This window comes from Suillus bovinus (genome assembly GCF_016758785.1).
Source record: "Suillus bovinus strain UH-Sbo-P2 chromosome Unknown EDB93scaffold_50, whole genome shotgun sequence".
NCBI classification, from domain to species: domain Eukaryota; kingdom Fungi; phylum Basidiomycota; class Agaricomycetes; order Boletales; family Suillaceae; genus Suillus; species Suillus bovinus.
This window is the reverse complement of record NW_024542106.1, coordinates 1-134338: the sequence shown is the minus strand read 5'-3', so window position 1 is coordinate 134338 and position 134338 is coordinate 1. Positions and strand designations below refer to the sequence as shown.

At 45.8% G+C, this 134338-nt stretch overlaps 35 protein-coding genes across 35 annotated transcripts; 12 read left to right on the top strand and 23 right to left on the bottom strand.

Moving 5' to 3' along the window:
* The first annotated feature begins 2718 nt into the window (after positions 1-2718).
* EDB93DRAFT_1161569 (aldehyde dehydrogenase domain-containing protein) lies at positions 2719-4818 on the top strand. The gene is made up of 10 exons (XM_041450050.1): positions 2719-2858; positions 2915-2928; positions 2980-3180; positions 3238-3341; positions 3393-3443; positions 3497-3524; positions 3574-3943; positions 3990-4158; positions 4207-4604; positions 4653-4818. Exons 1-10 carry the CDS (start codon positions 2740-2742, stop codon positions 4699-4701), a joined length of 1503 nt encoding a protein of 500 aa, XP_041305245.1. The 5' UTR covers positions 2719-2739; the 3' UTR covers positions 4702-4818.
* Positions 4756-6278, bottom strand: EDB93DRAFT_1161566 (Delta2-dienoyl-CoA-isomerase). The gene is made up of 8 exons (XM_041450049.1): positions 6256-6278; positions 5989-6194; positions 5902-5928; positions 5735-5847; positions 5452-5678; positions 5113-5384; positions 5006-5063; positions 4756-4951 (listed from the first exon to the last, which is right to left on the bottom strand). The coding sequence occupies exons 2-8, from the start codon at positions 6060-6062 to the stop codon at positions 4871-4873; spliced, it is 852 nt and encodes a 283-aa protein (XP_041305244.1). The 5' UTR covers positions 6063-6194; positions 6256-6278; the 3' UTR covers positions 4756-4870.
* On the bottom strand, positions 6273-8158 carry EDB93DRAFT_1161559 (protein kinase). Its single transcript, XM_041450048.1, has 6 exons — positions 8106-8158; positions 7773-8048; positions 7488-7720; positions 7131-7437; positions 6472-7105; positions 6273-6415 (listed from the first exon to the last, which is right to left on the bottom strand). The coding sequence occupies exons 2-5, from the start codon at positions 7939-7941 to the stop codon at positions 6744-6746; spliced, it is 1071 nt and encodes a 356-aa protein (XP_041305243.1). The 5' UTR covers positions 7942-8048; positions 8106-8158; the 3' UTR covers positions 6273-6415; positions 6472-6743.
* Positions 8159-9855: 1697 nt separating this feature from the next.
* Positions 9856-11658, top strand: EDB93DRAFT_677762 (uncharacterized protein). The gene is made up of 9 exons (XM_041457081.1): positions 9856-10152; positions 10208-10240; positions 10303-10475; positions 10522-10604; positions 10662-10871; positions 10930-11065; positions 11117-11213; positions 11339-11417; positions 11496-11658. The coding sequence occupies exons 1-8, from the start codon at positions 10000-10002 to the stop codon at positions 11384-11386; spliced, it is 933 nt and encodes a 310-aa protein (XP_041305242.1). The 5' UTR covers positions 9856-9999; the 3' UTR covers positions 11387-11417; positions 11496-11658.
* Positions 11659-14144: 2486 nt separating this feature from the next.
* Positions 14145-14781, top strand: EDB93DRAFT_1252789 (uncharacterized protein; the record flags this gene model as incomplete). Its single annotated transcript, XM_041453339.1, has 5 exons — positions 14145-14165; positions 14232-14297; positions 14370-14445; positions 14495-14698; positions 14756-14781. The coding sequence occupies 5 exons, from the start codon at positions 14145-14147 to the stop codon at positions 14779-14781; spliced, it is 393 nt and encodes a 130-aa protein (XP_041305241.1).
* Positions 14782-17364: 2583 nt separating this feature from the next.
* Positions 17365-19549, top strand: EDB93DRAFT_1252788 (uncharacterized protein; the record flags this gene model as incomplete). The annotated part of the gene is made up of 10 exons (XM_041453338.1): positions 17365-17477; positions 17539-17869; positions 17923-17996; positions 18047-18135; positions 18184-18264; positions 18313-18360; positions 18409-18701; positions 18756-19022; positions 19074-19164; positions 19209-19549. 10 exons carry the CDS (start codon positions 17365-17367, stop codon positions 19547-19549), a joined length of 1728 nt encoding a protein of 575 aa, XP_041305240.1.
* A 1530-nt stretch (positions 19550-21079) lies between these two features.
* Positions 21080-21549, bottom strand: EDB93DRAFT_1252787 (uncharacterized protein; the record flags this gene model as incomplete). The annotated part of the gene is made up of 4 exons (XM_041453337.1): positions 21080-21105; positions 21163-21366; positions 21416-21435; positions 21491-21549. 4 exons carry the CDS (start codon positions 21547-21549, stop codon positions 21080-21082), a joined length of 309 nt encoding a protein of 102 aa, XP_041305239.1.
* A 3074-nt stretch (positions 21550-24623) lies between these two features.
* EDB93DRAFT_676312 (uncharacterized protein) lies at positions 24624-25736 on the bottom strand. The gene is made up of 7 exons (XM_041457080.1): positions 25474-25736; positions 25386-25418; positions 25164-25336; positions 25035-25117; positions 24944-24974; positions 24765-24881; positions 24624-24707 (listed from the first exon to the last, which is right to left on the bottom strand). Exons 1-6 carry the CDS (start codon positions 25624-25626, stop codon positions 24821-24823), a joined length of 534 nt encoding a protein of 177 aa, XP_041305238.1. The 5' UTR covers positions 25627-25736; the 3' UTR covers positions 24624-24707; positions 24765-24820.
* Positions 25737-27593: 1857 nt separating this feature from the next.
* On the top strand, positions 27594-29243 carry EDB93DRAFT_1161480 (uncharacterized protein). Its single transcript, XM_041450047.1, has 2 exons — positions 27594-28383; positions 28443-29243. The coding sequence occupies exons 1-2, from the start codon at positions 27599-27601 to the stop codon at positions 28855-28857; spliced, it is 1200 nt and encodes a 399-aa protein (XP_041305237.1). The 5' UTR covers positions 27594-27598; the 3' UTR covers positions 28858-29243.
* Positions 29244-29479: 236 nt separating this feature from the next.
* EDB93DRAFT_1241857 (uncharacterized protein) lies at positions 29480-34155 on the top strand (the record flags this gene model as incomplete). Its single annotated transcript, XM_041451938.1, has 23 exons — positions 29480-29513; positions 29829-29935; positions 29990-30011; positions 30063-30150; positions 30204-30306; positions 30356-30477; positions 30523-30568; positions 30615-31573; positions 31612-31641; positions 31694-31841; positions 31921-32026; positions 32161-32263; positions 32377-32436; positions 32491-32598; positions 32648-32792; positions 32847-32921; positions 32971-33011; positions 33063-33279; positions 33330-33388; positions 33437-33567; positions 33623-33800; positions 33854-33967; positions 34110-34155. 23 exons carry the CDS (start codon positions 29480-29482, stop codon positions 34153-34155), a joined length of 3042 nt encoding a protein of 1013 aa, XP_041305236.1.
* A 57-nt stretch (positions 34156-34212) lies between these two features.
* EDB93DRAFT_676100 (uncharacterized protein) lies at positions 34213-34922 on the bottom strand. Its single transcript, XM_041457079.1, has 3 exons — positions 34753-34922; positions 34626-34701; positions 34213-34570 (listed from the first exon to the last, which is right to left on the bottom strand). The coding sequence occupies exons 1-3, from the start codon at positions 34887-34889 to the stop codon at positions 34415-34417; spliced, it is 369 nt and encodes a 122-aa protein (XP_041305235.1). The 5' UTR covers positions 34890-34922; the 3' UTR covers positions 34213-34414.
* A 4702-nt stretch (positions 34923-39624) lies between these two features.
* EDB93DRAFT_1252783 (uncharacterized protein) lies at positions 39625-41614 on the bottom strand (the record flags this gene model as incomplete). Its single annotated transcript, XM_041453336.1, has 4 exons — positions 39625-40832; positions 40882-40972; positions 41036-41168; positions 41223-41614. 4 exons carry the CDS (start codon positions 41612-41614, stop codon positions 39625-39627), a joined length of 1824 nt encoding a protein of 607 aa, XP_041305234.1.
* A 5203-nt stretch (positions 41615-46817) lies between these two features.
* EDB93DRAFT_1105900 (uncharacterized protein) lies at positions 46818-48829 on the bottom strand (the record flags this gene model as incomplete). The annotated part of the gene is made up of 10 exons (XM_041447557.1): positions 46818-46890; positions 46940-47038; positions 47105-47208; positions 47264-47562; positions 47739-47844; positions 47906-48085; positions 48151-48247; positions 48312-48385; positions 48526-48606; positions 48779-48829. 10 exons carry the CDS (start codon positions 48827-48829, stop codon positions 46818-46820), a joined length of 1164 nt encoding a protein of 387 aa, XP_041305233.1.
* Positions 48830-49376: 547 nt separating this feature from the next.
* On the top strand, positions 49377-50276 carry EDB93DRAFT_1105899 (uncharacterized protein; the record flags this gene model as incomplete). The annotated part of the gene is made up of 1 exon (XM_041447556.1): positions 49377-50276. The coding sequence occupies one exon, from the start codon at positions 49377-49379 to the stop codon at positions 50274-50276; it is 900 nt and encodes a 299-aa protein (XP_041305232.1).
* A 7670-nt stretch (positions 50277-57946) lies between these two features.
* Positions 57947-58423, bottom strand: EDB93DRAFT_1089821 (uncharacterized protein; the record flags this gene model as incomplete). The annotated part of the gene is made up of 2 exons (XM_041446234.1): positions 57947-58198; positions 58253-58423. Coding segments are annotated over 2 exons (423 nt in total), but the record flags the coding sequence as incomplete, so codon positions are not given.
* A 12001-nt stretch (positions 58424-70424) lies between these two features.
* Positions 70425-71438, bottom strand: EDB93DRAFT_1105898 (uncharacterized protein; the record flags this gene model as incomplete). The annotated part of the gene is made up of 5 exons (XM_041447555.1): positions 70425-70475; positions 70562-70679; positions 70740-70794; positions 70848-71193; positions 71247-71438. The coding sequence occupies 5 exons, from the start codon at positions 71436-71438 to the stop codon at positions 70425-70427; spliced, it is 762 nt and encodes a 253-aa protein (XP_041305230.1).
* Positions 71439-74287: 2849 nt separating this feature from the next.
* Positions 74288-77029, top strand: EDB93DRAFT_1241855 (uncharacterized protein; the record flags this gene model as incomplete). The annotated part of the gene is made up of 11 exons (XM_041451937.1): positions 74288-74440; positions 74496-74639; positions 74661-74789; positions 74841-75191; positions 75371-75748; positions 75773-75853; positions 75888-76078; positions 76103-76212; positions 76258-76355; positions 76406-76595; positions 76647-77029. The coding sequence occupies 11 exons, from the start codon at positions 74288-74290 to the stop codon at positions 77027-77029; spliced, it is 2208 nt and encodes a 735-aa protein (XP_041305229.1).
* Positions 77030-82866: 5837 nt separating this feature from the next.
* EDB93DRAFT_1241854 (uncharacterized protein) lies at positions 82867-86262 on the bottom strand (the record flags this gene model as incomplete). The annotated part of the gene is made up of 11 exons (XM_041451936.1): positions 82867-83592; positions 83615-83751; positions 83819-84257; positions 84313-84409; positions 84458-84634; positions 84701-84823; positions 84872-85073; positions 85161-85362; positions 85412-85926; positions 85986-86137; positions 86168-86262. The coding sequence occupies 11 exons, from the start codon at positions 86260-86262 to the stop codon at positions 82867-82869; spliced, it is 2865 nt and encodes a 954-aa protein (XP_041305228.1).
* An 827-nt stretch (positions 86263-87089) lies between these two features.
* On the top strand, positions 87090-88940 carry EDB93DRAFT_1252766 (uncharacterized protein; the record flags this gene model as incomplete). Its single annotated transcript, XM_041453335.1, has 7 exons — positions 87090-87479; positions 87531-87728; positions 87870-88124; positions 88171-88350; positions 88401-88448; positions 88506-88547; positions 88656-88940. 7 exons carry the CDS (start codon positions 87090-87092, stop codon positions 88938-88940), a joined length of 1398 nt encoding a protein of 465 aa, XP_041305227.1.
* A 3226-nt stretch (positions 88941-92166) lies between these two features.
* EDB93DRAFT_1338745 (uncharacterized protein) lies at positions 92167-92943 on the bottom strand (the record flags this gene model as incomplete). The annotated part of the gene is given in 4 exon segments (XM_041455404.1): positions 92167-92264; positions 92337-92434; positions 92818-92877; positions 92897-92943. 4 exon segments carry the CDS (start codon positions 92941-92943, stop codon positions 92167-92169), a joined length of 303 nt encoding a protein of 100 aa, XP_041305226.1.
* Positions 92944-94937: 1994 nt separating this feature from the next.
* Positions 94938-95640, bottom strand: EDB93DRAFT_1161424 (HIT-like domain-containing protein). Its single transcript, XM_041450046.1, has 4 exons — positions 95422-95640; positions 95302-95367; positions 95190-95248; positions 94938-95139 (listed from the first exon to the last, which is right to left on the bottom strand). The coding sequence occupies exons 1-4, from the start codon at positions 95511-95513 to the stop codon at positions 94970-94972; spliced, it is 387 nt and encodes a 128-aa protein (XP_041305225.1). The 5' UTR covers positions 95514-95640; the 3' UTR covers positions 94938-94969.
* Positions 95641-100858: 5218 nt separating this feature from the next.
* On the bottom strand, positions 100859-102034 carry EDB93DRAFT_675773 (uncharacterized protein). The gene is made up of 2 exons (XM_041457078.1): positions 101638-102034; positions 100859-101582 (listed from the first exon to the last, which is right to left on the bottom strand). The coding sequence occupies exons 1-2, from the start codon at positions 101919-101921 to the stop codon at positions 101129-101131; spliced, it is 738 nt and encodes a 245-aa protein (XP_041305224.1). The 5' UTR covers positions 101922-102034; the 3' UTR covers positions 100859-101128.
* A 49-nt stretch (positions 102035-102083) lies between these two features.
* On the bottom strand, positions 102084-102335 carry EDB93DRAFT_1066168 (uncharacterized protein; the record flags this gene model as incomplete). The annotated part of the gene is made up of 1 exon (XM_041444902.1): positions 102084-102335. A coding segment is annotated over one exon (252 nt), but the record flags the coding sequence as incomplete, so codon positions are not given.
* A 987-nt stretch (positions 102336-103322) lies between these two features.
* EDB93DRAFT_1161392 (uncharacterized protein) lies at positions 103323-104011 on the bottom strand. Its single transcript, XM_041450045.1, has 5 exons — positions 103906-104011; positions 103845-103853; positions 103734-103775; positions 103645-103676; positions 103323-103569 (listed from the first exon to the last, which is right to left on the bottom strand). The coding sequence occupies exons 1-5, from the start codon at positions 103946-103948 to the stop codon at positions 103435-103437; spliced, it is 261 nt and encodes an 86-aa protein (XP_041305222.1). The 5' UTR covers positions 103949-104011; the 3' UTR covers positions 103323-103434.
* Positions 104012-104831: 820 nt separating this feature from the next.
* EDB93DRAFT_1105891 (uncharacterized protein) lies at positions 104832-105329 on the top strand (the record flags this gene model as incomplete). The annotated part of the gene is made up of 1 exon (XM_041447554.1): positions 104832-105329. One exon carries the CDS (start codon positions 104832-104834, stop codon positions 105327-105329), a length of 498 nt encoding a protein of 165 aa, XP_041305221.1.
* A 1077-nt stretch (positions 105330-106406) lies between these two features.
* EDB93DRAFT_1043400 (uncharacterized protein) lies at positions 106407-106868 on the bottom strand (the record flags this gene model as incomplete). Its single annotated transcript, XM_041444591.1, has 1 exon — positions 106407-106868. A coding segment is annotated over one exon (462 nt), but the record flags the coding sequence as incomplete, so codon positions are not given.
* A 1009-nt stretch (positions 106869-107877) lies between these two features.
* On the bottom strand, positions 107878-108742 carry EDB93DRAFT_1089816 (uncharacterized protein; the record flags this gene model as incomplete). The annotated part of the gene is made up of 2 exons (XM_041446233.1): positions 107878-108096; positions 108410-108742. Coding segments are annotated over 2 exons (552 nt in total), but the record flags the coding sequence as incomplete, so codon positions are not given.
* Positions 108743-109439: 697 nt separating this feature from the next.
* On the bottom strand, positions 109440-110824 carry EDB93DRAFT_1241853 (uncharacterized protein; the record flags this gene model as incomplete). The annotated part of the gene is made up of 10 exons (XM_041451935.1): positions 109440-109596; positions 109631-109711; positions 109762-109868; positions 109925-110013; positions 110077-110109; positions 110132-110354; positions 110405-110472; positions 110496-110587; positions 110639-110695; positions 110760-110824. The coding sequence occupies 10 exons, from the start codon at positions 110822-110824 to the stop codon at positions 109440-109442; spliced, it is 972 nt and encodes a 323-aa protein (XP_041305218.1).
* Positions 110825-111013: 189 nt separating this feature from the next.
* On the bottom strand, positions 111014-112395 carry EDB93DRAFT_675623 (uncharacterized protein). The gene is made up of 4 exons (XM_041457077.1): positions 112274-112395; positions 111609-112221; positions 111453-111558; positions 111014-111245 (listed from the first exon to the last, which is right to left on the bottom strand). The coding sequence occupies exons 2-4, from the start codon at positions 112212-112214 to the stop codon at positions 111130-111132; spliced, it is 828 nt and encodes a 275-aa protein (XP_041305217.1). The 5' UTR covers positions 112215-112221; positions 112274-112395; the 3' UTR covers positions 111014-111129.
* Positions 112396-113261: 866 nt separating this feature from the next.
* On the bottom strand, positions 113262-114342 carry EDB93DRAFT_1161384 (uncharacterized protein). Its single transcript, XM_041450044.1, has 5 exons — positions 114296-114342; positions 114194-114259; positions 113941-114094; positions 113454-113537; positions 113262-113406 (listed from the first exon to the last, which is right to left on the bottom strand). The coding sequence occupies exons 2-5, from the start codon at positions 114241-114243 to the stop codon at positions 113281-113283; spliced, it is 414 nt and encodes a 137-aa protein (XP_041305216.1). The 5' UTR covers positions 114244-114259; positions 114296-114342; the 3' UTR covers positions 113262-113280.
* Positions 114343-116586: 2244 nt separating this feature from the next.
* On the bottom strand, positions 116587-117208 carry EDB93DRAFT_1161365 (uncharacterized protein). Its single transcript, XM_041450043.1, has 2 exons — positions 117013-117208; positions 116587-116956 (listed from the first exon to the last, which is right to left on the bottom strand). Exons 1-2 carry the CDS (start codon positions 117154-117156, stop codon positions 116741-116743), a joined length of 360 nt encoding a protein of 119 aa, XP_041305215.1. The 5' UTR covers positions 117157-117208; the 3' UTR covers positions 116587-116740.
* Positions 117209-118326: 1118 nt separating this feature from the next.
* Positions 118327-120691, bottom strand: EDB93DRAFT_1105887 (uncharacterized protein; the record flags this gene model as incomplete). The annotated part of the gene is made up of 10 exons (XM_041447553.1): positions 118327-118396; positions 118484-118632; positions 118940-119092; positions 119153-119206; positions 119300-119545; positions 119902-120125; positions 120165-120270; positions 120394-120506; positions 120569-120607; positions 120673-120691. The coding sequence occupies 10 exons, from the start codon at positions 120689-120691 to the stop codon at positions 118327-118329; spliced, it is 1173 nt and encodes a 390-aa protein (XP_041305214.1).
* Positions 120692-121038: 347 nt separating this feature from the next.
* On the bottom strand, positions 121039-125214 carry EDB93DRAFT_1241851 (uncharacterized protein; the record flags this gene model as incomplete). Its single annotated transcript, XM_041451934.1, has 8 exons — positions 121039-121402; positions 122958-123021; positions 123082-123178; positions 123218-123607; positions 123727-124492; positions 124674-124691; positions 124716-124957; positions 124984-125214. 8 exons carry the CDS (start codon positions 125212-125214, stop codon positions 121039-121041), a joined length of 2172 nt encoding a protein of 723 aa, XP_041305213.1.
* Positions 125215-126183: 969 nt separating this feature from the next.
* Positions 126184-126954, top strand: EDB93DRAFT_1105885 (uncharacterized protein; the record flags this gene model as incomplete). The annotated part of the gene is made up of 3 exons (XM_041447552.1): positions 126184-126197; positions 126298-126352; positions 126400-126954. 3 exons carry the CDS (start codon positions 126184-126186, stop codon positions 126952-126954), a joined length of 624 nt encoding a protein of 207 aa, XP_041305212.1.
* Positions 126955-127540: 586 nt separating this feature from the next.
* EDB93DRAFT_1105884 (uncharacterized protein) lies at positions 127541-134319 on the top strand (the record flags this gene model as incomplete). Its single annotated transcript, XM_041447551.1, has 27 exons — positions 127541-127557; positions 127788-127866; positions 127943-127988; positions 128044-128132; positions 128454-128634; positions 128692-128852; positions 128971-129135; positions 130393-130458; positions 130593-130620; positions 130658-130687; positions 131075-131164; positions 131227-131298; positions 131358-131396; positions 131448-131635; positions 131773-131895; positions 131955-132173; positions 132246-132286; positions 132381-132426; positions 132480-132514; positions 132660-132677; positions 132735-132939; positions 132994-133154; positions 133206-133302; positions 133370-133528; positions 133575-133772; positions 133835-134164; positions 134216-134319. Coding segments are annotated over 27 exons (2987 nt in total), but the record flags the coding sequence as incomplete, so codon positions are not given.
* Positions 134320-134338: the final 19 nt, after the last annotated feature.

The window sequence follows — 134338 nt, the reverse complement described above, 5'->3', positions numbered from 1 at the left end:
TACTACATGGAAGCCAACGGGGATCCGTCGGAGACCAAGAGTGAGATCAGTTGCGCGAATGACTTGAAAATCGTCAATATGTACTGAACGGAGATTGAGATGACATACCAGTAATGACAACTTGTAGCACCCCCTTGAGGTGCGTCTCTCCCAGGTCCAGGTGGCTAGACTCCTCCCCAAATGCCGAGAGGGTATCATCAAGTGGATCCAACACGGAATCTGACATGGGTACTACGTGCTGAGTGAAGGTAGATAAGTCCATACTGTTGGTGGTGGCTTGTAGCATTTCCGAGTCACTGATCACGAGGTTTGTCTCTTCCGGATCCTGAGGTTGTTCTGGTTGACTTGGCTCCTCACCCAAGGCTTGGAAGGTATTATCGAGCGGGTCTGGCATGGAGTCTGTCACAATACAAAACACCAGAATAACGACAAAATAAAGTGTCGCCAGAATTGCTTTGTGAAATCGTCGGTACGTGCTAAATGAAGATAGATGTGACACATACTATTGACGGCAACTTGTAGCATTTCACTAATCAGGAGGTTTATCCGTCTTATGTCCTGGGGGCGTTCTAGGTGACTCGGGTTATCTCTCAAGGGCAGAGGGGAGTCATTGAAATGGCCAGGTACGAATCTTGTCATAACACTTGAGAGTAAGATGTATGCTGGAGGTCATGGAACACTGAGTACCGCTGCTATATTATAACATGTAGCACTGATGTAGAAGTCGAGAGGTGTGGGATTTTAGGCACTGTTCCCCTCAGGGTGTAAGCTGGATGCTTACTACTACACGCTTACTAAATTAACGTCACATGATGTTTCCCCATATATTCCGACGCTTTTGCGTCACTTAGAGGTAGACTCGAGTCACCTACCGACCACCATCTGCTCCACTGTACAATCTCTTAGAAATTCACAATTTTGTTCTGTTATCTCGCCCGATTCGTTTAATGTTCCACAGCGAGGCTCCAGCGGGTTCCTCTTGCTCCAAGTCGAAATCAAACATCATCACGGATCCAAGGTGAGAGCATACAGTTGTCAGAACCGTCTGTATCTGAATCCTCGTCCTTGTTCATATACCGTCCAATCTCAGGACGTGGTGGTACTATGAATATTTTATTTCTGTTATTCGTATGTATTCATATATTGGTCTGAGGAAGAGTTGGTTGGTCAGTGTCTATCACGTATCTGTTGTATCGAGAAAATTGACAAATTGTTGCGAACTGACGAATTCGACGAGGCAGGCTGTTCACTAAGTCTCGCCACAAGTGTCCGTTACTGGCGCCTACTGGAAAGTCAGGGATATCCGCTGCCGCCGTTTTTAGTCGCCTCAACGCCGACAACTCTGAGGGGCCAAAGATATCTAGAGTCTGCGCTTCAGCACGTATTTTGTCCACGGTGACCCATTCCATTAAACTCTGCCACAGGTATGGAAGCGCTCGAACTTCCACTTGCGCCATCAATTCATCCATAGTAAGCCAGGTTCAAGCGCTGGCTTCATACACACGTGCATGCCTCGAAATCACTGACAGCACAGGAAATTGAAATATATGTTTCGATCGGAGAGAAATGGCATTAGTGGACTTCGGTTGTACTTGACGTCTCGCAGTTTCCTCGAGTAATGTGTTTCAAGCGCACTACACGATTCGTTACGAGTAAGGCTCTCTCTCTCACAGTCGTAAATAACTCTATAACTCCACAACTAGCAGAACTGTGAGTGAACGACAGGAACAACGGTAGATTGAGACGTACACCAGTAAATTGTGTATGGTTTCAAAGTGTAATCTTGGACTAGCCGCCATTGCAACACCATTAGAGGACGCAATTGTTTCAAGACCATTGACGTTGAAGTCTTCAGAACAAGCGAACTTTCAACATCATTTCGCTTTGAACTTGGGATGAAGGGGACCGCGAAGGGACAAGACTGAACCAAAACACGCTGGTGAGATCAAGGGAGGTGGGTGGATGACTAAACTTTGGCTGACGAACAGGCAAAAAGGGGACACCATAGAGGGGCCGTGCGTATATACCAGCTTACAAAGCCCCAGATCAATAGTTATCGACTCGCAAGCTCATTGGTCGTGTTAATCGTGTCATGTCTGAAATCTCATCCTTCGATGGCAATAAGTGGACGCAGAAGACGTACAGCAAAAGGAAAGAGCGGTCATCATCAGGCTAGATGTGGAAAGAACGACACGTAACAATAACGTACGGGACGTGGTGGAATCAAAACGACACGTTTCACCCTTAATCGATATCAGGAATCTACCCTCGAGAAGTTGCGAGGCTTGGTCACCTGTCGTAGCTTCTAGTATAAACCGAGCGAGGAAGAAAGGCGAATTGAAGTGAACGGGAGACCCTGCGAAAAAAATTCAAATGCCGGACTGGCATGACAGATGAAACGGATGCGGATGCGGTGCCATGTGAGCGGGATCATATGCTCAATCATCAGGTGACGCTGGCAGCTAAGAAAGGACTAGTGTCTGAATATGAATATATGAGTTGGCCCTCACTCACAGTACCTCGATAGCAAACCAGGTGCAAGCAATCAAAGCCAAGCTCGCAGACTACTTATATCATCAGGCAAAATTGAACAACCTTACACTGCCAGGGCGTTGTATGACGATGAAGTTCAAGTGAGACTCGGATTTGTAAGTTTGGGCCCCACAGTATTTAATTTAGTAATGGTACTCCGCTCCTATATATATACACATATCAAGCGAGTGCGAAATTCAATCCATCATGCCCACTACATTCACTCACCAGTTCAACGAACCCACTTACAAAGGGAAAGTATCCTTCAACACCGGTCTCTTCATTAACGGCCAGTTCCAGGATGGATCAGACAATACCACTATTGAGTATGATCAGCCCCTGTCGCTTATAATCAATCACTTACTGATATAAACACTTTTAGTGTCATCAACCCGAGTACGTCTCTTGATCTTTATGTTCACCATCTTACATGAACTCGATCCACAGCAAATGGAAAGGTAATCACCTCAGTAGCCGAGGCTACCGCCAAGGATGTCGACCTTGCCGTCGAAGCTGCCCATGCAGCCTTTGACACCACCTGGGGTCTTCATGCCCCTGGTGCTCAGCGTAGCATTTTGATTTCAAAGCTTGTTGCTATCATGGAAAAGAATGCCGACGAACTTGCCGCTTTGGAAGCATTGGACAATGGTTAGCATCCGCACCGATCAGTATAAGCTATCTAAATCGTTGACCAATACTCGCCAGGCAAGACTTTCAATTGGGCAAGAAATGTCGATGTTGCTGGTTCCATCGATTGTCTTCGCTACTATGCTGGTTGGGCTGATAAGGTTACTGGTCAAGTACAAGAGGTCTGAAGCTTTTCAACAATCAATTTCGCTCATTCGCTGACAATTGACCAGACCACTGAGGACAAGCTTACCTACACTCGTCACGAGCCCATCGGTGTCGTTGTAAGCCCACTTAATCTCAGCTTCTAGATTTTTCTCTTATCCTCGTGTCATAGGGTCAAATCATCCCATGGAATTTCCCATGTGCGTAGACATCACTCCCTTTTGTGTCATGGACTCACCCGCTTCGCAGTGCTCATGATGGCCTGGAAACTTGGCCCTGCTCTCGCTTGCGGTAACACCATCGTTCTAAAACCCTCAGAATTCACACCCCTGACTGCCATTCGAATGTGCCACCTTATCAACGAGGCTGGCTTCCCACCCGGTGTGGTCAACGTCCTCGCTGGTTACGGAAACACTACCGGTAATGCCATCTCTTCGCATATGAAGATAGAGAAAGTCGCCTTCACTGGCTCAACCCTCGTCGGTCGCAAGATCATGGAGGCTGCTGCGAAGAGCAATCTCAAGAACGTCACCCTCGAGCTCGGTGGAAAGAGTCCAAACATCATCTTTGACGATGCAGACATCGAACAAGCTGTCAACTGGGCTGCTTTCGGTATCTTGTGAGTATAGCGTGCTGTCATGCGAACCACACTCATGTTTCACCAGCTGGAACCACGGTCAGACGTGCTGCGCAGGCTCGCGTATCTACGTACAAGAAGGCATCTATGATGAATTCCTCAAGCGTTTCACGGAGAAAACTCGGTCACTCAAGGTCGGCGACCCCTTTGCCCCTGAAACGTTCCAGGGTCCTCAGGTTTCAGAGATTCAATTCAACGTATGTCGTGAAACACTTTCGTAACCATTGATCTGATACACGTTTCAGCGTATCATGTCTTACATCGAGTCCGGAAAGGCAGCCGGTGCCAAGGTTGAGATTGGCGGTGAGCGTCATGGAAGCGAGGGTTACTTCATCAAGCCTACCATCTTCACCAATGTCGACCCATCGATGAAGATCGTCCAAGAGGAGATTTTCGGTCCTGTCGGTGTTGTCATCAAGTTCAAGGATGAGGAAGATGTGATCAAGCAGGCAAACGACACAGTTTACGGTCTTGCTGCTGCTGTGTTCACCCAGAACCTGAACCGTGCTATAAACACTGCGCACAGACTCAAGGCTGGAACTGCATGGATCAACTGTGTTAACTCGTTGCACTCGAACGTACCATTCGGCGGTTTCAAGCAGAGCGGTATTGGTCGTGAGCTTGGAGAGTATGCTCTCGCTAAGTGAGTGTTGCGTCTATGGTATATCAGCACAAACTCATATGTTATCAGCTACACTGCCGTGAAGTCTGTACACGTCAACCTCGGCCACAGGATGTGAGCTGGAGAAAACAACGGATAACAGGGTGCAGGTTTTAGGCTGGTGCACATGTAGTATCTCGAAAAACTCATTTGTATTTTTCATATCATGTCAAATGTAAATTCCAAATTATCATTAGCGGAAGAGATCGGGAAAGGCGTAGAGACTGAAACATAGCGCACTCGGATAACTAGAGCTTGGGCCTTAACGGCAAGAACTTCGGGGACTCCTTTGATTTGGCCATTCCCGCTTTGACCGACTGCTTCAAGTCCTAGCATGGTATTTCATGTTAAAAACGTGAAAAACAAACAGTCGATGAACTAACCATAGCCTGAAGCGCAGCTGAATTCCAAGTTGCCGTGTACTCCAAATTCTCAGCGACGCTATCACAAAACGATGAATCAATCCAAAAGCGTTGACAGATACTCATACCTATGATCCCTGGCGTGCAGGAGGAGGCGCTTTGTCCCAGACACTGCAACAGGACTCTTCGAAGCGATATCCTTGGCCAATTGCAATGCTGCAGCCACGACTGCATCCCTCCCCCCTTGAACGACCCTAGAAACAAGGCCAAGTTTCTCCGCTTCGTCACTCGAGAACGTCCGTGAAGTATACGCCAGCTCGCGAGCCAATGAAACATTCCCCGTAATCTTCTGTAAATAGGCTAGCGTCCCAGCATCAGCCGCCAGCCCCATATCGACTTCCTGGAAGAAGAAAAACACAGCAGCCTTCATCAAACAACCGACCGAGGAGCCATGTGAACTAACGAGCCTTGATAGAGAATTTCGCATCTGATGCTGCATATCGGACGTCGCACGCGGAGATGATGTCTATCCCCAGACCAACCACGATCCCATGCACTGCTGCTATGACGGGAATTGGGCACCGCTCTGGTGCTGTTACGGCGTGTTGGATGTCGAGGACGTCGTCGCGGATGAGAAGGGCGCGACGTGCGGGGTCTATGGTGTCGTTGGCACCTAGGTTCACGAGTCCCTGGACTATTTTAAAGGTCAGATATTGGTAAGATATTGGTCTGATTAGATGGAGCTCTTACAGTCGATCCCTGCAGAGAATATATTGGAAAGTGCGGACGAAAGGACGACAGCGCGGATGTCATCTGGATGCCTTGAGAGTGCGTCGAATGTACATCCGTACTCCTTCAAAAATCTGCACGATCATGTGAAGTGGGCACTAACAGTTGCAGAAATTGGAGATACTTACTCTGTACTGAATGCGTTGACTGGAGGTCTGGAATGGAAAGTTTTGTCAAAACGTGAGACTCGAGAGATGCATATACACAGTGTCTACCTGTTTAACTCTAACAATAACACATGCGGAGCAGGACTGGAGATTTTGATGTACTTGCTCTCGAGGCTGGTCATGTTGTAATTCGAAAGGTCATGATGATGACGAAGCTGACATAGAGCAATGAAATGACCATGTGATTGTGATTTGTCTTCCAACTCCGCGAGCGCCTACTCTGCTAGCGGCAAAGTATTCATTCATTCGAAAGTCTACTTTCAATGATCTTTTAGTGGATAGATACGTCATATACAAGTCCTGGCAGTTGTTCACCTTGGCCTTGGTCCCTGTTTGACGGTCTACTGGTGGTAAGGATAAGATTGTGAACAATACAAAGGGATGATTTGAACGTGTTCTACACAGTAACAACACACAAATTTATAACAATCTATCGGATATACTGTTCCAGTGTGCTACAAAGCCTATTTCATGCCTGGAGGTTGAAGGGATGAGGATTAGCATGAATCGCATGTAAGACGAGAGCCTCACCAACTGTCAGCTCCGACATTGCGTTGATCATGTGCGAATCATCTTCTATTGACAACTTGTCGAGAGTTAATTTTGGCTTAGGGACCACGCAAGAAAGATTTTCCTGCGGACATTCCCTGAGACACTCATGCGCAAGACACTGTTGGCTCGTAAGGCGCAAGCTGGGGTCAAACTTGAGGAGATCAGAGATGCAGTTGACAAGTTCGCGAGGTATTTTCTTGTTGAATATCGCATGCATATCCCTCGGTTCAGTCTGGGGCATCACAAGTCAGTCAATACTCTGCACACTCGGATGCATAACCAACACGAGTAAATGCGAAGCCAAGACGCTTTGCCAATTCCACGCCAAGGGGCCATGGGCCACCTCCGTAAGACCTTCCATGTTCGTCCACCCCATGATCTGTAGGGTCGCCGAGTATTATGATGATTCGGCTTATCTGATCGAGTTCTTCAGAACCAGGGAATATGGGCTTCAAGTTTACCAGCTCTGCCATGATCGTCCCGAGTGCCCACATGTCCACAGGTGTAGAATAGTCTCTCTGCCTGAGCAGCACCTCAGGGGCGCGATACCACCGAGCTGAGACATACTTTGTGTAAGGTGGAGCGCTCGATATCTCTCTTGCAGAGCCGAAATCTGCAATCTTGCAGATAACTGCGACAGTCCTTCTGTTCGCCATCATCTGGTTGCGATTGTAAGAGCCCTGAGGTAGTGAAGAGAATATTCTCAGGTTTCAGGTCACGATGGAAATAACCCGAAGAGTGGATGTGGTGTAGTCCAGATGCTATCTGTTTCAAGATGCAACACAAAAGGCCAATGGCCAATGGACGCCCCTTCCGGGCTCTCATGAAACGGTATAAGTCTCCTTCCATAGCTTCAAAGACTAAGTATAGCTCCGAAGTTTCACTTGAGAGAAAGGAATCATAGAGAGGGACGACACATGGATGTGGGGTCAATGCACGTAGTGCCTGTGATGGATTTAAGAGGACGGCTGGGGGTGCCAGAAGATTCACTGAACCTTGAGCTCCTTGAGATTCTGGCACTCGTCCCAACCATGTTCAACCCTTCGCTTGAGTTTCTTTACGGCCACCAAACGCATACCTATCCATTCCGGCTTCGCGACACCATTAACTTTATGGGTGGTAGAGGGTGGCACTTCATATGGTAGTTTTCCATGCCAGTCACAAAGGAAGACTGATCCAAAGGAGCCTTCGCCTATATTCTTAATGACAACGAACGAACGCTGGGAGCCTGCAAAGTACATTATCAGCATATCAAAGCTATCTCCATAAATAAGTCCCACTTGTTGTAGAACCGCCGAAAATGAGGTTCCCTGCGTGGATGGACACACCTTGAGGAATTCCAGCGGAAGGAATCAGTCGTCCAGTAACTTGCAAATTCGCAGAGGTGGTATGATGCAAGCCAATTCGTGACTGTTCCTGTCCTTGTCCATCGGTTTCGTCGGGCGACATCGACGTTTCTTCAAAGGGTTGTAAACACGCGGCGGTAGCATGTTCTGCGCGGAGATGTAATACAACCAATGTATCGCGGATGGTTCACGCTTGCCATAGAGCTGTCGCTGTGTCAATTACAATTGTCAAGTTCTGAAGTTGTACATCGAATTTTTGAGGAGCACCTTGAAGGCTTGATCAATGGGCAGAAACAGGCCGGACCGGCATTATCCGGATGAGGTTTGCTGACTTCAAGTCACGACAAGAACGTTGTTTTTCATTATGCGGTGGCTAGGTAGCTGTACAAATAAAATGGATTTTTCAATGTTAGCGTTATCCTGGAGTCGACTCTCGTCGCCTGAGTCCCCAAGCTCACTACTCCCCAAGTCCAGATGTATAGTTATCTCAGATACATACTTGGCACTGAAAGGTAGTGGGTAATTTCGGCAGTAGAGCGGGAGTGCATGCAGCTTGACCAGCTAGCTCAAGCAGCGATTTACAACTAAGAATACAATCGACTGTGCCGACCGGCGCCAAGCCCAACTGTCGATCTTCCCTTGATATTCCCAAGGTGGGGGTCAAACACATATTGAAACAAATCTCACCATCATGGCGATTAAGCGGCAGTAGTATGAGGTCCACTGATGAGCCTAGTACTAGGGTTGGCAGAGTTTCGCATGTTGGATTAGAGTGGGCCCTTGACAAAACAGCTATTTTCGAGACTTATATCTCCGACGTTTGTGATCTCGCACATAATGAGGAAATCAAGGAAAGGAATGACGGACATTTATTCGGAGGGAAAGTTGCGCCTTTCCGTCTGCTTTCCGGAGAGGAAATCGCTGGGTTCCAAAAGGTTCCAAGTGACTCAAATGATGACCTGGACGTTATCATGATGCGCAGTCGCCAACGGCCCGAGAGTTGTGACTTCGGCACCGATAGAATCGTGGTTGACATATGCACTAGTGTACTGGGAGACATGGTTCTCCGAGTCCGGAGTCGAGAGCACGATGCTGTCTTGTTCATGCGTCGAGCGTTGCTGATCACTGATCTGTTGGACGGATAGGGAAGAGCGATATTCTGTCATTCGAATGGTTCATTATAGTTCATGTCTCTATCGAAGTTCAAATTTGGTGGGTAATCCTTGTGTTTTATCATACGAATGATTGAGCAGTTGCTTCGTGTCTGTGTGAGGGCATAATTAGTGTAAGGATTCGGCAGGGAATTGTGAACGAGATGAATCATGACGAAAATATGAGACGTAACACGAAGTGAGATAGGACTAGGTCTAGAGACGACGAGGACTCTGAGGCATTCTGTTGTGGGGAAATCAGAGTATCAGATTCTGCTACGTCTGGACTTCTGAAAATGAGGTAATTTGTCAACCGGAAGCAATTGAACTAAGTCTTCGAGCGAACGGTAAGCGGAGCTTTTACATACGCACCTTGCTTCTTCACCACGACGAATAGTCCACCCCCTACACTTTGTCGACTTAGAATTTTATTTTCCCCACCCTCTCATCGCACTCTCGCGCGATTCTAGCGCCTCGCTAGCAACACCAAACACCCTTGGCCCCGAAAGGACAACCAACCACAGACAGCGCGGCGGCCCGCCCGCCCTCGCAGCTTACCTTTTGTTCCCATCGGAGCCGGGAGGCGCTGCGCGCCTTTGCCCGTAACATCTCCTTAAATCCTTAAACTTGTACATACTGTGTCATAATTCCTGGTATTCAGTTTAAATGTCAGTTTCTTCATCACCGCGCAAAAGAGACGCTAGAGTGGACCTCAAAGAATACGTTTTAGGTTTTTCGGGCGGCCGGTCTGGAGATCGTGAGGTTCAAACACAAGGTAAGGTGACGATAAGGAAGAGAATATGTCCGCATCAGTCTCTTGATGCAGATAGATAAAAATACTAGACATGTCACGTCGCGTGTAGCTGTCATGTCAAAGCCATATAAAAGCCTTTGCTTCATGTTCAATCGCTATCATAGCTCGCCACGACTCATCTCGTTTTGTACCACGGTACAGCTTTCACGACAAACGGAATCACCTCGACTTCAGGACGCACATCAAAATCTCCACAATGGCAACCTTGGATGCCCAGGAAATCAGAGAAATAATTGAGCGCTTTCGAGTTCTGATCGTAGGGAGAGCAAATGCAGGCAAAACGACCATTCTCCAGAAGGTCTGTAACACTACGGATGAACCAGAAATTTACGATACCAAAGGAAGAAAGGTGCGGGTAATAATCTATGCTATGCATGCGTCTATTGCTGATCAATCTTGGGTAGATCGATACTAACGTCGTACAATCCTCGATCAAGGTGTGTGCACCAATTGTCCTGCGCAAATATATGCTATGCGCTGACAGGACTCGGATGCTCAGCGCGGAAATCACAACATTGCAAACGAGATGGTATTCAAAAGCAATCCCGGTTTTGTCTTTCACGACTCTTGCGGTTTCGAAGCGGGCTCTAAAGACGAGTTTGAGGACATGAAGAAATTCGTCTCAGAACGCGTACACGCGAAGAAACTGGAGGAGCGAATCCATGCCATCTGGCAAGTAAATACCTTCTGAAATTTCATGCTTGTTGATTGCCATCAGGTATTGTATTCCGATGGACGAACCAAGTCGAACATTCCAGCTGTCGGAGGAGAAGTTCTTTTTGGAGTGCGACACTGGGAAGGGTAAACTTCTAACTTCATTGTCACTAGCCGTGCTCGGACTAAATGATGATTCTTCAGTCCCTGTGATCGCGGTGTTCACCAAGTTCGAGGCTCTGCGTCCATTTGCGTATGGTGAAATCAAGAAGCAACTAAAAGACATATCGGCAGAAGAACGCTCAAAGAGGATTGCTCAGCGTGTCGAAGAAATATTCGTCAACACACGTGTCTATGATCGGTTGTGCGACTCTAAAAACCGTACCCGTCCTAAGTTTTATGTACGGTTGGAGAGTAAGTGGTTCAAATTTCACTCGTCTCATGTCAAAGTTGACGTTAGTAACCGTCGTAGATATGAACAAGCCAAATGCAAACTGTAAAGTTCTACTGGAACGCACCACTTTCGCATTGGACAACGAACAATTGCGGTTGTGCTTGGTGTCGACGCAACAATCAAACCTGGAACTTGGTATCAAGTGTGCCGTCGCGTGAGTCGCATATTTGCAAGTCTCATTTTTTTTCCTTCTAACATCATCTAGAACACTCGTTGATCGTGCACATTCGCTATTCGGGCCACTTCGAATCGATTATGGAGTCTATCAGTATGACATTGCTAAGTGGTTTTCGCACCTCAAAGTAAGACGAAGATTCATTCAATTTGATGCTCGGATAATGGCGCTCACGGATGGTAAATATTGAAGCGCTAACATTGTAGACATCCTGATATATTTTCCTTCATTATAGTTGCCCATTAATGACAGTTGGTAAGATTGTGGTCTACAACGCTTGAACGACACAAACGACGCTGATGCCTTATTACTACTCGCCTGTTGACAGCATGTAAGTGCCTTGATGGGTATCTAGTTCTCGACATATGCTTATGATCCTCATCCCTCGCTACTTCTCGCCTGTTGACAGTGGGTAAGTGTCATGGTTGTTTCTAGTTCTCGACACATGCTCACGATCCTCATTCATCGCTGCTGCTCGCTTGCTGACAGCGGGTAAGTGCCTTGATTTTTCCTAGTCCTCGACCCGTGCTCATTATTCCCGTTCCTTGCTACTGCTTGCCTGTTGACAGCGGGTAAGTGCCTTAATTGTTTGTAGTCCTCGATCCGTGCTCATGATCCCCATCCCTCACTGCCGCTCACCTATTGACAGAAAGTATGTGCTTTGATTGTTTGTAGTCCTCGACCCATGCTCATGATCTCTATCCCTCGCTGCTACTCGCCTGTTCCTAGTCTGTAAGTGCCTTGATTGTTTCTAGTCCTCCAGCCATGCTCACGATGCTGCTCGCCTGTTGACAGTGGGTAAGCGCTTTCATTGTTTCTAGTCCTGGACCTGTGCTCATGATCCTCATCCCTCGCTGCTGCTTGCCTGTTGACAGTGGGTAAGTGCCTTGATCGTTTCCAGTCCTCAACCGGTGTTGATGATCCCCATCCATCGCTGCTGTTCGCCTGTTGACAGTATGTAAGTACCTTGATTGTTTCTAACCCTCAACCTGTGCTAATGGTCCCCATCCCTCGTTTCTGCTCGCCTTTTGACAGTATGTATGTGCCTTTATTGTGTATAGTCCTCGACCTATATTCATGGCTCCCATCCCTCGCTGCTGCTCGCCCGTTGATAGGAAGTAAGTGCCTCAATGATTTTTAGTCCTCAACCCATACTCATGATCTCCATCCCTCGCTGCTGCTCGCCTGTTGACAGACTGTAAGGGCCTCTATTTTTTCTACTCCTCGAGCCGTGCTCACGATGCTACTCGCCTGTTAACAGTATGTAAGTGTCTTGATTGTCTCTAGTCCTCGACCCGTGCTCATGATCCAAATCCCTTGCCACTGCTCGCATGTTAACAGAATGTAAGTGCCTTAATTGCTTCTAGTCCTCGAACTGTGTTCATGATCCCCATCTCTCGCTGTCTCTCGCATTTTGACAGCCGGTAGGTGGCTTGATTGTTTCTAGTCCTCGACCTGTGCTCATAATCCCCATCCCTCGCTGCTGCTCGCCTGTTGACAGGAAGTAAGTGCCTTGATTGTTTTTAGTTGTCGACTCATGCTCATGATCCCAATTCCTCGCCTGTTGTCAGGCTGTAAGTGTCTGAATTGTTTCTAGTCCTCGACTTGTGCTCATGGTCCTCATCCCTCGCTGCTGTTCGGTGTTCACAGTCTGTAAGCGTCTTGCTTGTTTCTAGTCCTGGACCTGTGCTCACGATCCCCATCCCTCATTGCTGTTCTCCTGTTGACAGTATGTAGGTGCCTTGATTTGTTCTAATCCTACCTGTGCTCATGATCCTCATTCCTCACTGCTGCTCGCTTATTGACAGTATGTAGGTGCCTTGATTGTTGTCAGTCCTCAACCTGTACTCACGATCCTTATCCCTCCCTCCTGCTCGCCTGTTCACAGTATGTAAGTGCCCTGATTGTGTCTAGTGCTCGACCTGTGCTCATCATTCCCATCCCTCACTGCTACTCGTCTGTTGACAGCGAGTAAGTGCCTTGGTCGTTCCCAGTCCTCGACCTGTGCTCATGATCCCCATCCTTCGTTGCTGCTCGCCTTTTGACAGTGGGTAAGTGCCTTGATTGTCTCTAGTCCTCGACCTGTGCTCAAGATCCTCATTCATTGCTGCTGCTCGCCTATTGACAGGACGTAAGTGCCTTGATTGTGTCAACTCGACCTGTGTTCATGATCCCCATCCCTCACCGCTGCTGACCTGTTGATAGGAAGTAAGTTCCTTCATTGTGCCTAGTCCTAGACCTGTATTCATGATTCCCATCCCTCGCTGCTGCTCGTTTGTTGACAGTCTGTAAGTGCTTTAGTTGTTTCCAGTCTTCGACCCGTCCTCACGATCCCCATCCCTCGCTGCTGCTCGTCTGTTGAACAGAAAGTAAGTACCTTCATTGTCTCTCATCCTCAAATCATGCTGACAATCGTTGCTGTTCATCTGTTAATAGGTCGTAAGTGCCTTGACGATTCTATGTCAATAACTCTTATGAACAGGTTTCACATCTGGTTCTTTTCTTTTGCAGGTGGTGGGTGTCTTGATTATATCATGTATTGAAATGATGCTGAATAGCATGATGATAACTCGTTTTCATAGCCTGATGTCAGTGTTTTCTATTCTATCGCACGAGTCAGGTCATCATTACTCATATAATGTGTAGTTCGTTGAGTATCCCTCCTTGATAACATATCTTCGACGTTCACTCATCTTGCATTCCTTCCTTGCTATGTGCAGAATGTGAGACATTCACCATCAGATTGTGAAGCATTTAATGTATCAATCATTTTGACTGACTCTTTCACTATATAGGATGTGAGTGTGTTTCAATCGCTAAGGATTGTAGCCACATGATGCCTTGTGTTCATCATGCGTTCACAGAATGTGCGTTAATCATATCGTGTCAGATATGATAGTACTCTGCTAACAAACAATCTTATTTAGCTCGTACGTCTATGGATGGCAAATATTCACCATTACATACTGATACTCGTCTGGCTCCAACCCTGACAGTTTGTAAGTTACCTGGGAGCAGCAGTCATTGTCTACAATCTGGTGGCTAATTCTTCGCAACTATGATATCAACCACACAGGAGGTATGTGTATGTGGTTAATCGAATATCAATTCGCCACCTCATGATTCTGTCATCCCTTTCCTGTAGGAGGCAAGTGCTATGCTCTATGGATTTGATTCTGATACCCACACTTTCAATCTGTGGCTAGACCAAGTTAGATCGGAGTGACGTTATCCGGATCCTTCGGCCTTTGGTAGGTCGATTTTCCTTCGCATTGATTCTCAGCACTGCAAGGGTGTGCAACAGGTAAAGGGATCGCCGTCCGCTTTTGCTGCGAGCAGAATTGTTCAGGTTGGCATCGGTAAGTTTCCCACTGCATGACTAGTTGCAGTCTTAATGACAGAATGCAGCTACTATTATCGTCCTCGAGTACTCCGCCTTCCTTGCGAACAGCATAGGGAGAACAAAGCATATCGAGTCTGCCGTAGACTACTACCTGAAATCTCCGACAGCTGTCGCAGTGGAGAAAGGAGCGGAAGAGATTTCTCGTCAAGGCTACGACAAAGAGGAACTGGAGAAGAAGGTTTTCGAGTTCATCCTTGAAAATCGCTTGTGTACGTCCCCTCGCCTTGTTGTGGATCTGAAAGTCGAAGCTTACTGACAGCCTGCAGCAAAGGACTTGACAGAAAAGAAGTAGATGACGCCGGAGCCAAGTTTCCTGTTTTCGATGCGTTTTTTCATGCTATACACTCGTGTTGTACGATACCGAGCATGCCTCAACTCCTGAGCGATGCATACTGATGTTTCCTTATTTCATTTTCGATGCTCTTACCTATGCTATACACCATACTCGGCACGACAGCTACAACTGCTGAGCACTGCAGATTGTGTCGGGTTTCAACACCCACTTTTCGGACCTTATTATATCGTGTGCTATTTTGTGTTATGTAGTTGCGCCCGTCAAACGATCGCTGTTCATTCTTGTTTTCAGTCATGAGAATTTGGGAACTGGCTCGGCATGCTTACTACTGAAGCGGACGGGCATGACGACTACAACATTGTCGATGCTAGTCGGCAGCCTGGGGGAGTAAGTCATGTACATGGGAGACTGCAGTAAATTTAGAACAGACAAATCAGGAGGTAATCAAAGCATTGTATTATTGTCTGGTAGTTGAACATAACTTTACTGTCACCACAAAGGGTAAGATTTCGGACAGAAAACCAAGGCGAGAGGAAAAGACGCGGCCGTATCGAGGCACTGACAGCATCGTGAAGCGTAAGTATACTGTGGAAACAACAAGGTAGCGCCTCGATAATTTGAAGTCGGATGGGAAAAGAGGCTAGATGCGAGCCATTGTGAATATGAGAAACATTCTCGTGACAGGGGACGCACCATCAAATGTCCTACGACTGATCTGCGCGGTTCTTATCGAGTCCATCATTCTTCCGTACGTCATACTAGAGGCTGAGTGAAAGTCTTCCATATTTGTCTGCAACCCAAAAAAAAACGTGTTCAGGTGTGGGCCATCGGGTCAGGACAGACGGCGGTGTCGCTGAAGATCGTATACGGATAGATTTTCCATTTTTAATAGGCGATGTTGATAGTAGTGGTAGGTGTCTCAGCGCTTGAAGTTGCATGGTCGGTGTGGTCACTGGTCCGCCTTTGGTATGTGGATTAGCGACACCCGCTAGAACGAAAACGGGTACTGGCGCAGTCACTGCTTGTAGGTGACCAAGGACCAGATAGCTTTATGAACATGTCACTGAGCAAAATTTGTGGATTTACATACCCAATTAGCACGACAGGGATGCAAGAGCGATGTCAAGAATGACGCGGGCTGGACTCGCTGGATGTTCCAATATGAGCATGTTTCACTGGAGTCGGCCTCAGTGAATCAGTCAACAGATGGGAAAGTTATGTAAAGCATCGCAGCAATCTTCGTGTTATTTGTTGCAATGCTCTAAAATACATTTGAGGATACCCATGGAATGGTTCGAAAATCTACACGGAGCCAGATTTTCCTTGAGGCAGGCTGGATCGGCGTGAATGAGGCTGTCGATTCGACGATGCGTTTACTGTAGACATCACGTGCCGTGACCTAGGTGTGACGCCACATTAATGATTTCGGCCAAATCTCCCATTGTGTATGTAGTGTACATGCGGTGAACTCGAAGTACTGTTAGTAGAGGTCTAATTAATATTTCCGTGTGTAGTAAGAGCATGTGCAAGTATCAATAGAAAATATATTTGAGGGTCACGACAAGAACGTGGTTAGATAGTTGTACAAATAAAATTAATGTTAGCATTATCCAGAACTCGACTCTAGTTCAGTTATTTCAAATACATACACGGGTAATGTCGGCAGTAGAGCGGGAGTGCACGCAGCCTCAAGCAACGATTTGCAACTAAGAATATAATCGACTGTGCCGGCCGGCGCCAAGCCCAACTGTCCATCTTCCCTTGATATTCCCAAGGTGGGGGGTCAAGCGCGTATTGAAACAAATCTCACCATCATGGCGTTTAAGCGGCTATAGTGCGAGGTCCACTGACGTTGAACCTTGGCAGAGCTTTGCAGGTTGCATTAGAGTCACTGGGCCCTTGACAAAACAGCTATTTTCGAGACTTATATCTCCAACGTTTGTGATCTCGCGCATAATGAGGAAATCAAGGAAAGGAATGACGAACATCGACTCGGAACCATCAGAAAGTTGCGCCATCAATTCGGGTCTGCTCACTGGGGAAAAAATTGTTGGGTTCCAAGAAGTTCCAAGTCATTCCAATGATGATCTGGACGCTATCACGATGATACGCCCGTATCATAATGCGCAGTCTTCATTGCGGTCCGAGAGTTGTGATAGAATCGTGATTGACATGTACACTAGTCTTTTGGGAGATATCATGATGATTCTCCGGAGCTGGGAGCACTGTCATGTGCTGATTCAACTCTCCTACTGGACGGAAAGATGATAAGTGATTGTCTTCTTTATCAGCAGCACTAGTACATACTCACATCGCCGCGTAACAGCTGATAGGTGTCGGTGAAGTGAACACAAGCTTAATAATCAAGAAAAGAACTTCTCCTTACTATTCAATGAAGATGCCAAGATGGTCGTGACGTACTGTGAGTCTACTTCGCGACTCGCAAGCGAACACACGAAGCCTTCTTAACTTGATCTCAGCTGATCAACGGCATCAGCATCTTTGCAAAAACTATTATATAGTAAGTACCCGCTCACATCCGAATGGACTGAAACTCTTCTTTTCCTCACCTTTACACCAATGACTAGCCGCCGACAGTCTCCTTGCGGTCGTTTCCCACTGAGCACCCTTCATTGGGGCAACGTTGGTCATGGAACGCACAACAGTAAGCCTCCCACAATACCTGCACCAATGTAAGCATGATGCACTCCGTATCCGCAAGCCTAGATTTCAGAGTTGATGGTGTCTTTTCAGATATCGATATGCTGCCCCGTCTGGACCTTGGCCATGGATGGACCTCGAGTCTGACATTGTTCTAGAAACGGAGCTTGTTCCAACAAAACATCCAGCAGAACAATGGAAGTGGAGAGGATATCCTGAAAACTTGTTCGGGAACTGGGTCGCCAATCGAGTTGCACGGTCTAAGATGGTCGAAAATTGTTCCAGGGAGCCTCGAGAAAAATGCAAGATCTATCATGTCGATATACTTGAATCCGGAGCCTTCAAGTCAGTCAAGGACACCGATCCACCTATTGAGGTTGATGAGAGCGCGTTAAGTCAGCTTTGGGATCAGTTGCAGATAGAGGTGAGGAATAATCGTAGTTTGTTGAAGGCCAAGTTGAACTGTCTTTCCTACAGCCAACAGGTCTTCGTCTCCGAGTTTTGCTCATCGACAATATGAAACACCCCGTGCTTCAGATGCTAGGAACAAGGTACTGAAAGTTTATTTCTTTATATGTGTTCCCAGTTGAACGTGAATTAGGTACAACATCGGACCGTGCTTTTTCACATCCTCATTAAACTGGATCCCTTCTCGATACCAAGAAGAATTTGTCAAGAAAAAAGGAGATCGTAAGCGTTCTCCATGATCTAATCGATGGCGTTTTTGAAATGCCGCAGACATTACGGTAACGCTGCTCTTTGTACGCACAGCTGCATCGGACAAGCCTGTCGTGCCATCGCAGAATAAACACACCTCCTGTGCGTCCGCTAAGATCTCGTGCAAAACATAACTTACTGATTGTCCAGGTGGTGAAAAAGCTATAGAATCACAGGAGTCGCTTCGTCTACACTCCGGTAGAGTCTCCCCCTATTTTTGCTGTTGTATCTTCATGTTTGTTTCAGTTCGCTCGCCAGCGGAGAAATATCTTCTTGAAGACCTGCTCGCTCTACACATGATAAGGTCATCCGACCCTAGTGGTAGTACTATCATATCTTACCACCCAAGTTCTCAATGGAATAGGACAACCGCGGAACGATTGAGCAACTTGGTCCACAAAGTGGGAGAGAGCGTGTATTGGCAGAAGATATTCAAACAGTCAAAGGATCCATCATTAGTCTTCTTGGCTATCCTTTGGTATGCGCTTTACGCCTGGGACGAATCCTTGGACCATCTGTATACTCACATGAACTGGCTGGTATGTTTCTTTGTCGCTTGTGTCGTTCGGTCATTCAGTTATGTCATTATGCAGGAAATAAACGGACTATCAACAAATGATAACAACCTCACAACTGAGTTGCACACTATCCAGGCTCGACTGCTCCATTATGCTTCGCTTCTCGAGGATTTCCGTAAATCTGTGACCTTCCTCAGGAACACGCCGAATCCCGTTCTAGAGTCCTCCGAATTTACTGATCATGCAAGAAGGGACACGAATAAGTTAATACGCAAGGAATGCGATAACCTTCTGTCGGAGATTGACAGGCTGGGTTTCCAATTGACAAATATTACAGACCTCGTTCGTATATTTGCTCCGCTAGATTCGAGCACTGCTGACTTCGATATCCAGGCTAAAGCGACCGTGAACTTTGTCGACAGTCGACGGATGCAAGATTTGACAATAGCAACAGTCCGTGATTCGTCCGCTATGAAACAGGCAGGTCAGGATATCAATTAGCTTGACAAATGCTAAATACCTCGATAGATTTCCTACCTGACAATGATTTTTCTCCCTGCGAGCTTCGTTGCGGTACGCCTAATTTCATTCTCTCGATGATCGATTCAACGACCTTCTTTCAGGCAGTATTTGGTATGAATGTCAAGGAGATTACCGACGATGCCACGGAAACCTTGTTCCATTACGCGGTTGTTTCTATTGCGTTTACTGTGATTACTGCATGGCTCGTGGTTACATTCCAGTCTCACTCTCCGTTCCACCAGCCAGGATCTGGGTTTTGGTGGCGTCTTGCATGGCCATTTTCATATTTCATAAGATGCACGGGCCTGCGGCGGTTGTTTAGAAGCCAGCCCAGTGGACTTCCGTAGGATAGAATCTTTTTGGGTTCGCCATTTTAGCTTACATTGCAGTACGATAATTTGATCGTTATGAGATGTATGTTTAGTAATTTGATAGAATTGTTCTTGGGTTCTTTGACGTCACTTGCATGTGTAAGTTACTAACTTGGTTTTCTTCGCTGAGCGCTGCAGCGCTGAATTTACGTTTTTATCATTGTTGTAAGCACGTGACGTGCAGCCCTTGTCCGCTCTTTGCACGACATCCTCATCCCCGTCGATTCAGTCTGCTTCAAGGAAAACCTGGCTGACCGTGAATTTTCGAACTATTTCATGGGTATCCCCAAATGTCTTGTAGAGCATTGAAACAAAGGACACAAAGATTGTTGCGTTGCTTTACATAACTTTCTCATCTGTTCACCGGTTCACTGAGGTCGACTTCAGCGAGTCCAGCCTGCGTAAGCCTTGTCATCGCTCTCGCATCCCCACCATGCTGATCAGATATGTAAGTCCACAAAATTTGCTCAGTGACATGTTCATAAAGTCATCTGGTCCTTGGTCACCTACAAGCAGTGACTGCACCAGTACCCGTTTGCGCTCTAGCAGGTGTCGCTAATCCACATACCAAAGGCGAACCAGTGACCACACCTGTCATGCAATCCCAAGCGCTGAGACACCTACCACTCCTGTCAATATCGCCTATTAGGAATGGAAAATCTATGCGTATATGATCTTGATTCTTCAGCGACACCGCCGTCTGTCCTGACCCGATGGCCCACACCTGAACACGTCTTTTTAGGGTCGCAGACAAAAATATGGAACGCTCTCACTTACCCTCCAGTATGACGTACGGAAGAATGATGGACTCGATAAGAACCGCGCAGATCAGTCGTAGGACACTCGATGGTGCGTCCCTGTTCATGAAAATGTTTCTCGTGTTCATGACTGCTCGTATTTAGCCTCTTTTTTCATTCGATTTCAACGTATTGAAGAGCTACCTTGTCGTTTTCACAGTATACCTACGCTTCACGATACTGCCAATGCCTCGATGCGCCCGCGTCATTTCCTGTTATCATGGTTTTCTGTTCGAAATCTTCCCCTTCGTCGACAATAAAGTTATATTCAATTACCAGACAATAATACAATGCTTTGATTGCCCTCTGATTCGTCTGTCCTAAATCTACTGCGGTCTCCCATGTACATGACTTACTCCCCCAGGCTGGCATCGACAATGTTATAGTCGTCATGCTCGCCCGCTTTAATTTTGAAGCATATCGAGCCAGTTCTCGAATTCTCATGATTGAAAATTAGAATGAACAGCGATCATTGACGGGTGCAACTACATAACACAAAACAAAACACGATATAGTAAGGTCCGAAAAGTGGGTGTTGAAACCTGATACCATCCGCAGCGCTCAGCAGTTGAAGCTGTAGTACCGAGCATAGTACATAGCATAGGGAAGAGCATCAAAAACAAGGAAATATCAGTCTGCACTGCTCAGGAGTCAGGAGTTGAGGCGTGCTCGGTATCGTACAACACGAGGGCATAGCATGGAGCATCATCTACTTCTTTGCTATCAAGTCCTTTGCTGCAGGCTGTTAGTAAGCTTCGACTTTCAGATTCACAACAAGGCGAAGGGACGTACACAAGCGATTTTCAAGGATGAACTCGAGAACCTTCTTCTCCAGTCCCTCTTTGTCGAGGCCTTGACGAGAAATCTCTTCCGCTCCTTTCTCCACTGCGACAGCTGTCGGAGATTTCAGGTAGTAGTCTACGGCAGACTCGATGTGGTCCAATTCCTCCGAGCTGTTCGCAAGGAAGGCGGAGTACTCGAGGACGATAATAGTAGCTGCATTCTGTCATTAAGACTACGACTGGTCATGCAGTGAGAAACTAACCGATGCCAGTTTGAACAATCCTGTTCGTAGCAGAAGTGAACAGTGAACCTTTCGCAGCCTGTTGCTCACTCTTACAGTGCTGAGGATTGATGTCGGAAGGAAAACCAACCTACCAAAGGCTGAAGGACGCGCATAATGGTACTTCGTTGGATCGAGGCCTAGCCATAGGTTGAAAGTGTGGGTATCAGAATCAGCTCCACAGAGTAAAGTACTTGCCTCCTACAGGAGAGGAATGTCAAGAGGTGGCAAATTGACATTTGATTAATAACGGAGATGCACCTTCTATTTGGTTGATGTGACAGTTGCGAATAATTAACCACCAGATTGTAGACAATGACTGTGGTGCTCAGGTAACTTACAAACTGTCGGGGATTGGAACCAGATGAGTATCACTAAATATTTGCCATCCATGGACGTACGAGCTAAATAAGATTGTATGTCAGCGGAGCATCACATATCAAACAGGATATGATTAACACACATTCTGCGAAAACATGGTGAATGCAAGGGATTAAGTGGCTAGAATATTTAGCGATCGAAACATACGCACATCCTGCAGAGTGAAAGAGCCAGTTTAATTGATTGATACATTCAATCCTTCACATTATGAGGGTCGAATGACTCACATCCTACACAGTGTAAAAAAATATGCAAGATGAATGAACGTGGAAAATAAGTTATCAAGGAGGAAGACTCAACGAACTACACATTATATGATTAATGGTGGTCTGACTCATGCGAGAGAATAGAAAATACTTACATCAGGCTATGAAAATGAGTTGCCATCATTATACCATCCAGTATCATTTCAATACAAGATATAACCAAGACACCTACCACCTGCCAAAAAAAAACAGCAAGATGTGAGACCTGTCTACGTGGGTTGCGGACAAAAGACCATGAAGGTACTTACGTTCTATCAACGGATTAGCAGCAACAATTGTCAGTATGGGTTGAGTATGAGAAACAGTGAAAGGTATATACGTTCTGTCAACAGGCAAGCAGCAGCGAGGAATGGACATCATGAGCATGGGTCGAGGACTACAAACAATCAAGGCACTTACCGACTGTCGACAGGCGAGCAGCAGCGAGGGATGAACATCATGAACACAGGTCGAGGACTACAATTAATCGCGGCACTTACGATCTGTCAACAGGCGAGCAGCAGCGAGGGATGGGCATCATGAGCACGGGTCGAGGAGTACAAACAATCAAGGCACTTACATACTGTCAACAGGCGAGCAGCAGCGAGAAATGGACATCATGAGCAGGGGTCGAGGACTACAAACAATCAAGGCACTTACATACTGTCAACAGGCGAGCAGCGAGTGATGGGCATCATGAGCACGGGTCGAGGACTACAAACAATCAAGGCACTTACCGGCTGTTAACAGGCGAGCAGCAGCAAGGGACGGACATCATGAGCACGGGTCGAGGACTACAAACAATCGAGGCACTTACTCTCTGTCAACAGGCGAGCAGCAGCGAGGGATGGACATCATGAGCACAGGTCGAGGACTACAAACAATCAAGGCACTTACCATCTGTCAACAGGCGAGCAGCAGCGAGGGATGGGCATCATGAACGCGGGTCGAGGACTACAAACAATCAAGGCACTTACTCTCTGTCAACAGGCGAGCAGCAGCGAGGGATGGGCATCATGAGCACGGGTCGAGGAGTACAAACAATCAAGGCACTTACATACTGTCAACAGGCGAGCAGCAGCGAGAAATGGACATCATGAGCAGGGGTCGAGGACTACAAACAATCAAGGCACTTACATACTGTCAACAGGCGAGCAGCGAGTGATGGGCATCATGAGCACGGGTCGAGGACTACAAACAATCAAGGCACTTACCGGCTGTTAACAGGCGAGCAGCAGCAAGGGACGGACATCATGAGCACGGGTCGAGGACTACAAACAATCAAGGCACTTACATACTGTCAACAGGCGAGCAGCGAGGGATGGGCATCATGAGCACGGGTCGAGGACTACAAACAACCAAGGCACTTACATACTGTCAACAGGCGAGCAGCGAGGGATGGGCATCATGAGCACGGATCGAGGACTACAAACAATCAAGGCACTTACATTCTGTTAACATGCGAGCAGTGGCAAGGGATTTGGATCATGAGCACGGGTCGAGGACTAGAGACAATCAAGACACTTACATACTGTTAACAGGCGAGTAGCATCGTGAGCACGGCTCGAGGAGTAGAAAAAATAGAGGCCCTTACAGTCTGTCAACAGGCGAGCAGCAGCGAGGGATGGAGATCATGAGTATGGGTTGAGGACTAAAAATCATTGAGGCACTTACTTCCTATCAACAGGCGAGCAGCAGCGAGGGATGGGCATCATGAACACGGGTCAAGGACTACAAAAAATCAAGGCACTTACTTCCTGTCAACAGGCGAGCAGCAGCGAGGGATGGGCATCATGAGCACGGGTCGAGGACTACAATTAATCGCGGCACTTACTTCCTGTCAACAGGCGAGCAGCAGCGAGGGATGGACATCATGAGCAGGGGTCGAGGACTACAAACAATCAAGGCACTTACATACTGTCAACAGGCGAGCAGCGAGGGATGGGCATCATGAGCACGGGTCGACGACTACAAACAATCAAGGCACTTACCGGCTGTTAACAGGCGAGCAGCAGCAAGGGACGGACATCATGAGCACGGGTCGAGGACTACAAACAATCAAGGCACTTACATACTGTCAACAGGCGAGCAGCGAGGGATGGGCATCATGAGCACGGGTCGAGGACTACAAACAACCAAGGCACCCACCCACTGTCAGCAGGCGAGCAGGGACAAACCATCAGCGTTGTTCATGCTGTTCAAGCTTTGTAAGCTTTGTAAACCACAATCTCACCAGCTGTTTATCAAGGTGCAACTACAGTGAGGGAAAATATATCAGAAAGTTTACAGTTTCGGTACTTCAATGTTTACCATTCGTGAGCACCATTACCAGGGCATCGTCAGATTGAATGACATATTCGTCTTACTTTGAGATGAGAAAACCACTTAGCAATGTCACACTGATAGACACCATCACTGATTCGATGTAGCCCAAATGGTTTATTTGCACAATTAACAAGTGTTCTAGATGATGTTGGAACAAAAATATGTGACTTTAAAATTTGCGACTCACGCAACGGCACACTTCATACAAAGTTCCAGGTTCGATTGTTGTGTCGATACCAAGCAAAACCGTAATTCTTCATTATCCAGTGCGAAAGCGGTGCGTTCTAGTAGAGTGTTACAGTTTGCGTTGGGCTTGTTCATATCTAGGACGGTTGCTAAGATCAATTTTGACATGGGACAAGTCAATTTGAACCACTTACTCTCCAAGCGCACATAGAACTTGGGACGGGTACGGTTTTGAGAGTCGCATAATCTATCACAGACACCTGTCTGAGTGAACAGCACTTCGACGCGTTGTGTAATCCTCTTCGAGCGTTCTTCTGCCGATAAACCGTTTAGTTGCTTCTTGATTTCACCAAACGCGACTGGACGCAGAGACTCAAACTTGGTGAACACCGCAATCACGGGAACTGAAGGTTGAAGGTTTAGTCCGAGCATACTAGCCAGTGACGATGAAGTTGCAAGCTCACCATGCCCAGTGTCGCATTCCATAAAGAACTTCTCCTCTGACAGCTGGAATGTTCGACACGGCTCATCCATTGGTATACAATACCTGATGGCAATCAACAATTGCGGAACGTCAGAAGATAGTTACTTGCCAGATGGTATGGATTCGCTCCTTCAATTTCGTCGTGTGTACTCGTTCTGAGATAAATGTCTTCATGTTCTCGAACTCTTCTTTAGAACCCGCTTCAAAACCACACGAGTCGTGAAAGACAAAACCGGGATTGCTTTTGAATACCATCTCGTTTGCGATGTCATGATCTCCGCGCTGAGCATCTGTCAGCGCGTATATGCACATAGACAATTAGTGCACACACCTTGATCGAGGATTTCACAACGTCGGCATCGATCTACCCACGATTGATCAGCGATAGACGCCTGCATGGCATAGATCATCACCCGCACCTTATTTCCTTCGACATCGTAAATTTCTGGTTCATCCGTAGTGTTACAGACATTCTGAAGGATGGTCGTTTTGCCTGCATTTGCTCTCCCTACGATCAGAACTCGAAAGCGCTCGATCATTTCTTTGATTTCCTGGGCATCGAAGGTTGCCATTGTGGAGATCTTGGTGTGCGTCCTGAAGTAGAGGTGATTTAGTTTATCGTGAAAGCTGTACCGTGGTACAGAACGAGATCGTGGCGAGTTATGATAGCGATTGAACACTAAGCAAGGGCATTTATATATGGCTTCGACACAACAGCTACACACGGCGTCTATCTCTTATCTATCTGCATCAAACGACTGATTATGCCCTCGCACAGACACGAAGCAACTGTTCAATCGTTCGTACGATAAAACACAAGGCTTACGCAACAAATGTGGACGTTGATGGAGATATGAACTATAAGGAACAATCAGAATACGACGGAAATGACATAAATTCGCTCTTCCCTACCCGGTCTAGCTGAAAAACAACGATGTCGGAAATCTCTGTAGATAGAGGTGAGCTCGATCTTCCGAGGTCTTCCAGACGATTGAGCCTTGACTCGGATATATCTGAGAGCAAACAAGGGCATGTCGTGGGCGGCATCCCGTGATGCTCGACAGGGTCGGTACATTTGGAGTTCCCCGGAAGATGGTGGTTCTGGGAATGAACGACGACGGAGCAGTAGGTACCGTGTGTGTTGGCTGAACTCGAGCGTCGACCACGCTGGTTAGCACTGAAGGAAAGGCCGGCTGCGAGCTTGTATAGCTTAAGGCAAGTTTAGTACAAATCCGCGGATGAGTAATTGGCGCATATATTCTGAAGTATCAAAGAAGACGTACCGGCCAACATACACGTATATTCGGGGGACTGACGTGCGTTTTACTAGATTACAACAGAATCTGCCCCAAGAACATTTGGATATTGACTCGTGAGCAGAACAGACAAGCTCCTTGTAACCTCAAGAGTCGCAGTGGCATCCTGTTCTGTGCGCCACCGTTTAACTGGGCCCTCGTTTGACACCATTTCGAAAAACGTTGACAGAATTGGGGGGCATAGCGTTGAATGCTGGGTTCATGATATGGGTGAGATCAAAGTCCTTGTCACGGTGGTGGCCTGCGTCATATAATAAACCGGGCGAAGCAACTGTTGTATCCGTAGTAAGACAGTGAGGGTCGGAAAAGGAAGAATTGTGGGTGCTGAATTGAAATGGGGTTAAGGGCCGCATGCCTGGTTGGTATTTGTGAGTAGACTCGTAACCAGTCTGACTATGCGTCAATTTGAGATGGTGGTCACGAGCCTAATTTGTGAGCTTGGACGTCGATCTTGGAGAGGAATATTACATAATATAAAAAGACATCGAATGTGTGACGTCCCTCAGGCTGCATTTACTATAACCACAGACACCTGTGTTCGAGACTCGCTGAGATTTTGCAAATAAAAATCGTCGACATTGCCCGTCTGCAGAAGATTCTTCAATTGGTCCTCACTGTTCGAAGGTAATTTTCTAGTATTAGGTTTGTCACGAACTCATACGGCACAAAACTTGGTTGCGGCGTTACAGTATGTACTGAAGGAACTTGTGTATCGTTCATAGATTGTGATCAGTAAAGTCTTCGTCCAAAGCGTACTCCGAATTTGGCTTCGGCGCAGTAGCCTCTCCGGTGAATCTGTGACTCGGAGTGTTAATGTAAGATAATTAGTACTTGCTTGGCCGCAGAGCGAGCGACTGAGGAATCTGGTTCAACAAAATTCATAGTCATGCGGCACCATATATTATATAAATAAAAATTCGAATACAATGTATGTCTTGTAGCAGCTCTGGTAAGGAAAGCTTCCCTAATGTCTTGAGACCGTACCACGTACGAGGGCGCACTCCAGCTGAACAGCTCGATATATTCTGGGACTAGCGGTAGACTCCTGCAAGCAAAACGGTTGAATCGCAGGGGGACAATAGTGCGAGTCCATTAATGAGTTACAGCAAAATGAAGTGCGCCACCATGAAGATATACGGTTTGGTTTAGGGCCGGCTGGGATATGGAATTCAGGATCCTCCCATGCTGAGTCCCATTGTGCACTTCATTCTTTTGGTCTCCAACAAACATGAAAGAACTGAAATTTACAAAAGCTACTTCAACCAGCCCTCTCGGTTCGACCTACAGACCAAAATTCCTGTCTCATCGCGCCATTAAGCTCGAAATTCAAGAGGTCACGATCCCGAGTCAGAACTCTTCTGCCGACCCAGCCATCAACGAACGCTCTATTTCCAACCCCAAAAGCAAGGCATATTATGCCATCAAATCCAAATTCCAGGAAGACCGTGACGAATCTCCACCTCCGAAAGTCCCTATTCCACACATACCTCGAGCCGCCCGAGAAGAGCTTTGGGTCATCTGGAAATCTGATCCTCGTGTTCCAACAGTTGCTTCGCGACATGCATGGGCCGTCTCGCGGAATATAAGTCCCTTGCGCGTCGACCAATGGTTCTCCAATCGCAAATCGCAGGCGAAGAAACAGGGACGGCCGATATCAAGCGACTCGTACGAGCTTTCGTTGAAGCCACGAGCTGTTCCGGTGACACTTGAAGTGAAGAGAGAGCTTTTGTCTCCTTCACCTGCCTGCTCTGACAGAACCGATGTTGACTCGCCATCTGACACACTGGTTACGTTTGGGGCCTATGGTTCCGACTCATCTTGTGTGTCTCTGAGATCGTCCGTGTCTGCTCTGTCTATGAGATCTTCCGTATCTACTCTATCTATGGCTCCGGAACCTACGCAAGGAAATTTATATCTACTCCACGATGTTCAAAATTCCTCGCCGGTATCACGCACCCTCACTCCGGGGACAGATGTCGAAAAGGATGCAGGTTACGACAAAGATCTCTACAGGTATGCTCTCCTGAAGCGTGTGTGGTGTATGAACGACGCATATACCCTCATTGCAACAGCCTAGCGCCGAGCTTTAGCCTCTACGACGATAGAAGCACCGATAACATACCCTGCAGTGAAGATTTGTTACAGAGAGTCTGTAACCAAGGAGAATCAGACATATCCGACTTTATTTGCACTCTTTGCAAACCCATGGAAGGTGATACCTCTTTGGTTATACATTTTAGAGCTGTACATATACTCATCCGATATCTCTGTACTGACTTACGCGGGCTAGATTATCCGAAAATAGCTCTAGATGAACTTGTCAAGCAGTCGATCTTCTCGTTCGATACCTCTGTGACCATGCTCCCCGCTTACGCCCGTCTTGATCCCACCCCCGATACCCGGATGGAACTCTCTGCTATCCCGTACCTGTTCTGCACACCTGATCTGGCCTTCATACCCACGCCTTCCGGTTCCTCGGCTTCATAGACGATGGGGGAACTCGCACATAAACCTACTGACAAATGCCTTTGAGGTCTCTGGCGATAGCGCTTTGGATCTTCTGTTGATGGACTCGGAGCTGTTGTGTTGATGGAGATCAAAAGGAACATTCACAAAATTGGACAATACTGCTCTGGCTCTATGATGCCACCCTCTTGTACCGGACCGTAACAAGTCTGCTTGTAATGTATTTGCTGCGCTTAATATCGTGATACCACACAGTAAGCTGTCGAGTATGCTCAGCCTGACTTATATAACCACGAACGAGTGACTCGAGTGGCGTAGACATGTAGGAAATGGCCAGTCTATGCATATGATGCACAGATTCCGCAACAGAAGTCTGTGTATGATCGGAAAGTTCCGGGCATGTATCATCGCAACCATGTCAGCCGTTGACACCATATGCTCTATCTGTCAACGTTTCAACTGTCATAGTAATCTCGTTAACTTTGTCAGCTTGCCGTCACAGTTCTAGTCCCTTGGAGGAAGGACATGGCAGCTATGTTACAGACGACGACGTGGTGTTGGCACTGTGGCAAGCGGGTAGGAAATAGTAGACTGGCGAGCGCGCAGGTAAAGGTGAGTTGGTAGTGACATCTTCCGGTACTATATGAAATTTGAAATTGGGCCTAACGTTAAACAAGGTAAGTCTTGGCTCGAGTCAAAATCTTTCACATGGACAAGTTAAATCTTGCTCAGGACAAGCATGGCACCATCTCGCCCTCAAGTTCGCATACAGACAGATCCACCTAAAATCATCAATAAATCGAATTCTATCGTTGAAGTAGAAAGAAACCAGCGCCGGTCCTCACAGGGGCCGTCAAACGAGGATCAGAATGAACGAGCAGCGAGCGACATAGAGAAAAATACTGATGTAACATCCGAGTCTTCTGGTCCCACAGAGAAACAGCCAGTAAAGCAGAAGATCAAGTTGCCACAAAGCTTGCGATGGATACCAGCTAACTCTACTTGGTCCAAATGGAAACCCGTCATTCGAAGCGCCCTTGCCGCCTGGATCGCTGTGGTGGTCTTTGTTATTCCCCGAACAGAAAATATACTCGGGCAGGTATGTTGTGTTGTCACTTTTATATTGTTCGTTCAATGATCGCGTCGTTTAAAGGCAGCCTTCCTTATCATAATAGGTGAGTAACCCACATATGAGTTCATTATGCCATAGCATTGACTCTTTCTAGCTTCGTTTTTATCACCTCCCAGCGATCCTTTCATAGCAGTTCTGGAACGCGAAATCATCGTACTCGCATTTGTAGCATTGGGTTGGGCGTATGTACAACTCCTTTCTCTTCGTTCTTAGCTGATACAATGATCCCTTTCAGCTGGGTCTGCTTGGGCCTTTTGTTTGCTAGCTTAGCTCGCACACAAACCGTACCCGACGCTAGTCTACGCACTATTATCACAGGAGAGTACATTGAAGCAGGGGTAAGCTTTGTTTTGAAATCGAGTACATATGTTGACGCGTGTGACAAAGCCCTCCGTTATCTTGGGCGTTTTCCTTTTCATCGGAAGTGTTTTCTTCCTATACATTAAGGCTAGACTAGGTCCCGGACCTTTCCTCCCCGCTTCGGTGTTTGGATGCATATGTGTTGGTGCGTATCGCTCATATACACTTTGCTTCTTTGAGCTTATCTATTACAGACATTCCTTGACTACCGCTGTTCTTTTTCCTTATCCGTACTACAAGGTGACAGGTTTTCTGTTTCGGAAAATGTACACTCACCAGTCTTTAGATCGGTCAAATAATCATTCTTCCAATGGCATTTCATTCTGCGATCGCCCTTATCTTGTCGATTCTCGTGTTTCCGCAATCTGTGTCCGCTCACTTCACGACGTGCATGCAGGGGGCCGTCGCGCCTCTTGCAACAGCCATCTCATTACACAGGTCTCATCTCCTCGAAGACGTCACCTCATCTGCGTTCTCCCACAAACAGATTACAGATGCAACAAGCAAAGCTGAGAATACATTGCCTATGGTCGCAGCTGCTGCCCGATTACTGAAAGCCGATATCGTCTACGCACGCTTCGCGCCTACCGATTACGACGAATTGCAAGTGATCGTGCGCAAGCTTATGGTGCGAGTGCATGGTATGGGTGTATACTATACACTCATCGATCCGACGCGAGAGCGCTTCCCTGTCACTCCCGCTGTCTCCCGCCCTGCAACACCTGTGCGTTCCGGACCGCCCTCTCCTCTGCCCGACAGGCGGTCTAAAGAAGAAAAGCGCGCACCCTCGGCTGACCAGGAACTCAGAAACCGCAAACAATTCCATCACCACCGGCCGCTATCTTCCCGCGTACGGTCATATCCCGTGGACTCTACCTCGCCCCTCCATGGTCCGCACCGTCAGTATAAGCACTCGCACTCACACCACGCCCATAACACACTCTTGCACAGTTCCTTGCTGCACTTGGCGCTTTCTCGGGTGCCCAAGCACTCAGGGGAAACAGCGGTGGGTGTATTTGAATCGCAGAAATATTTGAACTTGGAGGCGATACATTTGTCGCATCCAGATTCAACTTTCTTTACCGCTCGAGCAAACGAGCTACTCAGCAACAGCTGCCAGGATCTCCTGAGCGTGTGCGAGGAAGTACTTGGAATATCTGGGGCCTGGATAGGCAATGCTAGGAAGTTTAGATTTGATTTTTCAAGGGGCCACCATGAAGATAAGGCGCAATATATAAGAAAGAAGTCCAGATGTATGAGGATTTGCTTCAAAAACTAACAAGGGAACTGGACGAATTCAAAACCAAAAAGAGGTGCACAGTTTACGTGCTCTTGTGCCGTTTTGTTACTGAGCAGTCGCGACAGGTTGACTGTTTTGGACCCATATCGTCCAATGTTCGACAGTAACGACGATGCGTCTAGTGACTATGAAGTTCCTCCCCACCGGTTTCTATTCCACTGTTATGTGTACCAGTACCATCTCTTGCAGTTTTCTGCACTATTACAAGACATGGTGCGTCAATTCTTCGACCCCAAGTTGGTGATGAATATTAAACCACACGCAGCTCAAAGAAATCATTCGACTCGAAAAGGAAAGAAAGAAGCCCAAATTATGGCTTCCTTCCTTGCCGAAGTTGTTCATCTGGAAAACATGGGAACCGTATGATATTAACGAACAAGAGGATGATGAGGATCCTGGTATATTTCTATAGGCATTCTTGTGGTCAATGTTGCTAACATTACGGTACAGAAATTATCCCAGGCATGGACCCTGCTTGGATGACGGACCTCGGAAAGGCAGTCAAACGCGATCCCGATGCCCTTCCCCCAAGAAATGCACTTGAAACGGCGATTGAACTGGATTTACCGCGCCGCCATCAGCATCGGAGGTGGAAACACGCTCTTCGCCCTGAAAGCGGCAGCGTTAACAGGTCGGTCGTCCTTCCTTTTTAAGTTTAATTTTCTGACCGTCGGTATGTTCAGTGATCCTTTCTATCCCGTCTTTCCTCAAGACGTCGGCAGAGTTTGCATACGGTGAGTGTGCAGAGTGTATATGCTTTTGGTCCCCAACTGACGATGCGTGAAGCAAACAAATTTGTTTGGGCGGTGTAAGTTAGATCTTTGCGGACTCCGTAATGCTAGAATGATTGACACTCTCGAAGTTTCATGGCTCAGCTTACTCTCGCGCGCTTTCGCGGAGATACGACGTTCGGTTTAATAGCTAGGATAATAAGTACTTTCGTTGGCGGCTTGATTGGTACAGCCATATGGTGCGTCACAGACTTGAACGATCTTTGCAGATTTTTCATTGGCCCACAGGTATATTTCCGCAGGGAACGGCCGAGGCAACCCTTATGGACTGGCAGCTGTGTGTGCGGTCTGCTACCCGTCATTTTTCTTTGCTCGATTGTATTGGCCTATCCCGCCCATGACGAATTTGATTATATGGGTCACAGCGGCATTGGTATGATTTAAAAGTTGGAATTTTTGAATGAATGAAACTGATGGTTTGGCACAGGTCATGGGGTATTCATATGAAGATACTCATTTGACTGTCTCTTCGTCACCAGGGTGGGGTATTGATGTGACTTGGGTAAGTCTTTGTGTGCCTTTCTCGACATATTGGCTAACACGCAATAAAGCGCCGTTTCGTACTAGTCACCGTCGGTGTCTTGGCTGCGGGGTAAAGGATTTCCCTGATTGCACATTTAACAGTCATTGATCTCGTTGACAGTATTTTCTCCCACTTCCCTCCGTCAACGACTATTCGTTCGTATCAGCGGCGAACGCTGGCTACAACATCGGCTGAACTTGGAGCGATCTACTGTTCGGTCGTGTCCTATGCGAACTCACACGTAAATAGAGACAACGCCATCATAGTTCGAAGCTTGTTAGCCATCCGCAGCAAACTCAAGCGATCACTCATGCTGAAGGAGAATGTCATATACGAGGTGAATACTAACGTTCTGGATAAAGACCCTCACACGTGTTCATTTACTAGTTTTCGTTGCGCGGAAAATGGCCCGCTGAGAGGTATCTCAAGATATTGGAGATTCAAATGTGAGTATCTATATCTTCTGACCATCTTGTGTTTTTAATCAAAAACAGGCAAATCGCGTACCAGTTATGCCATCTCATGTCGATAGTGCATGATCTGGAACCTGCTTGGGCTCATGCCTTCCTTCGCCGGACGCGGATGCTTGATTCGGATTTCCAAGGCGATGTCCTCGCTGTTATCAGTATGCTCTCTGATCATACTCTTTTACCCGCGGTAAACTTATGCTCCCTTCCCAGGTCTGATCTCCAATGCACTGCACACAGGCTCTCCTTTGCCTCAAATTACGCCATGTCCATTACTTGACAGGTTCATGCTCAGGCATCACGGTTTGAACGTAGTGCATGAAGAGTCGGAAGACGATTATGGGTTGCCACGGACGCTTACCGTGGAAACGTTGGAGAATCTGCAGTACATGTGAGTCCTCTCGTTTTCTTTCCATTCGAGAGGTTGATCATGCTTTGTTTCAGGACATTTTGTGTTGGCGTTTCTACCACCTTTGGGATTATCACTCGACTTGATCGTTTGATGGTTGCTCTTAAAGAGCTGGTCGGCGAGCAGTATCATATTGATGGTATGGGGATGTATGTGAGAGCGACGGAAGTTTGAGTCCTTGACTGTTCGCATTTCACTTGGGTCCTAGGTTTTTTCGTGTACCTACTGTATTACTGTAAAGTGTACTCAGATCAATTTGGCCTATTTGATTTGTTATCTATACCTATATAGTGATCATAGAAGAAGGCAAACCGCACTTCACAAATTGACAATGTAGTTCATGTCATCTCCACATCGAAGTATCGCATATTATGAGAAAGAAATTGACTGATTCAGGATGAAAAATAAGAATATATGGGTGCTAGCTGCCTGAGCTTATTGTCCACTACGACGGATATCAGCAGACAGCTCAGGAAAGATCACACCAGATCATTGTTATACACCAACAACCTCTATCTTTGCAAATCTTCATCCCAAAATCCAGCGATACAATTGGCGAAATTGCACAGCCCACCATGCTCCGAACCTCACAAACTCTAGGTCAAAACGCCCGGGAATCCATGATCCTTACCGATTTGTGGCCTGAGCATATTTTTCATGGGTCGTAGGGTACGAAGGCTAAGAACGAGTCCTTGGTTAGCTTTGCCCAGTGGCTTCTTTACAACGTCGAAAAGAACATGGTCGACGCCGTCCTGTCATTGTTCTGATTGCTGTGTTAAGAGCTCTTGCATGTGGAAAGGGACGTACCTGGATGATCATGATGTTGTACGAGACCTTGCCGTTCATCACTGGCGTGCTATCTTCTTCCAACTTCCGCGAGGAACTCAGGATCTGTTAATGCCTGGGAATGATTTAACCCAACTGGTAAACGCACATTTGGGTACATGACTCATGAGGAGCGCCCATGAAAAACAGGAGGCTCTGCGAGAAAGGCGAGACTTTACATAAAGTATACGCCGATTGGAATGGAATGAAAATGATACTGAAGTTCAACTTCAGAGGCATATGCATAGCGAACTTTATGGAAAGCCAGGCAACCTGTAAGGCTGGACGCTTTTTTTTTTTTTTTTTTTTTGATCCAATTTTTTGTCCATTGAGAGATATACTCTATGTAGGACAGTACTGTCTAGTCAGGGAGCCCCATGCTCCGTCCCTTCGTTACATCCCCAAATGCCCTGGTGTAAGGCGTACCCCACCAGTCCGCCGTTCCCGCCGGCCGTTTTAGATGGGCGATGTGGTACACTATGGGATGACTATAAGTAAGATTGCTTGTGTAGAGGCTATCGGTAAACGTATAACGCATGCTCGGTCGCTTTCGCGAGCCAAACAGAGATCAGTTGGAGTGTGCAGTAAGAGTAAGGTGGATATAAGAATCGAGGAGACATAGAAGCTGGGGTGCGCTTCCTAGATGGACTGAGAGACAGGTGGTCCAAGGTGTCGGGGAGTCCTATATCCGCGTCTTGCTGGCTGAATCCCCAAGGTGAGACCGAAGATCTCGTGTAGGCGAGCTGTTAGGGTTGAGATTAGGGGAGGATATGATATTATGGAGGGAGTCAAGTGACAGTAGAGTAGTAGCTGGATATTAGGGTGCGTCAGAAAGGTCAGGTTTTAGGTAGCGAGATTTCACCTAGCGTGGATTTTAATCAACGAGTTTGGTTAACATATCGGACAAGGATGACAATGGCTTCTGGGTCAGTTAGGATGTGCGATAACGAGGTGGATTTCCGTCCCAGGGCCTGGGACATGACTTGACGAGCTGCGAGATAATGCGGGAATTCAAATAGATAGTGAGGGACAGTTTCATCAATATATGGGCAATGAGGACAATCGGGAGAGTCGGTTTTCGTGAGTCGGAACAGGTGTTGGTTGAGTGGTAGGTGACGGGTGCGTAGGCCAATGATGAGACCGGTGAGACGTTTAGAGAATGACGAGGTGAGCTTGAGAAATGAGTGTTTGATGGCAGAGGGGTCTATATGTTGGATATGTGGCTGGACGCTTACATGGCATGCCGCTTACAACATCACAAATCACGTGTTACACTCCTTCATAACTTATCACTGAGGCCAGACTCGGGTCTCTTACTTACCATTACGTGCCCCCCTTGTATCACGCTCAAAGAATCATGGTAGTGGACCACAAGCAACACTGGGCACGGTTGACATTTCCAGATAAATTCCAACAATCTCGTGCGAAAATTAATCTCAAAAGCAACAGTGGTGATTGGCTTCGAACTAGGTATTCAATATCATCAACCATGATACTAAAGCGAAAGCAGAAACATGACTCACTGCCGCGACGTGCCCCTCGGGCTTCTGGCTTAATTCTCAACCGACGACTAGCTGCATTCCAAATATTGACTCTAAGGCGCGCAAGTGAGTCATATGGTTCAATCCTGGCTGCATAGCATACTCACGAGACAAAAGTTACTGCAGCATTCCGAATGTGAATCGCAAGGAGCACCGTTGGGATAACATGATGCAACAAACTCAGATGCTGTCAAAGCAATGATAATGGCGAGAAGGGAGAAACACATTTTCTGTGCGAGGAGATATGGAATCTTCTGAGGGGAATATCGAATGATATCTCTGAGGATGTAGGAACACTGTGGCCCGTGCCAGGGACAACGACCAGCTTTTATATCTTGTATATACTTATGGGCACTTTGCTGTCAGATCACACGAAATTTGGCAGAACCTGCAGGAGAGTATTTATCTGATTTACTACGGTCGTACCATGACTTGCTGGCAGGCATCGTCAATTCTCTTATTCGTCACAACAGAACGCTCGCTGGAACTCCCGATCTTACTGCATACCAATTGAACTCACCAGCGTAGCAACAAATTTGAGAAGTTAATACTCATTCTCGTAGGTACTTACGTGTCACAGTTCCTCTGAAGTCTTTGAATCGGACACCTGGCGAGCGGACGGTAATTTCGGCAAGTGTGACTATCCGTGGCATTTGTGTGATTCACGAAAATCCAAATGGCAGGCTGTCACGAATACACCGTAGGGGATAGTATATGTTGCTTCAAATACTAATCTCATCTGTTCAAGTTCACAGGTTCACTGACAGGCCGTCACCCAACCTTGCATTTCATCCAACACTCGCTCGATTAAGAGTCTCGACGTTGCTCCAGCCTTCTGGCTTAATTCTCAACTGACGAATAGAGGCATATCAAACCTTGACTCTAGTGAGTTATGTGGTTCAATCCTGGTTGTACAGCAACCTGCTCATAGTACTCACGAGACAAAATCTACTGCAGCAAGGGTGTTCATATTCACAGGTGCTTGATCGCTTGGGTGCTGCTAAGGACATCGATAGTGTGTTCGAGCGGCACCCGGAGCTTGATCCTGGTCACCATCATCTCAAGATAGGTACACGACATGAAAACGTCGACCACATCAACCGTGAGATGTGGAGGGGAGACATTGTATCTGGGTGATGTGATCTTCCTTCAGCATGACAGACAGGTCGGGATATGGCTTTGTCTATTCTTACTCGGTCACAGATTGATCTGATCAGTTATTCATTTACGATGCTCTTTTCTGATCCTGTCATCAACATGCTTCGTCCATTTGGAATGAACAAGTACCTTGGAATCTCATTGGATGACACAGAGGATGTTAGGCTCTAGTGTTGCTGTAGCTTGGGCTTCGAGCCCGGCTACAGCTGAAATTAAAATGTGGCTGGCCTATAGTCGTTCTCAAAGTTGACTTCGTAGAAATTCTGCAAGGTAAGAATTTTGCAACTTGCCGATAATTAGAGCTCCGATGACAAATCAGGAGGGTATACTGTCATAATTATCAATACAAACTCAGGGATAGTAACAGGATAGTTTTTGATACTCAGTGAGGATCCCCAGCCTCCACAATAGTATGGATACAGGCTTCTCTGTATCAATACTCATGCCAGTGCTGTTCTCGGGCATTTCCAGCCATCCCATTCAGGATGTACCTTAATTCCTGTGCTTCCATGCTTCTCTCTGTATCAATTCTCTGGGAAACAGCATGCCGAGTGTACCTTAATGGGACAGCAGTCCAAATATATCGCATTTCCGTTCCTATTTGGGACATACCTTCTTCTCCTGTCTAAATATATCACATACTTTGTTTTCCGTTCCTATTACTATTCGACACATTTACTTGTATCAATACAGTAGCATGTGCCATGTTCCATCATCTCCTGTCTAAATATATCACATACTTTGTTTTCCGTTCCTATTACTATTAGTGCAACAAATTTACTTGTATCGATACAGTAGCACGTGCCACATTCTAGAATCTATTGTCAACCAAAATTTCACGAAGTCCCGCCAGTACAGTGTCACGTGCTCTTTCAACCAAAATTTTGACAAGTCCTGCACAGGGATCACCTGTATCAATACAGTAGCACGTGCCACATTCTAGAATCTGTTGTCAACCAAAATTTCATGAAGTCCCGCCAGTACAGTGTCATGTGCTCTTTCAACCAAAATTTTGCCAAGTCCTGCACCTGCATTCACACTGATTTTTTTTCGAGTCTCTCATTTCAAGTTGCTACAAAGATATTTCAACATTTGTATCATCAAGGATGAATATATTTGTGTCAATTAATACATAGTGTTACAAGAACATCTAGACACTTGGGCCCCTACCATTTTTCTCCTTATCCTCCTTGTCTCAGCCCTTGCATCACACCCTTACCCCGACCTTGCTCTCGTTATCCTTGTCATCCTCGCATTCCCCTTCGCACTCTATCTATCACTTCAGCAGAACCAGTACATTTGGCTGGACCCTTTCTCTGATGAAGCATACCCATGCTCCATTCCACCTGATGACTGATCCTGTGGACGGTCCTCTCTACCCTTACCGTCCAGATCGTCACCAATGACATGATGCACGCTGCATCCATTTGCCCCGTTTCCCTTTCTTATTCTATGACTCAGTGCGCAGTTGCACATTGTACTTATACTTAGATCCACAGTGACACAATTGTGCCCCTGCCTGTTTCACTTCCTATTTCTGTTCTTTGACTCATTTCTTATCTGCACATTCCAGTTCGCCTATGACTCACCTTGAATGTGCCTTCCTCTTTTAGTATCACCCTTTGACCATATCTTCTTCTGGTAGTATGAGTTCTAATACACTCCCCATCCTCTATATAAACTCGCTACCATGTAACTAGTTCTCTAACTTGAATCTACTTGGTTCTTGACCTCCTACTCTCACCAGAGTGATTCCTTCAGCCTAGCCAGCTGTCTATATTCTACTTTCTTATCTGCTCACCACAGATAAGTCTCTATTCTCGATCTTTACTCATTGACATCGTCGTTGAGCAAAGTCCCTGTTATTAGTTGGACTTCTGTTCTTCTATTAATGCAGATCTTACAATTAACCTTTGGGTGTCATAAGCCTTGGCAGATATGCTTATCGTTGAGCCCCGCTTGACATAAGCTACCCAATTTGGACATAGGCATTAAACCTTGCTTGCTGAAGCTTTGCCAAGAAAGACTCCTAACCTTGGGCTAGCCCAAGGACGTCCTTGACCGTTGATGACACACACACTGTTTGAGTGTTGCCAACAGACACTATCCAAGTCCGTAACACATAGTGCAAGATGTAGACAGTGTACATATACAAGCAACAAGGTAACAAGAACTTAAAGTGAATGCCCCCAATGAGCTTACATGGCTTTCTTCGTGCGTTAGACTTGCGAGATCTGAAAAAGATGTCATGGCCCTTCTAATACACACTAAGAACATTTAACTTATCTCTTTGAAGTGTTGCCAATCTTGTTAGCGTCCATCAGACGGGTTGATGGAAGACAATTTTGGCTGCTGCAATAGAATGACTGATTGACTATCTCATCAAATGGTTGCATCTCCTCCATTGGTTGGTCCACAGTGCTAGATTGAGGCTGACTACCTTCCATAGGAGTCATGAGAGGCACAGAAACAGCAGGAACAGCGGTGACTGCTGAGACAAGGGCTGTAGGAGGGGCAGGAGGTGGAACTGCTGAGACAAGAGCTGCAGGAGGTGTATGTATAGATGTTGATGTTAATGCAGGCAAGGCAGGAGGTAAAACTGCCAAGACAAGGGCTGCAGGAGGTGCATGACAAGACAACAATGTAGATATAGGTGTGGAGGAAGGTGGAACTGCCAACATGAGGGCTGGTGCATTGGGAGACATTGGTGTTAATGCAGGTGGGGTAGAAGGTAGAACTGGTGCATTGGGAGACATCAATGTTGGTGCAGGTGGGGTAGAAGGTAGGGCTGGTGCATTGGAAGATGTTGATGTGTCACTTGTGAGAGGCCCAGGCACAGCAGCAACATCAGGAACTGTCAACAAGGGGCCTGCAGGGGGTGCATTAGGAGACGGTGGTGCTGAGTCACAGAGCTGATCATAGATAGAAGGGGCCGTAGCTTGACCCCAAATAACAGGACATGCATGGGGTATTTTCTTGCCTTGGACAGAAGGACTCAGTGAAGCCACACATGCAAAGGCATCATGAAGATGGGGCAGATAAAAGACGGAAATCCTACCAGCATTGAAGTCCTTGTTCCATGCAGTTATGGGTGTGTCTGGGCCATCCTGAGAAGGGAAGGGAGGGAGTATTGGAAGGTTGTAGTCCATGTCAGGTTCAGGCTCAGGTAAACTGATTTCTATCATGTAATGGTTGAGAGGCCTGTAGAACCCGGAGTCAAAGGAACCATTGGGCAAGGAATAGCTGTTTGGGTCATGTGAATATGGGTGAATCACGTCACAAAGTTCTTTGTCAGCGGGGTGTATGAATACACCTCTGCCTTCCATAGGCAGAGACTCCAAAGCCGACAGTTCTTGAACCGGAATTGAAGGGGTGTTAGCACAGGCTTCAGTAAAAGAAGGGGTGGGATTGAGCATGTCGACTCCACTGAAAAAGTCAATCTGCTCCTCACCATGTAATCCTTCGGGTGGTTGAGATGTAGCGCTAGAAGCTGTGAAAACCTAGATAATTACCCATAATGAAAAAGGACGTGCACTTACCAAATGCACCCTTCAGAAACATTGTGAATGGTTTGACAATCCATCTGGTGTGGTCAGGAAGTGAGTTGCGGAAGGTGAACCCAGTGCTCCCCTTCCCATGGTGAAAACTGTCTGCGTATTAGAATCATTTTGCAAATGAAGTAGCAACATATACTTTCCTGAAAACATGAATGTCCCCATTTGCACATGGATACAGGCCACCTAGGTATATGCTCCCATGCCAACCAGTTGTCTCAAATATTATCTCTAGTAGTTGCCCGGCTACTCTGCCTAAACCTTCAATATATCTATTTGTATGTTAGACAAACTGAGAAACTTGAGTGAATGAAAAAGAAACTTACTGCAGTTTGAGAGTGTCTGAGGGGTTGCGTAACTCCTCTAGTTCATGTTTTACCTTGTCTGCGCAATATTGACATTTGGCTTTGGCTTCCTCTTCCATCCGCATCATGTAGGCTTTGCCATGGGCTGTCATTGCTTTGCTGGCTTCTGCACAAAGGCCGGACATGCAGTTTTTTTGCATGTACTCACAATTATTTGATTGAGCAGCCACTTCTTCCTTGACTGAGGAGTCCTCCTTGTAGTGCGTCTGTAAGAAATGTTCCATGGCAGTGGGTCCATGTGGCCAAGCAGTCGAAGTTGCCATCAACTTTGTGATGGTCTTGGTGAACTGAGTGTGGCGTGCCCTGCCGGCGGAAGAGGCTGCTCGATAACAGTAAGAGCGCAGTTGCTGCATTAAGGTAGTTTAGCCATGAACTGAAATGAAAATGATGTAACATACTCCCTTATGCTGCTTAACTAGTTTACCCAACACTTCTTGGACCTACACCAAGTGGCACCCCGGCAAGGACCCCAGAAAAGTCCACGTCAACACTGCGCTCATCAGCGCCAATGCTGCCCCACAGCGGCCTCCCGCAAAACAACAACCCCAAACCTCAAACAAACATATCAATGCCTGGAGGAGGAAGAAGTGTCAGTGTAGGAGTGGGAACCCCGCCTACATCCACCCAATGCACTTCCTCACTGACCTATCGACTCAACACCCACAGGACAAACAGATCTAACGTCACACAGGAATCCATCAAAGCCATGGAGAACACTGTCAAGAATGCGGATACCGGAAAAGTATATTTAACCTCTAAACTGCTCTGCCAATCTGATCAACCCGTTACTATTAACCACCTAATCTCCATTCTATTTCATATTATGCAGATCTACAGCTCCACACCAGCCTCAGCAGTCTCAGCCATCTGCGCGGTTGCATACATCCTCAAGGAACATGTCGCATGTGATATTGCAGAACAGGTTGTGAAAGCGCTCTCTGAGGACACCAATCTGAAACTCGTCAATGAGCTATCAGCTGCAATTGCCCCTCAGGTCACCTTAGCCCAATCTGAACTCATCAAGGAACACACTGCATTGAAATTAGTAGACCACATTGTAAAGAGTAAATCTCCGCTGGGCTCAGCAGAAATTGTACTACCTAGTCAACAATATTTAGGTAGATCTTAGCATGACCTATGCTGCTATACTTGCAAGCAAGTGCATTCAATCCTAAAGGGATTGCTAATTGGTATTAGTAGTAAAATGTGTCAGTAATGCAAATAACAAAATGTCCGATGCTGCAAAACAATGTCCGAAGGTACTTATCCGATGTCCAAAGCCAAAGTGCGATGTCCAAGATTTTGGACTTTTGGACTTCACGATAATAGGTTGGAAACTTTATAACGAGTGTCGGATTGCGAGCGGTATGCGCGACTATAATGAGGGACAGAGTATGATGGTGAACGAATGGTAATATTTTGCAATGCAACTAAGAACTACAAGAATATTCTGGGTGATCTGCAGAGTCGGTAAATGGCTCCTAACTACTGGATCCTAATTGCTACAGGTCACTACAGAGTATTTAAGTAAGTACATAGAAATCCGGAATAATACAGGCAAAGATAGTAGCAATATATTTCGGGTCTGATGTCCTATGTAATAAGACACGAGGTGCTGCAGACATGTAATAACACGGTCTGAATGTCAGAAAACATGCATGGGAATAGCTACACACCTAGTGAGACTAGTTCAGATGGACAGGACACGGGATGGACAAGTGTGCACGAAGTGCGATCAGCTGATGCAATGTCCGAAAGTCCGATGTGCCGGATCCAATGTGGAGTGGCTTGGACATGTGTGAAGGTGCATCAGACATGTGCGAAGATGCATTGGACATGTGCGCGTATGTTTTGGGTGTTGATGTGAGTATGAAAAACTGTGGTTCCGAGCCCAGCGCCACTACCATCGTTACACTGTGCAATCTCCAAGCTAAGCGGTTACAAAGCACCAGGACCAGATGGCATCCAAAATATTGTATTTAAGGAATGCGCCAACATACTGACCTTGTACCTGGTCCACATATTCAATGCGGTCTTCACCTATTGTACTTACTATGAACCATGGAAGAGATTCATGACGGTTGTGTTGTGGAAACCAGGCAAACCTAACTACAGTATTCCGAAAGCCTATTGTCCCATAGCCCTACTCAATACCACATGCAAACTCCTCACTGCCGTTATAGCTGATCAATTAACCTTTCTCCTAGAGCATCATCATCTCCTCCCCAACACCCATTTTGGGGGCCATCCTGGACGATCCACGACCAACTCACTGCACCTCCTGGAGGATACCACCAAGAATGCCTGGTGTGCACATAAGGTAGCCTCTGTCCTGTTCCTGGACATAGAGGGTGCTTTCCCCCCAGGTGGAGGTTTTGACTAGTCACAGGCCCACAACTCCCGCTTTGAAACTAACAAATTTGTGCTAATTGATTTCTCCATGAACAGACAATGCCCTCGCCCCGCAATGAACATCCAAGGCTCTATTATTCACCCTGTCTTTACTCACCATTTCTTAGGGGTCATCCTGGACCAAGAGCTCCACTAGAAAGCCCAAGTGGACCATGCCCTCACCAAGGGGCTTGCGTATGTCATGCAACTCCGCTGCCTATCCACCATGTCCAAAGGTATCCCACTCCAGCTCATGCAACAGCTGTATCAGGCCACAGCAGTCCCCAAGATCCCTAGCCTTTCATGAAGGTACAGATAAGCTCCAATGGGGCTCCCTAGGAGTCACCAAGAAACTCACCTCCATTCAATGCCTTGCTGCCATTGCCATGACTGGTGCCATAAAGAGCACTGTTACTGACATCCTTGAGGCACATGCTAATCTCCTCCCCATAGCCCTGCTACTACAGAACACTTGTCACCATGCCATAGTCCATCTGGCAGCTCACCCAGATACCCACACCCTCTACATACCAATCTGTTGTGCCACAAAATGCTATGTTGCATCCCATTGCTCATCCCTATACTGTCTCACCAAATTCTTCAGCATCAAGCCAGATGAGATTGAAGCACTCACCCCAGCCAACCGAGCCTCCACCTCCCAACACCCATACAAGCTCAACATTGCGACATTGAAGGAAGACACTGTTAAGGAACATCAAGAATTGCAGGATCACATCCAGGTATACAGTGATGGCTCAGGTCACAATGGCCAAATTGGGGCAGTGGCGATTCTCTTCCATGCAGCAAGGGCACCACAAACCATTCACTATGACCTAGGAACCGACAAGGAGCATACCATATTTGAAGCAGAAATGGTAGGACTCACTCTAGCAGCGAGGCTCATTCTCACCGAGCGCGACATCACCTTTCCGCTCTCCATATCAATCAACAACCAAGCTGCAATGTTATCTGGTGAGAGCTCCCACTTGAACCTGGGCTCATACCTAGCAACCAAATTTTAGGGAATGATCAGAAAGATCAAATACACCCATCCAGACTTCGACATCACGGTCAGATGGGTCCCAGGACATCAGGGAGTTCATGGAAATGAGGAGGTGGGCAAAGCAGCAAAACTGGCAGCTGAAGGCCCACATCATACCAGCCCCGCGCACACCTACCCCAGTACCTTCATAATGGTACCCTGCCTCTCAGCATCTCTGCACTGAATCAAGCTCATTGTGCACAAACACATGCCAGGTGGGGTAGAATGTGGCCCTCTTCCCCATGTTATCAACGACTCCAGCCCATCAACCCCGCTATCCTCAACTGCTCATTTCTCAAACTGACCTCCACCTTCTCCAAGCGCCTCACTGGCCTCCTCATTGGCTTATACACCCATCATATCCCTCTGAACAAGCACCTGCACCATCTTACCAAAGTTGAATCCCCCCACTGCCTACACTGTCCAAGAATTGAGGAGTCCATTCACTACTTCCTATTTGAATGCCTGCAATACCAGAGAGAATGACATATCTTAGCATGCACGCTTGGCCACAAATCCACCTCTCTGTCTTACCTCCTGGCAGATCCAGAAGCCACTCCTCATCTAGCACACTATGTCAATGCCACCTGCTGGATGAAGTCTATGCTAGGTGAAATCTCGATGCCCTCCCCACGATTAGATTGACAGCCCTGTTCCAGACAACCTCATCACCCGCATCCACGCCAGTCTCTACTACCATATTAATCTCCCTACTACCACCCTACTACCACCATATTCTTAATACCATAAACACCCGTTCATTCACACAGGATCTCCGGCATAACCCTGAGGTTTCAATCAATAGAAGATCGGGATGACCTCCCAAGGACTCGCCATGTACTCGTCAACCCTGCTACAAGGTTCAGAAGCTCGTTCCCGCTTCCCAGTCCTACCTATCACCCCACTTATTGCACACTTTATCTGATCCCTGTTTGGTCTGTGCAAGCGGCCGAGCATGCATTATCTACTTATCCACTCAGGCTCTCACAAACACTACGTATACATACAGTCACCTTCTCTTCGACAAATTGCCCATCTAAAACAGCCAGTGGGAATGGTGGATTAGTGGGGGTATACCCTACACCAATGCATTTTGGAATTTGGAGACAAGGTATGGAGCACGGGGCTTTGTGACTAGATAGTATTGTCCTACATAGAGTACAACTCTCAATGGACATAAATTGGATCAAAAAGAAAAAAAAAAGCTGACATCTACTGATGGGTGAGGCACACGTGGTTTCAAAATACCTGAGTTGTTGGCTTTGATGGTGGTCATATGTGGTGACCCTTCAAGAGGAACTCTGCCTCCCGTGGCTGGAGGTATTTGTATAAGTTTGGAATCAACTGGTCTTCCTCATGGGTCATATCAGCGCAGAAGTGCGTAACTGTTCAAATGAATAGTAATGATGTGAGCAAGAGAATGGTGGTGTGTGACATCATTGATAGTTTGCTAAATTTGGATTCAGACCTCCTCCCCCTAAGCCTGTGTCTGAATCAATACCACCATCATCAAAGTATAATATGTTCATGTTCACACAACTCATTAGGTGCATCCTGGTCATTGTTCCATTTTTTTTCTGTCACCACTTATACATTCATTCTCACCCAGTCTCAATGAACAATGATCTCTGTCCGCTGGTCCATCACCATCCTCTGCCACACTCACAAGCTCACTTTCCAGGTAATGAACACCTCACCCCTTGCAACTATTACTGACAACATCACCCACAATACCTCCAGGTATGGAAGATTGTACTGCTGGTATTGTACCACCACCACCATCACAAGGTATCCCAAAACACGAACCTGCGCCGGTATCACCACCATCAATCATCACCATATCTCTGACCACCCATGAGATCACTTTCCAAATAATGGATACCTCCCCCCTCACAATTACTGACGACATCTCCCCCAATGCCCCCAGGTATGAAGGATTGTGCTGCCCATATTGTACTGGCACCATCTTCACCAGGTATCCCAAAACATGTGTGCTGCTACCATCTGCGTCTAGCAAGAGAACAAGATCAAGAAGGCTAATGATCAGTATTGCGCAAATCTTGGCATAAAGTATGTCTATAATCATAATTGAAGAGACTTGACTCGAAGGAACATGTCTGTATCTATAGTATGTATAACCAAATGATCTCCATCCATTTCTGGATTTCTGGCAAGTGCAGCCCCTCGAATAATCGACTGGACAGAAATGATTTCAGACGATAAGCAAGGTTTGGCGCATACACACCACAATCCCAAATCAACATCCCTCCTTTGATGAACACCAATACCGACATTGTAAGGATGGATAAGGGCCAGAGAAAAATCAGTATCACCAATTGAGCAGCTGAACAAGTACATGAGGTGAGCGAAAAATGGTTTGTCTGTAGTTTTCACAATGACACAATCGAACCTCAGTGATCCATAGAATTTTGGGCTGCACCAAAGTAAATCTTGGTGCAGGTGCCAATCAACCATAGATTCATAATTCATCTGCAGGAATTGGAACTCTATAATCTGCCAGAAATATCATTGAGGATAATCAATTGCAACACTGAGGAAGATAGTATACCTCATCCTCAGCTCGTAGATGAAGAGCCCTTCCTGGACCATCTGGCAAGGGAATGCCATTCTGTGGTAGGAACACGTTCAGGAAGCCATTTAACTTGGTCTGAAAGTCGGTAAAGGCTCTGTTGGTTCCGTGTGTGCACATGATGTTTGGAAAAGAATGTTTGCCTTGTTTCAAACCTAAGTGCATGTGGACGACAGGATGCACTACTGGTTCAATATCTAGAGGTTCATTTGTCTCTGGGTCATTGGAAGCCTTTCGACTGTAGTTGTCAAGCTCATCAAGCTCAGTGTGCATAGATGCTGACATCAGAAGCCAATAGTCATAGCGCAGGATCTGTAACTTGTCAGTGAGATGTTAGACTTGTGCACTGCATTATGACGAATTTGAGGAGCAACGTCCTTGAAGTTTGTCTGTTAGAGGTAAATTTTCCGTAAACTGCCGTGCATCTTCTCATTTGGCTTGGTGTTGTAGTTACATGCTGCACCTTTAGCTAAGATATCATTGAAAATGTGCGTGATCATATGTTTCTTGGGAAAGCTCCAATTTTTGTTCGTTTCAGGCTGTGACTTGGTGATATATTCCTAAAGAAAGCCCACCAGATGAGTCAGATGCTCAAAGACTAATGGCATCTGAACAACTTACCTCCATCAATTCTGAGAACTTATTCAGGGTTGCCCTTCCAGCTGTAATAGTCTCCTCAGTGTGAACTTCAAACAAAGTGTGCATATCAAGCTCAATATAGTAGTGTATGCAATGTAGAAGCAAGTATCCAAGCTTAGACTGCGATTCAAGGAGGATATTTTGCGCTGTAAAGAGAACCAGCTTTAATTTAAAGTTTGTCAGTACTGGAAAATAATGTTTGAATTTGAAGTTGGTGCACAGCATACCTTTGATATGTCCTCATGATGTGAGCCATCATTGAAATCAACTGACATGACAACCTTAAAGTGAGCCAAGTTCGGCCATTGTGGAAGAGCATCAAAGCTAAGGTAGCAAGTCAGCACCACAATGAACTCACATAATGTTTAATTTATGCAATATTACATACTTTGTGTTGAGTTTGGTAGCAGCTTCCCATCCAAGATCAGAAATCCAGAATAGAAAGTCCTTCCACAGGTGATCCTCCCATAATCCTTCGTGATTCATATGCAGGTGGTTGACAGAAAGTGCACAATGAACATCTGCAAGAAAAATATTCCAAAATACATTTTGTTAATTCAATGAAGTTAGTGAGTCTGTCAGCAGGGCACAGCAACACATACCTCAACATTTTGGAGTAAATAGGCCTTTAGATCTTCCTCCTTTTCCTTTTCTGTATGTTTTCCTCTCACGGTGCAAAGAACCTGTTGGGAATTGCGACTTGTGCACAATACAAAGACATGATTGACCGACTGCTCATCTTGAGGGACTAGACAGATTGGATATGGAAATTTGACTTTCACACCATGAATCAATGCCATGACATATCTCCAGTAGGTAAGCCTGGTAGTAGAGTAAATCAATGATAGCACTCACTGTTCTTCGTAATCTCCACTTAAGATCAATATTAAGGGCCAGAGATGGCATTGAATCTGATCTCCACATTCAAACCTAACCAGTTTTTGAATGCAGTTCGATTGACTGGAGAAGTTAATAGAACAAATTGTGCCACACTGCATTTTTGAAGTCTATGAAGCTCTTCTTTTTTGCATGTTTTTGATCCTCAGCAACCTGACAACATAGTCAGTAATATTGCTAGTAGCAACACACATTATAAGATTCTAACAATCGGCAACCAACTGACAATGTGACCTCCTCCTAGGGCTGTATTACCATTGTGAATGTGAACAGGCAGGTTTGCAATGCGGGTGATGATCGGATAGCCTTTTGCGGTCCAAAAAGTATTGTTTCTCTATTACGTAGTGAGGTACAAGCGGAGGAAATAGAGCTAAGTCTATGAGCAAATGGTAAACATGACGTTCACACCTCTTCCTTCTCTGCTGCGATGACGTCCAACGCCCTTGGCAATTCGTCGATACAGCATTTTCTTTTCTTCTCTTTCTTTAAAGAGTCAATATCTACACAAAGTCATACCCTACAAAATACACTCAGTTCCTTTCAACTTACTCACTCCATGGCCGACCCATCATCGGAAGTATGCCCTGATTTCGCCGGCGAATTCTACAATGCAATCCACACAGATCTCACTGCGGCAACCAATGCCGAACCCCAACAAATCATTGACAGACTGGTTGAGACCTGGATGGCAGGCCACGACGCGAGAGTCGCAGAATGGAATAGATGCCGGGATGAAGAAGCACAAGAAGAAGAAGAGATGCAATTAGTGCGTGCAGCTAGAGAAGAGGAAGAACACCTAGCAAGGCAAGTCGAGGAAGAGAACGAGCACCTCAAATCAGAGAAGAAGAAGCCCAAGATGAATGGTTTCAATGTAGCGTCCACCATTGGCGATGCCATAGCGCTGCGTCCCTCCCAATATGCCATCCAAAAACTAAACAATTTTGAATATATAGAACTATGGTACTTCTCCCCCGATGGCTGCAAAGAAGCCATGAAGACGTCGTGTTCCATTGCAGATGATACCTTCAGCCTAACCAAACTCGACGATCATCTAACCATCCGCCCGACCTCTGCCTCCAAGGCCTCCAAAGCAGTGCTCCCAGACCACGAGCTATCCTTCTCCACTTTCCTTCGAGTGAAGAACTTGTTTCTTACGCAAGCAAGCACTGCTAAATGGCCTCAAGCAAACCTTGACGCCCTCGCCATATTTTTCTGGCACCTTGAGAACCATGCCATCCGAAACAACAGCAAAATAGGCGACATAGTAATCCTGCACTATGCATCATGTGTTCGCCAGGAGTGGCATGACCGACTCAAACGTGATGAAGCTTTCAACATCGGAATCATCAATGAAACCCTCCTCCGCACCATTAATGAAGAGATTTGGGACCGAGTGCGCTCCAGATCTTTGAACACTGTGCGTAATTTTTCCCTTGCTACTACACTGCAACAATAACTAACCAGCCTTGCACATATATTCCCCTCTCCCTCTCGCCACCACCACCAAAATCCGAACCTTTCTATCCCCGCACCTTGATGTGCGGATGCCCACTTACATTTCTTGTGGATGCCCGCATCCCTTCTCACGCGGATGCCTGCACTTACTCTCACGCGGATGCATGCATGTACTCTCATGTGGATGCCCGCCTTCATTCTCACACGGACATTTTCACCTACTCTGGCATCACACCCACCAGTTACCCAGCTCTGAACCTCCGTCATCCCAACGCCTCGGTCATCACCAAAGGGCCAGTTATAGAGATTCATTTGAACCTCGTTGCTGTCAATCTCGTTTCCCGCTCCCCAATGTGTGGAAGAAACCCAAAGAGAGCCGACAGATCCCCATTGCCTGACAAAGGCAAACAACGCAACAAGGGTTTTTCCCGTGGCGCAGGTTCCCGTGGCTGTTCCGCCTGTGCCATTTGCCTTGGCTGTTTCTCGCACGACATCCAACACTGCGACTCGCGCAACTTGTGGGACAAAACCACCCCTGCCCATTCACGCTGAGCCCAAGACGGACGGATCATCAGTGGAAATGGTCTCCCACTCTGTTACAGATGGCAGAGACCCAGAAGTTGCCTCGCAGACAACCACGACTCCACACACATTTGCTCTGGATGCGGTGACAAAGACCATGGAGCCCAGTCTTGCCCTCGAGGAGAGAAAACTTAGAGCCCTTACCCCATACCACCCTAAAGCCTGGCACCTGGCGCTGGAAGAATTCAACCTCACATGTAAATACCCGCATATCCCACTGTGCCTAGTTTTTCTGGGGGCATCCCCGCTATCACACGTACATACACACCCGCCAATAATCAATCCGTCATGGTACATGCCGAAGCTTTTAAAAGCATCATTAATAACGAATTCTCCAAGGGCCGCTTCATTGGACCATTCTCAGCAGAAACTCTTGAAGGGATCATTGGGCCGTTCCAAACCACTCCCTTATCCATCATCCCCAAGCTGGGTAAGCCGGGAAAGTTCCGGATCATTCAGAATCTATCACACCCAGCATCCCCCACCCCCACAGTCAGATCAATCAACTCAAGAGTCGACTCTGATTTATTCCCCTGCACATATGGCACCTTTGCAACCATTTGCTGTTACATCCGAGCTCTACCTCCAGGCTCCCAGGCAGCCATTTGTGATGTCGCTGAAGCTTATAGGACTGTCCCCACACACCACTCACAGTGGTCAGGCCTCACGATCTGCCTTCCAGGCGAAGACTCCTTCGCAGTGGACCTGCCTTTTGCTTTGGATTCAGACCATCAGCTGGCACTTACGGAAATGTCGCTGATGCAGGTGCCGACATCCTGCGAGCTACAGGCCTTGGTCCTCTGTCCAAATGGGTGGATGACCACATCTTTTTCCGAATCAGATGAGAATTCCTGGAAGAATACAACCAGAAACGAGCCCTCTGGGCCAGCCAAATTGCGTCCAATGGCGGAGCTATCATCGAAGGCAGACGAAAATGGTACAAGGGCCAATCACTACCCGATGACTCAACAGAAGAATTCGACAAAGATTGCACCTTCCCGATCAGAGATTTCTCGGCCTCCTCGCCTCGCTCAGCTGAAGACATGCAATTCACATGCTGCATGGCAGACATTGACCACGAGTCCACTCCTCTGGGCATCATATGGGAGACCTCAAAGGACAAACCATTTAGTCCAACACCCACCTTCACGGGTCTCTTATGGGACATCCCGGAGCTGCGTGTCACCCTTTCCCCGGAAAAGATCGCAAAGTACCTGGCAACCATCGAAACATGGCAAACATGACGTACACACACGCTTCCTGAAGTCCAGAAATTGTATGGCAAACTTTTGCATGCAGCCCTTATTGTTCCGTCAGGCCGGGCCTACCTCACCAACCTCAAGAGCATGCTGGGAATATTTAAAGACCACCCTTTTCTTCCTCGCACCCCTCCCTGTGACACCCAAGCAGACCTCAGCTGGTGGAAGAAGACCCTCAATTCTCCACAGCTGTCTCGTCCTGTACCCGGCTTCTGCCTTGTCCATGAATTTCGCGCCTACTCGGATGCTAGCTCTGGCTACGGGATCGGCATTTTCATCAACGGGAGATGGCGCGCTTGGGAGCTCATCCCAGGTTGGAAAAAGGACGGACGAGACATTGGCTGGGCAGAGAGTGTTGGTTTCGAACTCCTCATCCTCACAATCATCCAGTTCTGTAACCCCGGCATTTATTTCAAGGTTTACGGAGACAATCGGGGAGTCGTGGAAGGTTGGTGGACAGGCCGCAGTAGGAACAAGGCATGCAATGAAGGCTTCAAACACGTGCATCGTGCCACCAGTGACGCTGGCTGCACGGTACTCATGAGATATGTCCCAAGCAAAGACAATCCTGCAGATGACCCCTCACACGGTGTATATCCCCCTGCACATCAAATGCTCCCTCCAATCGCTATCCCCCATGAGCTCCACCCCTTCATCACAAATGTCTCCGAAAACCTCGTTCACTCAAAAACACGCCATCCAAGGGCATTGCACAAACAGGTTCTCCCAATGGGCAAAGAATGACTCCCAGCAGAAACCCAGCATCGCGCCCACCTCAATCGAGAGCTCGAAAGGTGTGGAGAAGAATGTTTCAAAGTGGTGAAAGACTAGTATGTACACGAATCCTCCTCACCAGAGTTCAACATTCAATCCAATACAGCCTATAATCCTGACCTCGCACCTCTACCTTCGGCACTCAGACCCCAGTGCCCAGCTAAAGACAGACTCTACTTGTGGATTCCCACATCCCCGCGCACACCAAAAGACTCGCATGGAAGGCATCTCCCAGTAACTCAAGTCGAAATCGAACGGATTCACAAAGTCATATTGCATGCCTTTGCTGAAAGCACTCGCGAATCCTATGGTTCAGGACTCCTTGTCTTCCACGTCTTCTGTGACAGCAAGTCGTGTCCTCATTTCATTGTTCATCACCGAGATGGCAGGCCATTATTCTGGGAAAACGGTGTCAAACTATGTTCAGGGTGTACGCGCATGGCATATTGTACACAGCATCCCATGGACACTTGGTGGTGATGTAGAGATTGATTCCTTATTCAAAGCTGCCATCTCCCTCACTCCGCCCACCTTGAAGAAGGCCAAACGCGACCCGTACACCATCACCCTAATAACCACCATCAAAGAACAACTCAGCCTCAATGATCCCCTCGACGCTGCTGTTTTTGCCTGTCTAACCACCATTTTCTTCACTTGCGCCCGCGTCGGAGAATTCACCATTTGTCGTCTCGACACTTTCGATCCCGCAATCCATGTCAAACCTTCTGACATCCAAGAGGCCCGAGATCGCCAGGGTCCGAAAATGACTAATTTCCACCTTCCCCGCACCAAGACATCAATCAACGGCAAAGATGTCTCATGGGCCAGACAAGACAGCCCTTCAGATCCAGAAGAAGCACTGCAGAACCACTTGATCCCCCACCTGACAGCACACTATTTGCGGACCGTCACAAGAACTCACACCGGCCTTTGACAAAATCAAACTTCCTCAAAAGACTCGCTACTGCAACCAAAGCAGCAGGTCACAAGTCATTGCAAGGCCACGGGATCCGCATTGGTGGAACACTCGAGTATCTACTCCGTAACGTCCCTTTTGACATCGTCAAGGTCAAAGGAAGGTGGGCAAGCGACGCCTTCCTCGCTTACCTCTGTCAACACGCACAGATCCTAGAGCCATACATGCAAGCCACTCCTGCACTGCACGAGGAATTCCTACAATATACCCTGCCTCCCATCCGTTGAATCATCCGTTCACCCATCATCAGTGAGTATCACTCTCTCCTCCTAAAAAACGGGATCTTCACGATGTTCGCTGCATGCGTCGCCGAACTCCTAGAATTTGGGATAGCAGCTCACTTTCTTTCCTTAGGCAGAATCTCTTTGCGGCCGGGAGGCGCTACGCGCCTTCGCCCGAAACCTTCCCTACATCCTACCATAATCTCACCCTTGTACAAACTTAACATAGTGATTGAAATTCCACTCAAGTTTGTCTTGTACTCCCTCCCGCTCGAACAACACGAAACATGAACCTCAAAGAGATAATTTATTCTTGTCAGCATACAGGATGAACACCAGTGGCTTCGCATCAGGTGGAAGTTGAGACTAGGGATCCGCAGGGGTAAACCCATGGGTGTCCAATGTGCGACCCATACCCATACCCCTCGACTACCCGTACCCGTGCACCCAAGGGTACCAAAGGGTCTCAATGAGGGTCTCACATGGGTGGAGGGTATCAAGGGTACACCTGTACCCGTGATCCAAATTGTGCAAGTATTGAACAAAAAATGTACTAGTGTGACTACCTAATTTAATACAACGCTGTCCCATCAGCAAGCTCTTTGTCCTCACCATCGACATCAGGAAGGCTTGTGATAGACTAAATGTCCTTGTCCTTGACAAGACCTAAGTGGCTCCACAGGCTAATGCAAAGAAGCGCGCGTGTCGTCTGCGCAGTGAGTCTGTTTCGAACATGGGACAGTAGTAAGTGTCCACAGCTAAATATGTGTTCCACGTCAACTGACGTTGCTGCAGTAAAACATTTAAATCAGTCATATAAAACATGCAAGGGGGCTTACCTGGGATGGTAAGATAATCTAACACTATTCGCGATAGCCGCAGATACGTTTTGTGGTGCCCATGCCACCATGTGATCGCATCAGTAACATTTTTGATGTCGGCAGTAAGGTAAGCGTCAAGTTCATTGATTGAAGTTGCAGGATTTGGTGCGAGAGCAGGAAGATGGTCAAAGATGTTGGTAGAGTCGTCATCCTGCATGTTTGAAAAGCCGTTGTCAATAATTAAAACCAGCGAGACAATATAATCATGCACCTTATCATCCTCCTGGGCTCCTGCAGTACCTACATCATCTGCGAGTGTGACTGAGTGGGAGGCATATGAGCGTTTGAATTCTGAGTGAACGAGTCGTTCAGCAGTTTCTATCCACTGTGGCTCCCAGCCCGCAGACCTGAAGTAGGAGAGTTTGTGCCATGGATGAAGAACTAAGCAAGGGTCAGAACAATGGACAAAGTAAGGGAAAAAATGACACACCCATTGCAATCTGGTATACCTCAGATTTGTCTGTGAGTGAATAATACCAATTGAGGGTGCGTTTGGCGAGACCAAGCACGACACATATAGCAGGCTCCAGTAGCTCCTTCTTGAGGATGCAGTTGGTGAAGACTTGGTCAATATGGTCCATAGCGGGTATAACCATAGCTAAGTTTGGTGTTGAGCGTGAAAAGTACAAAGTCGCATCTTTGAGAATCTGTGTGACACATTGTTAGCATTGTGACTGTGATGTGTCACATTTGTATTCCAACTTTCAACATGTTGCACAGCTGTTTTACCAGTGGCCACTCATCTTCGCTCAGCTCATACTCTCCCAATCCCAATTTTTGCATATCTGTTATCACATTAATTCCCTCTTGATAGGTCAGTGCAAAATCAAGCATATTGTAAGTTGAATTCCACTGTGTGGATACGTCATGTGGGATTATTCTGACAGGAAGATCTAGGTCCTCAAGGACTGTCTTCCAGGCTGGCAGAATTATTGTCATTGAATGGATGACTTTGTATGCGAGTTTCTGGAGCTGTGAGGTAAGTCTGTTAGTGCAAGTGAGTTGCAATTTACATTTAACACTATCACCTTTGCTAAAACACGTTTTAGTGGACAGATACTGTCCATCAGTTGCTCGCGCTCCTCCTCTTCCAACAGATTCAATTAATCCACCCATCCCTCTTCGTCATCCTCACTCTCTGCGTCTTTGTTGGGGTCCTTGTCAGCAGTTCAAGTGTTCTCAATTTCTATATCTGCAGTAAGTTTAGCTAGTTCAGGGTCATCTGCCATGCTGGCTTTTGATTTAGGTGCATCAAACTCGCGAATTAATGACTTGGCCACGAGGTTCACAATGTGCAGAAAGCATTGTGTTCGGCTCATGTCCCCAGCGAAGTGCACATTTTGGTCTGCAAGCTCTGTGACAAGTGTATCATTTGACGAAGCATTATCCACTGTGACGCTCGATATCTGTGCAGTCTGGTGAGTTTTTTTTTCATGCTAGTATGACTATTGTTAGATACCTTGTCTGATATTCCAAACTCATTTAGGATATTTGCAAATGCATCCGCGAGATTTGCTCCGCTATGGGACTGCAATATGTCAGTGTGTGCATGGCTTCATTCGGGTGAGTACCACTACCTTTGGCAACTTGACAATATCCAGTATCATGGAAAATGGCTGACCCTCGTGTTCCAAATGAACAGATACAGCCATGTAAGCCCTGTGATTTGGTGAGGTCCAGGCGTCCGTCGCAAAATTGAGCTCTCCGTCGTAATTCTGCTCTCGTTTTAGTTTATGGGATCATGTGAACTAATTTATCTTACATGTAGCATCTGTGCTATCCGTTTGCGAGTCTTTATGAAGACTTGCTTTACATTACAAGGAACTGTTAAGGGTGAAGGTATGTGGTATTTGGGCCGTCCGGTTTTCATTAATGCCTGAAATCCTCGATCATTTACAGTTTCAAATGGTCTTAAGCTCTCTGCCACCCAGCGGACAATCTCTGCCCTAAGTCATATCAGTGACTGCAACATCGAGGGAAGACAAACAAACCTTGTCTCTGTCCAAGTGTGCTGACAATGTGAGTACACAACCTTCCCTTTCCATTTACGATTGAAAGATGTTTGGATTGATCCAGTGTCAAGCAGGCTCTTGACAACTCCATCTCGTGCAGCAGTAGTATTTCAGCACTCCATTGCTGCCTGCAAGGCTGCTTTACCCCAGCACAATTTTACATGCTTGTGCATGTTGCCTGTTGATTTCGCATCCTTCTTATCCAGATATTGCCGAACACAATGTTTGCAGCCTCGCGCTGTACACTTGAACATGTGGCAACGATGGCCATTGTGATATTTGATGCCTGGGGTAGGTTCGAAGAATGCATATATAGGTGATGTCCAATCCTTCATTAACCTTTCTGCAGTCTTGTTAAGTAAGTTTCTCATTGATTTTCAACTCAGACATACTTAGCTCATCATCCAAAGCTTCACCAGGGTCTTTGATGTTGCTCTTCTCAGATGCATCAGAGTCAATGACTATGGTGTCTGTGTGAAGGGCTTCCTCTTCTTCCTCGCTCCAAACTGTAGCACAATAGTTGGGTGGTGATGTAGTACTACTACTCGTAGTCTGTTCAAGATCGACTGATGCTGTGAATTTCATACACTTTGATGTCACTGCAGGGATAGAAGGCTTATCAGTGGCTTTCCGTTTGGCTTGGCTGCCTTCTGCTGCCATGGCGAGTACCTTCTCTGTGGGCTTTGTTGTTCTTTTTGATAACATGCTTCTGTGAATGTGTGAATATAATCAAAAAATAAACTTGTGAATCTAGAACTTGTTTAATTGATGTGGTACTGTATAGTTGTAGACCAGCCAGGGACCTAACAGTGACCCTAGGGTACTGTGATTGGTCCACAGGTCCACAGGTTCTGAGACTCCGACCCATAACCTTACCCCTGGGTACCCATACCCATGACCCCCGAGGGTTACCCATACCCCTGCTGATCCCTAGTTGAGACTATATCAGCAATATTGGTGTTACATTCAGATAGATAAATCAGAGGCTGCAAGACATACTTGTGCATCCCAGAAGGCATCAGCAGTCCATGGTTCGTCTATGAAGCAAACACACTGTTCTCCATTGAATTTAGTAAGATGTTGCGTGTCAAATACAAAGTGTGGTGCAAGGCGACTATCTTGCAACAAATCAAGTGCCCAGTCCCACAAAGGGCGGTAATGCATGTCAAATTTGTGTGTTTCATCCTGGTGCTTAACAGATACTACATCCTTTCGAAACTAGTGTACACTACATAATGAGCTTCGATAAAAGTAGAACAGGAACACAATTACTGGTGTATACTGCTGCGAAGCCATTTCCCACAGTGAGCGAACCTCATTGTGACTTTTCAATGTAAATGTATCCTTGCCACTGGTGGATTGATGTACAAGATCAAGCAGCCAGTTTGTCTGATCCTTGGTCATTGCAGCTTCGAGTGCGATCTCTGCAACTTTGAAGTCCAGTCATGTCCAGAAGGGTTCCCAAGGCGAGTTGTTACGAGGTGCCTCATCCTCCAAAAAGCAGCTGCAGGAAAAGTCAGTAAAGTGATGTACAGTGGAAGCTCACTTGCTATGTGGATGGTACTTGGTTTTAATATTGTTAAGCTTGTAAGGGAGCTCATCGTGATAGTTGAGACCATGCCCAGGAGTATCAAAGTCAGGTAACACAGCAGCATCAGAGTCAACCGATGGATGCCTATGAGGTGACGACACTTGCATGTCTGATGTAGATAAAAGTTAGTCAGTTGTACAAGTTCAAATGGAGATGTAGTGATACCAATATCATTCTCTATGTCATTGTTTCTTGCTGCACCTCCCTTGTCTTGTGTGGCCTAGATTGTGATAGGATTCACTATATAGTCATACCAGAATGGTCAGAACATGAAAAAGATCAGTATTATAGGTGTGCACTCACAAGCAGATCCAAACTGTGCATGCTTGAGACCTTTCTGATGCTTGTGAAGCCTTCAATGTTCTTTTCTATGCTCTGTACAATTCAAATCAATAACTGTTAGCACATCAGAACATTTGATGTCTCACCCTTTAGCTCAGTGGTCTGAACTATCTCAGCAAGCTCTTCATCCTCACATTGTTCCTGTTCCCATTTTTTACATTTCTTTGAGTGTGATGCCAGCCCACGAGACAGAATTGTTGTACCACAAAGCTCACACTCAGTGGTCTTTGATGATCACTGCCGTTTTGTGGGCAGAGTCTTGGGCATTGGTGTGTATTGCACTAGGTGGTGGATTTAGAGCGCTCAGCACTGCACATATGTCTATCATAACAACATTGAAACTCAGTTTAGATATAACAACCACAATGTAATCCAGTCGTAATGGTGATTAAATTTATTTCAAGCCACATTAAAATGCAGGAGCATTACAATGCCAGTATAGAATCTCCAACACATATCATTTGCATTTTTATAGACTAACAGTATACCAGCCTATCCTCGCACACCCAGGGGATATAATCATGAATTTGCAAAAATGTGCTAACGCGCTAGCCTTGCATGCACCCTATTATGCTATAGGGTACTCTTATATGCCTCGCATTGCCTTGCCTTTGCATGCACTCACCCTGCATCACAAAGTGCAGGAATACATTCTTCCAGTTATGAGTCTGCCCATGTTCGCATTTTGAACAAAAACAAAGTGCCCCAAGCATGCAAGCTTCACGCACATCTACCATATTATTTGCACCATCACCCTTATCACCTCATGCACTAATCGCTTCACCAACATCACCCGCAATTTTCGCATCTTTGCTGTCATATACCATCAACATAGAGTATACTCTGTTTTACCCTGGGTTTTGTCCAGTGCTCTTTATTTTCATTCTCTCTCATTATAAAGTCATCCAAAGGACTAATAACACACTGATATATATGCTATAGAGATTCACTTAGAAAGAAAAACAACAAAAACATCAAAACAATCTTAGACTCATGCCCGCCTAGCTCAATAGGATATCATTTTCTCTTTGCACGCATGACACAGCACCATACACCTTTTTTACCTTAGCATGTGCACAATATTCCTGCATCCACACGCCTCACACATGTGCATAGGAGTGCATAGAGGATGACAGCCGCACAAGGAAGACAAGTCAGATAGGACATCCACACAAAGTTATCATTTCTTTTTCACACTTTCGCATATAGTTTGACTCATACCATTTAAACCCTTAGCATCTAATACTTAGCACACCTAACAGGATTTAGTTTGGACATGGATTGGATTGCTCTTGGACCACGTCACTTCACTGATACCCCCACTTGCACATGGGACTCTGATATTAATGCACACCTGCTTCAATGTTGTCACGAGTACCTTTAACAAATCATTATTCTTTCCTGAATCTTCCTAAGCGCCAATACACAGCGCCTAAGTCAAACCCTAACCCTACCTTGAAAGCGTCTATCATCCCCGAAATACCTTTAGCGCCTACAACACGTGTCTTCGATGTGACTGATGAAGAAGACGAGTTCTTTGATTGTGAATAGATTAGATAAGATAAGATATGGTCACGTAATGCTTCTTTAATATTCTACAATGTTCTATGGTACGATTCCTTTTCTCTTTTTATGATTGGCTAGTAGTTGTAACTCAGTTTCAATCTCCGTCTCAATAGTTGTATATAGGTAGCATGTCTTGGTCGATAGTTCCTTAGTTCAAACCTCTTGTATCTACATTGTAGCAATCCAAGACGTACTTGCTCCTCTTACTCTTTGTCCGATATCCTTGTTTGAGTCCTAGTCTTCGACCCAGCGTTAATTCGTTATTGGGTTGTGACATTAGGTTTGAACTATAGGAGACTCCGACTCTTTGCACACCGCTCGCACACATCTCATCATCATTACACGTTTTCCATTGCCCGACCTAAACAGTCGCGATCACTTTTTCTGAAACCCATCCTTTTGCTCGCTTGAGCTTTTCACGAATAGCCTTTAGTAGTTAGTAGTCCTATACCAGGCCCTGCCTTACATTGCAGCCGCCAGTATACGGAGGTGTTGACGACATTAGGCGTCTCGCTACAACTTTGAGTGCTGGCCCAAGACCCTGCCTGCTCAACGTTACTATAATTGCTTTCATACCTACACCTTTCTTCATACATACGTAGAACCTTTCGTTAAGTCTAGTGGAACTGTCGCATCTGCGGATAGTCCTACCATCGTTACCACGAGGATTTAGATACGGGATTCTAGTGAGACTCGCACTTGTAAGCTTCGGCTGGAAGAGTGATAACTTGTCCTAGACCTGTACCCTTTCGGTGACTGAGAAGTAGCACACACGAAGCACACAGTGTTTTTCCCACTTAACAAAGCATAGCTTTACGTACTTCTTTCTAGTTAGTAATTAGGGAAGTGTCAGTTGGGTTGACTAAAGAACCCTTTGACCCTAAAGGACGAGGTTGATCCAGTTAGTACTGGGGACCCCTTTAGCTTTCCATTTTACGTATCCTTTTTCCTCTCTCCCCTTTCATCATCTTTCCTATCCGGAAGAGCCGTTACGACCCGCTCTTCAACAGTCATTAGTGAATCGGATTCCAGAACGCACCTGGCACTATGGCTGAAGTCAACGAAACAGAAATGGGACCTGAGAACCCACAAGAACCCCAAGAACAAGGACCTCAGGGACCACAACCACAAGGCATAGCTATGCCAGTGGAATTTACCAACTATGTACAGAATGCCATCACCATGGCAACACACGACCTGTACGTGAGGACACAAGAACTCCTCAACCACAACAATACCCTCAGCGCACAGAACGCAACTCAACAGCTTCAACTCAGAGCTCAAAACGCACAAATAGAAGAGCTGAAGAAGAAGCTTGGAGAGATTCGCACAATCCCCAAATACTTCGCAAGTCAAATTGTCGAAGCCCACAGAATTCACAGGAGACAAAGATTCGATCTCCATAGAAGTCTACACCACTCAGTTGGCATTATATATGTCACAGTGGCCGTTGATCACAGACAGGCAGAAAATCACAACTGCCCTGTCTTTCCTTAAAGGATCTGCTGCTAAATGGGCGCAGAAATATGTCATTGAGCTTGATTCCAAGCCAATATCCTTTGAGGATTGGACGAAAGAATTCGAGACCATGTGGGGCCAAGACGACAGAGAAGGAAAAGCTATCAGGGAGTTGGAAACCCTGAAGCAAGGATCTTCATCAGTGCCTGAATACGCAGCAGCTTTCAAGCAGAAGGCTGCACTTACCAAATACTCCGACTACGACCTCCGCCTCAAATTCCGATCTGGCCTACAAACCCGGATCAAAGAGCAACTCGCTCATATTCCAGCGTCTGAGAAAGACACCTCTAAGAAGCTCATCGATTACTCCATACAGATTGGACGTAACTACGAGGAGCTAGACGCTGAGAAGAAGAAGAGTAATTGGTGGACCCCTAACAAGGAAACCCCAAGAACCTTCAATAACCCAAGGCAGGCTGGTCCTAGCAAAGACAGTGACAGCTATGGATGTGGACTCTGGCAAGCAGAGGGGATCTCCCAAACCCCAAGGAAAGCCTGGCGCTTTCACCTGCTACCGCTGTGGAGAACAAGGCCACATAGCAAGAAACTGTAAAGGTGCGCCAAAAGCGCAAGTCAAAGCGGCTGCAGTTGTCGAAGAAAACTCCGCGCCGAAGTGGTTCACAGATTGGATCGCTTCTAACAAAGGCAAGGATTTTTAAAGGGGTTGAAGTCAAAGTCTGCAGACCTAGACCCGAACAATCGTTTCTCTATCCTATCTACGTTCAAGATGTATCAGAAGTACATATTAGATCCAAATCTGAGCATTTTTATATTCCGATAACGTTGAAAGGAAAGAACCGACAAGCAGACGTAAAAGCACTTGTGGATTGCGGTGCATCAACATTATTTATCAGTGAGAAGTTTGTCGAGAAGAACAGTGTGAAATGCCGTAAATTATTAAGGCCTATTTCAGTCAGGAACATTGATGGATCGCTAAATGCCGCTGGATCAATGACTCATTTTGCAGAACTAGGTCTAAAGATTGGTGATCATGAAGAAGAAAAAGCAGCCTTCATGGTTACAGACTTAGGAAGCGATGATGTTATTATCGGCATAGATTGGCTGAGATATCACAATCCAGAGATTGACTGGAATGCAGGACGATTTGCACTGTCTCGATGCCCTGTAAAATGTGAAACTAAAAAAGAAAAAAGACAAAAAAAGAAAGAAAAAGAAAAGAACAAAAAAAGATAGATGATGTACCTGATCTGATTCCTACGGATGATGAAGACGAGGATGAAGAAGATATGTCGATGAAGAGGGCGACGGTTGAGGAAATAGAAGACGAAGAGAGTCCAGAGAGACTATGGATTCGTTATAAAGCCTCGGTTGCCACGGAGCAGAAAGTAGCAGAAGAAGCTACTAAGAAGAAGCAGTCGGTAGAAGAAATGGTACCAGACTGGCTTCATGATTACCTGGGAGTATTCTCAGAAGAAGAATCTAAGCGCTTCCCTGAAAGAAAGAAGTGGGATCATGCGATAGATCTTAAAGACGAGGGCGATCTTCCGCCAAATGCGAAACCTTATCCGTTGTCACCCAAAGAGATGGATACACTGAAGGAATGGTTGAAAACCGAGACTGCACTAGGGACGTAATCAGAAATTCACAATCTCCAGTAGCAGCACCTTTCTTCTTTGTGGCCAAAAAAGATGGCAAGTTAAGACCAGGTGAATGGACTATAGAAAGCTCAATGAGAAAACGGTGAAAAATGCATATCCGCTACCGAGATCTCAAGATTTAATTGATGCTTTAACCTGGTGCCACGATGTACTCCAAGATGGATGTACGATGGGGATACAATAATATTCGCATGAAAGAAGGAGATGAGTGGAAGGCGGCCTTCAAAACGCCGTTTGGTCACCACGAACCGACCGTGATGTATTTTGGACTCACGAACTCGCCTGCAACCTTCCAAACTATGATGAATGAAATTCTGAGAGACCTAATAGATGGCAAAACAGTAGTCGTCTACATTGATGATATAATGGTCTTTACGAATGGAAATAGGGAGCAGCACCGAAAGGTGGTACGAGAAGTCCTGAAACGGTTGAAGGAGAATGACCTGTTCTTGAAGCCTGAGAAATGTAGCTTCGAACAGTCTAAAGTCGAGTTCCTCGGATTAATCGTGGAAGAAGGCAATGTGTCGATGGATCCCTGTGAAAGTAGAAGGAGTATTGAAATGGCCTGTTCCCAAATGCGTAAAAGGATATCCAAGCATTCATGGGCTTTGCCAACTTCTATCGAAGATTCATACTTGGGATTCTCAGATATAGCCAGACCAATGAATGATCTGCTAAGAAAAGATGTCAAATGGGACTGGACGGAGAAACAACAGAAAGCTTTTGATGAACTTAAGAAACGTTTCACAGAAGCTCCCGTTCTAGTCATGCCAGATGTTGAGAAGAAAAAGAAAATAGAGACCGATGCTTCTGATTACGCAACAGGAGCGGTTCTCTCTCAACTGATGGAAGATGGATTATGGCATCCAGTAGCATATTACTCTAAGTCAATGAATGATGCGGAAAGAAATTACGACATTCATGATAAAGAGTTATTAGCGATCATTAGAGCGTTGGAGGAGTGGAGGCACTATGTGCAGGGAGCACCTCACCCGGTTGAAATATGGACAGATCATAAGAACCTAGAATATTTCATGACGAGTCAAAAGTTGACCAGAAGGCAAGCTAGATGGAGTCTTTTCCTAGCGGAGTATGAATTTACACTCCAACACAAGCCTGGTGTGGTTAATGACAAAGCAGACCGTCTTTCTCGGAGATCAGACCATAGAGGGGGGGTAGAAAACGATAACTCAGATCGCATTCCTTTTGAAACCGGAATTCTTTACCGTAAAAGCTGCTAAGAGAGGTCAAGTTTTGGTGCATGGAGAGAAACATTTACTCCAAAAGATACGAAAATGCACAGAACGAGAACCTGAAGTCGCTAAAGCAGTTAGAAACGCTAAAAGCAGCACCGGTTCAATTGCGTAGAGGAATCGAAGAGTGGAATGTGGAAGATGGATTGGTGTTATTCCGAGGATTAGTTTACGTTCCAAATGATAAAGAGATCCGCCGAGAGATATTGGAGTTGTTTCACGACTCTCCACCGGCTGGACATCCTGGACGAGCTAAAACCTTAGAATTGATTTCCAGAAACTATTGGTGGCCTTCAATGACGAAGTATGTCCACGATTACGTAGATGGTTGCGATAGGTGCAAACAAACGAAAGTGCTTCCGAGTAGACCAACGGGGCCTTTACAGCCAAATGAAGTTCCAGAAGGACCTTGGCAGACAATCACCTGTGACCTGATAGTGGATTTGCCGAAGAGTGAAGGGTGTGATAGCATATTTGTAGTCGTTGATCGATTTTCGAAAACAAGCACACTTCATTCCCACCACCTAAAGACGTAGACTCGAAGGGTATTTCCGAGCTATTTCTGAAAAATGTATGGAAACATCATGGAACACCGAAGAAAGTGATCTCAGATAGAGGAACTCAGTTCATATCAAAGTTCATGGGACAAATGTCAAAAAGATTAGGAACGAAATGGTCTGCGTCGACCTCCTATCACCCTAGAACCGATGGACAGACTGAACGCGTAAACCAAGAAGTCGAACAATATTTGCGCATGTTCACGTCATACAGACAGAATGATTGGGTATCTTGGCTGCCGATAGCAGAGTTTTCACATAACAATGCAGTCACAGTAACCGGTCACAGTCCGTTTAAAGTTCTCTATGGGTATAACCCAGATTTCACGATTCATCCAAACTCTATGTCCGTAATTCCCGCCGCCGATGAGAGAGTTGATCAAATGAAAGAAGCGAGAGATGATGCCGAAAATACTCTGAAAATGGTCAATGAGCGCATGAAGCGTTTCTACGACAAAGGAGTAAAAGAAGCACCTCAGTATAAGATAGGAGACAAGGTCTGGCTTGACGCAAAAAATCTTAAACAACGTCGTCCGAGTCAAAAACTGTCAGACCGTCGTCTAGGTCCCTTCGAAATACTAGAGAAGATCGGTGAAGTGAACTACAAGTTGAAATTGCCGGAAAAATATCAGATCCACCCGGTTTTCCATGTAGAATTGCTTACGCCATATCACGCATCTCGATTGATTCCTCATCCTCCTCCCAACCGACCACCTCCAGAATTGATTGACGATCGGGAAGAATTTGCTGTAGAAGAAGTACTAGATAGCCGATTGTTCCGAGGAAAGCTGCAATACCTAGTGAAATGGGAAGGATACCCGAAGGAAGAGTCATCTTGGGAGCCAGAAGAGAAATTTGAAGAATGCCTCCAATTCCTTTAGCGGAGTTCCATAAGAAGAATCCCACAGCCGCAGCCGGAAAATACCGAAGAATCAAAGGCTCAGTACTTTTTACGGAAGATTTCAAACGATGGAGAGAAAAGAATATCCGACCTTCATTCGTTCGTGATGACACTCACCTTAGAGAGGGGGTAATGTCACGAGTACCTTTAACAAATCATTATTCTTTCCTGAATCTTCCTAAGCGCCAATACACAGCGCCTAAGTCAAACCCTAACCCTACCTTGAAAGCGTCTATCATCCCCGAAATACCTTTAGCGCCTACAACACGTGTCTTCGATGTGACTGATGAAGAAGACGAGTTCTTTGATTGTGAATAGATTAGATAAGATAAGATATGGTCACGTAATGCTTCTTTAATATTCTACAATGTTCTATGGTACGATTCCTTTTCTCTTTTTATGATTGGCTAGTAGTTGTAACTCAGTTTCAATCTCCGTCTCAATAGTTGTATATAGGTAGCATGTCTTGGTCGATAGTTCCTTAGTTCAAACCTCTTGTATCTACATTGTAGCAATCCAAGACGTACTTGCTCCTCTTACTCTTTGTCCGATATCCTTGTTTGAGTCCTAGTCTTCGACCCAGCGTTAATTCGTTATTGGGTTGTGACAAATGTGTTCTTTGCATAACATGAGACATGCAAAACTCACCCACATTCTCATGCCTCACGCGCGCAACTTTCCTGCACCATGCGCATTGTTCCCACGCCTCACACGCCACAGCTGCATCACCCCTCGCATCTCTATAGTCATTGCAATAGTTATGCATCACTTGGATATCATTGCACAACTACTCCCTTGTGTTTCTGCGTAACGTGATGTGTGATACCCATGTGCATTCCCGCGCCTCGCACATCACAGCCGCATCTCCTCCACAGCTTCAGAGTCATCAGGATAGGCACACATCATTCAAGTATCATTGCATAAACACCCCCATGTGTTTCCGTTCTAATGTGACATGCAATGCCCTTGCGCATGCATTGTTCCTGCGCCTTGCCCATCACAGCCGCATCACCCACCCATTTTTATAGCTTTCAGAATAGCCACACATCACTCAAGTATCATCACGCAACCACCCCCCTCACATTCCTGCATAACACAACATGCAATGCTCATGCACATTCTCACACCTCATGTGCGCATTTTCCCATGCATCACACATACTAAGCCACACATTCCGTGCTGGCACTTCACATACCCTTCATACACATTTGCCACTCTACAACCCAAGCAACACACACACATCACATTTGCATACTATTCTGCCAATCTCATATGCAATCCTCACCACACATGCACTGAGTGGGGACACTCAGAATTTAAGTCCCCAGGAGATGTAGAGACTCATGCCTCTCATTGTGCAATATTGCACTTTACACCCACACAGCACATAGCACGAACTTGCAGCATCACTTCCTAAGTTATCCTCAGCTATTCCCATATAAGGCGCCGCTTTCCCACGCATCATGTGATGTGCACGCACCTTTCCTGCCCCACACATTGCATGTGCACATGCGCTTTCCTGCGCTTAAGCGCCCTATAAGTGCCGGCCATCCAGACACATCCATCCACTGTCCACCAAGTTCCCTAGTGCATATATTTCCATTTTGAACTTATTTACATATCATACCACCTTTATTTTATCATGGATCCTTACTCACATATAGCTTTACATACTCGGCTCAGTAGCACTTCAGCTCGGCTTTGCTGACAGCACTTAGGCGCCATACTTAAGTGCCAGCAGTAGATATCTTTAGCCAGTTTTCACTTTCCCAAGTTTTCTTTTCCCAGTAGTGGCAGTAAGAATTCATTTTCTGAGCATTGGAATAGCAACTCCCAATAAGCCTACATCACAGTAGCTATTGGCACTCTATCTCTTGCATCACATTCTCTATTACTTTGCTCTACACTTACTTTCATTGCCTCATATCTCTATCATTGCTTAAACCACTGGCGCATCGAGCATGCTTCGCTTTCCCACACATGCACACCGCTTTCCTGTGCTCGCCTCCAATGCATACCCGTGCTTTGCATTGGCCAACTAGTAGCACCTTCCGTGTGCATTTCAAGACCTTTGCTGCACTTGCTTCCCCTTTAGGATTGAACGCACTTGTCTCGCCAAGTATAGCAGACTAGGCAGCGCACCTACAACATTTATATATCAGTAAGGAGCATTGTTTGCACCTTGCTGAGTTGTACTTTCTACAATGGGTCGTCCGCTATCTTAAAGGCACACACGAGATACAGCTTGTTCTTGGCAGTGACCACACAGCACATCTCCTCACCTACACTGACAGTGACCTTGCAAGCTGCCCAGATACTCATCAATCTGTCAGTGAATACTGCTGCTCACTTGGCAGTGGCTTCATTACTTGGAGTGTGCACGAACAGAAGACAGTTTCACTATCTACCTGTGAGGCTGAGTATGTGGTAGCTTCTGAGGCTGGCAAGGAGATCAACTGGCTTTGAACCTTGCTACTCGAACTTCACTGAAGATTCCTCTTTCCACGCTCGGGTCAAACATATTGACATGGCTTATCACTCTATTTGTGAATGTGTGTCCCTATGTGAGCTCAAACTCCACTATGTTCACTCGAAAGACAATGTTGCCAATATTTTCACTAAAGCACTTGCAAAGAAGGATTACAAATGGCTTTGAAATCATCTGGGCCTCCAGTGATTCAGTTGAGGAGGAGATACACATCACATTGAGGAGGAGTGTTGATGTATGGATGTGCACATGCAACGCAACATGGAGTATGATTGTTGGTATGTGTTACAATAACATTTACTCCTATTTTCATTTTTCTTTTCTTGTAACCATGACGCCGACTCTAGGCTCGGCTATTCTCTTATCAAGCGGGCTGTCCACACTTCTCTTCTTTCTTGATTGTAACATAGATACTATCTTGTGCCGCATGGCGGTTTCACCTATCTTTGCTATCTTGATAGGTTGTACTCTTTTTCCTATCTCTGTTACTTTTCTTGTCGCGGCTACGCCGCTTCCTTTTACCTATATAAACCCCATGTACCATAGCTGTATTCCTTAACTTAATCTACTGGGTTTTCCCCTTGAAACCTGATCTACTAAGGTCTCCACCCTTAGTAGCCTGAACTCTGATTCTAAGACAGTCACTCACTGTCTTAGCCTGAAACCCTTGATTGCGGTAGAAGTGCTAAAACCACTCGCCGCTGATCCTGCATAGAAGCTGCGGCTCGTGCAGTAGGAACCACCAGAAACCTTCCTTGTATTAGGAAGGCCGACAAACTGTTCGCCTGACAGGTCTATTCTGACCGGCAACAGCAGAACTATCCCAGTCGTAACAGTATGTTGGTATTCCAACATGGATGCTTATATACTTGTCCCCTTTGTGTTCTCCCTTTCCCTCAGTCTCTTACACCAAGACAGAGGGTATGTTTTATTATCACTTACATGCCGCCTAGACACTATGGACACACGTCAATCTATTGAGATACCATTAGTGTCTAGGCGGCATGTAAGTGATAATGAAACATACCCTCAGTCTTGGTGTAAGAGACTGAGGGTATGTTTCATTATCACTTACATGCCGCCTAGACACTAACAGTATCTCAATAGATTGACGTGTGTCCAGGTATATAGCAATATAGTCTCTTACACCAGGACTGAGGATTGACATGTGTCCAGCATTTACATGTTGCAATTGCTGTTTTGCTCATTATTCATCATAGTCTCGCTTGATACTCTCGGATCAGCGCTCAGAAAATAATTCAGAGTGCCTGACTAAGCTTCTATATTTGATTTAATTAAGATGACTGTCACGCTGTCACGGGGGGGCATCTTTGAAGTTTTGGCAGTGTATGTCAAGAGGTAGGGGGAATTCAAATATCTGATATCAACCTGGACAAACTTCCCATACCACATCTAAAAATTTGACTTGGTAGAAATGTAGTTTGAAAGTCTTGCAAGAGTTGCCATTTTGGTTAGCACAAAATTTTAGTTCATAAATGCCTGGTTTTGGTTATGTTTGAACCCTGAGTCAGATATCACAAAATTTAGTGTGAGATTTCAAGACAATGTGAGATTATCAGTGTGATACATGTGTTATCTACTAGTAGTACTAGTACAAGAGCAGTACAAGATTCACAAAGCCAGCGTAAAAAAACAGTATCTACAATGACAGTGCTTGCATCAGTCCAATTAGCAACACATATATTGTGTTCAGTCTCCAGGAGCAGGTGAAAAACAAAAATGTACCTGGTCGAACGTGTAGATGTGCATGAAGACAAGTCCATCACCCTCCATTGTGATCTTCTTGATCACCAGTTTACAGTAGACAACAGGTGGTGTGGTACTGTGTATCAGTGGAAAGAGTCTATATGTGTTGAAGACGCCATCATGTGCAAACTCAACAAACTTTCCATGGGTCACTGACAATGTGTTCGCGACATCTCGGCAGTGTTTGTTGGTGATGAAGTCTTTGAACATCACTAATAGATTGTGTGAGCATGATATTAATGATCCACATAGTACTAGTACTTACTACCATGTCCGAAGCATTGTGGCAATGAGTTGCGGATGGCATTTGTTAGCATTGTTTTTTTCGTGACTTTGTCAGTGGTCATCACATTTATGGTAAATAGTTCACACAATATTCTTTTGGTTGCACCCTTTACCGTCTGGCAGACAGTTGGGTCCGGGACTGTCAGAAGGGTAGTGGTAGAGTTAGAGGGTGCAGATAGTGCTGCAATCTGTGACATGGACCTTTCAGGTGCAGATGGATTAGGTGGGTTTTGGGGGTGGGTAGTCGGGTAGGGGGCTACTCGTGGTGTGGGTGGCATTGCCCATTGATTCCCTTGTTTTTTGGCGAGCCTTGCCAGGCCCACCATCTAAATCAATCAATTTGTATTAGTATTGAACATATCGAAGAATAAAGACTTACATGCATGACGTCCATCTGGGGGATTTTGCCTTGTTGCATGAGTGTCGTAGCTGACATGCTTGTGCCGGCTGTGCTAGGACCCTGGAATGATTGTGAGGGCGTCTCTGAAAGTGATTGGTCCTGGAAGAATGAATCCTGAGAAGGTCGGTCATCGAAGCCACCACTCTGCATACTACTAAATGTACTGGTCATGTTGGGCTGTAAAACTTTGAACTTTCAGCGACACAAATTCTAAGGAACTTATGGTCGGTCACATGTGCATCAAAGGTAAAATAGGGCATGTGGGGCTGTTCCGTAGGAATGCAAAGTTGGTCGGTCGCTGGCTGACCCGATGGGTTGAGACCAGATCCTCATGGTGGTTTTGGGACTTTGGCTTTGCTTTTTCGCTGGGAACCATGACCAATAGGCATTCAAATGTTGTGGGGGTAAGGATGTGAGAAATGCCTGCATTTAACTTGTGAATAGTACATAGGAGCAACATTACACGAACTTTACAAAACTGGGAACACAAGGCAGGCTGATAAGGTGATTTACGAACATTCACTACTGAAAGGCAAAAAGAGGAAAAGGGTGTGGCATGATAAGACGATCTATGAATGGAAGAAAATGATTTATGAATGGCCGGAGCGGGCAAAGCACTATATGGAACGGTCAAAGTGTGCATATGAACGGTTGAAGGTGGTTATGAACAGTCGAAAGCGGTTATGAGCAAGTGAAGAATGGGCAAAGCAAAGCGGCATCAGTTGATAACAATCTATGAACATGATTTCACTGATATCGATCAGTGTGAGCAGCATTAATGATTTGGCAGTCACATACCACATGGTAGTCACAACTGCATGCTGCACAGGCGCTGCTGGCCCGGCTGCCTGCCATGATTTTCATCATCATCTTTGTGATCCGTATCAGCATCGGTATCAGAGTCTGTATTGGTACCGGCATCTGTGAAACCCCCACACAGTGTATGTGTGATGCTGTCCCTATTTTCAAAGTACCAACAAAACGAGGTAGGTAGGGGCCCTTGCTGGTAGATTCCAGTAATTCATGCCTGGCATGTGGACCTAGACATCTTGAGACTGAGTCTGCTTGACCAGTGATGGCACGAAGCATTTCGCACTCATTGTCATAGACGGCTTGAAGTTAATTTGTGTTGTCATCAAGTTCTGTGCCATCATGCTCAGAAAACAAGTTTCTGATCTTCTTGAGCTGTTCATCTTTCATGTTGAGGCAAGCTCTGTTCTCCTGGTGAAGTGCCTGATTGAAGGCCATCATATGCTCTGCACACTCAACCTGCCACAGTGATGTTGCCACTTGAAGGCGAGTGGCCTCACAGCTAGCAAGTAATACCTTAAAGGCTTTGTACAGGGTGTCAAGGCTCATTTGTGAGAGGCTGCTAGATACAACATCCTCGTGCTTTTAAATATACTGTGTAAGAACGGTGTGGAACAAAGAAAGAAAATAACAGATACCTCTTGAGGTTGTTCAGTAGTAAAGTCTGGTTCATGTACTCATCCTATGATGCGGCTCGTCAACCGAATGTCCAGTGGAGTTTGCCTAGAAGGGTATGGAATGGGCCTCTTGGACAATCTCTCACGCAAGTGTGCTACCCAGGAAGGTGACTTTGGTGAGTGTAAGAGGTTGGGCTTATACAATAAGCTATCCTTTATGTCAGGAAGGTATGTAATCTCTTCCACTGGGGAGAGGTTAATCCTTGGAGAACTGGGGGACAGCTTAGGAGAAAGAAAAAAGTCAGAGCCAGATAAGAGCTCAGTAGCCATTGTATGGGGTGATGGTGACTCAGGGTAGTTGACCTTCTTGAAAAAATCCAAGGAGGTTAATTCAACACGTGTTGCACTACTTGATGTAGTGCAGGTAAATGCAGGACTGCTTGGTTGAGGAGGAGATGAGACTGTAGATGCAAACTCCATTGACTCAGCATGATGACTGTGCGCTGTGAAACATGAGGGCTTCGGACTTTGAAAGCCTTCACAATTTTTTGGAGCTTCAAGCTACTGTGCAGTGTGCGTGCTCGAGTCCAAGCAAAATTTACGCTATAATGTAAGTACTCCAATTGCTTGCTTCATGATATTGCACATACCTTTGGCAGGCTCTGTCCCAACTGCAAATTGGGGGAATATTTGTCCATCGAGGTACTTATTTCACATCTCAATGCTCCATCTCCTCGCTGGCCTTCCAATGCATGACCACAAACCTTACCTGTGTAGAGATTCACACTATTGCAGGTCTGCAACGTGTTATACTTCAGTGCATACCACCCGGGTTCGCAGCACCAACTCGCAGCATCATTCCCTAGCCTTTTCCCAGCTATTTCCATATCGGGCGACACTTTCCTGCATGTGCGACCCTCACACGACATTCTCATGCTTGCGCATCACTCACTTTCCCACGCTTTCATCACCCTATCATCCAGGAGCATCCACCCACTGTCCAGCAAGTCTCCCTGGTATGTATTTTCGCTTTTATTCAATATGGCACCATATTAGAGCATGGACCCTGACTTACATACCTTATTACATACATTATCTCACACTCGGCTCACTTAGCAAGACACATATATAGGTCCGCATTTTTCACCCTTTACCATAACACACCACTCCTTACCTTAGTGGAGTTCCCTCATGATGTCCATAGCCAGATTTAGAATTTATTAGCAGTCTTTTGTTTTCATTGAGCCCTCATTTATTGCTCATTGCATTTTTGCATTTTTGCTATTTTGCATTTCGCGTTCCCACGCCTTGCGCGCACGTCGCTCACTTCGCACAGCCGCTGTGTGACTGTGGATTTGTCCTCTTTGCTTCCCCTTGGATCAAACACCCTTGTCCCTGCAAGCATAGCAGACTAGGCATCACACTGATCAGTATATCAGCTTCTTGTGTCCCTCCCCTTGTATTTACCATTTGACCAACAGCTGAGTTGATTCATCTTCACCTGTCCCTTCGATATTCAGTCAAGGCGGTCAGATACCCATCACTGGTACCTGTCACCCACAATCCGGATATGTCTATGGGATCAGTAGAAACATGCTGGATAAGTTGGAAGATGATCAATTTGTACATTGGTGGTCGATAAATCCTTACTACCCTTTCACTGACCAAGGTGAATGGGAACTGGGGAAATTCTTGGTCGAAAACCTTAACCAAACCCAAATTATGAAGTTCCTGAAGTTGAAATGGGTAATGCGGAATACTGACCTAAGTTGGAGTCATAATTCCGATCTTGATTTTACAGTTTGATGCTTCGAATCGTGGAAGACCATCTTTTACTATGAAGGATCACCTCCTGGACTGGATGGACTCACTTCCTTCTTTTACCGCATGCAAAGTCTCCAAGTTAGAGTTTAAAGGCTATAAGACTGTCCATCCCATGGAGCTCGTTTGACATGATGTACTGGAGGTTATCCAGCAACTTTTTAGTGATCCGATGTTTGCTAACCACATGACCTTTAACCCCTACATTGCCAACGTTAAAAATCACCGTGAATACGGAGATTATATGAGTGCCAATATGGCATGGAAAATCCAGGTTTTTTTGTCCTATTAATCTAAACCAATAGACTGATTTTGTTATCTCTAGGACTATCTCCCGTTGGGTGCGACTCAAGTCCCAATTATCTTGGGATCAGATAAAACTCCTGTGACGCGACTCGCTGGGGGAATTGAGATGCACCCAGTCTTTGTTACCATTAGTAATATCGATTCCGAGGTCCATTCCAAGGCGACATTACAAGCTTGGTGCTGCGTGGCCTATATTCCCATTGTAAAGTTTCACATTCACCAAGAATACCAGTCCATTCTGCAGGCCAGACTATGGCATAAATGCATAGACCTCGTCTTTGCAAACCTCAAGGTCACAGCAAACAATGGCTGCTTCATGCCTGATCCCTCCCGCTACATTCGCCATGTATTTACGCCACTTGTCGCTCATGTGTGCGACCTGCCAGAGGCTACTATGATCGCTGCAGTCAGTAAAATGTGTCCCTGATAACCATGGCAATACAAGCAGATTTCGGTGATGGGATTCTCCACCTGCCTCGTACTGGGAACCACACATTGGAACTCATTGTGGGGATATCCCAAAATGTCGACCCCTGGGATCTGGACAAGTCTCAAAAGGTAGCCAAAGTCATTAACTTGTCTGGTGTTCACATGCCATACTGGCATGATTGGAAGTTTGCATGTCCATCCGTCTTCCTTGCCGGCAAGGTGCTGCACACCTGCCATAAGTTCTTCACAGACCACCCACTAAAATGGATCAAAGAAGCTCTAGGAGACTATGAGCTCAATACTGACTTCATGGTCCAACATAAGCAGGTCGGAATGTGCCATTTCACAAAAGGTATCACACATATTAATCAAATGACAGGCTGGGAGCATAGAGACATCCAATGCACTATTGTTGCGTCAATTGCAGGGGCCATCCCACACAGATTCATCTGTGCAATCTGTGCCCTTGTAGACTTCTTTTACCTCACTCAAAATCCAGTTCACTCACCTCAATCTCTTCAGTCATTGGTGCAGGCGCTTTTGGATTTCCACTCTTTTAAGGATGCTATCATCCAGGCCAAGGCAAGGAAGGGGAAGAAGGGTGTCAAAGAAGATTTTTTTTATCCTGAAACTTGAGCTTTTCCAAAGCTTTCATGGTACAATTAAGAAATTGGAGAATTTGATGCAGTTCTCTGCAGATGTGACAGAGTGGTTGCTCATCACACATTGCAAGAACCTTTTCCCATGGACGTCCCAGAAAATCAAGGATTTTACAGAGCAGTGTGTGTGCATTCTCAACCGCCAAGAGTCAATGGAAATCTTTGACCTGTATACATTGTTGAGTTCTCACAGGGCGTCACTAGTTAATGCTATACATGCTGAAGATGAAGATGTCACCATTGCCAATCCTGCACTCTCTTGGGTTTCCCGAGTTCTCCTTCATGAAGTCAAGTCAATTCATGGTCCCTAACCTGTCCATAATCACTTTCTCAAGGGTATCCTCTCAGGAGATGCACTCACCGCTTTTCAACTCAATGTCATGCCTGATTACAAGTTGCTGTCAGTGTTTGACATGCGCACAAAATATGCACTCCTAACTTTGACCGTGCACTCGCTGAGTTCATTTATCATTCGTCCCTTTCCAGTGATGAACAGTTTCGCTCAAACCCCAAATCTGTACACTTCCATGTGTGGCACAAGTTCAGATTGCAGCTTCACTCAGCCTTCCAACCACGTGTCATCATGCCAAGCCAAGTGGTTCAAGCATACCCCCCAACCAATGGTTTTCCCTTCGGAAATTGCAATGCTGTTCTCATTGATGCTACAGGCATTGATGGCAAGATGAGTAAGTCTATTCTATCAGCTTATGTTCTAACTCTACTAATATCATATACAGTGAATTATGTTGCGCAAGTCCATCTCATTTTTCAACCAACAGTTCAACAGGGTTCCAATTTGGAACTACCATCTTACCTCTCCGACCCACTTCTCTACGTCCAAGTTTTCCGCTTCATTCACAATCCTGATGACCACCCTGAACTCGCAATGTGGACTGTGGAGCGCACATACACGCAGGATGGAAATGGTAACCGCTGTAGGGAGGGGGCTGTTGTACGAGTGACAGATGTGACCCATGTGGTTGAATTGATACCAGTTTATGGTGAGGCAATGGCCAACGGCATGTCCTCTGCAACTTGCTTGGAGAGCTATGACCGTTTCTTTTTGAACAGCTTTGCAGACAAAGAAAGCTACCATATATCCAGTACTGAGTTTGTGTAGTCAATCAGCAGGATCAATTGTATTGATTGCTATCAAATATACTATGTTATCGTATCACTGAGCCTATCACATGATTCACATCTTATCCACGGAAGATACTTGGCCCATATAGTGATGTGCACGGCTCGGCTTGAGGCCCTAGGCCAGCCCAAGCCGGGCCCAAATAAGCCGGGCCCAGCCTAGGCCTAAGTCATGGCCTGAGAAAGGCTTGGGCCTGGGCTTGAATTTCGAAAAGCTTGAGCCAGCAGCCTAAGCCATGGCTTAGGCATGTTCAGTGGCACTGCCATAGAAGCCTCACTGGAGGTACATTTTCCGACTCTATTTTTGTCTTTTCAACCTTCTGACTTCCATCACTCTTATCAGCTTCGACAGTCCATATGTCGCAGTGAGTTGCCATGTCTTATTTGTGCTTCAGTTGGTCGACGTTACTCACATTGCAGTCAAAAAGCCTACTCTGTCCAACATATCCAGCAATTTACCCTCCTTTGACGCCTTTTCTCTTGTGTGTTGCTACGCAAAAGCTACGGTGAGCTGCCAGCGCTATGTCTTGTGCTTCATGAGCTCGACATAACTCACTCCGCCGTCGGCAAACTAGATCTCAACTGCACAAGCCAATATTTTTGGTAATTTTGAAGCCTTATGTGCTTCACCTTCACAAGTGTGATTGTCCACCCAATATCTTTCAATTGATTTATGTTGGTACGTGTCCCTCTAATATCCCAACTACCTGCTACCTACCTATGATGAGCACAGAAACCGAGCACCTTGTTGCGCATCCTGTATGCAAAACCAAACCTACGGCAGGCCCTTCTTCAACATGCGGAGAAGGCAGCACTGCCATCCCAAACCAAGGCAATTCACGACTTCCATGCTGCAGAGGCTGCTAAGCGCGCTGCCACTTCATCCTCCACCAAAATTGCGGAACCTCCATGCACCTCTCCCATACCATCAGCATCAGCATCATCTGCTGTTGACCCCCACAAAAGGGTGCACCCTGCAGACTCTTATGAAGACTCTGACAGAGAATCTGGCAATGACGAGTGTGAAAATGCACGTACTAATCCCAAGCCTCAAAAGCAGCGCAAATTGGCTGTTGTCCCAACTGAACCAGAATTAGTTGACGCTGACGGTATTCTAATCGACATTGACATTCAATCTCTCATGGAACCAGTGTTGACACGAGAGGCCAAAACTGCTGACATCAACAAATTTTTCGGTGCTACCTTTGATCATGCAAGGGCAAACGGAAAGGTGAAAAAGCACAGGAAGTGCAAAACATGCTGGTAGGTCTGCTTATTTGTAGTTGTACTCACACGCTGATGCATGCTCAATAGGAAAGAATGTATTCTTGTTAATGAAATATCTACCCTCCATCATCACGCTGAGGCAAAGTTCTCTGCCAAATATTGGAAATGGGCCAAAGTGTTACAACTTGGATAGTATCTGTTGGCGACGCTCAAACAGAGCGCATGTCGTCAATGGTCGAGGACATCCTTGGGCTAGCCCAAGGTTAAGGGTCTTACTTGGCGAGGCTTCGGCAAGTAAGATTTAACGCCTATGTCCAAATCGGGTAGCTTATGTCAAGCGGGGCTCGACGATAAGCGTATCTGCCAAGGCTTACGACACCCGAAGGTTAATCGTAAGATCTGCATTAAGTAGAAGGATGGAAGTCTGACTAGTTAACAGGGGGCTTTGCTCATTGACGAAGTCAATGAGTAAAGATCGAGACTAAAGACTTATCCGCGATGAGCAGATAAGAGAGTAGAATATAGACTGCTGGCTAGGCAGAAATGATCACTCTTGTTAGGAGTAGGAGGTCAAGAACCAAGTAGATTCAAGTTGGGGAATAGGATACATGGTAGCGAGTTTATATAGAGGAAAGGATGCATATTAGTGGATGATAACTCGTACTACCAGAAAGGGAACTGGTCAATGGGTAATACTAGAAAAGGGAGGCACGTTCGAGGTGAGTCATAGGTGAACTGGAACGTGCAAGTAAGAAACGAGTCAAAGATAGAAACAGGAAGTGAAACGCGCAGGGGCACGACCATGCAACTGCGGAGCTAAATATAAGTACACATGTGTGACTGCGCACCGAATCATTGATCAAGAAAGGGAACAGGGTAAAGGGGATGCAGCGTGCATTGTATCATAGGTTACTGTCCGGATGGTAAGGGCAAAGGGGACTGTCCACAGGGTCAGTCGGGGGTTGGAATGGAGCATGGGTATGCTTTGTCAGAGAAAGGGTCCGGCCAGATGTACTGGCTCTGTTGAAGCGACAGGTAGAGGGCGAAGGGAAATGCGAGGATGACCAGGATAACAAGAGCAAGGTCAGGGTAAGGGTGTGATGCAAGGGCGGAGACGAGGAGGATGAGGAGAAAAATGGTAGGGGCCCAAGCATCTAGATGTTCTTGTAACACAAAGAACATTTGTTTGAGTCGATGCTTCCTGGCGACGTTAAGGCCCGCAAGGAAAATGCCGTGCAGCAGAGTATTAATGCGCATCTGACTGAGCAGAAGCTCACCGAACGAGTGGTTTCATATATGGATAGGTTGTTCAAACAGGCTGCAATCGAGTGGCTCGTGTCCACTGATCAGGTACTACATTTCTCTTATGATTGAACTGAATTAATGTCTATTTATCTAGCCAATTCAAGCACTCAAACATCCAAAGTTCAAAGAAATGATCGACATCGCAGCTCGCGCAACCAACGGCGTCAAAATTCCAGGCAGGAAGGCAACTCATGCAGAGATAATAAGAACCTTCAAAACTCATCTTACGGGGCTCAGGAGCCAACTCAATGTAAGTAAATTTTATGATATTGCTCTATCTACTTGACTAATGTGGACCTATGTAGGGTGCCACTGTCAAGGGCGCCATCAATACTACCTGTGATGCATGGCAGGCCGAAAATACTGATGGTTACTTTGCTGTCACAGGACACTGGATCGAAGAGAAGACTACTATGCAATGGGAACTCGAAAGTGCGCTGCTCAGATTCACTCAAGTCAATAATGCCCACACAGGCAAGCATCTCGGTGGTGCTTTGTTTAAAATTCTCGATCGTGTTGGTGTCACGCACAAGGTAAGTTAGGTTTACTGCAAGTATATTTGTTAGTCTCATAAATCACACTATCTTGGACATGTCACTTGTGACAATGCCGCGAACAATGGCACCACTCTACAGGAATTCGCAAGGCTATATGAGGCCAAATATGATAAGGAGTTTCCCTGGCGCCAGCAGAAAATAAAGTATGTTTGATTATCACTTCTTACTTAACAAAATTGCTCTCTGACAAATCACATAGCTGCCTAGCCCACATTATCAACATTGCAACACAGACCTTGATCAGCTCGTACAGCAAATCCCCTCATTACAACCCCCATGATCTGAAAGCGCATGAGCCGTCCAATTGAGATGAAATTGGCCTCGTTTGTAGCATTTGTGTTAAGGAACGTTCCTCTGTGAAATGAAAGGAGCTGTACCAGAATGTTCAAACCAAGGGAGGCGTGTCCCAGCCAATGCAACTGTTAATCGACATGAAAGTTCAGTGGTCCTCCACTTATATTATGCTCAACCGTGCAGAGATGAATAAGGAACACGTTGACATGTTTGTATATGAGATGGGTCGTCAAGAGCGTGATTTAGCTAGACGCGCAAAGATTGACTTTTTGCAGCTGTCAAACAGTGAATGGACACATGTTGGGCAGTTTGCCGATCTTCTCTCAGTACATTATTTTCTATTTATTTGAAGCTTCCTACTTATCTTGGTTTTTTAGTATGCTGACATGGCCCAACAAGCTTTCTCATCTGAACAAGGTTCAACCTTACACCTTGCAATCCCGGCACTCAAAACTCTTCACAAGGCTTGGTCATCACGTGCAGAAAGGCCAAAATATGCGAAGTTTGCTCCTGCGCTCAAAGATGCAGCTGCCAAAGTAGACGAGTATTACGAGAAGACGACACACTCTGCTGTGTATGTATTGTCAATGTGTATGTTGATTATTTTTTCATGAACGACTGTGAGTCTGACTTTTGCACTTCAGTACTCAACCCCACAGGGAAAATGTTATATTTCACGAAGCATTGGCCAGAGGATCTGCACAATGATGTGCTTTCTACTGCGGAGACAGTGGTGAGTCATCTTTTTTATTTTATCAACTTAATCTGAATGTGCTACAACTAGTTCAAAGCGCGGTATCTTCAGCTGAACCAAGTGACATCATCGACGTCGCAACACACAACTAAGCCCAGCAGAACTGGCAGTCTCAAGAAGTTAATTCACGAAGTCCTCAGTGACTCCGAGGATGATTCATCGGCCAACCCAGTGCCTACTTCAATTGGTGACCTGACAAGACCATGGTGGGCTGAAATTTTGGCCTACCTCGAGACAGTTGAAGCAGCTCCACCATCTGGCATGTCTACCATTCAATGGTGGGGTGTACGTATTTTTTCGCTACTCAAAAATTTCACGCTAATGATAATCTTACTACTTAAGATAAATGCGCAGAGGTACCCCATTTGGGCTTCACTTGCGCAGGATTATCTGGCCATTATGTCATTGTTGGTCTCCAGTGAGAGGGTGTTCTCGCAAGGTGGTATCACCATCACCAAACGACGCAACCGGCTTAAGGCCGACATCGTCGAAGCACTCCAGTGTCTTAAATGTGCACTACAACACGATCTTCTGTTCCATGAGCCTGCACCATTGTCTCTCGTTGAGTTGGAGCACCTGGACGATGATGATGAAGAAGTGGAAGTAGAAGAGACTGGTGATGATGAAGAAGGTTGGGACATTCTGCTTTTGGGTGATGATGCTGAGGACATGTCGGACACTGAGACGGACATTTACTAGATATATTGTAATTATGCTGCCTAATGCCACAGTGGTCTTGAGCTGTCTGTTGGCTGCAAAAAGCTGCGGCCTGGTTGGGCTTAAGCCCTGGCTTTGTGCTGGCTTTGGCTCATGGCCTAGGCTCTGAATTTTTGTGAGCCTAAGCCCTTCGAAGCCGAGCCTAAGCTTGGTTGGAACATCACTAGGTGCATGTCTTATCAGCCAGATGTGGTGAGTAATATTGGTGTTCAGCATCTCCACCAATCACATGAGTTTGCTAGTGAGGTCATAAGTGTTTGTAAGTGTCCATAATGCGCATAAGTTAAGTGTTCATTTCAGTTGTTTTGCAGACGCACCACCACCACCGTTACAGCATTATGGTCACGCTGATTAGACCATATATAGTAATCACTCCCGGCTTTCAAAGGCCAACATAATATGAAGAACATTGTCAACTGTGAGTGATTGAAGCAAGAGCATGACATTGACAAAATGTGATATTGCAGTTGTGAGTACAGTTTGTAGACTACGAGTATATGAATTCAAAGCATAGAAAGCATAATGAAGGCACTAGTATGAAGGATATCAATGGATCAAAAGCAGCTCAGCAGATCAAAATATGATAACGAAGGGAAAACAATTGATAGAATGATCATACAACTAAAGTACGCGCAGTCTGGATAATGCAATGGTCTAATTTAAGTCTAATGGTTTGGTGAAAGCTGATATGATGCTAGGACGACGTGATGTGATGTTGTATTACTTATTGTGTCACATGTTCTCAAAATTACACATCAGTAAAATATCACAGTTCTTAATTTAACTTAATCTGAACTTGTTCCACTTGGCTTGACATCCAAGATTGTCAAAATGTTCAAGATCTCGATTTGACTTAGAGCACAACTTGAATGTCTTACTGTCAAGCCAACAAAGACACCAAGACAACTCAAAGACAACTTAAGCATTTTAAAGACCAAATGAATTCCAAGGTAAAGTTGTGTATCAAGATGCGAGCTCGAATGAATGGTGATCAATGAACCGATTTATGTAAAATCCTCGAAAAACATCAAGAGAATGGTGGAATTGAAGGCCCCATGGAACAAACTGAGTACCGAATATCAGAAGCAAGTGAGCACCGCAAACAATACTATCAATATGGATTATTGACATGTTGGGAGAGCCATCCTCATCAAAAGATGGCACAACCATGTACATTCCTGTAACTTTGTCTCGTTCTTCAGTAATCCGATAGAACCACTGAACGAGTGCGCATGAATAGATGCAACTATTAGTGAAAGTGAAAGAAAAAAAACAAAAAATTTGAATGACATCCATGCTTAGTATTCCGTCCTGCCTGTCGTCTGTGTTGACGAAGGCACAGTCAAAGTGGCCTGGTCCATTGTGCCATGAAGGTACAGCACGGATATGCTCACGGCGCATGCCAGTGATTCCACTTGGATCACTGGGTGCAATGAAAGTCGCAGCAGCCGAATTAAAGACCTTGATAGCTCCCATATAGGATGGACAATCACAAAGCAGAACATCTGCAGAAGAATGGTGATCATCGGCATGTATTTGATCATAAAGGAAGAGATGGATGAGGGTTGGGAGTGATGGCACCTTGAGTTCATGCGCAAGGCCACTGACAGTGCACGTGTGTTTTCGTTCTGAATATTGTGTCAATGAGAAAACACCAATGAAAGGTTTGATACACACAAAAAGTGCATGCTAACTGCACGTCAGCAATGACATTGACATCATCTACAATACCCTGATCCTCAACATCGTTGAAGTTGTCACTCTCACTGGCAAAAGGGTTATTTTCTTCGTGCACATTGTTCTGTTGGACCTCGGAGTCCCCATTGCTGATAGCAGACTGATTTTCAACTGGAAAATTCAATGAGTGAACCGAATTGGAGTCAAACAGAACACTTACAAAATGAATTGAAGTAACTAAAGGCGCAAGAGCCTTTGAGCATACCACACACAGCAAAATCAACTCTTGATGCAGCAATTTTATCCAGGCGTTGATTGGTTAAGAGCATTTGATGGAGTGCATTATACCTATTTAAATGGTGCCATGGTTCCTTTACCACTTTGATGTGTTTGGATTCTGCAATCGACGAGCAGAGACCGTTTGGAGCACCAAACATGCAGATGAGGAGCTCATATTGGGTGAGAGAGTGTTGGCGGGGTAGGGAGACGTCAAAGCGGACACTGCTAGTCTCAAAGATGGTGCGATACCTATGAAAGCGCCTAAGGGCGTCCCTCAGCTGTGCAAGAGTCTCATCTGTAACCACATTTGTGCATCCAATGTAGCAGAACTCCAACAAGGATTGAAAAGCTCGAACCATATCGTCGGGCACGTGGCCTTCAATTGCTGGTATGTAAACCTATATAAGTTGTGTAAGCGTAACAAAATCATTGTATGTAAGTGCGAAAACTTACCTTCATCAATGCCTTGGAGTCATCTCCGGTCCATTGAGAGAATCCGCGCCCTTGCAGAAAGCGTTGTAAACCAGGGAAGGATGGAGCAGCAGCAATTCTAATGTATTGTTAATTGTTGCAAATGATAACAAAAGATTGAACTTACCTTCGGTCAATGTCGTCTAAGATCGCCTTAGCCCCAGTTTTCCCATGTTTGAGTTCCAGGTACTGACACACCCATTCAACGAGGTGATCCTTGAATGTTCCTTTGATGAGTTGATGCAGAATATTGGGCAGCAAGGAGCTCATGGATGTCGGTGCAAGGAAAGTCATTTGTAAAGGGCTATGGAGTGTGATAGTCAATGTGATCACAGTATATAAGAACAATGTGAGGGTACATACCACTAACTCTCCAATGATACCGTACTCATCCCAAAGGACACCAAAATCAATCGAGTCCACGAGCACATCAGTGTGTTTACGCGACCGAGAAACTCCTCCATCATCGAGAGTTGAGGGAAATGCAAGGCATCTGTGAATGAAATTAGTGCAGAGGACTCTGCATGATAGCGATACTTACCTTCCACACCAATCTTTGACTATACAAGCTAATACGACCTGCTCTTTGTAGTTGGCGATGTAGGGACCAAGTCCATATAAAATGTGCCAGTAGTGTCCATCGCCGCAACGTGTGACTTCAGGTGTCATCATTCCAGGTTTGAGGGTGGCGAAGATCTTCGACAGTGAGGAGTGGAATAATTGCTTCTTGAATTTGCAGGTATCTCACATCATCTGCATTCCTTTTTTTTGGCTACATACAATGATGACAATGTAAGCTTCACACTAGACTGAGAGAAACGGAAACATACTCTTTGGAATTGCCAAAAACCCGATCAGGGCCAACGCGTTGCGATGAGAACACCAAATGTTGTTGTGAACGTTTCCAATTGAGAGATACAGTGGGTAGTCGTCGTTTTGGCCGGTAGCAACAGAAACAGTCGTCTTGTCGCTACCAACAATGATGGGGACAAAGGCTGCGCCATGTGTTTCCAGATCCTGCGCAATTTGGTCCTGTAAATGATATCAGTACGAGATTGTAATAGCCACAAAAAATACATACCGCTTGCTGCCAGGCCCAGTCTCCTGACATGAAATCCTTGTAACAACATTGCTCACTCTTCTCCTCAAACTCCCAGTACGGCACATAATCAATTGAATTCTTGAAGTCCAGGTTTGCAAGCATGTTCTTGATGACAGTGTGGGGGTCCCGAAACCATACTTCGTGGGACTGTTCCATCCATAGTGGACACTGTCCAGCAGGTTTGTCGCCATTATACTGGAGAGAAAAGCTTTGCCAGGTGATGTCGCCTAGCAGTGTGGCGTCAATAGTCTTGTATAAGTCCTTGTGGTCAGCAAATGGTGGGTTGTCATTGTGAACAGTGAGAGTGACCCCCCACAAGTGAAGGATTTTGTCGATGTCACCAGCGGACATCTGGTTTTTAGTGTACAAAAATTTGGCACACTCGAACTCGAGTCGGTTGTGATACAGAGTCCAGTTGTTAGAGCTTTGTGCTATGTAGGGAGGTGGAGGAGTGCTGGGATCAAGAAAATTGCTGTTCTCATCACAAATATGACCTGTTGGCGCAGATTTTCGTCAGATACAAGCTAGCATGGCAGCAAAACTAAGAACTTACCAGTCAGAAGGTCATGATAATCGCGTATGAGCCCAGACTTTGATTTGTGCGGTGCTGTCGGAGTGTCTCCTTCGTCTTGAATTTCTTCAACTGAAGCATGGCAAGCGGATGACGACTGAGTAGAATGAGTGAATGAGTGGCTATGTGCCGAGCTTTAATGAACTTTCAGCCCAGACACGGACTTGAACCAGCGTTTACAGCCTGGATAGGGACACTGAATGCGTCGAGCACTGAACGCCCGCCGTTTGAGTTGTGTGCGAGGGATTATGACCGGCATGTTGGAACAGATGGAGTGACAAACTGCAAAGTTCAAACTGTTAGCAAACATGCTAACTCTGAGTAGAATGTAGTGTAATACATATGAAACGGGGTGTGAAAATTGACTTAGGGTTTCAACATCCATTATGACCGCTCTCCCATTCACACTAAATTTTCTTGTCTCTAAACCAGTCCTTTCGCCCAATGGCACACCCAAATACTCGCCCTAAGAATGCAACCCAGCATTCTGGTGAGATTATCCTCCAAAACAAGCAAAAAAGATGCACTGCTCGCGAAGTAAAGGAAGACAAGGAATGAATGGAGCAGGAAAGGCAGGAGAATGAAGCCACTGCACAGTGCAACACCGAGAGAATTGCCTCTATTGAAGATAAGATGGCATTGAAGGAGCTGAAAACTCTTATGGACGCACCTAAACCTCGGCCCTGTGCACGTCCTATACAAAAGAAGGCCAAACCAACCATCGAGGACAACAATGATATTGCAGAAGGCCCTATGGAGAGCAAGGACAATGAAATCATGGATGTCGTTACAGATGATGACAATGGCGATGAGGACCTGACAACATGGGATTTAATTGAGAGGTAAAGGATCTTCAGAAGACTCACCCCAGACTTTAGCTGACCATTGTGTTGTCCAGTGATGAAGAAAGCATAGAAGTGCGGCCAAGGAAGAAGCGTTCACAGAAGATGGCTTATCGGGAGGCTGTCCAGGATGTGTGAAGTGTTAATAATAAAGGTGGCATTAATCAGAAGGTGATCACACAATTGCGGCACGTGGTGACCCAAAAGGCAAGAAGGTGTAAGTTCTTATTGTTTCCCATCCACTATGTTATTGCTCACCGAAACCACACTTTCTCACCTTGATCTCCTCAATTGTTTCAGTATGGATGTCAGCGCGATCAAGGACGACTTTTCGGGAATGGGAAAAACCAAGGACTGGGCTGAGAGACTTGCAGCAAGCAAGTTGCTCAGGCCTCCAAGCCTTCAAGCACATTCTCAAATGTCCTCAGCAACTACCTCAACAGCCGTTTCAGCAATCTCCAGGGTGACCACTACTAGCGCTCATCCTGCGCCTCCCCCTACTCCATCAACCAATGGGCAAGGCAATCTTCAAGAGCCTACCACAGCCTTTTTGGATAGCGATGATGATTCACTCGAGCGTGAGGCGGCCTTCAAAGCTACCAAAAAACCTGGTGGCAGAAGCACAACTTCTGCAGTATGTACATTATAATTTTCTTACATTCACATTGCACTCACTTCCCTTCAGGATATAGTGGAAGTCCGGGATAGTTCATTATCTCCACCTCCTTCCATGCAGACATCAAGAGCTACTGCTAGACTTGACATCATCCTCATTTCCAGTTTATCAATGGACATCGATTTCGGCGACAGCAGCCCCAGTGAGGACATAATCCCACCTTCTGCCCCTCCAGCAGCGAAAAATAACAAGCGCCTCACAACTTCAGTAAGTTTCAACCATTCTGAGCTGGCCACTTCTTTCGCTGTTTAATGTGGTACTTATCTCTTTGCTTGACATGGACCAATGTGACCATCAGTAGTCAAGCCCCCCCCTTCAAAATGAGCAAAGACAGACTCTCACTCCAAGGGTGTCTCATCACACCGTGATGGGAGTGGCACCAATCACTGGTACCAGAACAACGATCTTCCCAAGGGATGCCAAGACGGTAATGCCTGGTGTCGTGTGTTCATACCAAGTGTGGCACACTGGGCCAGTGGAGATGTTGAGCCATGGGGTCCTGATGATAGTGATTTGAGGGAGACTATGCAAGAGATGTGGGACCATATATACTGGGGCCGGATTCAGCACGAGATCTCCCGATCTGGTGCTGTCATGAAAGTTGTAAGTCTGTTATTTGTGTCACTTAGAAGTTCACTAACATCTGTAGGCAAAACAACACCTCATGGAATGGCGCGGAGGCTTCGGTGTTGCAGCTTGCTCCATCCTCACTGCGTTTTTTGCACAGGATGCCGATTTGTTAGATCCTGTCACTCACTTGGACTTCTCGAAAGCTATGCTCAAACAAAACAGATTTATTTTCAGGGATAATTCAGGTCTCATTCCCAAGGTAAGTGATATCATTGTTGTCACGAGACCATCCTGCTCATTTGTTCAAAGAATTGGATGGGCATGTGGAGATCTTCTTTCATACCTCAAACATTCGCAGTCGCATCTCAATTTCACCTTTGGCCAGTGTTGAAATCCCCGCCCTGAACTGCCAAGAAGTCTAGCGCACGGGCTGCCTTTGCCCTCGCTGTCACAGCTGTAAGTCTCAATTTATATTTCAACTATATTTTTAAAATATTCTCCATAGGTTTACCGCACTCTTCAACTAGTCGTTCGATAGGAACATGACTTTCGAAATCATTCAAGAATCACGCAGGCAAATGCAAAGGTGCGAAGACAGATAATGGTGATGTTTGGATGCCCGTCATTGTGAAGGGCGAGCAGTATTCTTTTAGTAAACCCATCTGGGGGGGCATGACCCTCAAGTTTATGGGTCCCATTTCGGCGCTTTCTGATGACGACTTTGCGACCATTGTGGAGGAAGCTCAACAGTATGCCAAGATTTCAAAAAATGTTGGGAACTCAAGGACTACTACCAGTGTTGCACCTGACAAGGACGACATATTTGCTGACCTTTTTGCTTTCCGCTAACGGTGAGTGATTTCGGCTGCTGCATGTAACTCATTGTTGATATGCACACAGATGATGTTTAAAGGGCAACTGTGACCTCACTCGCCTTCCTCCCATTCAAGGACCCTTGTTAAGTCTCCTGGATTGTTCAGTTCCTCAATGCTACTACTCGAGCTCATTCAACAATTGTTTTTTTCACTGTTTAGACATACAGTATCATTGATGCCTTGCTTTTGTTCCGCATTCCACTAGCCCTGCTTTCTGTCGCATTCACACCCATGCTTTCCATCATCATTCATGCACACCACATTGCTCATCCATATCAGCCTTACTACTTTAATCATCCTTATTTGTTTATTGATTTCTTACTGGCTTACTGGCTTTACTCTTATTCCACCTTAGTTGTCTTATGAACTTGGTTATTCTTGCTTCGCAAAGGTGTCATTTATAAGACGAGAGACTTGAACTAAGTGAAGTGTCTTAGAAAAAGACTAACTTATTTTGTCTTGGACGAGATTTTAAGCTTGTTAAGTTAATTTAAGAACTGTGATATTTTACTGATGCATCTAGAAATTATTGTTCCTTTATCAGTGTGCCCCAATGTGCATTTCTTATTAAAATAAGTATCTAGATGTATTCTATAGAACTGATTATACCACACTTTCTGTACTCAACTAACAATTTGACAAAGAACTTAGGCCACTATCGAGAAACTCAGAACTTATGTTTTGAAACTTCGGGTGGCTGTATTCTAAGGTTTACAAGTGTAGTAATGTCGAGCCCTATATCCGGGATTTGCCTTTTGCCCACCTCTTGGTGTAATATGTCAGAAATTTCTCGATCACACGCCTCTTGGAACTAGGTATTGTATCACCAACCATGATACTAAAGCGAAAGCAGAAACATGACTCACTGTCGCCATGTGCCCCTCAGGCTTCTGGCTTAATTTTCAACCGACGACTAGATGCATTCTAAACCTTGACTCTAAGGCACGCAAGTGAGTCATGTGGTTCAATCCTGGCTGCATAGCATACTCACGAGACAAAAGTTACTGCAGCACTCCGAATGTGAAATGCAAGAAGCACCGTTGGGATAACATGATGCAACAAACTCAGATGCTGTCAAAGCAACGATAATGGCGAGAAGGGAGAAACACATTTTCTGTGCGAGGAGATATGGAATCTTCTGAGGGGAATATCGAATGATATCTCTGAGGATGTAGGAACACTGTGGCCTAGTGCTGCCGCAGTTCAGTCCAGAACCTAGGTTCGAACCCGAACCTTTGCAGACCAGACCCATGGTTCGGTCACAGGTCCAGACTTTCTGTTGGACCGAACCCCTTGGTAAGTTCGGGGTTCGGTGTGTCGTCAATAAATCTGGACCAGTTCTGAACACATCCGGACTGGTTGGAACCTCATGACTTTTCGAAGTCGAAGCCTCATGCTTTTGGTGAGGCTTTCTGTTTAAGTATCGTCCTTGCCCTTCTGTTCACCGTCTTCTCCTACTTCTCCTGCGTTCTAGTAGGCAAGGCAATCTCTCAGCAACTTCGGTAATGCAGCAACTCATTCAGGTGCCAGTGAGTTCGCAACAATTCTACTGTCTGTCCCAATTAACTTATAATGCAATTTATTTCAGAACATACCTACTGTTGTGATTCACCATACTCGCCATCTGCCATGGGTTCTCGTTTTGGTGGTTCATGGTGTGCAACAGTTTTAAAACTAGTTTTAAATATATTCACTTGGTACCTAGGGACATTTATGCCTCCTGCTGCTATGTCTGAGTCCTCTGCATGTCACGCTGACGGTTCGTTGAAAGACGCCAGTGAAATTCAGTGGTACAATGATGTTGAAGACGACACCCCAATGGTTCCTCCCCCTGCTCCCGCCAACAATGGCACTCTCAACTCATTTGTCCGTCGTTCTGGTCGCGCTGTCAAACCCACAGAGAAGATACGCGAGACTCTGGTTGCCAGCAGTACCTCAGCCAAACGGTCAGCTCCAGAACCTCTCCAAGGTGTCCCTGCACCCAAACGAGTGTTCATTAGCCAAGAGGACGACTATGACGACAATGAAGACGCACCTGCACTTGAAGATGTTACAGATGATGAGGAAGAGGATGCCGAGAGTGCTGAGAAAGAAGAGGCTTACCAATGGATGAAGAAGCTTGGCGACCAGGATCGCGAAGACCGCAAATCTCTCAAGAAGGACGAACACAGCGCTGACTTAAGGACAGTCTTCACTTTCGAGAAAGGCCGTCTTAATCCCCACACCCAGGAGCTTGAAAACGGGTGGTGGTGTGAGGTGTGCAAGGCCAACAATGTCATTCTACACCAGTGTTTCTTTAAAGGCAGTATCTCGACTCGACGCACGCACATTGCGCGCAATCCCAAGTGCCACTTCCCAGTTTATCGGGACCGCTGCAAACAATGTGGTCTTGTGATGCACGATCGTGCAATACCTCAAAACTGCAAGACGACTGATATAGCGTATGTTATTTTTCTTGTTGTTTTCTTCTCCTTTCATTGACCTTTACAACCAGTCAGGAAACCTTGGACGCATTTTCGGCTCCTTATGATAACCATGTCGTTGTGCACAATGAGTAAATTTGGTAGCTATTTGTACAGTACAATGCTGTTGTCATTTTCTAATAATTGAAACAATGGTTCGAGGGTTCGAACCCGTTCTGAACCTGGACCGAACTCTTGTGAACGCGTTCGAAGGCGTCCGGTTCGAGGTTCGGCCATCTTGCTCTAGAGATTAGAGGTAGAGCGGGATAGAAAAGGATCTAACAGGTAAGAGCAAGTCTCAGTCTCTAGAAAGAACTGAGACGCTCGCAATGGTTGGGCGCTAGTATTTATACGGTAAGCGCTCTCGATTATTTTGAAGGTAAAAATTTACTTTGGACCATTTCGGTCCCGACGTCAACAGGTACTCCCTGTTCCTTCCGTCCCCGGCACACTTCTTGCGCTCGTACCCTCTACTCCTCCTCCCGTTCCTCTCCGGCTTCGGTATCTTCGGACTCAGCGGAATCGGATGTCAATACTTGCCTGAACCTGACCACTGGTCGAGTTCGGGGTTCGCAGATATGAGGTGACGAACCCGACCGAACCGGACTTCGGCAGCACTACTGTGGCCCGTGCCAGGGACAACGACCAGCTTTTATATCTTGCATATACTTATGGGCACTTTGCTGTCAGACCATACGAAATTTGGCAGAACCTGCAGGAGAGTATTTATCTGATTTACTACGGTTGTATCATGACTTGCTGGCAGGCATCATCAATTCTCTTATTCGTCACAACAGAACGCTCGCTGGAACTCCCGCTCTCTCGTCCCGATCTTACTGCATACCAATTGAGTTCGCCAGCGCAGCAACAAAGTTGAGAAGTTAAAACTCATTCTCGTAGGTACTTACGTGTCACAGTTCCTCTGAAGTCTTTGAATCCGACACCTGGCGAGCGGACGGTAAATTCGGCAAGTGTGACTATCCGCACTGACAGGCCGTCACCCAACCTTGCATTTCATCCAACACTCGCTCGATGAAGAGTCGTGACGTTGCTCCAGGCTTCTAGCTTAATTCTCAACCGACGAATAGAGGCATATCAAACCTTGACTCTAATGAGTCATGTGGTTCAATCCTGGTTGTACAGCAACCTGCTCATAGTACTTACGAGACAAAATCAACTGCAGTAATCTAAGTCTGCTTGGCAAGGTTCATTGTCGGGCCTACAAGATGCACTAACAAAACTCACTCTCGCGACATGCCGCCCGGGCTGCCGGCTCAATTTTCAACCGCTATAGGAAATATTCTCGCAGAAATCTTGATCCGCAGTCTAAGGCGCGTATGTAAGTCATGTGGTTCAATCCTAGTTGCACAGCGCCCTGCTCATACTCACAAAGTGGTAACACCATTGAGTGCAGCACTCCCCATCTGACCTGCAAGATTCACCGCGCATCTGACATGATGCAACAAACATAGGTGCTGTCAAAGCAACAACAATGGCGAAGAGGGAGAAATGCATTTTCTGTGCGAGGCGATATGGAATCTTCTGAGCGGAATCTCGAACGATATCTTTGAGATTGGAGGATCATTGAAGGACGACGAACAACCTTTATACTATCTTGCATATACTTATGAGGCACAATGCTGATTGATTTGGCAGAATTGATATTGCTGTCAGATGACACGAAATTCGGCAGAACCTGCAGGAGAGTCTGATTATGGCAATTGTGTCATGACCTGCTGGGCCAAAATCGACAATTCCCTTATTCAACACAACGGTCTCTCGTCTCGATCTTATTGCCTATTATTTGAACCCGCCGGCGCAGCGACAAAGTTGAAAAGTTCATACTCATTCTCGTAAATACTGCCGATTCACAGTTTCTTCTAAATTTCCAGACAATCAAGTTAATGCATGGCATGGGCGTGCTGCTGCAGTCCTGACGTGACACACGAATGTGCAAGGGTCCCTATATGCTCCACATTCAGCTCCCACATGTCCATTCCTTTGATGTTTTATTGATCAAGGGACATGCGCTACCACCTACATCAGCTAACGACTATTCTCTTTTCCTCCTTGGAGAAGGAGCGGATAACTCGTCGTGAAGGAACATTGTTCTTCAGCTTCTTTTGTGAGAGGCCTTATGTGCTTGGGAATGTTCCATTTATAATCGCGATGAAGGATATCACTGAACTCGACTATCAGCATAACAGGAATCCAAGATACCAAGTGATGACATTGGCCATGGGGGAGCCATCACGTACAATTTGCACATACATGCAAAGTTCGCCAATAATAAGTCATAGAAGCGGCCTCCTTGTTCACATAAAGATCATGGAACCAAGCCCTAGGCCGCCCTTGTATCGAGCCGAGTTTAACGTCAAGCTGAATAAAGTAGCGCTTGAAAGGAGGTTGACGTGGTATTCGTAGTGCATTGGTCCACCTGAAGTACCCGGGCAGGTCTACAATCTGTGACTTCAAGAAGGGCCCGGGCGAGCAAGGTATGTCTCTTCAGGTGGTATCTTGTGTACATGAGAGTAGCCCTTGATATCAAATACAAGGCATTAGTGAAACTCTGATCTGAAACATACACCGGTGCACTTACATATATTCCATCTGTGAACGCCTGCTATGTCCTTGATTAATCGTGTGGGCTTTATATTCTTGCGAAACCCACCACGTTGAGTCGTCAAGATACAAGATGCACTAGATGGCTGGTCGGTGCTCATGCAAAATTTCATGGCCTGATCCAGAGCACATAAGAGATATGCCTGGCGGATTCGAAGGAAGCATGGCCATGTGTTAGTTGTCATGCAGCGTGGACGAGGTCAAGAGACTGCGAAAGTGTTTGGGAGACCTTGTCGTACCACGTACTGGAGTGGGGCTTGACCCAACATGAATGAGGCTTGACACGACATGGTTGGGGTTTGATGTGATAATGCGGAATATAGAGGCCGCATCGGACTTGAGAAGGTGATGCAGACAATCCATTTCCGAAGTAACGAGGAAAACGGACGAATGCTTGGTCGAGTAGTTCATGTCACCTGTAAGTTTCCAGCCTGCATGTCCAATAAGGATTATACACTACAAAAAAGGTGACTGGTTCAGGAATGAAATAAATAGATAAGAATACATGGGTGTTGGCTGCCTGGGCTTATTGTCTACTACGACGGATGTCAGCAGACAGCCAAGGAAAGATCATACCAGATCACCATTAAGTATACCCCTCGCACGACAATAAACCCAACAACCTCTACCCCGGCAAATCTTCACCCCAAAGCTCAGCGATGCACAGCCCACCATACTTCTAAACCCCGCGTGTACCTGAGTTTCAAGCCGAAACGCCCGGGAATCCATGATCTCTGCCGATCTGCTTCATCCGATCTGCGTCCTGAGCGTATTCTTCATCGGTCGTAGGGTACGAAGGCCAACTCTGAGGTGTTAGGATGAGGCCCTGATTAGCTTTGTCCAGTGGCTTCGTCACGACGTGGAAATGCACATGGTCGACGCTTTGCCCAGCTGTCCTGCCGTTGTTCTGATTGCCGTGTTAACTTAGCGCGCGAGTATGGAGAGAGCAAGAGCTCGTGCATGTGGAGCGTACCTGGATGATGTTGTATGAATCCTCGCCGTTCATCACTGCTATCTTCTTCATGATAGGGCCAACATCCGCGAGGAACTCATCCGGAAGTCCAGGATCTGTTAATGTCCGGGAGTGGTCTAACCCAATTGGTTAAACGCAGATTTGCCTGATTTGAAGGGGTACGCACATTTGGGTATGATGAGGGTGTGCCCATGAGAAACTGGAGGCTTCGCGAGAAAGGCGAGACTTTTAAAGTGGCGTTGGTGATTGAGCGGTGATCGGGTGATGTGGCGGCGTACCTGTGTTTCGTTTCGTACACCTTGAAACTCGGGGCTTCCCCGGTGACGATCTTGCAGAATATACAACTGGAGATATTTTTTGAGTGAGAGAACGAGATAGATATTGGGTTTGGAGCGTACTTTGGGTCGAGCTTCGTGTCATGTGGAAGGGTGCCCGCGTCTACGTTTATCGCTTCGGAATCTGCACTCGACTTTCCGGAGGAAGGATCCATCGAATGGGAGGTAGTAGTTGGTAACTATTGGAGACGATAAGCTTCTAGATTGATGTAGGTCGTGATAAAGGCACGACGGGTCCTGCAAACTATAAAGACAACTTACCATTCCCTCTGTATTTATATGCGATTCTACAGGAACAATGTCTTCCGTCGGATGGTCGGTTTGAGGGGTGAAAATGGAAGCGAGCAAAAGAACGGCACTGGCCAACAGGAAGGACTTGTGGCGCGAGAGGGTGTCCATTGTGGAAGATAGTGCTTTGGATCTTGTTATCGCGCATTTTGGAAAGCTGTGGGTTGCGGTGTTGCACTGCCTTGTTCTTGGGCGTCTCAGACGGAAGGTTGCCACGTCTCTGGCCCAAGCTTCACTGAACGGCCAAATGCTTTCCTACGCAGTTGGTTACTTTTGTTTTATTGTTCGCTGCCGCTCTATTATCATGAATTTGTTTTGTTACCTTGCGGATTCGTACAGGACAAGAGAGATTTATAGACGCTGTGTCGTTCATGCCGAACGAAAACGACTCCTTTTTGACAGAGACACGAAAACAAACACGAAAACAACGACAAAAACGACTCGAAAACGCTACTGTGAACGTGGCTAATGCTGTACAGCTCTTATCATGACGGATGAAACGTTGAAGCCTTGAAGGGTTCAAGCGGAAAGTGCGGTATAACTGTAGCCCATAGCCATCTATGCATCAACTCACAGCTACCACGACCGAACCGCGAGATGGTCACAATATATGATCATCTTGTACAAAGTATCACAGCACATATTCAAGCTGAAGTACGAACTTTGATACATGGTATTCGGGGCAGATTGCTTAGCCGAGGGCGAATGTCGTTAATGTCGACCACTGCACCGAGCTAGAATATATTGGCACGTCCACCATGAAAGACGTCATGAACCGCCACCTGGGCTGGTGGGTATCTAGAATTCTTGTGTCGGAGTGGCAAACGAATCCGGTGTTCGATATGAGAACAAGAACAGGGTCACTGCAGTTCCAAACGCCAGGCTAGTTAGGCCTCTTGAGTCATAGATGGACAGGAAGGTGGCCAGAGCCACAGACGGCAAATAGAACATGACAAGCGCAGCGAGAACGGCGCAGCTGAGCGCTGAAGTCTATTAATAGGTCATGACGTCGCATGAGGATAGAATTTCGGAGCAAGTATTGGCCGGGGAAAACATGCTCACCACGTTTTGTAACAGCCTCCATCACAGCCAGCATGCAGTGGTCAAAAAAAATTACATGCTGGGTGAAAACGTAAAACTCTCACGTATTCCAGCCACTCCACAAGAAAAGGTGGAACGAACGACTATACAAAAATGGCTCCCAAAAACAAGACTCATGCAAAAGATCCTTGCGCCTTGCACGACGCCCCAACCCAATTCTTTAGTCTTGGATAAAGGATTCGGGTCGAAGATGCTGCGCCTCCCCCAAATCGGCATATACCTCGTCCCATCGTTCGTTTTGTTCATATGACACGCATGACATTGAACAAAAGGGGAAGGATACCAATCTGGATGGAAGTATCATCACTATGTTTGACCGAGACCCTAGTTGAAACGTTGACACATGACGCCCTCCTACTAGGCCAATGCAGTATAGCATGTGCATCGACAGTCAAATGACTGTCGGAGGATATGACCGGGCGAGAGAAATCAAACAAGACTGTAAAGATAGGTATCGAGTACTGATCCACAGGACGGATGTGTTGCAGAAGTCTATACAAATTGCAGAAAGTCAGGAACCAGACGGGCAGGCCTGGGATACATGGCGCCAGAGGCTGATTTTGACAGCCAGGTTTAATTGATATGCCGTGAACTTATCCCCGACTCGACTTGAGGAGAGAGAGAAAGGGGGGTAGTGAATGACCTAGGGACTACTGAGATTGAAACCCAGAGCTTGAGCTTTCGACGCCAGAGTTGATTCGGTAAAGTTCGGAGCACGAGCACACTCGGGTCGAAGACTGTCGATCATCTAGCAGTTCAACACGTGGGTCGATATTCCAATGACTTTTGGAGGACATGATAACGCAACGAACGCTTAGCGAGCCGCAAAGAAAAAGGATGTGTTGAGAAGTGTTGCACAGGTGTCCATGATGATTGCTGAGAATCAGGGAGCGTGCGGGCCAGTCGCCTGGGATGCTTCCAAGGATTAATGATGTGTCAGAAGGAAAATAGGTGGAGGCAGGGACGAACCTCATTGTGAAAGACGCTCGTCAAAATAACCCAAATGCCGCATGCAGCTTGGCGAGTAGCTTGATGGTCATCTGCAGAATACAAATTCGTCCTCCATAATAGCAAGTGTCAACTTGAGTTCTTTGTCATTCAGCACCTCCTGACACTGGAAAATGAGCGATGAAAGACCACGCCGAACACTTGTTCGCAGGGACAAAGAAACGTCGGGTGGAACCAATGACTGGAGTGACCGAGGGTCGTCAATTTGAAGTGAGCATCTGGGGTCTCAGACTCTCGCAGTGATATTTGAAATATTACTCCGTGCCAAAACCCTGACCAGGCACATAGTACTTACTACTCATCAGTTATCACTCCATACCATCCATTCATCCCAAAAACCAAAACTTACCAAAATTACACAGCAGTTTCTACCCGGGAACCTTATATCCCGTCAAATCTTCGATATGGCTCTTAATAACCAGCATGCCCGCCACGCTTCGTCGGATTCGTTTCTCAATCTCTCACCTTTTCTCACAGTAGCTACGCTACCAGTCTCTACGTCAGTCTCTCCGCTTCGTATCCTCTTCTCTCAATTCAATATTAGTCCTTCTCTCATCTCTACTAATATTGAATTATCTTCACCTAATTGAGCGACGATACAAAGGCGGCGCATAAGGAGCGCTTGATGGATCTTGTTTATTTTTTTCCTCTCACTCTGAGAAACGTACCATTACGCACCCGAAAATTATAGACGTTCTCCTTACAGACCCTCAATAAATCACTCATGAACCCTACCATAATGGATATAGCGTCCTCTGAAACCCCGAGTCCGTGTAAGGTGGAGGAAATGGGGGGGCGGAAGATAGGCATTAAGGAGGCTAGGGGGTACAAGTATGTCATTGATGTGAGTCGTCTTCTTTCCTTTTAAAGTTCGTTTTCATTGCATTGCTTGGTGTGGATTGTACTCATGCGTTGGCAGGTGGACGTGGAGGCTCATGACGAATGATTCAGTTGTGTTCAAGTCTACGGTGTATCCCAAATGGTGCGTCCTTTCTTTTTCTCGTTTGTCGTGTTGTAATTCCTAACGTTTTATTTCTTCCCTCATCTTCTAGAAGTATCGACGAGATCCACGAGAATGAGCAGCAACTTCTCTATTTTGTCGCTGAACAGGGTCACTGCAAGTTCAAATGACTGAGGGATTGGCTTACGATTCGGACACAATGGTTGCAATTGATTCAAAACACTCCTGCAGATTCTGCCGAAATTTCCGCAATTTCATTTCTGCCATGCAGGATATAAACGCTGGTCGTCGTCCTACAGTATTTCTTCATCCTCAGAGATATCATCCAAATCTCCCCTCAGAGTATTCCATACCACATCGCACAGAAAATGCGTTTTTGCCTCCTCGCCGTTGTCGTTGCTTTGACAGTGTCTATACATGTCAACGCATGCGCCGGCCCCAATCAACCATGCATTACGCAGGGGGATTGCTGCAGTCACTGGTGCTACTCTTATGTGAGTATGAGCAGGTCGCTGTGCAGCGCAACCAGGGATTCAACCACATGACTCACCTGCACGCCTTAGGGTCCGAAATTCAATTACTGCAGGGGTTAGTCACTTCAAATTTGAGCTGGCAGCCCTGGATCAGGAAAATCCCCTGGCACAGAGCTAGACAAAGATAGTCAGAATTATATATCATGTGAACTTCGATAAGAAGAAACGTGTTACATTGTTCTTGAACTTCGCTACTTGTCCATTGACGAGGTGCCGCAGGTCTGAACTTTGGAATAAGAATAAGATGAACACTTCGGTGAATATTTGCGACAGGATTAATGCTGGCAACTCTTTCACCCGATTGCACAAAGCAGCTGATTTGGAACATTGCATGGTTCAAATCAGGTGTAAGGGGAACAGCCCATGATAGTGTCATAATCATTACACCCGTAAGTCAAATATGATGCATGAACGTGCATGAACTGTTACTCTACCTGTGCCTCGGTGAACCCTTAAGATTCAAGAATCCCTAATTGCATGCTCAGATAGGTTTCTCAGCCCAGCTGCTAGGGTACTCACTAATGTCTTTACCCACATAATTACCGACCCCACACACGATACGTGTTATAGCCATACACCTTCTACCTCTTCAATCGCATGCATACTTATAGTCATTTCAACTTCGTAGGGTAACAGCGTCTAAAACGGCCGACGGGAACGGCGGACTGGTAGGGGTACGCCTCACACCAGGGCATTCACGTACCCTGAGATGAAGCGGGGCACAGGGCCCCAGGACTAGATGGTCATAGAGTAACTCTAATAGGACCATTATGTAATGGATACTACTCCTTCAAGTTGCACGGCATATTATCGTTGCTAGGCAACAGTACTTCGCTGTCCATGTTGCAATAGTCATTCTCTCTCTTACACGCACTGACAGATGACTTGATCACATTGGGGGACATGTCTAAGTGTGGATTAATGCTGCACCAGTGGGTCGGGTGTGTACTTCCTCTTGACACCCCAGAGCATGCATAACTCGGACATTCTTATCTCAATCCACTGCTAACAAGATTGCGTGCTGATAGTTCCCCCATCCCAAATTCTTAATCAACTCCTCTGACAGGGTTGTCATCAGGACGCAACGAGCGTGCGCTGTGGCACACGCATCGTACGGTCCGGAGGCTAATTTTAGCATGGCCCATCTGCACTATCCAAATAACGAGTGTTGTGGGACGCTGACAATAGTGAGGAAGGGGAAACGCATTAAGTTTGTGCGAGGTGGTATGTACTGCTGACTCTGTCGAAAATATCTTTGGAGTGAAGTTGACGGTAAGAATATGGCTTGCTCTTAGACTCCAAATAACGCTTCGTATTTTAGAAAGAATTGTTTTTGACATCGTGGTTTAGGCAGAACCCTTCCCTTCCGGTCACCTCGCGAGAAGGTGAGCTAGTGGTTCTTGCGGCCTAGTGCTGCCGCATCCCGGTTCGGGGTTCAGAGCTACCCAGAACTGGTTCGGTCGTATTCGAACTTCACTCTACATTAATTTCCAGAAGCGAACCACTCATACAAAAGGATGTTACCTCAAGAATATCAAAAGCGAATTCCGAAGACTCACAGTATGTAAACGAAAGCGCCCTCTCGAAAGACAAAAACGATAGGAGAAATCCCCACATCCTCCGAGTCAAATTGCCTCTGCCTCGTAGTGGACTTCAATGCGATGTACCATGACCATAACCCAAACTCGATGAATAACGCGCCCCGAAACCACTGTACGTGCCAGCATGATGTCCAGCATAGGACTCCGTCTGACCAACGTGTGGTATGTAAGGGGAACGGCAACCTGTTATTATTAGTACTTGCACTTCCGATTTCAGTACCCGCCATAGACGAAGACTCAGGCAAGTTATCATACCCTGCTACAGCTATGTAATGAAACTATACACCTACATGTGGAATAACCTTGGGCCAAGCTACTGTATCGTACACACCGTGAGGTAGCGATCGTAAGCTTAGCATAATAAGTGTAATTATTGTAAGACGTGCAAGAACGTATATCATGCCGAGAATTCCAATAATCTTCATGAAATGAGCGGAAAGGAAACATAGGATTTTACCCGATAACCCTTTGTACTCCGATGGTTGCATGTACAGATACCAGAGGATCCACATCGTTAACGATAAACATGTCTTCCAAACGAAAGCCACACGCCACAATACCAGCTCGGCGTGGCTCGGAAACGAAAAATTCCAGCCCAGGGCATGTATCGCTGCAAACAGCACCCCACTGACACCTCCAACGAGGAATGTAGTCATACTCTGAGCCGAGGTACTAGACCGCCGAATTTTGTGATTAGATAGTAGACACAGGAGCATTGGAATATGTCTTTTGCTAGAATACAAGCCAATTAGAACAAGTTCTGCAAGGAATAGAGATTATAACGTACTCGTTGGCTAAGCAGTCGTGTGGTGGAGGAACATTCGAGTTCCAATGAACAATATGGGGACGTCGTACATCCTTCGGCTTCCGCAGCCATAGTAAACCATAAGTATCTATGGTCAGACAAACTACAGCCAGAGTGTCGATTTCAAGTAATGTGCTGGGGAGGTGTTGTGTGTAACGGGCGATGATCTGGATGAGGAACCACGCCAGCTGAAGAATGGTGACACATCTGGATAGTATATCACCCTTGCTTCGGTCTTCTATGTCTGCCCTCGTGATGATAGGCATCTGCACAGATCCCGCGCGATGTCAAGCCATCAGTTTTATGTTGATTTCTGTCTGACTGAAGAGTCCGAGTGACAGACCTGCACTTGACCCTTCGCTTGAATTTGAGATGTTATCGGGTAACAGAACTGCCGAGCTGCTCTGCTGCATGGCTTCACGGTCGCCGTAGAGCTGGGCGCGTTGCGCACCCAAAGCATCATTGAAGTCCTTGGCAACTTGTCGAGCACACATGAGTTGCCATGCTGCCCAGGCGGCCATGAGTTCGGGGGCGAAATACGCAATGAACATAAGGAGTAGACGACGAATGACAATAACAAGTGCCCCATCACCCATACGCGGAATGTCCGGAGGGACAGCAGTCCATGTGCACGCAAACAAAGTTAAGGCACAGCTCGACATAATCATCCACAGGGTTCTAGCATAGGGAAGTTGCGAGTCGCTGTAAACGAATGGATGGATACAGGTATCGTTGAGACCTGGGAGTAAAACTACTGAAGCACGAACAATTGGAACGACAAATAGGACAGCGCAAAGCGAGAGGATCATAAACTTGAACTTGAGGGCACAGTATGATCGTCTGATCAAATATTCCTACCCCTTTTGATGCGTGTATCGATCTATCCATAATGGGCCGGGCTGGCGCGCTTACCCTCAAAATTCAAGGGTAGTGATGGCACAGGCGCCTCGAGGTCATCATCTGAGCCACCGATGCGCGCAGAGAATGTGGATATGCGGCGGTGTTGTAGAGCATGTCCAATGCAGTAAACCTTGTGATAAGACTCACGTGAGTTCACAATCTCTGCCTCGCATGATAGCATGTCCACGAATACTATAAGTCGCTCACGAACAAAGTGCCGAAGTTCATGATCCGGGCTCGGGATACTAGAGAGACAGTGTTGGTGGCGCTACGTTCGTAATGAAGATGCGGTCCGGGCTCATCAGGGTCCTTATAGGCTTGAACTTGCCACTTGCGGTGTACTTTTTGCACGGCCATCCACGCTCCATCATGTGTAAGTTGTGGCACCCACTGATGGTTTAAGTACCAATCAAAAACTCTCAACTAGTCAAATGCAACACGAGTGCCAAGTGAGATACTGAACTTATCTCATACAGTTGTGACTTACCACTGAGAATGCGGCAGCACTACGCAACACCGTGACAAGTAAGTTTGAGTTTGATGCGGCTTCGACACGGAATGAATGAAGTCTGATGCGGCATAGTAGGCTTGAAAGCACCATGGAGGCATGGATTCATGGGATTTGAGCGGACGCGATGCGGACATCCTCACGATGCACACACAACTAGCCTGATTTGTGAAATTAAAATCAATGTCCACAGCTGCCGGCATCAGCTGGTAAAATGACACGTTCTTTATTTAATTTCATCGGAACTTGTTACACTTACGCGGACCGCACAGAATGTTCAACTTGCCTAGTACTGCCAGAACTATTACGGCGCCGTCATCTTTGTTTGAACTTGGGGCCCACGGTAAAGTAGTCCCACAGCTACTTTCATGTCAATGAACAGACTTCGTTTTAACTCGTTTACCTCTGTAGCTGGAAAAAACAGAAGCACGCATCTGCTTTGCTCGTTTGCTTCTGTAGTTGAAGCCATTCAACACTTCGAGCTTGAGTGGTCTAGTTATGCAAAGGTAATCCTAACGTTCCATGTAGACCTTTGTGCCTCTATCCGTTTCTCAATCTGCATATTATTCCATCAATAACAGCACCAATGAGAAAGCGGAAACATAATTCACCAGTGTGTTTCTACGTGCAAATTTAACGGCCTCTGTGGGGCTAATCTCCATTATGATAGCACATTTGAGCACCATCCGGCTGATGTTACGAGGTCCAAAGGGTGAGTCATCAAGTGTGCAAAGAAAACCTCCCACTCACAATTGAAACGCATTTATCTTCTTTATCGCAGCAGTCACTGGTCTGTGTGCAAGGCGCTTCCCTTGGTGCACACGCACTGACAAACGTTATAGATGTTGTCAGAGCAATAATAACGGTGAGGAAGGCGAAACGCATTGTTTGTGCGAGGTGGGTGGACGGTAGAAAGATGACTTGCCTTTATACTCCCGAAAATTAACGCTTATTTTAATATTTCAACAAAATGAAACCTATCTCTCACGAGAAACGATTCCTGCCCAAGTGTTGCCGTCGACATGACTGCTTTCCAGCTTGTCCAATTAGAAGAATAGTAGAAGCACAGACCTGCTGTCGAGGTACTTGTGCGAGGTCGGTCCCTATGCTATTCAATACTTTGAGCTTTGATACTACTTACCCTCATGAGGTTGTACCGCTGTGACTTGTGTTTTCGATGCACCTGTGACTCCGGAGTCCCACGTAACCCTCTTAATTAGAGGTGGATGTTGGTTGCCTGGCAGGGAGATACAGCAATTAGTATTCATTTGAAAATGACCGGCTAGGAGGCGAGTGATTTCGCACCCCCTGTGATATAACCCAGGGATGTTGGTTGCCTGGGCGCCTCTAAGTACAAGCGATCATGGTATTAGCGCTCGGGTGGATAATTGCTGGGTATTTGGTTCTATCGGCGGCTATTACCACGTGCACAACTTCGGACAACCACTCGTTCGGACAATTTGCAATATCTCACTCAACTCTACTTCAAATCTATAAAGTAAGGGAGAACGGTGAGGGAAGGGACGGACGCTCGCGTGGTTTTCGCTTGGGTCGCTTGGGCCGCTAACGGACGCTAAATGCCATGTGGTTTTCGCTTACCTCGCTTAAAGCTCGATTTGGAAACTCGCGTGGCTGTCACGTGATCTCGAGGGTCCGCTGCCCGTTAGGGCAGCACGCATTTAAAAAACATTTATTATTTATGAAATTCAAATTATATACACACAAAATTTAACTACATAAAGAAGAAAAGTCAATTGAGAAATGGGAAATGAGAATGGGAGAATGGGGGAGATGGGAGAACAGAGAAAATGAGGAAAATTGCAGAACAAGAGAACAGAGAACAAGAAAACAGGAGAAACAGAAAATGGAAGAATGGGAAAAATGGGAGAACAGGAAAATGGGAAAAGGGGGGAAAGAGGAGGATGGGAGGACCACAGAAGGACCACAGAAGGATGGGAGGACAACAGAAGGATGGGAGGAGGACAACAGGATGGGAGGACAACAGAAGGACAGGAGGATGACAGAAGGACGGGAGGATGACAGAAGGACGGGAGGACGACAACAGGATGGGAGGACGACAACAGGATGGGAGGATGACAACAGGATGGGAGGACGACAACAGGATGGGAGGATGACAACAGGACAGGGGGATGACAGGACCGGAGGACAAGTGAGATGGGATCAACACATTCAATTTTACTTTTACTTTTCTCATCTGCACAAAGAACAGGGAAACAGGAGAATGGGAAAATCAGAGAACTTATGAGGGGAACATAATTTGCTACAAAGTGCTTTGTAGCACTGTAGCGCAGTATGTCCTGCTGAGAACAGGAGGGTTCAATATATCTGAATGTAATATATCATGCTCAACTTGATGAATACAATATAATTTATTTCAAAACCTAAAATAATTATTAAAATACCCAAAGTAGGATGAAGCCGAAGGCCAGGAAGCCAACAAAGAGCGCGAAGCGCTCTTTTTGCTTCCTGTGCCGAAGGCGCAACGGGTGTGTGCTAGTCATATTGATATGTGGTCGAAGTCACTTTGACCACATATCATTATACGCTTGTAATACACTGTTGCGAAGTTGAGTCTTTGAAATTGGTCAAGAAATGATCTGTTGAGCCAAAAATCACGTCTGCCTGTCACCAAACCGAGTGCACCGTAGCAGAGTTTCAGTTCTGCCGGCAGCCGAACCACTCAAACTGCTTGAATCTTGGACAGCATATGGGGCGCACTCGGGGCAGGGGTATCCATTCCCCAACTCCAAGCAAAGTGGTCCAGCGTGAGTTGCGGATTCAAGAAAACGGCCCCCCTTGCTGGAGTTCAAGGAGGAAATATAAGAGCTATAGAGCTGCAGCAAAAGCTCATCAGGTGAGATATCCACCATTCATTGATACGAAGACACTGAGTCCTCTTATTTAGATTTCTGTTCAGACTCGTGGCACTAGACTCCACCAGTCCACTTAATATGCTGCCAGGAAGCGCCAACTATTAAGCCCACCGCAGGAAGCAGCATTGCTGGATTGGTGTCACCTCAACTCAAGCTTTACAACTCCTCTCCATGCTCGTGCTTTGCGCACTCGTGTGTTCGAGATATGCCGTAGACGCCCTGGCTACAATTGGGTGCACCGTTTTGTACGCCGTCACTCTTGTCTCGTCATGGCAAAGCCACGAGGACAGCCAGGACTCTGCACCTAATATCAGCGCTGCTTAGGCAACTGCGTGGGTATGTGTAACCCACTGTGGGGTAAAAACAACATTCGTTTCGTACAGCTGATCGATGACAATTACAAAACAGTCTGTAAGCGACTATTTCTTTTCAGTTTGAGGTTTCTTATATGCGTGATGCAGCAAGTAGAGCAACTGAAAAGCCCTTTCTTTCTCCAGCACGACAGCGGCCACATCGGATCTAATCGATCTACCGAAGTCTATGAGGCGGAAACTCTTGACAGAGTGCGGCCGCTCGATTGGCCACTCCGTGGGCTTGCCCTGCTGCCACAGGATGTTCCGCGCTGCGAATGACCCATGCAACCACCCTGCATGATGAAAGCGCAAGACAAGCGACGCGCACTCTTGCTTGTCGTCCTGACACAACTCATTTGGATCTATCTCGCGGCCACAGTACTCCAGGAGCAATATCGGACTCAAATAACGAGGTCGACCCCAATATTTGCTGTCAGTTGGATCGTCAGGTGTGTAATACCCGTAAAACTGTGGGCAGACTGCCCCAACGGGGATAGGATCGTGTATTGGGGGTATGACATTATACCCGTTCCAGTGTTGGAAGAAGTGGTCAGGGAACGATTGATAATTTGCTGCCTCTTGAGCGAGGTGCAGGTCGTGTTCGATCGAGAGTTTCGCAACAACACCAACTATAACGGTGCGTGGAACAGATCCCGAGCCAAAACTTGAACTCTCGTGATCGCATTGTTTTTCCGAGGGGCTTTGCCACTTCACAGTAGTACGGATGCGAAGGATTGGCCCAGAGTAGGATGCGGTGCGGATGACCCTGGGAGGCTCAAGGGTGAATATTTCTTCCTCGCTATATTCTTCGCTCTGTTCACTTTCCTCGAGATCTTTTTCTTCACTGCCATCGTCTTGCTCTAGTTCCATTTTCCCTTTCCCCTTGACCTCTTTCGGACCGGACCTCAGCGCAGATGGTTGATTGTCGTCTACCTCCATACCAGTGTCAGAAGCTTCTTCCTGCCCATCTACGTCCATTTTGACATCGGTTTCGGCACCCTCTGTTGTCGCTGCATCACTAGCAAAGTCCGCAGGGCGACTCCCATTCGAACTCAGTGCCTCATCAGCATCGGTGGACTTTTCCCTGCCACCCTTAGTATCCCAATGTGGACGTAAAACGTATGACCCAGTTACTTCTGGAAAATAATGCTCCTGGATGGTGACATGACCAGCTGTTCGCTTCGTACCAGAGGCTTGCGAGGGCTCTCCACCCTGCATTGTTTCTTCATGTTTTCCCGCCTGGTCTTTGAAGAGTGCCTCCCATTCTCCCTCGTCTTTCAATTTCTGGACCTGTTGGCGGACATCCTCTTCCACACAAGCTTTGCACAGACGAGCTTCCACAAAAAGGTCACGCGGAAGCTCCCACTCCACACTATGCACGATTGAATGATGGCCGAAGCCCACTGCACGAGGTGAAAGGTAGAGATGAGCTTCTTCCACTTGCGTCCTTTTCCGGGGTCGCGGAGGGAGTAAGACTTCAATCAATGGCTCTTCCGTCGGTCCCTCCTTGTCAGTGGGGAAGATGCGCAACACGCTCTCTTTCTTCGCTGCCTCTTCTTCTGCCATCTCAGCCAGTCTCTAGTGCCTCCGAAGCGACCTCATTACCTTTCGGCGAAAGGGAGAGGGCATAGGTTCGGACGATGTCTCCTTCATTGGAAATTTTGGAAAGCCATTGAGTCTTACGGTCAGAATCGCTCTCCTTGACGGTTAATATGTTCCAAGGGTCATGAACGTGGATCTTTTGAGGAAGAAGGTGCAAAGGAATACGTTGTTGAAGTGTCGGAGTCTCGTGTGTGAAAGGGATGAAAGGATATGGGGAAGGGTAATGGTCGGGATGGAAGGGCGAGTCGACATTTGGCAATGGCGCTGCGGTATCGCCCTGGAAAAAGCCGCAGATGGAGGGGATTCTATCCCTCCAGCTGATGACAAGGGCGACAATATCGGGAGGGAGCAAGAAGAGGAGGATGCAGTTTCCAGCGCGTCGCTCGATGAATATACATCGGAAAGTGAAGGCGAAATGTCATCAGAAAACAGTGCAGACCATCCGACGGTCGGCTATAGCTGACAACAGACCAGCCTGTCTTTTCTTTTTTTCTGACTTCCTTTCGACTGGAAAAGTGATTGAATACGCCCAATGTGACGCGCACATCATAGCACCTGATCAGTTCCCCGATGTCAACTACCGGCACTTCCTTGGGGTCCTCCTCCTCATCGGCCGAACAGAGTTCATCCTCTGCTATGAGCTCACCATGTTGGCGCACCCATTTCGCAAGTCTGCTGCCTGTGGAGATGGTGAGATAGTTCTTCACATCTGGGGCACGTAGAACCCAGTAGAAGTCGTAGAGTGTTGCACCCCACAAATCAACACCGTTGCTAGCCTCCTTTCCCCGCAATGGAGATGCTGTGATGGTGTTTCCTTTGGGATCACGAGGTCAGCAGCGGAAGACAATGCGATTCTTGCCATATCCAGTGCAGTTTTTGTCGTTATCGACTTGTTCTTGAATAATCTTGGGAAGTTTGTGGTAGTCAATCGTGTTGAAGTCTGCGTATTCGGCTCGTATGCCTGAACCTAGGCTACAACAAAATAGTTTTACAGTGTGCAATAATAACAATGATAATGACATACCGCTCTCCCTTTTCATCGTTGTCTTTGGATTCCTTGTGTGGTGGTCCCCCAGCCTGAGCCTGAGTAGATTCCGCATCGACAGCTTCTGCGACACGCTGTTTGGCCTTCCGAGTGTTCAAGAACCCCCGCTTCATGGTGATATTCAGGATGGGCTACCGATCTTAGGGGGTGTCACGATTTTGCGACAGTCGCAGAGAGTTGTCGCGATAGTCTGACTCAGACTCAGACTCAGAAGATTCAAGAAGCACTATCGATATATATCACTGTGCCATGTGCCTCGAAGGTTTCCTAAATGGTCGCACCCCCATAGTTCTATGTCGCATTTCCAGTAGAGTCACGGGTTCATCTGGACTATGCCAATGGATACTCGATGATTCGGAAACAACTGGAGACCTGTGGGATAGATATGGCATGTTGTTCAAATGGAAGTTCCTACTGCATTCGTTCGAGCCTAGGAGGCGGGTTGGTGCGAGAATATGATGGAAGGGAGTGAACTCTTCAACTCATGCGTTCGTCTTCTGACTCTTCTCGAACTTCATCGACGCCCAAATCGACACCTTCGTATCTGTACTGCCTGCGATCAACCACCGAGCACGCGCATGTTTTTCCTCTGTGGTCATTTCGTCCTCGTCACCACAAGACTCATCCTCCCTCAAGTTCCTATGAGTTACCAAAAGGTGGATCCATAGGACACGCAAACGTAACCGCCTGACATCCATGTTTATGGTAAGCAAGGGTGCACGACTTGAAAGTCTTCGTGGAGTATAACCGCACCCTGATCATGATCAGGTTTGTTACAGCAAAAAAAAAATCCAGTCGTCTCACTTGCCATCCCATCCCCCTGTCGTACAAATTCTTCCGTCGCCGCGTATGGTGATAGCGCCGTTTCCTGGATGTTTGGTTTTGAATACAGTTCCTTCTGATGCCTTTTGCTGGGTCTTATTTTCAGAGCGTCAGCAAGTAAATGAACGCAAAGTTACTCAAACACCGCGACCACAAGATCATCCCGTCCCACCAGATGATCCGCCGACATGGTCAACGCAAACGTGCAACCTGCAGAAACAGCCATCGCCATCACTTGGAACGATAAATTCTGTCAGATCTCCTTCGCAAGAGGAACAGTCACATATCTCAACGGACCTGATTCCACGTGAATTTTGGATTTCCACAAGACTTCCTGTCCGTAGCCCTCAACATTGTTTATTCTCAGGTGCAGTGCACTTCCGCAGAACGACGCTTCCGTCTTCGTACGCGCACAAAAGGCGCAGCTCATTTGTAGACATAGATGACGATGGAGCAGGTTTAAGAGCGTAAAAGAGGTGCACTGACATGATGATTCCTGGTGTCGCAAAAGTGTCTTGTGGATCGCCTATGGCCACGTGCAGCCTTTGACGCGATGGAAGTGTCCAGATATCCGCCTGACAAGTTCATAGTACATACTGAGGTCACTTGTATCAGGTATGTCCACCAGAGCTGATTCTACGAGGTTCGGAACAGCGAGGAGACCTTCCTGCTTAGTCGCTCCTAGGAAAGAACCTGCAGTAGTTGAAGGCATTTACATCCAGAGAGTAACATATCGTGGTGTCCTTGTCTGATAGAAGCGGATTCTTCAGGTCGTGCCCAGATGTGAATTTTATTGTCTCTCCCAAGTCTAGTCATCAAGTATCACAGATGTTCTAGGAGAATCAGGATAACCACTCACGTCATGATATGAGAATCCCAATCTTCAATGCCCAGCAGTGAGTTGGTGTGAGCTTTCCTTGATGAGAGCGGTCGCAATGAGCCCAACTCCAGAGTAGAGTCTCTCGTCCGTCGAAATAAACAGGATGCTCACTGCGTTGGAATGCCAGCGGAGCAGATGAGTAGGTGAAAGCGATGGCAGAACCATATACTCTCTGCGCTCCCCGGCAGGACTGCCAATGTTATGGTTCGAGGTACGATAACATAAGTATCTCACTGAGCTGGATAGCAATTTGATTATGCTTACTTGAAACTGTCGCACACACCAAAACAAAACAAAGTGAACCAAAACGATACCGCGATACCGTATAAATAATCCTCCCATTATAAGCATGTCTATATAGTACTGAAGTACACAGTGAGTGAAGTATCCAATCCAGAAACCTGAAATGTGAAGCGTTTTATCAATGCAGGCACAACGCTGGAGTATTATCACCAAAAATAGATATTGGCTCATGACTCCCCCATAGGACTAATGGGTATCGAGAGTTCTTCCGCAGAGCTAGCAAGCGCATCGTAGAGATAGATGACGCCGAATATGAGGAAGAGGGTTGCACCTCCTAGGGTTACTGCAATGCTGGATCAGTTCTGATGACTACAGACAGGAAAATCGAAGCAAATGAAATAAGCAAGTCAGCAGGTAAAATGCAGCAAGCATAGCAGAATGACATGCGCGCTGTGGAGTAATCATAGACACCAAGCATCGAATAAATGCAAGAGGGTATGATGGTTTTCCGAGGCAAAGGACAATAATTAGGTGGAAATGAATGACTCACCATGCTTGACCGAAATTTTACTCGATACGTAACGCCCTCCCATGACAGCCAGCGCTGTACAACACGTATGGCCAATGACCGTCCCTAGCGTCACGAGATACACATTCTAAAAACACGCTTCGTCAACAGTCTCCGAACCAAAAAAAGAGAGCTCACATCAGCAGCACCTAAAGCAATCGTAGCAATCTGACTCCTGTCCCCCCACTCCCCAAGGAAAGTAAGCACAAAGGACTGCACGAAAACAGGCCCCAGGATAAGACTGCAAAAATTCCTTACGCCTTCCGTGACACCCGAACCCAAATTTTTATGTTTTCTCGTACTTGGAGATGAAGGAACCACTTCCCCCTCCTCAAGCCGTTCAAGCGGAATAATACCTCCCGCCTCAATCTCATCCTCGTCTATCTCCTCTTCCGCCTCTCTCATCTCTTCCTCAACCTTTTCCCTTCCCTTGCCACCCATCTCCCTTGCTTCCATCATCATCTTACTCCCGAAGACCAGGAACAGCACCCCAGCCATAATCTGAGTCCATTTCTTGGGTAAAAGCGTGGGCAGGATGTGACCCAGTGAAGCTGAAAGAATAGACATCACCACAAGGGAACCAAGAGCGCCTAGGAAGACGACGAGGCGAGGATGGCGCATGGAAAGAATGGCGGCGATGAAGAAGGTTTTGTCTCCAATTTCAGAGAGGATGATTGTCATGAAGGAACGGATGAGGGCTTCCACTGAGAAATCGGTGGGAGCGGTGGGTAGTTGTGTTGACATCTTGATTCTTGAAGGGGAATAAGATTAGGTAGTGAATAGGGAGGATGAGGTTTACTTACCGTGTACCAGATAGTAGGTCTGGTCTTGGAACCTTTTGTTTGAGAAGCGTGTGCTGCACGACTATTATGAACGTTTTATATAAAGGCAGGTAATGGCGGTGGGCAATTGAGCCCGCTTTGGGGAACCTTCCCACACTGAAAGTTTGCACCGGCCAGTGGCAGCCTGCCAATTGTGACTCAACTACAAATCATGTCAATATGATAGCGCGCTCGCCTGGTTTGTCAATTTTGATATTCGTTTAATATTGTCCATGCGACAGGTCTGAGTACGCTTCAACAAACCAGCAAAAATCAACCTGATCACAAGTCAACGAGTTCACAACACCCTCCGATACGTCGAACACACTACAAGGATGTATTCAACAACATGACGCGCGCGCGAGGGTTGACCAGGCTCCCAAGACATCGACAGCTATCTGGATGGAACCACATGGATATAACGTGTAGCTGCGAGGAGCCGTCCAGAATATATTTATATTTCAAAGTGGGTGGACATGACTAACGCATTGAATCAGTTCTTCCATTTCTACAGCAAACACGATATCACTGTATACGGCCGCGTCGTCACCGGGCCAAGCTAACGCCCACTAGTTACCAGGGCTTGGCGATAACATTCCGACACGAGTCATTCTGAACACCACATGGAGCACATCCTAGACCACCGCGTCAGAGTATGCTCTGTCCCTCGCAGCAAGACTGAATGACTAAGTAAAGATACATCGCATTTTAGCGTGCAATTGAACCCCCGGATCTTCAGGTGTCCGAATTATTATTAGTCTGGCTATCCACTCACAAATGTATAGTCTGGCCTCGTACCCTCGGATTTGACAACAGAATCACACCTAATATTTTACCCGCTCCAAGCAAGTCCGATGTCCTCGGTCTCACGTCCAACTACAATCATATGTGCGTTCAAACGTGTTGACTCTGCCTACTTGTATTGATCATCATTTTCCGTTGAACTTATTGCCAGCCTCACAACAGTTGCCCCAGTACTGCCAGAACTATTACGTCGTCAACTTTGTTTGAACTTGGGGCCCACGGTAAAGTAGTCCCACAGCTACTTTCATGTCAGTGATCAGATTTCGCTTTAACTCGTTTACCTCTGGAGTCTGAAAACCAGAAGCACGCATCTGCTTCGCTCGTTTGCTTGTGTAGTCGGAAAACCGGAAGCACAAACCTGCTGCTGAGGTGCTAATACGAGGTCGCGGCCTGCACCATTCAACCCTTCGAGCTTGAGTGGTCTAGCTATGCGAAGGTAATCCTAACGTTCCATGTATATCTTTGTGCCTGTGTTCCTGATGTGGGCAAGTGGCATTGTACCTCGATTCAACCAGTACGTCTGATTACATTCTTAGGATTGCCAGAACAAGAATTCGGTTGGCGGTTGCATTTACTACACTCCCTCGTATCGATCATAATTCCCCGTCGAACGCATTGCCAGTCTTACGGCCAGATGAATTTGTAACTCTTGATTGTCCTTATCCTAGCCTTGTGGGTGGATCGAAGATAGTGTTGCATGCGGTCAAACCACTTCGGATTACAGACCCAGGCTCTGTTTACATCAAAACTAACAAGTACCCGAATACTTGATTCACGTTGCGGCATTGCTTCTGTCCATTTCTCAATCAGCAGCCAACTGCATATTATTCCATCAATAACAGCACCAATGAGAAAGCGGAAACATAATTCACCAGTGTGTTTCTACGTGCAAATTTAACGGCCTCTGTGGGGCTAATCTCCATTATGATAGCACATTTGAGCACCATCCGGCTGATGTTACGAGGTCCAAAGGGTGAGTCATCAAGTGTGCAAAGAAAGCTACTCCCACTCACAATTGGAGTGCATTTATCTTTTTTATCTCAGCAGTCAGTGTTCTGTGAGCAAGGCGCTTCCCTTGGCACACACGCACTGACAAACGTTATAAATGTTGTCAGAGCAATAATAACGGTGAGGAAGGCGAAACGCATTGTTTGTGCGAGGTGGTAATCTGCTGAGGTCGAAAAATATCTTTGGGGTGAGGTGGACGGTGGAAAGATGACTTGCTTTTATACTCCCAAAAAATAACGTTTGTTTTAGTGTTTTGGAAGAATGATTTAGGCAGAACCTATCTCTCATGAGAAGCTGATTCCTGCAAGTGTTGCTGTCGACGACCCGGCTTTCCGGCTTGTCCAGCTGGAAGAGATACGAATTTATGATATACGGTCAAATTAAGTCCGCGGCTCCGAGTTCCGTACGCCGCAGCTTTACGCCAGAAACACCTGCGCCAATACTTCCGATTCTCTATCCACCAGTGAACTGCATGTTATTTTATCAACAACAACAGCACCAACAGGAAAGTGGAAACATAGCCCACCAGTCTGTTGCTACGTGCAAATTTACCAGTCAGGCTCCTTAATGACTCGGTGTCCAAAGTCGGGGGTAGCACTGCAACGCATACTTGACTACTCCTGATGCTCACGAGGCCCAAAGGGTGAGTCGTGAAGTGAAAGTGATGCAAAGCAAACTACTCCTGCAAGTCGAATGCAGAATGTCATATCCTGCCAGCAGTCACTGTCCTGGGCGCAACTCTATCCCTCTTTCTGACAAACCGCACTAACAGATATCATAGATGTTGTCAGCACAACAATAACGGCGAGGAAGGAGAAAATCATTGTTTGCGTGAGGTGGTATGAACTGCTGCCATGCTTGAAAAATATCTTTGGGGCGAAGTTGACGGTAGGAAGATGACTTGCTCTTATACTTGCGACAAAATGACGCTCAGAATTCCGTTTGGCATCATGTTTTAGGCAGAAAATATCCCTTCCAGTCACTTCACGAGAGGCTGAGCTAGTAACTCCTGCCTAGCGTTGCCAGCAGAACCGTTACGGCGTCACATGTCTAGGGCCCACGGTGACGTAGCCCCACAGCTACGTTCACGATGGACAAACTTCGCTTCAACTCATTTAGGCTTGAACATGCACTGACAAACATAGAAACTGTCAAAGCAATAACAATGACGGGAAACACATTTTCTGTGCGAGGTGATATGGAATGAGGGGATCTCGGATGATATACATGAAACACTGTAGGATGATGCTTAGTTTTTATATCCTGCATGTGCCTGTGGGCACGATTCTAATCACATTGAAAGAATTGTTTTCAAGTTGCTGCGATATGGCGGTAGAACTTGCAGTGAACTTGCGCATTGAATGACGAAATTGAGAAGCTGGTGCTCATTCTCGTGATTCTCGTCGATACTTCCGATATGTTGGATCCTTGTAATTTTTCTCTCACTTACCCGTTGCTCCCTCATATTGTAGTACCTGCAATTCGCCTATGCCATTAGTAGGCCGATTACCCTGCGCAGAGACAATGAGACATCTTTCGGAATTTGATTCTCATTCTTGGCATGCGTTTGGTCAAAGATACCTAGTATGATCAGCAAAAATGGCGCAGCCTGGTAAGCCATTCCCAGGCATGGCAAGATCCCAGCAAATTTCACCACGGTTAAACACACCTTGCAGACCTCTTCCCCATGCCAGATGGGCACCAGGCGGGTCAAAATCCTTCAGAATTGTGTATTTAAAAAAATATTGAGGCGCCTTGCAATGCCGGTCCTGCTTTGCCAGTCCCAAGCAGGCTGTTCATAACTCGCATGATTCGTACCAGACGAATGGCACGCTGCAATACATTGAATGGAATCTACTAGTGCGAATTTCACGATTATCCAATACAAAACAGCAAAACCACACAGGTGTGACAGAACTGTTCTATACGGGTCCGACGCCATCCGAAAGCAGGACAAAGGGTGCGCTGAGAGCAAAAATGATGGTGCGAGGGAGACATTGTAAGTGCAAGAGAAGTTGTAAGCATGAGAGTAACGTACAGAATGGGCACGAGATGATCGAGTCTGGACAACCTCGTTAGTCATTCAGGTTGCCCTAGGTCTTGCCGTGACTCGTGAGTCGACAATGTCAGTGTTGTTGACAGAACTATTTCGAGGCGGTTCTGCCAAAGCGACACTAGCAGGTCGCAGAAATGAAGGGAAATTTTTGATGGCACACCATGATACATCGATGTGAGACTGCTAGATAGCGAGTCGAAGTCATTTGCCTCCACTTCCACTTACTTGAACTACGTGCATCATTCTCGGCGAGATCTGTTCAACCCGCACCTTACGATGCACCCTGGGAGCGGTCCTGTAGACACGGATGGACGATGGGAAAGATGTGCCACTAGGGATTGGCAGTGGGAAATCAGAGACAAAAAGTTGGGACATGCAGTGACGATACAAGGCAGGGGGATTTCATTTAGCTGGGGCTTGTCAATGGCGTCTAATAGTAAGATCGAGCTCCAACTGTGGCTGTCCAGCTAGCAACCACACGTGACTGGATCGCAAACCGTGACAAGTCCGGTCCGAGTTCTCGCACATTGCACAAATACTTTGAGTCACTTCGAAGTTTGCGGCAAGATGATCGCCTTCATTCATCCAAGAGAGTGCATCAAGGTGGGATATCGACGCACTTTCAACATCAGAAGATTTACTAGTAGGAGCCTCAAAATATCACTACATTTTGCCGACTTCATGAAGTAATATGGCAGAGTCTGCCATTCTGCCAATTGCCACAAGGCCAATTCCTTTCTTCCCCCTACACTATGCATACACGAGTACCATCCCACTGATGTAACGAGGCCCAAAGGGTGAGTTATAAAGTGAAAGTGATGCAAAGCAAACTGCTCTTACTTACAGTGTTAAGGCAGCTCATCGAGTGGAGGTCCTGTGTCAAGCAGCATTCAGCAGGCGTGTTGCAAGGCTGTCCCTCTGCCTGGCACGTGGCATCGACGACAAACGTTATAGATGTTGTCAGCACAACAATAACGGTCAGGAAGGTGAAACGCATTGTTTATGCGAAGTGGTATGAACTATTGACGTGCTCAAAAAATCTCTTTGGAGTGAAGTTGACGGTAGTAATATGACCTGTTCTTATACTCGCGAAAACAATATTTTCGTATCTTGGGCAGAATGCTGTTTGGCATCATGATATAGGCAGAACCTATTCATTCCGGTCACCTCGCGAGAAGCTGAGCTAGTGGTTTCTGCCTAGTACTGCCCAGCAAAACTGTTACGGCGTCGTATGTTCAAACCTTTATTTGAAAGCACGGCCCACAATAACTCAGTTCCACAGCTATTCTCATGTCAATGAACAGACTTCGTTTCAATCCATTTACTTCTGGAGCTGGAAAACAGAACCATGCGTCTACTTCGCTTGTTTGCTTGTGCATTTGGGAAACGGAGACGCAGACCTTCTGTCAGGGTACATGTGCGAGGTCGCGGCCTGCGCTATTTAGCACCTTGGGCTTGAGTGTTTATCCTCAAGCTGGTCTAGCGATACGATGGCAGCCGTAAGGTGCCGTACAGATCTTGGTGCTTGTGTTCCTGATGTGGGCCGGCATTCCGATCCAACTAGTGTGTTGATTCTATAGGATTGTCAAAACAAAGCCTCAATCAACCAAGATACCAGAATTCTCGAAAGTCCGGCGAGTCCACCCACCTTGACTCTCACTGTGGGTAGACATGTTGTACCAGGTTGTGTGAAGGTCGCATTTGACCTGTACTATGATATCATTTTCAACATCATCAGGAAAACCCTCCGATACAAAAGTAGACTAAATATGATGAACTTCGCGAATTTTTTTCTAAGTCATCATAGTTTTGCAAAAATAGATAACTTAGCGGATTAGAAAACCTTTTTTACTGCCCCACGAAGTATTACTCCTGAGCGCTAATCTAGAGATAATTATATGTAATTTCAGAAGGCTTTTATTCAAACTTAAAAAACATTATGAAGACTTATCTCGCACTTGACAGTCGTTGTGTTTGACAGTTCATTCAGGATTTTGTTACAACTTTTTACAAGAACAAATTAAGATTCAATTAAATGAGGCTATCTAAACATTATGAAATGCATATGAAACAAGGAACATTTACTCAGTCACATTATAGCAAGACCATGACAACAAAAGAATTGAAAATCCAACCAAAAAGACAGTATGAGTCCAGAAATCTAGAACTACTCAGAGTCATTGTCCATGCCGGCAAGATTGAGAATAGCCATCACATCATTGTGTGAACCTACATCACTGTTGCCATTTGTGCAGAGTTTGCTTATGAGGGGTGGAGCATGACTCCCATGAGTGATATAGTACATAGTATGGGACTGGACTCACCAGATAGCCTCGAAAGTATCAGCCATCACCCTGTGAAACTTGCCTGGCACATCCTGCCTCAATTTCTCAAGAAATTTCACCTGGAACAAGTAGACCTCGCTGAACTTGGATGGAGATCCACTGGACTTCCAGAATAGCACAGCATACACCTATGTATTTGTTGTCAATACATAAGTATGGTGTTGATTACAGATTGAAAATATACTGAAGTAGTAGTCAATGCGACCATCAGAATCGTTACCTCAGGCCACTGGGCTTTGTTGCTTGTGATCTCCTAGAAGCGATCCAAAACCTTTATGCCAACTGGCTTTGGACCATTGAAGTAGTGTCCTTTCATTAATATGGCAAAATGTCAGCAGAGTAAGGCTTGTTTGCCTGTGGAATGGCAACATTTTTATCCTGCGAGCAGTGCGCAACATGAGAATGTTCCATAGCCTAGAGTGCATAATAACCTACATTGAAATGTTGAGTGTAATGATAAACATGGTTCACAAGCAAATTTTTTTTAGCAGCATCGACACAATCAGGACCAAGACAATAATATGCAGTGATGTGTGCGCAAGCATCGTCCTTTAATTTGCTGCGAAAAAGCAGCACTCGAGCCTTAACCTACATGCAAGGATAAAATCATTGTAGACTTTGAAAGCTGTCACTAAGAAGGTGACATACCAGAGTTGCAAGAGCCATACAATATGAGTTGTCAGTTTTAAGATGGGAGGGACACTGCAGGCATGAGATGCTGTTAAAAGTGCATCTCGGGTGAACAGACCTTTATTCAGTAAGCTCCAGATATCCATTGACAAATGTCAGGTGAACCTTGGCCTCTAATATTGCTCTTTGGACCACACAACAGGTGTCGATGTTTTGGTCCATTAACTTGATCTTTCCAGTATCAGTCCGCACAAGTTTGGGTCCTCCAGTAGTGCGATCATGATCATGAACGTGGTTAGCCTGAGCATTGTAATCTACAAAGTTGCCCTTTGAAGAGTTGCAGTGTTCATCTGAGGTTAGTCCACCATGACGGTCCTCTTCTGATGGACTATCATCTGCCCAGATGGGTGTCTACAGTGCATAACATAACATGACACATAGCAATCACAGGGGAACTCCTCACTTACCTCATGTACTCATTTTTTATCACATGCAGAGTGAGGTTTTGGCTTCTGAGGGGCCACCGTTAAGCATGGAGATAGAGAATTGTGATGATGCATGATGAATGAACTTGCCCTAGTAGGAGCTCTTAGGCTTGGTTGAGCAGATGAAAATGGAAATAGTTTGACCATTTGTGACAACTTTGAGGCAGCCATGTTGGTTGCGTCAATGGAAAGTCGAGCTGTTTGGCCTTCGAGACAAATGTTGGTATCTGAGGAGGTTGCAGTCAGTTAGTGCTATGAACAGGAACAACTGGTATTTTATACCTCAGCTGACAACGACTTTACAATACAGTTATCTGACTCATCTTCAATTGGCTCCAGGTCTGCATCAGTGCCAGCATCTGCCTCATCACCACTTAGTTGAAAATCGGAGGCATCCTTGGGCTTATCTGCAAAAAATTCATTGTCGATGGAAGGCATGTTGAATTCTTCCTCAGGCTGGACATCGACATCACTGGATTTTGCATGCAATTCGGGCACTGCTGGTACTATAGGGCCAGTACATGCCAGCATGTCATTATGCTCACCTCTGAGTTGGCGCTTCTTAGTACTACCCCTCACATTGCTAACTTTGCCTTCTATATGTCCCTCACCAATGACTGACCATTTGGATGTTTTATCTTCTGGAATCTTCTGAAATAATGGGTAAAATAGATTGATTGGGTTTATGAAATGATCTGAGCGCTTACACATACCTCAACGTGTTTTAGGTGACACAGAGATTCCTGGGGCACGAGAACCAGCAGTGATGCCTACCATCCCGTGCCCGGTGGAAGATGTGTGATTCTTCTTTTTTGCAGGTGCTCTCTTGGCTGGCTCTTCTGCAGCCTGAGTGGGGCGCTCACATTTTCTTTTTGTAGTATTCCAGACTAGGTGGCAAAGTGCGGTAAGTGCGATACAAGCTTCAGAATAGACCAACTATTTTACTGACCTGCATTTTTTAAAGCTTTTGCCTTTGCATTCCAAACACCTGCAATGTGCATTCATGGCTTTAAGCACAATATCTGAACTCGGACATGGTGAGTAAGTACTCACTCCGGACAGTGTTGCTCATGGTGCAGATTTGGACTTGAATAGTAAATGAAGGTGCAGAAATCTAGTGCGAGGCAATGAGCCCATGGCTGGCACTACATATTTATATATATTAATACCAGCAACTTGGGACTTAGACTAATGTTGTACATGTTCCAAAACAGGGACATATTTTTTGAGTCTTGTTTTGGGTTAGTTCCCCAGGGTGAAGCGTTCAGGCTGATTTGAAATTAACAAGAATTACATATAGTAGAGGTGGTTGGATTTAAGGGCCTTGCGCACCAAGCTCAGGCTCGAGTAAGTACTGAATAAGCTCCTACGACAACAAAACAGCAGTCACAATGAATAGTATGATAAGTAATTAGCACATTATCTAAGAGTCACAAAAGTATGTCTATCAATGTAGCAGTTGACAAAGAAGGTGTGACATTCTTCGAGAACAGCATGACTTGTCCAGTTCCGTGGTGCAACAGCTCCAAACTTTGGGATGAGATGGATACTGCGTACAATATTTGAAATGGGAATGATACTTGCAACTCTCTCCCCAGACTTGATGAAACAACTAATTTTGTACATGCCATGCCTTGGATCCGGCATTACAGGGAATGGAGTAGACCATTCAACATATGCGAGGTGCTTGGGAGGTTGGTGTGTGGGAGGGAATAACAGCTGAGCTGTTGCTGCTGGAATTGAGAAAATGACATGAATTTGACCAACACATACTAGATGTCCACTAGAGTCTGCACATTTTTGGGAAAACATCTATTACTCCACATCGCACAAACATAAAAAATTAATTCTTTGACAGTTTGATAGGCTGACATCAAAAGTATAACACCTGCTAGTTGTTTTTTTTTCAAAACTCGACATGTTGAGTCCAGCGGAGAGTTACCACACAGAAAAGTGCATTTTCCCTAGAGTTTGCGCACTTGGTCACACTATGTCACACATCTGCTGCAATGCCTTTTCACACTCCGCAATGCACCGTTCGTACAGTGTGTGTTGTTGAAGTCGTGCGCTGCGCACTTAGAGGCAATGAAACAATCTGTATGAAGCAGCGAAAGCATGCAATTAATATTATTGAACTGATTATGTGACCGTAAAATATAAAGTATATATCTTGACTAGACTTCGAGTAACTAATGTGAATAATAAGGTGAACTCGGGTGAGTGTGTGCAGGCATATGATAATTGTGATGGGGAATGGTATGATAGTGTGTATTGCTAGGTCCATGATGTAAATTATGCTGGGGAGGGAATGGGTGATGCTGAGGAAGTAAAGTATGTGCAACTTGAATGCCAGAATAAACAGTCGAGGGGGGATCAGGCATTGACAGCACGGAAACATAATGCGGAGTAGTGGACGAGGATGACACTGGTAAGTCCGTCGAACGTTGCAAATCATTGAGTCAACGATGGATTGCAGGCCACTAGACTTGAAGTGACTCTGCTGGTGCAGTGTTTTCATCAACCACAGTTGTATGCATGTGTTTCTGCCCACGAGGGAGACAGCCATAAAGGCCGATGAATTTTTGATCGTCCTTCAGCTGTGGGTGCCCGTCAAGCTGCACTTGAATCAAGGAGACACGTTCAGGATTGTTTCGAGCGCCATCAAGAGAAATTCCCAGAGCTTGTGTGAGTTCGAGAAGATCAGCTTTTGTTTGGTGTGTTACCGGCTTGCTGATCTTCCCAAAGCTTTGCACAGGCCTTCTGGACTTTTTCTTCTTGGGCCTCGCACTGCTGTTTGGACTTGACCATGCACCTGTTGGGGTGGGCTCAGACTTCAATTTGGCATTGGTGTTTTTGTGCCGCATTTTGGCATGGCGGAGTTTCGACTTACACAGTCTCAATGTAACACTTTGGATAGATTGTCATGTCTGGGGCATATTTCTTTTATTGTAGATAATCCTGACAAGCATGTGGCCCCGGAAAAATTTGTTTTAGTATTTCCTCATTGTGTACAATCATTGTACCATATTTCAGAATTTTACATGGTGATCTGACCTTGAGAGTGAGCCTTGTATGCACAAAATAGCCTCCAGTACCAATAAGTTGGCCATCACATGAGATCCACTTCAATTTTTTTCAAACAAAAAACATAGCACTATGTATTATGTTGGGTAGAACCTAGATCCAACATACATAAGGATTCCGTGCAGAATTGCATGTGCTAGAGTCAATGCACGGACTCTTGGGACACACAGACTCATGGGACTATCTAGTAAGCCTGTGATAACATTGTCACTGACTTGAAATAACACAAATTTGACATAACTGTACCTTTAAACCCAATGGCACCAGTACCATCATCAATAAGTGCTGTATCAAAATGTGCTGGTGCCATGTTGTTCACTCAGAGAGCAGTGCGATGTGGTTTAGCATGTATGCTATCCACCATAACAAGTGGGTCACCATGTCCTTGAGCATTGGTCGATGTCCACTTTATCTTGTGATAGATGAGGACAGATTGGCATGGTAGATGGATACCTGCAGCAAGGTTTTCAAGGTGCTGCCGAGTCATAGCATTATCAGGATTCTGTTGTTAAACGATGTACCAAGCAAATGCCTCTCTAAAGTTAGTTGCGCCATAGTCTGTGATCAATTTTTGAATCCATACTGCTTTAGCACTCGGATGCTTGGTTATTTTTTGCATGCAGTTAAAGTGTAGGTCAGGTGGATGTGCTTGACGAGGAGCATGATCTCCATCAAGACACCACTTTATGTACTGCTCATGACAAAAAATCTTTTCCTTCCGCTCCAGCCATTGTGTCATCTGAGTAAATTTGTTCTTGTGATTAGTTGCACTATATGTGTCCTTAGCAAGATCAATATGTAGCCATTCTGTATACTCCATATTGTAGTTGTCTGTCATTCCAAAAATCTGAATCATAGATCCATGATGACACACTGCATGAAGCTTTGGAAGGTTGAAGTTGTTCTGGATTCCAAGGTCAACTTGTCATGAAAGAGAGTGAGAGCTTTGTCCAATAAGAGTAATATTTTAGAGCTATGGCATGGGTACTGCGTGAGGTAAAGAAAGTCGAGAAGCCCATGTACAGCTTTTAGGGGGTGAGATGAAGCAAGATTTTCAGGAAGTCGGATGTCAATGATGATGCCAAGGAGGAAGCAACATATTTGACTATGCTCAGTGCCACTGAGGCGAGTGAGACTGGTGATACCCTTCATGAACAATTGAACATGGTGATTTGGAGGCAACCAACAACATTGTGCATTAACCTCTGCTGCTCTACATGCTTGTGCCAGCCATCCAAGTAAATGTTTGATAAGACCTTGATATAGCTGATGTAGTACGTCAGGTGTGATTGCCTGATAGATATTTGTGTAAGGCAGGTCCTCCCAGAACGGGTGGATAATCAGTTTGATTGCAGCTGCATGACATGCCTGTACAAATGCCAAATCACCTTCATCAATCATGGCAAGAGCATCCAACACAGTGTGAAGATCATGTATATTAAATGGTGCCATATTGCTTTCAAATTTGTCAGTGGGGATATCGCACTTGGGGCACTCCATTGCTTTTACCCCAGTAGCAAGTAATTGCTCAAGATAGTTGCTAACAAAACATGCGAACAAAGGATGACAACGACAACATACACCATCACCACTGCTCATCACAAGCCCATCATTACCAGCAGTGTTGAGAGGGGCCAGTATATGACTCATACATGCATGGTAGAGGTTTGTGATGGTATGATGTCTTGAGGCTTTATTGGTGATATGTTCAAGGTGGGTAGTTGGTAGATACACTAGGAGGATATGAGCACGACACAATGGTTTTTGGCGAATTTCTTTTGAGATGTTACTGATGGTGAGGTAGACAGAGTATGCAGATTTATTTCAGAATAATGTAACCTGCATTTTGTCGCTTGATATGATAATAGGGATAATTGTAGCACCTAAACATCACTGATCAAGCACTTTCTTAAAATTTTATATCAATACTGTAAGGCCAGCATTAAGTTTATAATACTGTGCTTACCTACATATCCCACCACCACTTGCTGGTGTGCATATCATGGAATAACTATATAGTCTGATCTTTATCGGCATAGTGACGCTCTGGTGAAAACACAAGAAAATCAGCAAAGTCAGGGTCACTATACAAAGCTTTGATGTATTCAATGATGTCTCTGTAAAAGACATCAAATGCTTCACCAGTGACAATAATTTGTTCATGCAAGAACTTTGGTCGACCAGGGAGGTCCTTGTCGATTATCTTATTTAACTCTTTTGAATTCTTGTATGAAAGGCCAAAGTATTCGCTAAGCTAAATATATTTGCACTGGTACGTACCCCATCAATTTCGAGCAAGTCAGTGAGAGCTGTTGAACTTGCACTGTGTAGCTTCACCCATTTAGCAATGTCCCAGTCTATCTGGGAGGCAAAGGGAGCATACACATTGGCAGTGCTGCCAGCATCAATACCATATGCAGTATTTGCACCATGTGTAGGCTGTCCAGATATCAGTTTGCCTGCCCAGGCATCTGGATATGGAACAATACCAAAACTCTCCTTGTCTTGCATGACATGTTGCTCTATCTGTGGACAAACTTCTTGATCATCTAACAGTACTTCAGCATCAGCATCATCATCATTGTTACCTTGTTTGGCAGGCTTACATCTCTGATCATGGCCAGTGTCTGGTATAGGAGGCTCCCATTCTTCATCGCAAGTGCCCTCTTCCTCATCACTGAAATCATTCTTATCATCTGACCACTCTAGATCACCTTCCTCGTATGTACTGAAAAAATTGCCCTCAAAAACAGGGCCTTGATTAACCTCCTCTATAGGAATCAGTAATGATGGTGGGTGTACAGGTGTGGGACTTTTCTGGGCATTGGTATACCCACGGGAAGCAGCAAGGACAGCCATGCAAGGTGGTTGTCTAGTCTTGGCTAAATGCTGGCTATATCCTGTAGCTGAAAAAAATTCAAGACATCCAGGGCAGCTGACCATTTTGTCTGCAGTGCTTTCAGTGGTCCGTGTGTTAATATCACTCCTTTCAAGTGGGTATTTCTCATTAAATTATTTTGAGGCTCTGCTGATATGAATATCCCATAATAGTAACACCTGAGCTCCAGTCTCCCAGCTAATCTTCTCTCCACATATATGTAGGATGTCTGTTTTAAACTTACTCTGTTCTTCATTCCGTCTACAACCCAGCAGCCCTCTCTTGTCCTCTGACTTAAGCAGTTTTCCAATGTCGTCTTCTCCTGACTCTTCGAGTATGTCTGAGACAACTCTCTGTAACTCTAGTCTCAGAACAGGTTTCTCTCCTGGCAAGATGGACACAGACCTACATACCTCCCCTCTGAGTCCAAGTCCTATCCCACATAGCCCTTCTGATGACATAGGCAGTTTATTCTTAATACCTGGCTCTTCTCCCCTACCTGCTTGTATAGGTCGACATGAATCCATGCACAATAAAAGCCCTAGAAAGTATCATCCAACATACAATAGTTAAGCGGGAGTAAGCCCCCCGCAAAAAGGGCTATGTCTGACATAGGGTCTATGACCCCAAAGGACAATAATATATATATATATATATTTAAAAAAAATATCATCCATACCTGCCTGGTCCAACTCTGTTGGAGCTCTGTTATTCAGCTCGGTTTATGGGCCAAGGGTCCAACTAGAATTTTTATTAGAAGCAATCCACAAGGTATGCTATTATTAGAACTTTCATACACTCATAACTCATGTTTTCAGCTTGATAAACAGCTAGAGGGTGGTCTCTCACAAATGAAATCTTCTACACTATACAAAGGATACAAATCTCAGCTTGCAACCCATGAGGCTGCACATCAATGTGTCCTGCTAACAACATGGGAGATCGAAGCAGTTGAGCATCAACATACATTCCTCACTGCCATTCATGCTGAACATGTAGAGCAGTTTGGAGGAGCAGAGAAAGAGTTGCAATGCTACACAAGGATCTTTTCTCAGTGTAGCCTTGCAAACACTGCTGAGGACAAGGACTATATCCAAGCCATCTATGAAGATGAATGCCAAGCCCTTCATGTCATCAATGCCCAGGCTGACCAGGTTGTGAAGCTCCTGAGTAAGCGAATCAAAGATACTTTCTTGGCACACAGCGGAGGATTTCTGCTGTACCCTAGTGGAATTCCCTGCTTTGGTGAGGTCGATGATAGGGGACCTACAGATACAGATGACTCAGATGGATCGGATGATGGGATATGCATGTCGGATCCAAACCTCAATGATTTGGGTAGAGATTTAGGCCATGAAGAGTTAGATGGCTGAAGAAAGTTTGCTCCATGTGGTATGTGAAATCCTTGTATATGTTTAGTTTTACTACACTGATAAACCCAAGCAGATACAATTTGTTTCTTCCCTCCATGCCGGACCATGAAGCCCTTCTTGAAATCCTCGTGTTATGATCAATGAATTTGATTATTGACTGTAATTCAAACTCTCAACTATTAAACTTCACATTTTGCCTATAGTAGCTACACGTGTTGTACTAGGGACTTTTGCCATGTATCACTTTTCCGTCGACTACCACCACCCACTGGCCAGTCCTCTGAGTTCAGAATGAATGTTTGATTTCACACTGATCTATGGCTGTTACATGCCTGCATCCCATTGATGTGCCTATATTTATTGACGTCCCAAATTTGTTGATGTCCTAAATTTGTTGATGTCCCAAATTTGTCGACATCCCACATTTGCTCCCATATTTTAAAACCTCTGCTCAAGTGCATGCCCAAACTTGATCCGTTCACATAATTCAGTTTTCACCCCAATAGTTGTTCTCCTTCTATCACTTTATGTGACCACTGTTGACCATTGATTAGCTGATTTGGTTTGAAATAGTATCATCACAATCATGTATCGTGACATGTGGTAAGTATGAATAATCACCATTCAATTCAGTTTTCGATTTCACAGATAGGCTAACAATCTGCAGTTCCTATTACATCTTCTGCACAATACTAATTGCCTGCCTCGAGGAGCACATGATTTATTGGTTTGTGCAAGTTTGTTTTGTTAGTACTACTTCTTGTGCTCGCGCTTATTCTGCTCTCAGTAACCTCCACCTTCCCCTTGCTTTGTACTTTCAGCATTATATGCAGCCGTTGGAAGACCAGTTGGATTCAGGGCCCCCAATTTCATATCATGATGGAGTCGCAAGAGCTGATTTTTGCACTGGTGGTTAGTCCTTCAGCCAATGTCATCTACTAGGTCACTGACCAATCAAACAGGGTCTCATTATGATGATCCACTACAGGAATTTCTCAATGTAACTGAACCATCAGACTACCCTCATGCACCAGGTATGTCACTGCTTGCTATTGCATTTTCAGCTGCTAACTTAAAAATCACTCCCAGACCCTGGGCAATCGTCTAGCTCCAGTGGACCATCTACTGGTGATGCCAGTAGCAGTGTTCATCTACTTCCTCAATTACAGGAATTCAATGTCTTTTATCCCTTACCATTTCCCCAGTCACTTGCAGGACCATCTCGTCCTGAGAGATTCCTGTGCAGTCGACCATCCTCCTCTGTACCCTATTTCATACCTGAACCAAGAGCTATGATGCACCATCAACCACCACCTCCTGCAACAAGTCCCTGTAATACTTCACAGCTGGTGATGATGACCACAGCTGCTGTCACACTGTGACCTGCTAATGACTCCATTGTTCCTGCCATTGTCACCCCACACCCTACCATCATCTCTGTCACCCCTATCATCATCTCTGTCACCCCTACCATAATCTCTGTCACCCCTACCATCCAGCAACCTCCAGTTATCATTAATGTCTCCTGTCAGATCAAGAAGCAAATCATAGATCGTGCAAAACAAAAAATCCCATGGTTTCTTCTCACATCATCTGCAATGGCCGCCACTGATATTGAGAAGACCCAACTAGTTTCTCAAGTGATTTCAGAGTCAACCCCAGCTATCCCTGGTATGAGCAGTGAGTCTTCACCTATAGATGTTGTCAAATTGATTTCTAACTTGATTGATTTCTTAGTTACAGTATGCGTGTCAGACAATCAATGCCAGCAGGTGATGGCTGCGTGGACTGCCACCTTCAAGAAGCTCCTGAACATCATGTGGACTTGCCTTACTGTCGGTTATACCATCTATCTGCCAATTGACTCTAGTTTGACACCAGAACAATTCTGCTGTCATGTAATTTCTGCATTGATTGACAATGTTCTTAACCCTCTCGCATTTATGCACAAATATACAGTCGATGCCATATGTTCAATTTTCTTTTTATATTTTATTAATTGATCTTGTTTTTTAGAACGGAAATGTAACGATATTGGATGGCGTCCTTGACCATCCCTTCATCCTCAATATTGTTATTCACATCATATGGTGTAGCGACCTTGGCCTTGCCAAATTCATTGACAATCCACAAGAACAACTCAATTACACTATTGCTGTTGCTGGTGCCATTACCAAGTTGGTGTTGCGCAAACAACTAGGGAACTGCACAGGTACAGGTAACCTGCACGGGTCACGGGTATGGGTACCACTGGGGTACGGGTACAGGTCTGAGGTCATGATACCCCTACCCCTACCTGTACCTGCGCTGTGGGTATCAGTCACAATGGGCGCCAAACGGATGCCAAACAGGTGCTAGTAAAATTCAACTATGTAAATACAAAACTATACAGCTGCCAACTGTCAAACTCTAAAGACAAATATAAGACAGGTCTCACACATATCAGATCTCCATGGGTAAGTTCTATTCAATCTAGGTTTTTTCTAGTTTCTACTGACAGTTAATATCCTTATACTAGTGTTACATCCCCAACACAAGCTATTATACTTCAAGGCAGCAGACTGGGAAGACAACTGGATCCAAACTGCAGAGCAACTTGTGCGCGAGGAATTCAAACATTCATACCTGTCCCTTGATGCCGACTCTGATTTGGAGTGTGAGGCGGATGTCTTGGAGTCAAATGGTAATATATTGATGGTATTTTTCTTTTTTGCTTTTTACTCAGCATTTGTACTGACTCAATCTTAGAGTGACAACATTTTTGACAACCTCCCCACACTTGCAGTCCCCAAACCTACTAACTCGGGCTCCAAACTCGACTGTTACCTTAGTACGGACGTGGAACATGTCACCAACCCTATCGCTTGGTGGCAAGAATGTCACAAATCATTCCCCCACCTGTCGTGCATGGCCATTGATTATCTAACTATCCCTGGTATGTGGCATTATTATGTTTAATGCCTTGTAAGCTTATATTGCCTATAGCTACTTCTGTAGACGTTGAACGTCTCTTCAGTCGTGGGCATCTTGTCCTGTCACATGTCAGAAATCGTTTATCGGTGCAGTTGACACATGTGCTGCTTTGTATCAGCTTATGGAACGAGTTAGGCCTGGTCAAATCTGAGGATATCATTCATGTGTCTAAGCTCCCAGATGTCATTGGTGAAGAGGAAGCAATGAATGAGGGTTGGGACAGAGTCCAAGTAGATTAGTATTACATTTGTTGTTACAATTTATTACAATGCTCTTCGTAGTGACCCACAGGTAATACCCCAGGTCCGTTTGGCTGATACCCGCAAGCAAACCCATACCCGCACCACGGGTATGGGTATATCTCCGGGTATGGGTACAGGTCCAACTGCGCACACCCACAGGTTTACCCGTGCAGTTCCCTATGAACAACTGTCTCATCCACCAGTCATCCTTCTGTTCACGCAGCTTGATGGGAAGGATGATTTCGATGGTATTGTCCATCACATTGGTAATCTCAGCAATGTGCAGAAGGTAATGTTTCGTAATTACAAATCTTACATTGCAATTGTTGGGAGATCGCAGCAGTGATCTACCAGTGTGTTAGCTCAATTGGACTTTGTGATAAACCCAGCACTAGACTTCTAGCAGATACCATACATACTTAGAATTGTAGTCAATTTCATGATGCACCATGTATGTCTTACTTGAACTTTGCACGTTCTCAAAGCAGCACCCCAACTCAGCAAAGGCAATGACAGTCGTGAGTTCAGCAAACATGTCGGAGATGTTTTATGAGCATCATAATGGTCACGTGTTATAATGTACCTTTAAATTATTTTGACCTGATTTCAATCTCATTACGATGCCTTCATAATGGTCACATGTTACAATGTACCTTGGAATTATTTTGACCTGATTTTGAGCTCATTACGATGCCCGTAGGCAGAGTTTCAATGTCATTCTGATGCAACTGATGCTCATCAATTATGCCTTTAAAAATAGACCATCACCATCAACTCGCTCCTTACTCGTCTTCTACTCGTCTTCTATCGTCATCAAAACACACCGATGCCTAAGTCAAAACAACGCACATCAGACCTCGTGACGTGCGATTGATGTGGAGCAGTTGTTCGCGCATGTGGATTAGTATCCCATACGAAGTCTTGCGCAAAGAAAGAACAGGAGCGGCTAGAAGACGAGGAGTTCGCTGATATAGTTCGGAAAGCTGAAAAGAAAGGTCAGTGGTCAATTCACTCATCTGATGCGCTTGATATTTTATAGTTGATAATTGTTTTACAGAACTTAGAAGGCAGTGTCGTAAAGTGCACAATAACTTACAATGTTTTGAGAACACACTGTCAGCTGCTACAGGTGAGCGGTTATGTTTTGATTATGTTTCTGCTCTTTTAATGTTTCTCATTGTAATATAGTGAATGCCACCGCGATCTGGGCAACAGAATCAGACATAGGTAATTCAAAACATTTTGATTGATATCATCCTTAAACTGATTAAAACACAGTGCCAGATCATCAAGGGTCATCACCTTCACGGTACCCACCAATGGACCATGACACAACATTACCCAACTTCAATGAGCCTGATTCTGGTCCCATCGACAACGAGCCTGATCCTGGTCCCAGCGAGCCCACTCACCAGCTCGATGACATCCAAGTTGAATATCATCCCCATAGCCAACTCCCTCCCAGTGTACATCATTTCTCTGAGTTCTCCCGCAGCCGCCCAACGGAAGCTTATGTGCCCCATAACAACTCACCATGGGAACCCTTCCACACACGACTCAATTTTGATATTTTGAGATTGCTCCTGAAGCTGCGATGACAAAGGAACAGACTAATCGTCTTCTCAGTCTCATACACCAATCTGCTAGCGGCAAAGATGCATTCACGTTGCAAAATCATGATGAAGTCCGTTCCCTCTGGGATCTAGCTTCGCAATGCTATACCAGAGTAAGCATTGTCTCATGTACTACTACTAACAATATAATAAACTTATCATTAGTGCATAGTTTCAGTGTGACAATGTATCTGTTCCCTTCGAAAAAGAGGTATATGAGTTTGACATGCACTACCGCCCTCTTTGGGACTGGGCGCTTGACTTGTTGCAAGACAGACATCTCGCACCTCACTTTGTGTTTGATGCTCAACGTCTCTCAAAATTTGATGGAGAAAAGTTTGTACGTTTCATCAATGAACCATGGACTGCCGATGCATTTTGGAATGTGCAAGTATGTTCCAATGCTTTATTTGTTATCTATCCTTTTAAATTAATGATATCCCTCCGAATGTTTGTAACTTAGTCACACCTTCCCCCGGATGCCAAACCATTGGCGTTCATCCTGTACGCAGACAAAAATAAACTATCATCATTTGGGAGTCAAAGGCTATCCGATTATCGCTCACATTGCGAACCTTCTGGTTCATATTCGTAACAGTAACACTACAGTAGGAGGCGGCCGTGTTGTTGGTTGGCTGCCCATTGTCGGTGCATCACACTGATTCAGTTAGTGGTATTACTAATTGTATTGATTAAGATCGGCGAAAATCAGGAACACACGAAGAAGAAGAAGTACGTGGACTTCAAAAATGCTGTCTGACATGCATCAGTTTTACCAGCTGCTCGCTTCGGTTGCGAAGCACTCAAACACAGGCTTTTGGTTTGAATGCAGAGACGAAATCCAATGATGTCTCTGGCCCCTGGTTTTGATCTTGAGTGCCGATTATGAAGAACAGTAAGTCACAATATTGGTTCTAGTACTACTCTACTGCGAGGCTCATTAAAATCGTAGATGCGTCATGGCGTTGATACGGGGACTTAAGGGGAAATTCCTGTGTCCAATTTGTTTGGTTCCACAAGATCAACAGTCTGTTCTCAGTACCTACGAGCTACGCACAAGCCGCCAATCTGAAGACATACTTCGTACTGCAAGATCCATGCCTTCTGAGAAGGAAAAGGAGGATCATTTGAAGGCCTTCTCGCTCCGAAATGTTCAGGTATGCCCTTTCCACTTTGTTATCTATTAATACTGACAAACTCGCTGATTCAAGAACGTCTTCTTGAGAATTCTTTACACAGACGTTCATCACGCTCTTTCTTTCGACCGCTTGCATACAAACGAGGAAGGATTATGGGGTGACCATCTGTGGAAGGAGACAAAATTTTGGATTTTGGATCTTGGGCGGGAAGCCACTGTCAAACTCAAGCAAAAGTATGTATTGTGACTATAATACATTAATGCTAGTGCTGACTCACTTCTCAGTTTTGACGCACTTCCACGATGGCCTAATCTGACACATTTTTCATCTGTCATGGCAGTGGATTTCACTGATGGTACTGTTCTCAGGGATCTGTCAAAGGTTTGTCTATACATCATACACGATTTTAGGTACTAAAATAACTTAGATAATTATCTTTGCAGCACAGGATATTCTTTCTTCGTCCCACTGCAAACTGGGACACTTACTTCTTTGCTGCATTCACTACTACATTGAGTTCGATGTCTATGCCTCATTCGAAGTCCACACGGAAGAGACAATTACAGCTGGAAGGTTGGCGCTGCAAAAGTTCTCAGAAATTATGGATGTAAGTTGCTATTTGTTCAGATGATGACTGTCTGACATTTTACTAGGAATACATTACTGAATCGCAGCCTGAAACGATGAAGAATTGGAATTTTCCAAAGAAGCATTTAATCTTGCACGTATTCAATGATATTTTGGCCAAAGGCGTGACCCGCAACTACAGTACCAAGCCCAATGAAAAAATGCACGGCTCTCTTCGAAAAATCTACCTTCAACGCCCAAATTTCAAGAATGTTGCTTCTCAGGTGAGTCACTTCTAACTATATTGTCATGTGGATTCAGCCTAATGATAGCTTTATTGTTGCAGATCCTTCGCTATGATGAATGGCTTCTGACCTTGATGTCTATGCGCATCGAACTTGATGAACTTGACAAGTATAATCAAGGAGACACTCTCGACCCCAAGACCAATGAAACTCTGCCTGATGCTGGAAACCCCAAATCTACTACTGTCCATGCACATTTAGGTTCGAGGCAAGGCAATTACTCCTTTTCCGATATCATGCACTCGCATGGAACTGATAGGGCCTTCACCGACTTTCGGATGAAGCTTAACGGCTTCCTGAACGGTTTTCTACCACTAAATGATATTCCATTACCAGATGGAAGGCGCATTCACCTGCGTGCGGAGGATGTGGTATGCTAATTTCCTTCAATTCAATTGATAAGACTGATACTTTTTTACCAGGTAACGGAGTTTCAGTTTTTGCACATTCATTATGAATCACTAGTCGACTGGCGCATGCACCGAGACTTACTTCGGTGCAACCCGAAGTTCTATGGATCGCCAAGGTACGACTGTGTCTTGGTG

Coding starts and splice junctions, on each gene's coding strand:
- EDB93DRAFT_1161569 (XM_041450050.1), top strand. CDS start 2,740: ATGCCCACTACATTCACTCACCAGTTCAACGAACCCACTTACAAAGGG. Junction 3,342..3,392: donor TTACTGGTCAAGTACAAGAG/GTCTGAAGCTTT, acceptor ACAATTGACCAG/ACCACTGAGGACAAGCTTAC. Junction 3,444..3,496: donor ACGAGCCCATCGGTGTCGTT/GTAAGCCCACTT, acceptor CTCGTGTCATAG/GGTCAAATCATCCCATGGAA.
- EDB93DRAFT_1161566 (XM_041450049.1), bottom strand. CDS start 6,062: ATGACCAGCCTCGAGAGCAAGTACATCAAAATCTCCAGTCCTGCTCCG. Junction 5,929..5,988: donor TTATTGTTAGAGTTAAACAG/GTAGACACTGTG, acceptor TTTCCATTCCAG/ACCTCCAGTCAACGCATTCA. Junction 5,848..5,901: donor GTCAACGCATTCAGTACAGA/GTAAGTATCTCC, acceptor ATGATCGTGCAG/ATTTTTGAAGGAGTACGGAT.
- EDB93DRAFT_1161559 (XM_041450048.1), bottom strand. CDS start 7,941: ATGTCGCCCGACGAAACCGATGGACAAGGACAGGAACAGTCACGAATT. Junction 7,721..7,772: donor TTTCGGCGGTTCTACAACAA/GTGGGACTTATT, acceptor TGTACTTTGCAG/GCTCCCAGCGTTCGTTCGTT. Junction 7,106..7,130: donor TGATGGCGAACAGAAGGACT/GTCGCAGTTATC, acceptor GCAAGATTGCAG/ATTTCGGCTCTGCAAGAGAG.
- EDB93DRAFT_677762 (XM_041457081.1), top strand. CDS start 10,000: ATGGCAACCTTGGATGCCCAGGAAATCAGAGAAATAATTGAGCGCTTT. Junction 10,153..10,207: donor ACGATACCAAAGGAAGAAAG/GTGCGGGTAATA, acceptor AATCTTGGGTAG/ATCGATACTAACGTCGTACA. Junction 11,214..11,338: donor AGTGGTTTTCGCACCTCAAA/GTAAGACGAAGA, acceptor CATTAATGACAG/TTGGTAAGATTGTGGTCTAC.
- EDB93DRAFT_676312 (XM_041457080.1), bottom strand. CDS start 25,626: ATGGCAACCTTCGATGCCCAGGAAATCAAAGAAATGATCGAGCGCTTT. Junction 25,419..25,473: donor ACGATGTCGAAGGAAATAAG/GTGCGGGTGATG, acceptor AATCGTGGGTAG/ATCGATGCCGACGTTGTGAA. Junction 25,118..25,163: donor GAGCGAATCCATACCATCTG/GCAAGTAACTAT, acceptor GATTGCCATCAG/GTATTGTATACCAATGGATG.
- EDB93DRAFT_1161480 (XM_041450047.1), top strand. CDS start 27,599: ATGAAAGAACTGAAATTTACAAAAGCTACTTCAACCAGCCCTCTCGGT. Junction 28,384..28,442: donor TACGACAAAGATCTCTACAG/GTATGCTCTCCT, acceptor TCATTGCAACAG/CCTAGCGCCGAGCTTTAGCC.
- EDB93DRAFT_676100 (XM_041457079.1), bottom strand. CDS start 34,889: ATGCATATGCCTCTGAAGTTGAACTTCAGTATCATTTTCATTCCATTC. Junction 34,702..34,752: donor CATGAGTCATGTACCCAAAT/GTGCGTTTACCA, acceptor ACAGATCCTGAG/TTCCTCGCGGAAGTTGGAAG. Junction 34,571..34,625: donor ACAACATCATGATCATCCAG/GTACGTCCCTTT, acceptor GAACAATGACAG/GACGGCGTCGACCATGTTCT.
- EDB93DRAFT_1161424 (XM_041450046.1), bottom strand. CDS start 95,513: ATGGATCCTTCCTCCGGAAAGTCGAGTGCAGATTCCGAAGCGATAAAC. Junction 95,249..95,301: donor GTGTACGAAACGAAACACAG/GTACGCCGCCAC, acceptor CCACTTTAAAAG/TCTCGCCTTTCTCGCGAAGC. Junction 95,140..95,189: donor CACCCTCATCATACCCAAAT/GTGCGTACCCCT, acceptor CAATTGGGTTAG/ACCACTCCCGGACATTAACA.
- EDB93DRAFT_675773 (XM_041457078.1), bottom strand. CDS start 101,921: ATGCCTATCATCACGAGGGCAGACATAGAAGACCGAAGCAAGGGTGAT. Junction 101,583..101,637: donor CACGACTGCTTAGCCAACGA/GTACGTTATAAT, acceptor CTTGTATTCTAG/CAAAAGACATATTCCAATGC.
- EDB93DRAFT_1161392 (XM_041450045.1), bottom strand. CDS start 103,948: ATGCGTTTCGCCTTCCTCACCGTTATTATTGCTCTGACAACAT. Junction 103,677..103,733: donor CCGGATGGTGCTCAAATGTG/CTATCATAATGG, acceptor GTAGAAACACAC/TGGTGAATTATGTTTCCGCT. Junction 103,570..103,644: donor TTTCCGCTTTCTCATTGGTG/CTGTTATTGATG, acceptor CGTTAGGATTAC/CTTTGCATAACTAGACCACT.
- EDB93DRAFT_675623 (XM_041457077.1), bottom strand. CDS start 112,214: ATGTCAACACAACTACCCACCGCTCCCACCGATTTCTCAGTGGAAGCC. Junction 111,559..111,608: donor TTGCTTTAGGTGCTGCTGAT/GTGAGCTCTCTT, acceptor GCGTGTTTTTAG/AATGTGTATCTCGTGACGCT. Junction 111,246..111,452: donor TAAAATTTCGGTCAAGCATG/GTGAGTCATTCA, acceptor CCAGCATTGCAG/TAACCCTAGGAGGTGCAACC.
- EDB93DRAFT_1161384 (XM_041450044.1), bottom strand. CDS start 114,243: ATGCGTTTCGCCTTCCTCACCGTTATTATTGCTCTGACAACATTTATA. Junction 114,095..114,193: donor GCTCTGACAACATTTATAAC/GTTTGTCAGTGC, acceptor GAGTGGGAGTAG/CTTTCTTTGCACACTTGATG. Junction 113,538..113,940: donor ATGTTTCCGCTTTCTCATTG/GTGCTGTTATTG, acceptor ATGGAACGTTAG/GATTACCTTCGCATAGCTAG.
- EDB93DRAFT_1161365 (XM_041450043.1), bottom strand. CDS start 117,156: ATGCGTTTCACCTTCCTGACCGTTATTGTTGTGCTGACAACATCTATA. Junction 116,957..117,012: donor ACCTCCACTCGATGAGCTGC/CTTAACACTGTA, acceptor TTTATAACTCAC/CCTTTGGGCCTCGTTACATC.